We start from the raw sequence: 122,655 nt of genomic DNA on the forward strand, positions 1-122,655 counted from the left end.
ATACATATATACAGTAGTTTCGATATATTAACTAACGTGGATGTGTATTTTTACATCACAAAAAAAAAAAAAAAAAAAACGTTTAAAAAGAACACATTTTTAGTTTTGTTTTAATTTGCTGATGACAAAATCTGCATTTCATCTGACCTTGAACCCAATTTCATGGTTTAGTGGTTAAAGTTATTGTATGTTTAATTTGTTTTGGTCTATTTTTCAAAACTTAATGTATGCAATAGGTCAACTATTTTTAGTGTGTGGAAATATTTTATGATGCACATGTCAGTTTGGCAGGTGTTATTTGACCTTGACCTCATTTTCACAGTTCATTGTTCAATGTGAAGATTTTGTGTATTGGTATATTTTTCTTTAACTGTAGGCAACAGGCCTATATGCTTTGTGCATGAAATGATTGTAAAATGTCTGTCTAGCAGGGCTCACATATAGCATTGACCTCATAATCGTGGTTCATATAATTAGTCAATATAGCGTCTTCATGGTTTGGTCTGTTTTTGTATAATATAAGCAAACTGTCAACTATATTCAAAGTGTTGGCTGATTGCAAGGTGTACATGTATTTCTGGATTGGCTTATCTGACCTTGACCTAATTATATTGGATCATGATAAGTTAATGTGAGACTTGTAGTAAAACTTTATAGTAAAGGCTATCAAGATAAAATCAATGGTAGTAAAGTAGGCGAGACATTTCAGCGTGTGTCCTCTTGTTCGCCTATTATCTTGAAAACTATATTAAATAAAGCATTATGTATAAAATAGAACTATGATCAGCATGATAAGATATACCGCTAACACGCCTAACCTCGCCACAGTATTTATGTATGTGCCTGTCCCAAGTCAGGAGCCTGTAATTCAGTGGTTGTCGTTTGTTTATATGTTACATATTAGTTAGTTTTCTTGTTTGAATTGTTTTACATCGTCATATCGGGGCTTTTTATAGCTGACTATGCGGTATGGGCTTTGCTCATTGGTTAAGGCCGTACGATGACCTATAGTTGTTAATGTATGTGTCATGTTGGTCTCTTGTGGATAGTTGTCTCATTGGCAATTTTATAATTATACGTCAACTGAACTGAAACTGTCAATTAACTCTTAATACAATTAGTTATTCCCCTTTAATCGAGATGTTTTGATAAAACTTGGTAACTGTTGAAAATGCAGTTGAGCGACACAGGCCCTTTTGAGCCGCTAGTTTGGATTTACAATTACCAAGAACGCGCAAATCTTATCATTAGAAAGTGCACGATGTAACAGTACGTAGAAACGCACACACAAACAATCAAGCATATCATTGGTCAATTCAAATTATAATGATCGTCAATTAAAACATTTAATCATCATGTCATATACTATTATAGTTTAAGAACTATTTGCTTTTATTTTTTTTAACACATATGTTATGTCTGAGTAATCGATGTGAACGCTGAATGTATTATTTTCTTAGCTGTGATTTTTTTTAGAGAACCGGAGGGGGAAGTTGTTTGGAAACCATTTGACACAACGTCAAGGTATTATTTGGACCTGGATACAGTCACAACACTGAAGAGTGATTTAAAACCGGAAGTGATGAATTTTTGGTTGAAAGACATGCCACCAATAGAATTAGATCCAGTTGAGGATATGAATGTACACGACGAATTATGATCTATTTTTTTATTTTTTTTTTTTTATTTTTTATATAATTATTGTATCTTAGATATAATATTTAAGTGCATGAATCTCTATGTCGTTTTGTCTCTTGTGGAGAGTTGTCTCATTGTTTTTTGTTATTTAAAAAGTACAAGAACAAAATCTTAATGACAAATGTCTTATTACACTATAAGTAAGGACGGACAAACTGGCAAAATCAAAACCTTGTGAACCTTATTAGAAAAACAGTAACTTAATGAATACATTTTGGTATGTCGATAAACCCAAAGATAAAACACCATTTGATCCACCGAGGAGACGTAGGGACGGTAAGAGGAAAGTGGATATATTGATATTTTGTTAAAGAAATCTCTGAGTGTGTGAAAAGACATTAAGGAGTATAACAAACATTACTGGAAAGGCAAGTCAACAGTTCTTAAAAAGAAAATCTAAAAAGGATTTTTATTTTAATTATTTTTCTTGTTACTTATTTTTGTGAGAAAATGTTTTTTTTTTCAATTAGTCGGGCTATATCAAATGTACCGTAATTAGCTGGTAGTACATAATTAGATCTATACTTAGTGTCTTTTTGTTGTTTGGATGTACAAGCACCCGTCCACGTCCACTTTGTATTTTGTAATATGTATTTCTATCTATCCATCTGATGAGTTAAGCGTTTTTCAACTGATTTTATAGTTCGTTCTTATTTTGTACTGTTTCACCGATGTCCCAGTTTGGGGAGAGGGTTGGGATCCCGCTAACATGTTTAACTCCGCCACATTGTGAATCGGTATGTGCCTGTCCAAGCCTGTAATTCAGTTGTTGTCGTTTGTTGCTGTGTTACATAATTATTTGTTTTTTCAAATATTAATTAGGCCGTTTAATTTTTGTTTGAATTGTTTTACATATGTGATTTCGGGGCCTTTTATAGCTGACAATGATGTATGAACTTTGTTCATTTTTGAAGGCTGTACGGTGACTTATAGCTATTAATTTCTGTGTCATTTTGTCTCTTGTGGAGAGTTGTCTCATTTTGTATCATACCACATCTTTTTCTATAAATAGCCTGCAGAATTTTGTAAGTTTCTAAAGGAGCATAGTGAAGGTTTTGTTAGTATATTGATTCCAATTATTGATTAAACATAAAATGTTCATACACTTGCAAAACAACCGAATCAAATATTACCAAAAATAGAATGTTCCTTATGCATGTACTGCCATGACTCCTATCAGCAACTTAATAGGGGTCAAATGTGGAGCAGAAAATGCAGAAATTCAAAGGGCATCAAACGTTTGTTAGTTCTTTTGTAAACAGTAAATGACTCGATTCCTCAATTTACAAAATGTAGCTTTTTTCTATCACAAAACTAGTAATTATGATGCGAAATTTTCTGCACCTTTATTCCCTTTATATATCATTTGAATGAATTAATGGTAATGTTTTGCATTGATTTAGAGTCTTGTGTGGCGAATATATAATTTTTGAAGCCTACCGGCACACATATTTTCCTTGCTATAACTTTCTTTGTATTGGAATTTGTAATTGTTATCTATATTTATGAAATGACATACATTTTTTTATATTGATTTTAATTTTCGGTCTAATAAATTAACATTAATATTAAATTCTATTAATAAAGCAAAAAGTAATTGTATAGTTGGTACAGTACATGATCACTAATCTTTTAACCTCTCATCGAATTTGTCAGAATCTGCCAGGAGAACTGTTCTAGGACAACATGTAGAACTGTCATCCTGACACCTTTTAGACAGTTCTAGCTAGAACAGTTCTAACTTAGACCTGACAGTTCTACCTAGACCTGACAGTTCTACCTAGACCTGACAGTTCTACCTAGACCTGACAGTTCTACCTAGACCTGGCAGTTCTACCTCGAACTGATCCTGACAGTTCTACCCAAGACCAGTTTTAGACAGTTCTACGGCTAGAACAGTTCAACGATTATAACTGATTTGGTCAGTTCTACGGCTAAAATTGATTTAGTCAGATCCATAGAACATATTTAAGAACTCTTTGCCTTAAATATAAATAAGTAAAAAAAAATAACATATACATGTATTAAAGAATTCTCACCACAGCACTGCTCTACAATCCTAACAGGTTTTGGTCAGTTCTACGGCTAGAACAGTGCTAGACAGTTTTGCTGACAGTTCTTTTGTTAGTACTGATTTGACATCATATAGGAGGAATCCCGCTGAATTAGATGAGATTGAAACATATTTGGTCATGTATATGTATATGGATAAGATAGTCACGATAATTTTATTAACCAATCATGGTGCCCAAAATTTGAGTTATACAAACAAATGAATTACAAAATAAAGCACAGTTAAATTACTGATTAGAATGATTAAAGTATATACAGTTCGATTGAGTTTCGAAGATAAGCTCATTGAGAAAAAACAACGGGTTTTTGTTATTCTTGTTCGCAAAAAAGTAAGCGTGCGTGAACTTCAGTAACTTATTAAACTTTGTCATATCGTCTTTCCAGTCAGTGCTGTGTGTTGTTTGTTTATCGAAGCAAGCTTGGTTCATAATCCACATCTCAACTGGTTTGAACAATGTTTTGTAAGTTTGGTCATCTTTTTTTGGGGGAATATGTCAATGAGACCACAACACCACCTTAGAGCATAAAATAACCGAAGGCCAACAATGGGTCTTCAACGCAGTGAAAAAATCCCGCCCCCGGAGGTGGGCCTCAGTTGGCGCCTAACTCAGATCTGCGAAACTATACAGGAAGATTGAGAGATTGCTAAGGGAGATACCATTCTATATTTATGGAGGATAGGGGTGATGGCTAGGATGAAAAACATTGTCCTGTATTTTTAGCATCACTTGGCGTCCGTCGTCGTCCGTCGTCGTTAACTTTTACAAAAATCTTCTCCTCTGAAACAGCAATAATGTTCAGCAAAGTAAGATCTAAAAATAAGTCAGCATCACCAAAATGGTCAGTTGACCCTTAAGGAGTTATTGCCCTTTATAAACAATTTTTAACAATTTTCATTAATTTTGTAAATTTTTGTAAATTTTCACAAAATATTTTCCTCTGTATCTAAAGGCCCAAGTTTATTATTGATATAGAAAATTGTAAATAGAAAGAATGTTCAGTAAAGTAAGGTCTACAAACACATCACAATCACCAAAACACAAGTGTGTCATGAATCCATCTGTGTTCTTTGTTTAATATGCACATATACCAAGGTGAGCGACACAGGCTCTTTTAAGAGCCTCTAGTTTAAAGTTGTTATCTCTGTCCTGCCTTTTCGTTTTTCACTCTATTCGGTCCTGTCTTTTTTATTTATTTATCCTGCCTTTTTTCAAAGTGTCTACTTACCTAATATGAAATATACACGGTCTCCACGCGGACGCTTTTAGCCAATCATATTCCTAGAAATGTATAGGAGGTAAGATAATATTTCATATCGGTTAAGAATTACCTTATCTTAATGGATAACAAGGAGCAATATGAAATTATTATTCTTCAATAAAAAATTCCATCGATCTTTAACAAAAAAAAAACCCGTACCTGAAAACCGGTCATGAACGGACTTTTACATGTTAATTTAAATGAATGGAAGTGAGGTATAAATATCACTATGACTGGTCTTCACTCTTTTCTGTATCAACCGAGTTTGTTTGCTTTTAGCAATTTGATTTGATTAAAAAAAAAAATTCTCAGTGAAATAAACATAATAGTTGAAAAACTTGTTATTATCGTGACATCATGGACTGACTACGGCTCAGTCATTATCCTTGTTGCAGTCAATACAACTGTCATGTGCACAGTCCATATATCGCGATAATTACTACTTTTTCAATAACTATTATGTAATTTTAGACGTTTACAGATTTTGTAGTGCTGATAGTGTTTAATTTTGATTGATAGCGTCAAAAAACTAAAAAAAGATATCCGACAAGTACAAACAAATACCCCCACCCCCCTCAACCATTAAGTTAAATGGTTGCTCTCTTACACTTTATAAAAAAATAACATTATATAGTTTTAGCATCCAACAGTTTTAATTTGTTCGAGTTGAATCAATATAGACCAGAATAATACTTTTTCAATTTTTTTTTCAAAAAGGTTTAGTAATTGTTACATGTACATTAAACGTCACTAAAATAAACAATGGACGTTGACGAGGAAGTTTCAGCGCATATGTGATGTAAAGTAATTTTTCCTACATGTATTTGGTTAACAATCCTAGATATCAAACATTCGACTTGAAAACGATTTCTTTCGTCAGACAATTGTTTTCTGGAAATAGAAATAGAACGATTGTTTTTATCCTCAAGATAAACAGTTGTATTTGTTCATTTTGCAATAGATATATTTGGTGGAAATTTTGAAATTAGTGTATTTATTTTTCTACGAGTTAAATAGGAGAGATCAGGGAAGGTAGGTTTGAATAGAACTATACTATTGCGTTTAAATGGTTAATTTAAATCATTTTTGATCACATGTTGCTCTCATTTTTTTTACTTTCAAGTTACAAGTGAAGTAAACTTTTCAAGTTATCTTTTTGACCTCGAATGTTTCTTATAATGTTGTACATTTTTAAATAAACAAATTGATAATAAATTCATATGTCACATATTCAAAATACGTAAATCCTAAACAACGCCAAACTGTAACATGTGTAAAAAACCCCACAATGTCAAAAGAGGAATATTTTACTGATAAAATTAAGCATGTGAGTATTCTTATATGACACGTTAATGAACACAATCGTTAAATATAACAGATATAATTCCTAGTCTTCCTTTCAATCTGTTTCTAATGTACATCACTCAACGTTGATATATGGCAATTTCAAGAAAAACGCATTTACAAGAAAAAAGAAATGTACACGATGTAGGTAACTGCCCATTTACATTTTGTAACTATATGATAAAAACATTTCTTCAAAATACAAAATTAATGCAGTATTTTTTTCTTAATATTTTGAACAAAAATAAAAATTTGAGACAAAAGTACAGCAACCAAAAAAGTGTTTTAGATGTTGAATACTGATCAAATTAAAAATTAATTAACATTGCAGTGTCTTGTTCATGTATGTTATTCATACGTGGTCAAGCAATCTTTGTTTGTGATTGTTTTGTTCTTCCCTAGATGAGTTATTTACAGATGCTGGTTGTTATGAAAACAGATATATAATGCGTATTGGTGCGAGGTCATTAAGTGATAGACCTTATTCTCGCAATCCAATGTCTGCAGAAATATGTTACGAAGTTTGTAAAAGAGGAGCGATTCAAGACAAGTTTAATTATTTTGGAACACAGGTGAGGTTGTTTATTAACGAAACGTAATCTGTTTCAAAAGGTCTATACCAAACATCCAGGATACCGCGGTTAATATTCTCTGAAATAAAGCATCAGGGAGAGGAGTATTAAATACGATATGTAAACTACTACGAGCAGAAAACTGTTTGTAATGTGTTTATCTCATGTCGCAGAAAATAGGTTTTTATTTTAAAAAATCACATATTGAAAGCTACTTTACTGTTTTTTGTTTCATATGGTGGTTTGGTGTTTTTAAATTTGACGTTGCTGTCACATTCTTTGAATGATAAGTTAAGGAATAAACTAGTATTTTGATAATCTGCCTTCAGTCATAAGGCGAACATACAAGTTGCATAACGTGGCTAATATTCTATTCTGACGTTTGATTCCAGATTCACTACCTCTTTACTGGTTGATAATAAACCAAGAACTATTAATATTAATATTTATAAATATGGCCCTTAGATTAGACAGCGACAGAAAAAAAGTGCCAATAATCCTACCTTTCAGGTTCGTTTGAAAAAGAATGTTGATTAAATCGTAAAACAATACTGGAAACTGCATTTTAAAATTTTACTGCGATTTATATTTTCGATAAATATGTGGAATACATTTATAGATTTATAGAATATAAAATGAAGGATAAAGATCAATGAAATAAATAAATGTTTAGCATGAAACTTGTAATAATTGTGAAAATTTGTTAAAGCCCCAGTCACACTGTCACGTTTCGGCTATCCAGTTTTGCTACGTTTTCAAAACGTAGCGAAACGGCAATATCCGTAGTGAATCGTATCGATCCGTACTTAAAACGGCTATATACGTAGTTATGCGTAGATTGATACGTGATCGGTGCCGTTTGTATTGGTCTGCACAATACAAACGTGACTAAAAATGAAAACGTAGTACTAACGTAGAAAAGCGCAGTAAAACGTAGAAATGCGTATTAGAAACGTACCTGATACGTTCTAAAACGTATTTGATTATAATCACTAGGTGTTATTACGTTTAAGTACGTATCTGCCACGTTGCATTAGGTTTTTGAACGGTATATTACGCTTCATGGTACGCATTAATAGGTTTCATCACGTTATTCTAGGCATTATTACGTATCGATGCGTATTACTACGCATGATTACCTTCTTCTACGTATAATCAAACCACGTGTATCTATATTTCTCGCCATTTGCTAAAATAGTTTGTCAGTCTTACAGCAAGATGGACAGACAACGGATGGAAATGACAAATTATGGATTATTGATACACAATCATATTTTGAAATTGAGAATGTTGTTAAACAGACACAGACATAAACGAATAGATCGCAGAGTGCGCACGGTATGGGTAAGGGATTGGATAGGTAGAAGATCTCAGTTTGGTTTTTATGCACAGCTGTTGGATGAATTGAGATGTGAAGACACCGTTTCTTTCAAAAACTTTTTGAGAGTTGATCCAACCATGTTTCAGGAAATTGTTAATAGATTAACACCAAGGCTACAAAAGAAAGACACGTGGTACCGAAAGGCATTGCCAGTTGGTCTTAAAGTAGCAATAACCCTTCGATATCTAGTCACAGGAGACAGTTATCATTCACTTATGTATTCATTTAGAGTGCCGCACAACACGATATCCAATCTTGTAGTACAAGTCTGTGAAGCAATTATTTCCGAGTATGCTGAAGATGTTATCAACACACCTACGGAAGAAGCTGAATGGCTAGCCATTTCGCAAGAATTTAGTGATATGTGGCAGTTTCATCATGTGCTAGGTGCACTAGATGGGAAACACGTTGCTATCAAATGTCCGGCTGGTGGTGGTTCTAAATACTATAATTATAAAGGATTCCATTCTATAGTTCTAATGGGCTTAGTAGACGCTAATTATAAATTCAAATGGGTTAACGTTGGCGCACCAGGTGCTTGCTCTGATGCACAAATTTGGAATCAGTCAGACTTAAAAAATTATATAATTGATAAGAATATGCACATACCAAAAGCAGAGCCTCTTCCGAATGATGACAAAGACATTCCGTACTTCATCGTTGGTGACGACGCGTTCGCCCTCAGAAGTTGGCTAATGAAGCCCTTTTCTAGGAGGAACATGACCCTTGAAGAGAGAGTTTTTAACTACAGGCTATCGCGATCACGAAGAGTTGTTGAAAACGCATTTGGGATACTTGCAAATCGATTTCAATGCTTACTTTCAACTTTAAAGCAAGAGCCTAACAATGTCGTATCCATTATTCTGACCTGTGTTTGTCTGCACAATATAATGAGGATAAGATATCCAGGTGATCAGAACATTTTGTTAGACAGAGAAGACGAGAACCACCATCTTTTACCTGGAGCTTGGCGAGGTAACAAACCTGAAGGACATTGATGATGTGCAAGATCGCAACTATCCTAGCAAGGCAGCAAAACAACAAAGACTGTATCTTAAACACTATTATTCGTCACCTGCAGGAAAAGTTCCATGGCAAGAACGAATGGTTCAATAACGTTTTTTAACTGTCTTATCGTAGTATATTTGAATGATAAGTATATGATTTGTACTTTTGTTTATTTAACTTTGAATGTATCAAAAAATATTATCATGATACATGTAATTAAACTTTAAGAAATTCTTCTATCAATACCAGTTTTCTGGTCTTTTAAAAACAATAGCACGCATGGGTCAGCATACTTAGGATAAATTGAAAATTTCATTATTATAACACTAAAACAACAAGACAAATCAAAATCAAAAAAAAACTTTGGGATCCCGCTAACATATTTAACCCCGCCGCATCATGTATGCATGTGCCTGTCCCAAGTCAAGAGCCTGTAACTCAGTGGTTGTCGTTTGTTGCTGTGTTACATATTGTTTTTCGTTCATTTATTTGTACATTAATAAGGCCGTTAGTTTTTTTTTCGTTCGAATTGTTTTACATTTGTCATTTCGGGTCCTCTTATAGCTGACTATGCGGTATGGACTTTGCTCAATGTTGAAGGCCATACGATGACCCATAGTTGTTAATTTCTGTGTCATTTGGTCTCTTGTGTAGAGTTGTCTCATTGGCAATTACACCACATCTTCTTTTTTTATATTAACCAACAAAATAATCACTCAAACAAAAAAACTTTTAATTTTACAGACAACTGTCATAATACATGAAATAAACAAACTGTCTACATAATAGAGTCGTCTTTTAATGTCATTCATATAAAACTTTAAAACACCTGTACGGTTCCTGGTATGAATAAGTTTATAATGAGAAAAGTGACGATGAGGGTAAATCAACGTTCATTGAATCCGATTGCATTATTACACTGGCAATACTTGATGTTGTAATATCTTGTGCGCATGTAACAGGTGGAGCAGAATGTGCTCTTATAGGTTCAATGTCTGCTTGAGTTTTAGACCGGTTTTGCAGAAAGGCGACGTCCTGTCCAGGTAGCTGATATTGCTGCTGCCATGCAGGTAGGTACCCAACATTACTTGATTGATTATAGAAGCTGCCCATGGGAACATCCAATGCAGATTGTTGACCAGTGAATCCCTGCAACAAAAAAAAAAAAAAACATGACATTTATTCTCCGTATTAATATTTTAAATTATAGCAAATAAATACATGTACCTTTGTTGTATAGAGGTTCGTTTTCTCTATACCAATCTGCCAACTCATCCTGCTTTTCTTGTGGTATTTCTAATGGCTTGCTTCTTTTGCGCTTCTCTTTATTGGTATTAGCTGGCTGTTCAGTATCACTATTTTGTGTTTGCTCATTTGTTTCTTGTGTATTAGTTGTTTCAGTCTCAGGCGCCACACTAACTATGCGGCCTCTGCCACGCCCACCACGACCCCTTCCTCTGCCTCTGGTCCTCATCAGAACGGTCTGGTTTGAAACACACTAAAAGATAAATCAAATACCGGTAAGAGGAAAATTGGATTTAAAACGGACAATGTGCAACGTAGAATATTTCAAAAGAGCAATTATTATAAAAGGGAAAGCATTGACAATGTTCTAACCAAAGCTTTAAATGTTTTTTCATGATTCATGTATCCACTCAACAAAAATCTTATCTGAAAGAAAAAACAATAAAATCTTTCTTTTGAGTACAAAAAATCTAAATTTTTAGACCATAAAATGGGAAGAAAATAATTTAATTACAATGACAGATGTATTAATAATTATAAAGTGTACCTCTATTAATGTCTCCAGATTTGTTTTAGTTACTCTGCTCCCTCTTTGCATCTCTGTCCTTTCTAAATTTTATTGAATAATGATGCCGTTTCATGATAAGTGATCACAGCGTAGTGACACGTGATACTGCGTGCAATAAACTTGCTAAATCGTAGGAAATCGTGCAAAAGCGTACTTGAACCGATTTAGAAACGTACTAAACCCTAGTAATACGTAGTGAAACGTAGTAAACCGTAGTAAAACGTAGTTTATACGTACTGAAGCGTATTAAAACCTAGTAGAACGTATCCCTTGTAGTTATAAAAAAAACCTAGCAAATCGTAACAAAACGAAACAATACGTAGAAGAACGTATCAAAACGTGGCGTAAACCTAGTTAAACGTACGGACCGTTAAAAATGACAAAAAAATGCCATGAAACGTAGCATTTCTACACGTACTAAAACCTAGCTGTCGAAACGTGACAGTGTGACTGAGGCTTTACACACCAGGCCTTGCGGTCATAAAACTTTCGAGCATGATTTTTGTACTCAGACTCAAGAATCAACCAATCAAAATACTGGATTTTGTGTTTCGAGCACTTATTTTTGTACTCGGAGTACTGAGTAAAGTTTTATGACCGAGAGCTCAGACGTTGAAAACCGTATATGTTGACCTTTAATTGTATATTTTACGAATTGTTCTGTATGTTCTAGTCGCATGGTGTATATCCATAGTATCCTGTTATTCATTTGACGAATACATGTGAAATTAGAGATCCATTTATTTATAACTAGTCTATAATAAACGACATAGTATGTTTACGACACAAACAAGACTTTTATATTACCATCTATTATAACTAAACATTGTTTTATCTGGCTTTGATCGCTCTTTACATATTGCGTGGTGTTGTTGTCTTACTCTTACCTACGATCAATGAATGTATCTCAGTTAGTAAATGTTCTTTGTAGAATAGTGATATATGCTTTTGTGGAGAAGTGGCAGATATTGAGTCCATCAATATACAAGACACATACAAAACAATGCAAGTTTCCTTAAATTGTCTAGTATAAAATGAAAATCAACAGTGTCGTCTTTAAAACTAATTGTTACTTCGGCAAATTAGAAAAAAAAAACATTTACAGATAATGGAATTTCACTTGCAACCTTTTCTGTATGTTTTTTTTAGGAATTTCTTTCATGCGTTTAATTTTTGTGTTTTTATTTTGAACATTTGACTGAACACACTATATATTTATATTGTAACCAATTTATAGCTTCGACAATCCATTGAAGAATATAATCCGAAGGAAAAACGCACATGTAGGTCACACGTTAATCCAGTTTTAGAATTGAAAAGAAATTGATAATTTGTATATGATTATTTTCAGTCAGGTCAACTCTTTCTTCTTCAAATATGACCACAACGTCTTTGTCTATTCTTATAACAACTCAAATGAAAACACAAGACCATGTATTCAAAGACTCAGCGTCTAAAAGAGGTATACAAAAAATAATATCCATAAAATATAGAACACTCTCTATCAATCTTTTCCCCCAAATTTGAATATAATCAATCTTTATGTGATATCAGATTGAGTAGAACAATAACGTTTGTCAGAAAGAAAAGAAGACGGAATTGTATATCTATGGAAAACGTTTTATTACTTATAAAGAAAAAATAAACTCGACCATTGACATTCTAAGCTAGATTAAAAAACTCATGAAAATGTTTGCAGTTGTTAACTTGCAATGAGGAGTTGCATGTTTTTTTTTGCAGTCATTCAAAACTGATTTTGATATTTGAAAACTTGTTTAGGCTTTTAACTCATTTTGCAAGATATGTTAATACTTGTCAGATTAGGTAAATTAGACTTAAGTCGATATGAAAAGGAATAAATATTGAGCATTACCTAACGAATGCATTCTAATGCAATTAGTTTAAACATATTTTATTTACTCAAAGTAAAATGGATTGGACACAAGTAAGCCATACTTATGAAGTGCGCTCCGGATGACAATAATTTACAATACAATATTAATATGAGCAATATCAAAATAAACAATATTTTACGAGTCTATCAATTGAGAAAAAAAAATGAAACAGAAATAAATGTTAACATTGAAAACGATGATGATGATGATAATGATGACGTGGATGTACCGTAAATAAATTTTCGACATAACAAGGAATCTCTCAGACCTTTTGATAAATTCGAATACGTGTTCGAATATATTCACGTTTTGTTCATACGAGAGATTCGGATTACCACATGTAAGTAACTTAACATTTAGTATAAGGTCATGATGAAGCCATCTTAAATTGTTCATTAGAATTTCTCTCTGGTGTGTATATAAAGAGCAGTCGAAAAGGAAATGGTGTACAGTCTCAATTTTACATCCACAAAAGCAAGATGGATCAGCAATTATATTGACTCTAAACAAGTCATAGTTCAAGAAAGATGAATAGCATCTGAATTGTGTTAGAATCATATTTAGTTTCCTCGGTCCATATAGATAGTGCTTAGGTACATCTTTATTTGTGGTATTTAACCTTTTTAATTGGATTTTAAACTTTGATATAGAGTCTGATTTGCGAAGGGACAAATCGGTATGATTCCATAGGTTAATAGTTGATGGTATAAAAGATTCTTTAATAAGAGATAATCTACAAAAAGGAACGATGATGTCATTGCCATTTCTCAAGGGATATGCAGTTGTGCTCTGTACACTAGGTGGAACAAGTTTTCATAGATAATCCATTGTAATCCGGAGCTTGGTTAGGCCAACTAAAAGTAATTAGTAGATTTTCATCCAAATTTTTGAAAAACATGGGGCGGGTGGGAGGATTTTATTTTTTAAATTTTATTTCATATGAAACCCTTGTCAGAAGTTCTTCATACCGCGGGGTATATGCTAGTGGAAAACAAGCTTGTATAATGTATATACATGTTGTATAAGGAATCTGACACTATTTTTTAAACTCTTAAATAAAAATCCCTGATTGGCAACCACTGTTATACATGTAATTGCCGCTTTAGAAACCTATTTATAGTATACATCAGAGGGAAGAGAAATGCTCTCTTCAGTTGGACTAGACCTACACCAAATGTATTTTGCTTTCTAAGCAATGGTTTGTAGTCCACATAAAATCAATAAAATGTATTGGTACAATTGTATGCAACACAAGTATTATGAGTACAAAATAAAATGTAAACTCAGTGTGGAAAGTAATTATGTGATGTAAAACATGAACTTAACCAAAAAGTAGTTTTTTAATGACTAAATTGAGGGTATTGGGACAGTTACAGAGGGTGTTTCTGTTTGTCAACAAAAACAACAGCCATGGGTAAATATAAGGGAATTAAGGATGTACTTAGGTGAGGTTTTGGAATTTGTGTCAAATGTTCGGACTCCTTGGAGTTTTTCCATACAATACAAGGTAAAATGTTTTGCCCCATAACACCCATTTATTTTTTCATATAAGACTTAAGAGCTCATGAAAGGTCATTTACCAAAATTTTAGATGATTCTTGATTTTCTTTCTTTTATTTTGAGACCCATATGATACCAATGCAAATATAAGGTAAAAGTCAGAGTCAGCCTTTTCCCGCCATATTTTAAATCTCAAATATCTCGAAAAGGAGGTCCATGACCTATCAATATTTTTAGCTTACTTTTATCCTTAATTGATGCTCTACAAGCTTATAGTATCAATTTTAATTTCTTAATTTCTTAATTTTTACCTAACCTCACCTAAGTACATCCTTAAAATGCGTGTTTGTCGACTTTTTTTTCTCAATATACGGTCATAAATCAAACAAATTCGTGCTTGTGTCAATTTCTTTTATCCAGTCATGTTTTTTGTACCAATTTGTTCTACGATTCTTGCGCTTTGGATATCATTTACAGTCCAAATTTCCTGACACAAAGTCATCGTATAAATAAAGAAAAAACACGGTTTTCGATTCACTTGTGACTACCGCAATTTGCGTTAAATGGCAAGGCGTTTTACTCGTTACTCGAATATTTCATGCCCTTCTCGTTATCAATCTCTATTCTCGGTAGATGTTGTCATAATAGAGCAGCAGAATATGTCGACTCAATTATATCGTTATTAGATTACTCGGAGAAATACAAAAACGAAATTTGAAACAGGAAGTGTTGAATGAAACGAAATCATCGATGGTTCCCGGTAACGGACATGATAAAATCCGGAAATCGTATTTTGTTAAATAAAAAAAATCGGGGCGGGACGATTTCAGAGGGGCGGGCGGGGATGAAAATCTAGCAATTAATTTTAATTGGCCTTATGTTGAATGTTATAAAACATTTGTAATTTTCGTCTTTTCCTCCTGTCAGCTTAAGTTTCCCACCCAATTTCCTCATACAGAATTTCAGATTTTGTAAATATAGGCAAACCAGTAACTATTCTAGCAGCTTCTAGCTGCAAACTATCAAGTTTATTAACATATCCTATCCCGCAATTAGCCCAAACTTCAGTTGCATATTCAAAAATTGGTCTTATAAATACTAAATCGAGTTTTTCTAAAGTTTTCCTACAAAGTTGATACTTGAGTTTTCTCAGGATATTTAAATGTTTCGTAACACTGATAATCAGATTGTCTATATGACTGTTCCACCGAGCATCAGAGCAAAACGTTACCCCAAGGTGTTTGTGACATTTTGTTATAGGGATTTCTTTATTCTATAAGCAGAATTTTAGAACGGGTGCATCTTTATTTGAAAAAATCATTATTTCTGTTTTGTCTGGATTAAAAGACATTAGCCACCTCCGTGACCATTCGTCTAGCTCTTCGAGGTCACGACCAATAACAGTTTAGATATGTTCTTGGTCGTTTCTAATTTAATTCGTTTAGAACTTCAATGTTCATTGGACGTTGAAAAAATATTTTGAAGGCTTAGATTTCACGTTCTTCCAGTTTGTCCGTAAGTATGGAAAACCAATTTGAGTTCCGAATTTTTTTTTGAATGGAATTTCTAAAAACATATTCAAGAAACTCCATAATGAGCCCTAAACACGTTTTTTGTCATTATTCAAACCAATCAGAGGAGTACATTGAGTATAAATGCGTCAAGTGATAATGTGGGACTTCAGGAATATACATATGACGTCACCTTGTATAGCTATAGCTATATGCTTATTTATCCAACATATATACTGAAATGGAATAAGTTTTTATATATAGCTAAACTCAATTTCCAACAGTAAAATATACATTTTCCGAAAAGCTTAAAATACAATAAAGTTATTTCCTGAGTAGTTAGCTCAACATTAACAACTTTAATCGTTTATATTTAATTTAATTATGTTTCAAATAATATTGTATTGGCTCAATCGGATTAAAATACATGTCCAACCTTTGCTTACAAAGATCTGAAAACATTCTTATAAACTCACTCTTTCGGGATCATCTAGTTTTTCTCTATGATACACACCTTCACGCATGTTTAGGCAGTAATTTGATTGGCTGATTTAATTAACATCAGAATAGAAAGAATAATGAAGTGTTGTCAGACCCTTGTCAGCAATGCTTAGACAAGGGATTAGTATTTTAATAAGATTGATGTTAGCTTTATATATGTTAGCGGCAATAAGTGAAATAAGTTCTTAAGCTTAAATCCTAGATAATAAGCAAATGCCTTGGCAGTAAATCTAATGCCTAAATGATGTTAGGCATTAGTCTTAAATCTTAGGATTTTTTTCTTTCTGTTCTGTTGTTAATATATGATTTGTTAATTTGTAACTGCTATTCCAATAATCGTCGTATCTGCATTGACTTTCCTATTGATTGCTGCTGTACATGCATTAGTAACCATAGTTGTTTGCAACAGGAGAAAGAAAACGAAAAATTCGCAACCTTTTGAGATCCAGCAAAATCAAATTATTGCTGAAAACAATGATTCTGCAGTCTATACCGAAACAATGAACAACGACATGACAGACGTGAGAATCATTAAGACAAAAGAGGACAAACATGAAAATAAGACCATCCATCTTAAAACTCAAGGCGTTGCAACTTCTATTGAACAAGATAACACATATGAAGCATTATCAACCAATCGAAACTCAGTTTAACATACTTACGAATCAAACTTAGTCGACGCCAATCAATATGAATCATTAACACACAAGCAGGAATTAGATAAACATACCTACGCATCTACAGAATATGCATTACCACAAAACATTAAATCTTCAATTGAACAGGAAGATAAAGTTTCCAACAAATATGAATCACTATCAACCAATCGAAACTCAGTTGAACATACGTACGAATCAGACGTTGTCCACGCAAATCAATATGAATCATTAACACACAAACCGGAACTTGAAGAACATACCTATGATTCACCAGAACTTGCATCACATACATCGACGGAATCGGACGTCAATCAATACCAGTCCCTTACCATGCCTCCAGAATCAGATACACACGTGTATGCGTCAACTCTTCCATACAGTAACGAGATTTAAATGCAACATAAAATGTGTTTCAAATCTATTCTTTTTACCAGTTCCTAAGCTTTACCAGACTGTTTTGTTAGTTTAAAAGTTACGTATTGCTGGATAAATAATCATATTCATTATTGAATGGGTTTCATTGTAATCTTTCTTTGACATGCTAGTAGTGAATTAGGAAAAAAACTTCAACTTTGATTTTTACTAGAACGAATTATAAAGCAGAATTTGCAATATTCTAGCACATAAGGTACACTATGCAATAGTCATTTGGGAGTCATGTCATCAACATTGAATAGATGTTTTTACAGAGAGTTGATCAAATGTACTAACAAATTGGGGGCACTGAGGTTGAGCATCTTACCAAATTACAATGCATGAAAACGTCAAAACCAGGGGGAGTAACTTCAAATTTTTTTGGTAGGGGTGAGCAGCTGAGACATCAAGTACCCCAACCTTTTCATATATTTTGCTTTTCCCAAATATATACCTTGCCATATATCAATAAACAAAAAACAGACCTATAGATATATTTGAATATTTTTAATCTTCCGGTACATTAGTATAGATTTTTTTGGTCCCGTTCATCATCACGTTCTTATTTAGAAGCAAAATAGTCGCAATAATATCACCTTCTTTTCCAATACATTTGTCACATCTTAAATACTTTCTGCTTATTGCCCATGTTATATCTTTCATTATGAAGATATTTCAATTCCAAAATACATTACATATAAAAGACGTTTAGTCAGATCATAGATGGCATTACATCTATGGTCAGATACATGCAATATCACCCCAGAAAGTAAAACCTTCACTGATTTTAACATGTTTAAATATTAATTTAAAACTGATAAAGTTTCATTGCTCTCTTAAAGGACGCTGTCACAATGGAATTTCTTTAAATAATTGTTATCATGTTTTATGTATACAAACCCTTGAATGTTAATTAGGTGTAATTGTCAAAACGGTCGGATGTATATTGCATCTATCACTGGCATCAGTGGAAATACCACATCAGAATAAATAGAGTTTAATTAGTTTGACAAATAACAGATGCATTTACGACTGTGGTTTAACCGCATCAAAAATAAATACAGACATCTGATTAGTTTCAGATACTTATGATATAATCAAGCAAGTGATTATATCAACCTATTGATCTATTTAATCTGAATTTCTCACCCTTTTCATACATCATAGAGCATGAAAAAGTGACCTATTCCAGCGGCTAATCCCTACCACTAATTATATAGCAAGTGCCCCCCTCCCCCTTCTGAGTATATGCATGTGGGCCAACGTTCGCAATTGTATCTCTATAGGCTGTAGTGGTAACGTTTTCTTCTGTTGCTCAGTCCATACCATTAACTTCGATATGTATGATGGCTCGTTTCGAAGCTGAGACATACTCACATATGTGGTTAAATTTTCAGGGTACAAATTCGAAGTGAGAAAGCTTTTCCCGTAAATTAGCAAACCCCAAGAATCCTTTCGGGATGCGGCTCCTCGTGGTAAAAAAATCCCTTTTTAACACAATAAAATCTTTGAAAATTTAATACTTTGAACACATTTAATAGCGCTATAGTTTTTACACATTTATTCTATGTTCCTCTATTCTAAATCAACACAAATGGTTAAGCTCAGTCACTTGCTTATCATAGAAACGTGTCAAATATCAGTTCACAGAGATTTTTTGTCTACACACAACTTTTAATATCCTCATTATGAGGCGCATTAGGGATATTGACCCATTTGATAGATACCACATAAAACTGTCCTGAATATGCATGTAACATCAGCAAATGAAACAATGATCAATGTTTCAACTAAGAATAACCTAACCAATCACGTATATTAGAATTGGTATCGCTTAGTTTCATAAAACAGAATGACGTACATATTTGACGTACGTAGATACAAGTATCTTGTCTTGGGGAGGGATAAATCCTACTTTGTAAGGAATCACTCTGATTCAAACAAAAAATTCTCTGAAACTGAAATTATCAGATTAAAGATGCTCGATTTCTTGATTAACAACATATTTGTTACGTTTGGAGGACGCGATTTTCAGCAGACTGTCGGAATTCCAATGGGAACCAATTGTGCCCTATTCTTTCTGACTTGTTTCTTTATGTATATGAGGCTGACTTTATACAGAAACTGTTTCTGAAGAAAGATAAGTAGTTTGCAATATCCTCTTACTTTACTTTTTACGGACACCATCGCGAGTTGGTTGACCCTTATGGAATAACCGTTTCACATATGACATCACATATGTTTCTTGTGTCGTAACTATAATACCCTTCCCTTTTCACGAATGTGACCTACTGAATTAGACTATTTACTGGATTTGTAATAACATAAGTAACACGAAGAGTGCCACATGTTGAGCAGGATCTGTTTACCCTCCCGGAGCACCTGATGTCACCCCAGTTTTTGTTGGGGTTCGTGTGTCTTAGTCGTTGGTTTTCTATGGTGTGTCTTGTGTGCTATTGTTTGTCTGTGTGTCGTTTTGTTATTTGGCCATGGCGTTGTCAATTTCTTTTCAATCTATGAGTTTGTCACTCAGTTATATTTCGCCCCTCTTTAAAAAAAATAATTTTTGGTTGAATTTAAGATTTTGGGGTATTGAATCAGCAAAACAAATGCGTTACTAGTAACTGCTGGGTATTGAAAAATTAAATTCCACTTAATTATTAATTCAGATGTTTCACTGTTCAATCATATCAATCAAAACAATCGATGTTGAATAAAGACGAAGGCCCTGCCTATAACGAACGTCCTGCACTATGCAATTATTTTCATGTAAGGAACACTAGTTTCACAGCTATGTTTCTCATCTGTGCATCGGTTTTAAATACCAGACCACATGAGAATTGATCACAACAGTAAACTACATGTACACTACATAGAATAGAATAGAAAAAAAGTTGCAGAGAGTATTGCACTCTTCCTACTAGAGGCATAGGATTTAACGTCCCTATTCTGACCGTACGTACTTATACATCATCCACAGCCAAGGTTGTCCGTAATGTTCGTCGACAAGCTACAGTCTGCGTTAAAATAACATTTCAGGTAAATTCGTATTGCATATTTGTAATCCTGAACTATATTCTAGTTCGGTTATATCAATATTTGTCCAATTTTAAATGCGAAATGATAACACTTACTTCATATACATATAAGCAATCGGCACCCTGAGCACGGCGAAAATATCACATAACATTTAGGCTGGTGTCTTCATATTTTTTTTATTTTTTGTTTCAAAATCCGACAAAAATGCATGACACTTACATTGTGACGTCGGCAATAGTCTTGACGTTAAACCTGACAAATTTGAATGGTCAAAATTTCGAATTGGCAGCGAAATCTCGATTTAAAGCATTGAATCCAAAATCAGCATCACTGAATAAAGGACATTTACGGAAAAGGTGGAGCAGCGGGTGGTTATCAAGTTTGGTGTAGACGTCGGAAAAACACCAACAGAAACAGAAGTTCTTAAAACAGTCTGAGACACACAACAAAGTTAGTCGCTCATTGGTATGCAAGTGGCACAAAAGGTTTGGGGAAGAGAGAGGCAATTTAGAAGACGATGAGCGGGAAGGTAGGCCATCTTTCAGGAAATCAGATACGACAAAAGGTGAAGTTCTGAACGTTATTAACAGTGACCGGTGACTAACAGTTCGCGAAGTTGCAGAAATATGTGACATTTTTAAGACTACAGCGCATCACATTTTAGCAAATGATTTAAATATGAATCGAGTATGTGCTAGATGGGCACCGCGACTTCTTACAGCAGAACATTTAAAAAAAAGAATGGAAATGTCAAATCAATTTATTAAAAAAGTTTCTCGTGGTGGCATACGATTTTTAGACAGAATTATTACAACCTACGAAAGCTGGTTTCATTAATATGATTCGGAAACTAAACAACAGTCAATTAAGTGGAAAAACTGTAACTCATCGCCACCAAAGAAGGCAAAGATCACCAAATCAATGGGAAAGAATATGTTCATTCTCTTCATGGACCGGAAAGGAATGATACTAACACATGCTTTACCCCGTGGCCAAACTATTAATTCTGATTACTGCTCTAAGGTATTTAACATAATATTTAATAAATTTAAAAATAATGAATGATCTTATATTAAAAATTAAAACCTAAATAAAAAGAAATATACAGTTTAAGAAGGTGTTTATCAAAGAATAAAACACAAATTGTCAGTCTCATTTTAATTTAGATGCATTCAATTAAAAGTCCATTTTTTTTGTACTTTCAGTTACTGAGGCGAGATTTGTTTCAAGCTTTGAAAAAGAAACGCCCTTATTTAGCAGCCAACATAGATCAAGTGATAATACATCAAGACAATGCACCGGCCCACACTTCTCTAAAAACTAGTCTAGAAATTGATTTACTTGGATTTGAATGTCTGAATGATCCTCCGTATAGCCCTGATTTAGCGCCAATGGATTTTGCGGTATTCCCACATATCAAATCTTTTCTCCGTGGCCAAAGATTCGACGATTGACCTTGCTTAGTCTTTAGTTGTCTATGTTGTGTCATGTGTACTATTGTTTGTCTGTTTGTCTTTTTTCATTTTTAGCCATGGCGTTGTCTTTTATAGGTAAATCCACATCATTTATCAACTTCCTACAGCCTATATTGGATGTTTGCAGTCAGTATGCTCTACTTACTGTTTCTAATGATTGTCAGACTGATTCCAACCAATGTAGCAAATATGTATAAAATTACAAAAAAAAAATCGGTACAACGGTATAACAAACTACACTGAATCTGCTTACGACTAACTAAGAAAAAAGAACAACATACTATTTGTTCACAATACGTACTTTATATTCTTTAGTTGTAGGCAATACTAGATAGTGATGACACCTTGTTTAATCTTTAAATTTTATAGAAATTTGAACTGATTAGTGATTTTATAAAATCTCTGATTTTCACTAGTAATTTTACAAAATCCCTGAAATAAGTAAGATCTTGTTTTACAGATTCGCTGATTAAATTCAGGGAATTTGTAAAACAAATCATTCCTATTTCATGTATTTATTAAGAATTTCTGTGAAAAAAGCCTATAACAGTAACACTCAATAAGTTTGAGGCTAATCTAGCCTTTATTTTAATACTAAGTGAGCATTTTTCATTCACTGTTCAACTGACATACTGTAGAACAATGGCTCATGTGTCTCTAAATCAAGAGCAAACATACACACAAAACTTACTTCAAATAATTGAGGGAAAATTAAAGTACAACATATGGAACCGGGGAAAGTATGATGAGATTTTGGAACATGTTGTTAATGAGCCAAAGAAAGAAGACACAAACAAGCTCTTGTCACTACCTTGTTTGGAATAAAGTTATATACTGTTTAGTACCATTTTCTGTAATTACTGTAAAAAGTAAAACCAATTATATCATTTTTTTAAATCAAATATAAAAACGGATTATTAGCAAATGATTAGGTTGATTGCTGCCATAAGAGAGGAAAGACGCATATGAAAGGAATAAGAAATTGAGTATGTTAGGGTATGTAATCAAGTGGCAATTATTACATGCATATCTTATTGCTGCACGAAAGAGGGACGAAAGATACCAAAGGGACAGTCAAACTCATAAATCTCAAACAAACTGACAACGACATGGCTAAAAATGAAAAAGCCAAACAGAAAAACTATAGTACACATGACACAACATAGAAAACTAAAGAATAAACAACACGAACCCCACCAAAAACTAGGGGTGATCTCAGGTGCTCCGGAAGGGTAAGCAGATCCTGCTCCACATGTGGCACCCGTCGTGTTGCTTATGTGAAAATAGATATATAAAAAGCAAATAAGTGCTGTATTATTAATTTGCTGCCTACAAAATTAAATAACATTTTTATTCACAAAATAATAATAAAAAAGACAACAGCAAATATAGGTAAGAATACTCTGTTTTGTACTTGCATGTTGATAAATAGGTTCTAACCAAGCAAAAATAAAAAAAAGTTTTACTTACTGTAGTCATATATCAGATACATATATTCTATCACAAAGTGATATAATTTTGAATAAGTTTCTTATTTTGTCAACTCTTTTAATCCAGATAAAGTAAATATTTTGTTTAATGTACAAAAATGTAGGTATGAAGTTTTTCAATATGTAGATTTGAAAAATCGTTAAAAACAGTGTTTATCAAATGAAGATGTAAATAAAAATATTATGTATGTCTTAAAGACATATACAGCAAATTTCAGAAAATTCACATATCAATAGGTCATGGAGGCAGGGACAACATGTTGTTAAAAGTAGGCAAATAGAAAGTGTGTGAATGTTTCATAATTACAAAGCTTTAGAACTTTACATGGAACTTTGAGAGGAATGCCAACTTAAAAAAACGTAGAGCTGCTGCAGAAAAGATATTGTCGTTATGTCTATAATAAGCAAAGAGTTCAATTTTCCGAGGACAGGTTGATTTGATACAGATATGCACTGAAAAGCAGGACAAATATGTAATAGTAGATGTCAATCAAACTTGCCATGCAAAAATAAGTAAATTCACAGTGGTCTAACTATCCGTTTATATGTCTTTTAGTCATTATCATTATACACTAGTTCTAGCTCATAGTGTTTATTAATCAAATATGTTTCAAAATCATTAGTGGTCATTAGTCTATTTTGATATATTATGAAAAACACATTTCTAATGGCAAGTTATACCTAATTGTAATCAGGAATTTTACAAAATCCCTAGCTCTATTTTCATTGATTTTGTAAAATCCCTAACAATTTCAGGGATTTTACAAAACCACTGAAACTGTTAGTGATTTTGTAGATTAGTCCAGTGATTTTACAAAATCCCTGATTTTGCAAATTCCCTGTAACATATACATTTTTATAAATCACTGTATTGTTTGGTCTCTGTTGTAGCTGCCTCATTAGCATGTACACCACATGTCCCCATTAATACTTATATTCTATATATAGAGGATGGTCTCGTGCTCCAGGAATAGCAATTGTTGATTTCTTAAAATAATAAATATTTTTACCACATGGTTTTACATTAAAAAACCCAGTACTATGACTAAGACGTATAAGTATAAAGTTTCTAAAAATAAACACTGATGAGGAAACTTCGACGGATATGTCATGCGTAGTGAACTTTTGTTGTTTTAACTTTCCTAAATATAAGAGATACATTGTAAGTCTTTTGAACGTACATGTACTTTTATTTCGTCAAATATTTGTTTGTCAGAAATTTTAACTATAGTATAATATTTATCTTGTGGACCGAATGTTATTCTGCTTAATCTGTCTTTTTGAACCAACTCCATTTTCAAATTTGGGAGAAAAAATAAACAGCTTATTGTTATTAGATAACAAACAAACATGGGAGATACCAGTGTTGAAAGTGATACCAATGACGGTAAGATTATAACTAAAGGAATATATACAGTATTGTTTTTCAAGTTGATAATATAAATCATATGCGATTTCAAATTGACTGTATTTCAATAATTTGATTGATTGATTGTTTGTTGCTTAGTGTCCTTCAATAACTTGTTGTCAATTAAAAAAGTGCAATGTTTAAGGTTTAATATAAGTAAAAGAAAAATGATTTTAGACTCATAATTCTGCAAGAATTTATTTTAAATTCTTAATTAAAGAAAAATTCTTTTGTAAAATATACATTCCGCAAGTGAACACAGATTTCAAATTCCCGAATTGATCATAACATGTGTGACTCAAAACGTAATAAGATCATGGTAATCAGTAGGACACACAGATCCTACGTTATGATAAAAAAAAAGAAATGATTTTCCTACGCAGATCTCATCTGAAGTCTAAAACTGTCACCTTGTATCCTTGAGAAGTTCTCTTATACTTTTTCAACTTTTTACTTGTTTGGTTTTATAAATTTTTTGATATGAGCGTCACTGATGAGTCTTATGTAGACGAAACGCGCGTCTGGCATACTAAGTTATAATCGTGGTACCTTTGATAACTGTTTACACCACTGGGTCGATGCCACTTCTGGTGAACGTTTCGTCACCGAGGGTATCACCAGCCCAGTAGTCAACACTTAGATGTGATATGAATATCAATAAGGGGGTCATTTTATAAATTTCCTGTTTCCTAAAACTTTGAATATTTTGAAAAACTAAGGATTTTCTTATCCAGGGCGTATATTACCTTAGCCGTATTTGACAGAACTTTTTGGAATTTTGGATCCTAAATGCTCTTTCAGCTTTGGACTTGTTTGGCTTTACAAATATTTGATATAAGCGTCACTGATGAGTCTTATGTTGACAAAACGCGCGTCTGGCGTACTTAATTATAATCCTGATACTTCTGATAACTATTTACACCACTGGGTCGATGCAACTTCTGGTGGACGTTTCATCTCCGAGGGTATCACCAGCCCAGTAGTTAATACTTCGGTGTTGACATGAATATCAACAATGTGGTCATTTTATAAATTTCCTGTTTACAAAACTTTGAATTTTTCGAAAAACTAAGGATTTTCTTATCCCAGACATAGATTACCTTAGCCGTACATGTATTTGGCACAACTTTTTGGAATTTTGGATCCTCAATGCTCTTCAACTTTTTACTTGTTTGGCTTTATAAATATTTTTATATGAGCGTCACTGATGAGTTTTATGTTGACGATACGCCCGTCTGGCGTACTAAATTATAATCCTTGTACCTTTGATAACGATTATGTCTTAATCATATAATTTTAGTCTAGAGACATAGATTTTTGGCGATTTCGAGAAATTCAAAATTATATCAATCCAAGGAATTCACTTCAAAGATGGTATATTGAAATATTACTAACTTTGTCCAATTTTAGATAAACATTTAACATTTTGTAACGTAAATGTACATCACAACACTGAAATGTATTTGAAACATCGGTAGAGTGAAAAATAAATAAAAAATCTTTGACCTTAAACAACGTATTTCTTTAATTGAACAATTTGAAACCTAAACAATATTAACTTAAAAGTGATTTTGGTTTAAATATTTGTGACAAAGGCAAACATGTATTCAGTTACAAAAATAAACAATCAACGCGGATGAGGAAGCTGTGACGGATACTAACGTTATGTATGATGACTGGTTTATATATTGTCAATCCTTAATATCATCATGATCATATATAAACAACTTGTGAACGTTCTCTCTCGTAAGATAATTGTTGATCTAAATATAGAATGTAAATGTTTTTGTTGTATTCAATATACATGTACATTATGAGCATTTTTTTGTGTTTGGAATAGATGTATTAGAATATTTGTTTCAATTTGGGGAAAACATTGTAAATCCTTTTTTTACGCGTTAAATGGAAAATTCCAGCGAAGGTACGGTGACTTTACAATATAAAACTTGATTTGTAATTTCATGTCAAATAGACATGTCATATCTTTACGTAAAACAATTACTAGTATTCAATAATGTTAATTAAAAGGTCATTATAATTGAGAGTGAAAATGAGTAATAGATAAAAAAGACAACAACCCGACAAAAGAACACAGCTCAAGGCCATCAATGGGTTTTCAACACTGCAAACACAAAAAGCACACTCGAAGGCGGTCTTCAGCTGGCCCCTAAAATATTAACATGTTCAATGAAAATAAACTTTACTCTAAACTCCAAAACATATAAACGAACTAAAACTGAAAACCATACAAGACTAACAATGGGCGAATGCTCCTTAAAATAAGAACAATAATGTTGGACGGTTAAAAAGATAGCGTCTGGTTACTCTAATTTAACCGAAGCTTAACATTTTTTCATAAATTACTTTAACTCATCGTGATCATTTTGATATTTAATTGATGTACGACTTTAAAAGCTTCTAGTACAAATCAAACCGTGGATGATTCATTCAAATTCTAAGAAAGATTCCTGTGAAATCAATTTCCTCAGATTTATAAATTGATAATATTTAATATTACAGAAATTAAACATTTCGCACATAAAGATAACACCAAAACAAAATAGTTCGTAATCTGGGATTCCAGAAAGCTTCCAAATATCAGACAATCTGTGACTTATTTTGCGCCTATATCCAGAAAATGTTATCCCGTCAACATTTTTTTTACTCCAACGTTATCCGTCGTCAATGTAAATGAACATCCAGCGTTGCCGACAAATAAAGTCTAACTGATATTGCAGCTGTTTCAGAAGCCCGTAATTATTTAAGAAAGTATATGGAGCCTTGTGTGTATAGCCAGAAAAGTGTTTTTTTTTTACTGGGTTCCAACAAGTATTTTTAAAGTACACAAACAAAAATATATGAAACATACAATTTTAACATGTTTAAACAGCAACAGATGCGATAAACAGATACTTTAAATGTTTTGAATAATTTTCAGTGGTATCGTAAATTCTACAGTTTTTTGTTGAAACTCTCTGCAATATCACTCGACGTCATATTTCCGTGGTTTTCAACAAAAGCTATCATTAATGGTTTAAGGGTGTTAGGTTGGACTTTGTAAATACAGCTGTTCCTCAAACCACCCTCTTTTCGGGAGATTTAATGATCTCTATGTTTTATCTCATAGAGACATAACTTGGGAATGTTCCTTGGAAATGTACAAATGCATATTGGTCACATTGGAATCTGTAGTAATCCTTTACATGCTTAAGTCAAGGTAGGTTTAGTTAAGAAATTTAGTTTAGGTTTAAACTCTTTGAAGGGCATATAAACGTTGAAAATAGGCTGCACAGCCCTATATTTTGACCTTTGAAAAAATATTAGTAGTCCATATACACGAACCTTCTATTCTAGTATATATTGTTTTTTCAAAACTTAAATCATTTGTTCATAGTAAAAGTGGTACAGTGTTAGCCGAAAAAGGGTTCCTATTGGACATTGCATTGTAGATATTTACAGAAATGCAACCAATAATTAACGAAGCACTTCAAATCTTTCAAAAAAATTTAAGAACCTAAAACCTATGAAACGGTGACAAAGGAACGCCACCACTTGAAAGTGGATGATTAACAATAGGAAATAAATAATTAGTGTATTCATGCTGCGTTTTCTTTTCATCTTCAGATGAGTTATATATGTATGTTGGTTGCTACGATAACAACCGCCATAATAAGTTATTAAGTGATGGACCTTATAAAGGCAATCCAATGTCTGCAGAAATATGTTATGAACGTTGTAGAAAAGAAGCAATTCGAAACAAGTTTAATTATTTTGGAACACAGGTGAGTTAGTTTCATAGTGATTAAGATTACTAGTATAACACAATGCTGACTGTTGTAAACTTATTTTTCACATTTTCACTTATATGTCGTTTTCTTTTGTTCACACATTGTTGTCAATATATTGGATTTTTTTTGCGATTGTCATACACGTTAGAGCTAGCCATAGAACCAGGTTTAATACATAATTTTTATATCAGAAAATGTCCATACCAAGTCAGGAATATGATCTTTGTTATCTACATTTGTATTCGCTAGATGTATTTGAGCTTTTGAATTTGCCATTTGATTATGGACTTTCCGTTTTGCATTTTCTTCGGGGTTCGGTATGTTTTACTTTTTATAAAAGTCAATGTAATTTGTTTTTTCAGAGATGTATCCCAAACATTAGTGGGAGGGTTATTGTCTCATGGACTAGACTATATCCTTTATATCTTTTTATTCTTGTGTAAAATATCTGCAAAACTTATTAAAGACCCATAAAAATCGACATATTAGAAGTGTAGAAAAACAATATAAGTTTAAATAAAGACATACACATTTTTGATGTAGATATATATTGTTATATGTACACATGTGTTTTGTTTGACCTAATTGGTTTCTACATCTCTTGATTTCGTTGTATTGATATATCCTACGATTAGTGTGTGTGTCTTAATAGGTAAATTTTCTTTGCAGAACGGAGGTGATTGCTTTTGTGGACACATTGCAGATATTGAGCCCTACAACACAGGCGGGTATAAACATGACAAGTCAGAATGCAGTAGCAACTGCAGGGGAAATGACGATGAAAAATGTGGTAGTAAACACGATGCATCCTTATACAAGCTTAAGGGTACGAATAAAATAATGTCATTATATCCCCTTGAAAATTTGACATGAGACAGTTTTTGGTAAATTGTAGTTAATTTCCAATAATTTGAGATCGTAAATTGGAACTGCATGTAGGTTTTTGAGATTAATTTTGAGCTTGGTGCAAAAGCCAAAGAGATAAAGTTGAAGAGACACAGACGAAACAATATAATGTCCATGAATCCTTGAAGAACAACATGAGAATTAACGGCGTTCAGAAGTCGAATATCAGCTTTGAAACTGTTTGCAAAACCTTGAAAAAATTAAGAAAATATTTACAAATTACTGCCTGTAGAATAATACTATAAAAAAATAAGCAACAATTCAGGTATGTTAGTGACGAAAATTCTTACATGTTCAACTACCCTGTGTGTATGCGGTGTGTTAGATGCTTCAAACATTTGACTGTATTTATATATATGCATATTATAACTCATGTACAGCTTCAGCTATCCATTGATAAACAAATTCACAGAAGAGTTACTACTATCGTAGCAGACGAGTTATTAAGTTGATAACTTGAAAAAAAAAAACAAAAAGAGAAAATATATATATAAGTCAATCGCCAAGATACGACCCAGGATATATAGCCTCCTCCGCATCAGAAAGAGGAGGTATTCATCAAATAATTAGTTATGAAAAACAACATTGCCATTGTATGTTAGATTTGATACATTTGAGATCAGTAGTATTGCCATATGATGCATCAACTCGAAATCATCTCGAAATTTACATTAAACAAACTTTTTTCACGTTTTTATCAAATATTAATTAAACATATACAATTTTTATAACGGTTGCTTCTTCTATTATATTATACATGTACATGCACTGCTTACGTAGTGTTCATTTACAAAACAAAAAAAGGAAACCCACAAATGATACATAACTGAATTACAGGCTCTTGACTTGGGACAGACACCTATACGACGGGGTTACAGATGTTTGGCAGCACTCAATCCTCCACTACCCAGAGACATTGTATGATAATAAGTTAAAAAACATCAGATCAGTACAAAGCACAAAAACAACTAACAAAAACACTGAGGAAACGAAGTACAGATATCTTTCTAGTTCACACAAACACCAACTAGTTTATCAATTATATATAAGTGTAAGTTATTCTCATTTTTGTAAGTTTTGATATCATATTGATTAAATTTTAACGATCGAAATTCGAACTTTTCTGTATTTTAAATACGGTTTTTGTTTATTTTATTCCGTTGCAAATTTCAGCGAATAATCTTGTACATTTTGTAATAACTTAATTTTGGATGTAACGTGTCTTCTGATTGGCTGACGTCGTTTTGTCTATCAACCCATATACATAATTTTGTCATGTGACCATGACGTCATCAACGTTTTTTCATGATTTAATCCGGTTTAAAATGGAATTAAGATTAAATTATAAGAAATGACTGTAATATTTTTTCTGTCTATTCGAAATAACATAAAAATGTGGAGCACACTTTCAATAACCCGCTACGCGCGTTATTCAGTGTGCACCACATTTTTTATGTTATTTCTTCATAGACAGAAAAAAATATTACAGTCATTCCTTGAACAGATTAATTAAATATTTGTTAAAAATAGACGTTGTATGTTGCAGATTCTTTGTTTCAACATGTATTTACTGAAACACTGTTAAACAATGTATTTTATTTTTTATGTTTTTACACGAAGGTAACGAGACAACAACAGCAACACAAGGTTTACCTACCAATCCAGCAAACAATGCCTTACTGGCAGGTATAAGTAATATATTTATACATTTATAGGCATTTTTGTTTTGTTATTTTTCTTATCACAAAAATTGTTTTAAAGAAATACAGCCATGTTTCTACAAGATATGAACTGTCTTTAAAAACATTCACAAACTAAATATAGGACAAAAAAAAACATAAACAAGTACAACACCAACAAAATCAAGAAATATTTATAAAAAAAGAAACGCATCATGCTCCATTTACACCCTAAACAACATACAGCCTATCGACATCATTACTGATGTAATGGCATACATAGTAGAATAGTAAAAACCGACAATAAATTACTCTTTTTTGTTATCTATGAGTGCCTTTATGTAATTGTGTAAGATGAAGCTAAAGAAGTATAAAAACTAGTCATGCTAAAACTCATTTAAAAAAAAACATATTGAGGTCGAAATGTTTTCCCGGCCTAAAATATTTGAATTTGGAAATAAAATTTTTTGAAATGACCCATAATATTACATGTTTTATATTGTCGTCGACACTTCTTTGATTGAGTATAGATTTTTACAAAGGATAACGTATGGAAAGCAGGAGATACTCATCATGCTCCGTTTGAACTTAGTGATAATGCTCGTTTTAGTTGGAATATTCCAAATGTATTTCCGAGTAAATAATATCGATTTCTTATTTTGAACTAAGTGTATATTGTGTACCTTTACATTTTTATAGGCATAGGAATAGGTGTAACTTGTTTAGTCGTTGTTACTATTTGCTGTGTCATTATATGGAGAAGAAGGTACATAGTCATGTTATTTCTTTTTATGTTTAAATCTAAACTGAAATATATTTCATATAGTAAGATATATATTTAAACAGATAACCAAAAATAAACAAATCTTCGAGCGGATGTTTTCCCAATTTTCTACCAGTAGTTGGAAATTATACTACCAAAATAAATTTCTCAAATATGTTGCTTCCAAATTGTCATAGTGGTTGAGAACTTTATGGAAAGGAAAATGCGAGCCTTTTATCTCCATATAATTATTTTTTGTCTATAATATCAACTGTCGTATTCAGTTCATTCAGTTATTATACGCTACTTTCAATTGAATGGAAAGGTTTTATTTTTTTTTTCTGGTATAAATAATAAGTGAAAATCTGCAATTATGCAGCAGGTTGATTGGCTTTTACATTGTCATTTCTGGGCCTTTTATAGCTGGCTATGAAGGCCGTACGGTGACCTATAGTTATTAACTTTTGTGTCATTTGGTCTCTTGTGGACAGTTGTCTCATTGGCAATCATACCACATCTTTTTTTTTATATATTAAATGGTCATAAAAAAATTATTTTATTTACGTTACATAAGTAAAATTAGGTGGCATATCACGGGAAAGTTAAATCAAGAATATTTCATTATTCTAAAAAAAAAAAGGCAACATTAGTATACCGTTGTTCTAAAGTCATAAATCGATTGAGAGAAAACAAATCTAGATAACAGATTTAAACCGAGGAAAATACGTCCATTATTTGTGGAAAACAACAAAACAATGGAAACACTGAAGTGCAATAAATAAAAACGCCAACATACATATAAACGGACTATTTGATAACAACTGAAACGACTTGAACTTTGATTTCCGATACGAATTTCAACAATGTATAGTCTTTCTTTAAGTTTTGTGTCAAGAAATAACTACAAATGTATATCGAAAACTGGCTATCAGCTTCCTCCTAAATTCACATTCCATATACATTTTGTTTTTTAGTACACCATAGCACAACCATATTGGTCAAAATCAAAATCTCATTATCATCACAAAACATTAAACTCCAGGAACTTGAATTACTTTAATACTTATTTACTTTGTAACTTGCAACATTTGTTAGCATTGAATATTAGTCAGACTTGGTACTTTTGAATATCCCTTTACCATGTTTACAGCAACTACGTGTAGCAATAAGTAACGTTGAAAAGTGTTATAAACAATCATATACATAAGTTATTCTAATTGTCTTAGTTTTATCTGGACTTTTGCCAAGTATCTTAGTTTCGACCATATTTATAAGAAAGTAATCATTCAGTTCAAAATCATGTTCGCATGTGTTTATTAACATACATCACCGTAAAAACTAGATGTACGGTTTTTTTTAAATTGTTCCAAATGATAAACAGATATTGTAAAATTATTTATAGTAAAAGCAAATGTTTAAAATTACATAAAGCAATACTTATCTATACGTCTTATTTGTTCAGGTTTCTTGGAAAACAGAATAGGGAAAGATCAAATACATATCGAAATGCCGCAGATATGAGCGTTACTAGTAACCAAAATGAACAAAGACAAGGAAATTCGTTTTCTTACACTGAATTGATAGTTTACAATCATAACCATGCGTATGATGAGCTCCAGAATGAGACAAATGACATAAATGGTAAAGCAGAAGTATTAGATAATTTTAAAGACACTCAAGAATCCAATGACAATTATACTGTATTAGTAGTACCAGAAGACCAAAACTCTACATTCGCGACACACACTACTGGGTTTATTGAAAATTTAGCAGGTAACAAAGCTTCAAACAAAACTAACCCTCTATTGGTGCTTATGCTATTCTAGACCCGAAAGAAACAGGCTTTGACAGAACCAAACCAGAACAAGAAATTAAAGCTGATTCATATGCTGTTCTGGACCCTGCTGAGACTGGACTTGACCGGACGAAAGACAAAGATGAAGTACCGATTCAATTAGTAAAACACGAAAACTGGGATAAAGCTTTGCACGCCACTACGAATACAGAGACACGTGATGATATGAAAAACCAGAATGAAGGCGCGCATTCAATTGACATGAAAAAACAAAATTGAATCAATTGAAAATAAAGCAGATAAGAAAACTTCGAAAAAGAGTAACATTGGTACCGGTGCTTATGCAATTCTTGACCCGGATGCAACAGGTTTTGACAAAACCAAACCAGAACCAAAAGTAAATGATGATTCGTATACTGTCCTTGACCCAGCAGAGACTGGATTTGACCGTACGAAATACAGAGACGACATGCCTTCTCAGTCTGTAAACATCAAAAACTCGGGTAAAACTATACATGGACACGACATTCAGAATGAAATAACAAATGGTGAAGGGAATCATAGCCTAAATAAGGATGGTCAGTATGACCTTTTGAATCAAGTATGCAGACCAAAAGATGATAACGAACGTACCTACAGTCATTCCGTTGATGAGGTTTATGATATAACAAATCAAAATCGAACACTAAGGACAGACGATTCATTGAATGTTTACGATCATTTTATTGGTTCTAAGACTTCAGACGACAACAACGACAAGACTGCTGTGAACAATGGATAAGACTGTTATGGGCAACCATATGATGCTACTATTGTACTTTTTTAGCAATGATGGATGATTTTTACATGTAAAATTGAGAAAGGAAATGGTGAATATGTCAAAGCGACAACCACCCGACCATAGAGCAAACAACAGCCTTGTTTACTGATGATTTATTTGAAAATTTATTTATTTTGAAATTAAAAGACCGATGAAGTTCAGACTTCTGTGTATGGCAACAAAAAGTTAATATTTTGATATAAGAAATTTTATTATATACCCGTCCAGATTATAAAAGAACCAATAATCAGGCAATGATATCCAATCATCATCCAACTAATTTCAAATAACTAATTAGTAAACGAACCATTAACAATATCAAAATTAAATTTTGCAGTTGTATAAAAGAGATAAACACACTTTTGTATACATTTCCTACACGGAATAACATATATAATTATAATATAATTATTTAACTGAAATTCATTTGTCCGTTTGCTGTTGCAATAAAACTACAATCACAGTATAAGAAAACAGTGATTGCACACAGATGGAAGATTACCATGTTTTTACTGACTTTTCCCATACTGACATACAATGCATACTTACCAAGAAAAGACAAATCTATATAACATAAAATTCGGTTATATATAAAAGATAAACTTAGCATAAATACCAAGGTTAGAATTATTTACGACATTAGCTTGTTTCGTCTACAAAATACTCATTTCGAGGCTCAAACCAACGTAGTTAAAAAGGTCAAAACAACGTACGAAATAAAAGAGCCTGAGATTATACCACTCGATACCATTGTGATACAATATTTCCCCTCCCTCGTGATTTACATTGTTCCATTTCCGTACACAAGATGCTTAAAATTCATACTTATGGAAATGTATTAGATAAGGTTGAAAAATGAGATTCTGTGATGATTTTTCATATGTATGACAACGTTTAATCTTTCAGTTGCAATGATTTGCTAAAGGATACTTTGCTTTTAACTTTCTATGTGACGTCATTATACGTGTCCACGTTCAATATACGTTCCACGGAAATATAAAATGGTTAAGAGTTCGAGAACAATATTGGATTTGGCTTCTCTGTCACATTTAACAATTCGTAAGACTTCCTGAGATTTCTGAATTATTTGAGCTACCAAAAATTATGTTTTTGATTTCTTACTCAAAGAATAGGATATTTTACAAAGATTGTATACTTGAGAATTTTAAATCAGTTTGGTAATGTGATCTGTTTTTCTAAATATTACATTTGTTGTGAATGTCCTCACATGGTGTGATATTCGATCACTAGAGTAACTAAATTCCCATAGAAACAGTATAAGCAAAATAACTGTGCTCTTTTAACATTTTTTTTATAACCATGAGCAACATGACGAATGATTAATGTTGAGGAGAATCTTTTTACCTTTCTGAATAACCTAGCTGAGATCATTCGTATTCTAACAGGGATTTGTGTTTCTCTTATTTCAACTTTGAATGATTTTTTTGATTTTTAATGTCTGAGTTGTTTTAAGTGATGAAAGTCTTCAATTTTGTTTTATTCTGAAAAGTGTGTTTTCAATATGCCACTTTATATGTATATCTACGAATTTGATGATGCTTTATGGTGAGGATAAAACCGAATTAATTTAGAAATCCGCTATTGGGTAATGCATAATCACTTAGTATTACTATAAAAAAACGTATTATGATTATATACAGAACGGTTTCACACATGGATCTTACTAAGCTAGTCCTTAGGAGCACCTGAGGTTTCTTCTGTTTTATGTCAGGTCTGTGTTGTTCTATTTTCTAATTTCAGGTAGTGTTTTGTAAACTTGCTTATGTATGTTTGTACACATAGTTCATGATGCGATGTAAATAACCATTTTGGGATGAAAATTATTATAACCTGAAATAAATAATCCTATATACCCAGCCCTATGTGAGCTGGTTCAAAAGTTCCTCGAAAAGGAAGCACAAAGATTTGACATCATTATGACACCATAGAAATCAAAGAATTCACAAGGTTTCAAATAGTTGAATAAGTTAAATTAAATTAACAAACATTGAATGAGCAGGATTTATAATGACTGTAAAACATGTTAACACGGCGTTTTTAACCACCATCAAATAATCTAAATGCTTTATTAGCAACATCTATCGGGTAAACAAAGATACATTATTTTTTGTTTATAAACCACGTATTACCCGAGTTCTACTTTACACAAAACAAAAAACGATGTGGACAAAATGAATAATTCACTCATAGCTCAGGTTCAATGATTAAAAAAAAAAACAAAGCAAATAACAACGTACAAATGATAATACATATACAAATGAGTACACGTATAGTCACCGAAATTAACACGGATGAGGAAGACGTGGCGGATACATCATATACAACGACTTCACTTGTTTTGTTTTAAAATTTTGAAGTATTCCACGTACTACATATATTTGTGAAAGTTTATATTTCTTTCAAAAAATGTTTATCAGTGTAGAAATTATGTTATATTTTAATTATTGATGACCGGCATTTAGTTCTATTTATTTTATATTATTATAAATAATTAAAGAACAAGTGTGTTCCATCAGGACGAATAAGTGTTATAAAATTTATATCAATGTGACATTCTGGATGGCAGATAATAGTAATGGTAAGCAGAATACACGTTTTTAAATTAGTTCTTATCCCAAAGGCGTTATGATGTTTTCATTCATTATGTTTAAGTTAATTTCTCAAATATTTAAACTAATGTTAGGCATTATATGGAACGCCGTAACTGTCTTATGATAAAAACTTTTATTATATGATGGTCCTTTAACATTATACGAGGGTACTTTGACATTATATAATGGTACTTTGAAATCACATGATGGTACTTTGACATTATACGATGGTACTTTGACATTATACGATGATAGTCTGACATTATATGATGGTACTTTGACATTATACGATGGTACTTTGACATTATATGATGGTACTTTGATATTCTATGATGGCACTTTGTCATTTTGTAAAGACATAAGGAATCATTGGGAATTAGAAAAAAAAATATGAAGGAATCACTCATTTTGAGTGTACTAAAGAATGTTGATCTGAAGCATGTTTTTTTTTTCATTTTGAAGAGCACCACATATCATCTGTAAGCACATACTAAACCATATAGATAAGCACAGGGTACTAACAACACTCAACCATGAATTCAGATCAGGCTTGACTGCATTTGTTGCTTTCATACAGGTACACTAGCATTAATTTCGACTTGTTTCTCATATACTTAGAAAAAGGTTGGATTTTCCTTCCAAAAGCAACTAAAACACATCCCAAAGACGTAGTGTTTTATCGTCATGGACAGTCAAAGAAGACATGACTCTTATAATACTTTTTGCACAATATTATCGTAAAATGTAAGATGATTGTTTTTTATAAGCGATTACATGTGTAAGTGTACTTTTTGTGAACTTTCAGATGGGTTTTATCAGTACGTCGGTTGCTACAAAAACGATGGTAAAAACAGGTTACTAAGCGATTACCCCGGTAAAGACAATGACATGTCTCCATTATTATGTTTTACAACTTGTACATTTGGAGAAAGACGTGGCCGGTTTAATTATTTTGGAACACAGGTAACGTTATTTAGACATGATTATAACAGTTTTTAAGTTTCTTAATGGTCACAATAGAATTAAAAAGACCTAAACAGACAAACAAACAAAACAACAAAGCAAAAAAAAACAACATAAAAATGTCTGTCAAGTTTATTTAAAACTATTTATATACTGGTGACTTATTATAAAAAAAACACCTGTCTATTGTCGTTTGGTTGGTTACCGTTCAATTGATATGTACAGTACTTCTTCCTTTATTTTTTTTTTAATTATTTTAATTTGTAGTATGTGAAAGGAACAACTTATTTAGAAATTATTAAGTAGCGACTTGCGTTTTAACAACACAAAAAGTTACCACAAATAATGATCAAAAAACAAGTATATCGTACGTGACAAAACGACATGCTTTATACAAACCTCGCATACAAAAGTCCATTTTCATGTTACCGTAATTAGACTCCGAGGGTACGATTGTTCAACTGGTTACCGTCTCTCTGGTAGGACATCCTGGTACGCGGTCAAGCAAAGCAACGTGGTAGGTAGTTCAAGATTGTAAGCGGAACTTAAAGCGGTATATTGAGGGAAAAGTAACTTTTTAAATGCTTTCTATACATGAATAAATCATTGGAAAATAGTAAATTTCACCTCGAATTACACTGATCATATATTAGATTTTACTTTTTTGGTTCTTCGTAACTGAGCGAGTACCAGAATATCATACATTTTTTTTACTACAGAGAAGGTAAACTGTCGAAAAATTGAAGAACCCGGAGTCAAAAGTCGGTAATGTTAAAAAAAAACGGATCTATTTGATGACGAATATGTCTTCTAATTACGCTAAACGTCACGTGGAGCCCACAGAAAGGGTTAAGAATTGATAATCACCTCGTTGTAATGTCATTTGCTTTCACATTTATATTTATCAATTTTGAATTATTCAAAAGACTGTAAAACTATATTTACTGAAACCATAGACATGTACCGTTTGTAAGTAACGCCGTTTGTGTCGTCACTAAGTAACCAAGTCGGTGCTATTTTAAGTTTTTATCCATTTCAGATAATGTGTTTGGGTAAACGGGTTTTAATAAAATTCTGTAAAACGGGAGGATAGTGCCAACTGTGCTACGATAACGAAACGTTAAGGTTGTATAAATCCATCCTACGATAAATTTAAATGTCTGATTCACACATATCATTTGTGGAGATTTATTTCCCCGAGGGTATCACCAGCCCAGTAGTCAGCACTTCTGTGTTGACTGGAGTTAACATTGATCTGTTCATAATTATAAATTAACTGTTATCAAAACTTGTGAATTTTTGGAAAAAAAGGCTTTTTTTCCTCAGGAATAGATTACCTTATCAGTATTTGGCAAAACCTTTAGGAATTTTTGGTCCTCAATGCTCTTCAACTTTGTACTCTATTAGGCCTTGTAAACATTTTTTGATTCGAGCGTCACTGATGAGTCTTTTGTAGACGAAACGCGCGTCTGGAGTAAATATAAATTTTAATCCTGTTATATATGATGAGTTTATTTGTAGAAGGGCAATCGGTGCTATTGTGGACAGATGGACAGTATAAAGGATCATGTACAAGACCCGGCTAAGTGTAATAAAAAATGCAAAGGAAATCATTCTGGTGAGATTTGTGGTGGTAACAAAAGAGCGTCTGTATACAGCATTAAAAGTTAGTATAAAGATAATTTCAATGTTTCCCTTTTAAATCTAATATGATAATGTTGTAGAAATATAATTTTACTTTCCAATAATTAATAGCAGATTAAGAATAGATAAATAAAAATAGGGGGAAAGGTGCCAGAAAAACAATTAGAATGAACCAAAGACAAACCCCTGTTATGTTTTTTACATATCCAATAAACCTAAGAATGAAAAGGTATTTAAATGATAAAGTAATTGTGTTTAGTTCTTTGCAGAGTTACCAACGCTATCTTCTGCAACAGTGTCCACAACGTCAGACCTTCCATCTGCAAAAATTACTACCACGTCCATGATAAATCCTGCAACAATGGCGGCAGCGTCAAACCTTCCTCCTTCAACAATGAAGGCACCATCAGTGCTTCCACCTGCAACAATGGCGGCAGCGTCAGACCTTCCTTCTACAAAAATTACCACCACGTTAGTGCTTCCTCCTGCAACAGCGGCGGCAGCGTCAGTGTTTCCCCCTGCAAAAATGACCACAACATTAAAGCTTCCTTCTATAACAATGACCGCAACATCAGAAAGAGGTATACTGCTCAAAAGAATAATAACACTTAGTATACTATATCCTTTTATTGAATAAGATGTTTTTGTTTCATTTGATATTTGATCGACAGAAGTAACATGTGATTGCATGTAGCAGGTTATGTAGTTATAGGTAGCATTTCAGAGCTAAAACGATATGTCTGAGTGACGTATACTTCACGCTGGTTGTATGGATGATTGTCTGTTTAACATATAATGGCAAATAAAGAAGAAAAAAACCAACTAACAGGGAAAAGTATTGAAATCATTAATATTGAAATTGATGAAAATAAATGTACTATACTAAAACTGTTTTGTGTTTCGTGCCAATCTTCCAACTTCGCAAATTATTGTATTTATTTGTTTAAACATTGTTTAACATTGCCTTGTTTATGGTTATGTTTTATATTTAGATAACCAGACAAACACATCAAAAGGCACACAAGTTAATCCAGCAAAAAAAGGTTTACTTGCAGGTACAATAATTTTTTTTTATTTCCGCTTCAATGATTCTTATTTTACAAATCTGAACAAAATTAAGAATTTTAAGAAGTGCAACCATGTTTCTACAAGACGTCCACAAAAATGTAGTGTCTATTAAAAAGACAAAACAAAACACAACGAATCAAATAAATTTAAAGTATTCAGACAAAATAACTGTTAATGGGAATTGTTCCAATTTATTTAAAAGCTCACCATGCTCTGTTTACATAAAAAAAATATCAAACAGCGTCTTGTCGGAAAGCAGCATATGTTAAAGCATTACATTGCTTTTTCATAGTGTGTCTTTCTATGTCTTGACGTTTCACTATTATCTCAGGTTATGATGCACATTGGCGCCTTTGATAAGGTTTAAAACAGCTGCCCAGCTGCATGTGTTTGCACCTGTCCTAAAGCAAGAACATGTTGTACAGTGGTTGTCGTTTGTGGTCTATAATTAGTGTTTCTTGTTTCTCATTGTCTTATTCTGTTTGAATGGTTTTACACTTGTCATTTTATGGTCCTTAAATAGAGTCCTGTTCAGTATGAGCCAAAACTCCGTGTTTTAGGCTGTAATTTGGCCTATAATTGTTTACTTTTACAAATTGTGACTTGAATGGATAGTCATCTCATTGCCACTGATACCACATCTTACATTTCTATATAAAAGTACTAAAAATAGATTTAGTTATCATGGTCAGTCCGATTGTGAAGAGATTCCTGATAGTACTTGAAGACATTATATATTTGGGGGCCTCGGTGGCCATGTGGTATAAGTAGTTACTACTGTAATCACTAGCAGGTCAACACTGAGGTTTTGAGATCGAACCCTGTTCGTGCGGGTGCACTTGACTCCATTCTTAATTGACTAGGATTGTCAGTTTTCCTATCGAAGGTCGGAGGTTTTCTCCGGGCACTCCGGCTTCCTCCACCAATACAAACTTGCCGCCACAAAATAGCCTAAATGCGGTGCTTAAAAGTGGCGTTAAAACACCCAAATTCAATTCGACTCAATTCATATATGTTTGATAAAGTCTACGATTGATATCTTAACGGGTTATCATGCATAGCAGAACTGATTTACCACGATTTGTTGGCAAATTGCATGTGATCTTGATTTGTTTTATTTGTCTTTTAGTTTCAATTGATAACTCCAAGTGAATTTACTTGTTTATAACAACGTTCAACTACTGTTACTACTTTTTAAACAACTAGTACATTTTGTTACCTTTATATTTAAGGTATTGGAATTGGTGTGGTCATTATAGTTTGTCTTCTCATTGTTGCAATTTGCTGTTTCATATTATGGAGAAGAAAGTATGTGTACATAATATGTTTTATTATTTTCTAATTAAGTCTTGAGATAGTTCAGGGGTATAGAAAAAAATGACAGAAATTTCTTATACTTTCCAAAAATGCAGATTTTACTATGCTTTTTTCAAAAAGAAAGATAAAAAGTATGGGTCACTTCGTTATTTTTTAAGGTACAAGTCGTTCAAAATTGCCAAAATTTGCTTAGATTGTTCATGAATAAAGACATTTTTGTGCATAAAAAAAATCAATGACACAGAATTTTGAAATAAAATATGAGAAGATAGGTTTCATAATCAGTCAGGGGCGTTACTTAAACAAGTATTTTTTTTAAGTTACTTATATAAGTAATTTATGTTTATGAAAATAAAAAAAATATTTAATAGAGTTATTTTAAATTTCAATAAAAGCATAGACTAAATGTAGTTTTCAAGAATTTTTACATCATTTTATATCATAAAATAAAGAATGTATGATATTTGAGAGGATTATAGGGATAAAGGGTAACTTAAAAAAATAATGAGAAAAATATTATATAAATAGGTTATTTTTATACATTTAAAAAAAAAATAGTAATAACACTTATTTAAGGAACATATATAATTGATATGGGTTACAAGTTATAACTGTCTTCAAGTCTTGATTAATTCACAAGTATCTATTTATTTATATCATTCTACCTTTAAGATTTTGGAGGAAAATGATAATTTAATATTCCCAAGAGACCAATCTTTGACCCAGAAGCGTCGGTATGAAAGATAAGTGCGTCAGAAATTTAATTAGTGTTTCAGAAGGATAAGATTTTATTATTCATGGTAAAAATAACCAGATGACTGTGAAAATTTGTCAAAGCTAGTAAAATCTGTATTACTGGACACCTATGAAAATAATATTCTGAAAAGCCTCGTTTTCAACATTACTTGAATAGGTAATTTTAATTGTTACTTGTTTAAATAATGCCCCTGACTGATAATATACTTTAAGAAAATTTAAAAAAAAAATGGTGTCACCATACTTGTTTTTTTGCTATAAGTCCAGTAGACATTTTTTTTACTAAAAAGGTTATCTCCCCTAAATGATGTTCGCTTGTCATGTTATGGAATTTTTGCCAGATTATTGGAATCCTCTGGTTTTATCGATTTCAATGCCTTAAAAAAAATTGCCCAATGACCCCCATTTTTCTTTTCATAAATATTTTGCATTTAAAATTATAAGCCATTTGCAAAAGTCCTATAAAATCTTATTTATTTTCTAATAGTTAATGAGAATTTTAACTTATCAATGGTAAAGCTATGAAAAATCAAGAGAGAAGTGATTCAACATTTTCCCGCCAAAATTTTAATGGCTAATATCTCGAAAACAAGCACATTGACCTCTATTTATTTTTTTTTGCTTTTTTTAGTCCTTAATCAATCTCCTATCTACATATTCTAGTTTTATGAAAAGCTATTTATTTTGAAACTGAGTAGCGAACTTCCTTAAATGGCTTATTTGAAAAATTAATTCTAAAAGCACAAGTATTTGGTATTTGTTAAAACATTTTCGTTAATGCAATGAATAACTAAGTGTTCTTTATATAGATAAACAGTGTAACCAATAAATTGCAAATCTGTCTTCAAAATTTGCAGTGTTGGCAACAAACGAGACCGATTGTGATTGTACAATTCAAGATGGTAGTTTACCCCTGAACTACCTTAAACATATATTTATACAGTTAGAAACATGTATCAGAACAGGTCACAAAGAACAAAACAAGTGTTCGAACGGAAATCTTATCAATTTTGTTCTCCTTTATTATCAGTCCGCCAGTCAATAGGTAGGGTTCACAAAAGAGGAATACATGCCTACTGTAGGATAGTTATATGTCTATAATATAGTTTTGCATTGTTCTTTTTTTGACACAATGCCATTGAATTCACAAATGTCATATTTCAAAATACACTTATTTTTTTTTATCATAAATCCAATAACAACACCACTTCAAAGAATTAAATAACTTCATTTAATTAATTACCAAAAAGTCGTATAGGAAAGACACGAAAAATTGATGAACTATTTCACAAACAATGTCTTCATATGCATCTGGATTTACCATTTGTACCTATATCTTCTTTCGATATTATACTATCACAATAATCTTCTTAAATACGTTGGTTGAAAATAGATGGAGGGATTGAGAATTCTAATGTAATTTGTATGGACATTTTACCTCCATATCATTGGTTTTATCTTAAAAATCAACTGTCGTGTAACATTAAGTCTTACAAGTTGCTGCAAGCGCTACTTACATTAACGTGGGAAGTGTTAATTTCTTATTTCTATTTAGTATGTAAAAAGCTTAAACCATTCAACAGGTTGATTGACTTCAAGAGTAACTTATGTTTACATTTCATGAGTAAAATTAGGTTGCATCTCTACCGGAAGTTGAATACAGATGGTTTCATTGTTCTAAAACATTGATTTCAAATACAAATTTCAACAGTGTTTAGTCTTTTTGAGTTTTGCGTGAAGAAATACTCCTAATCTAATGCAAAAACTGGTAACCAGTGAAATTAAAGTTTGCTATGAATGAATTAGTGTTGAACTTCAAGCTGCATTCAAACTTTCAACCATGAAATCCTCCACCATTCACATTCCATAAAGAACACTACAATGCAACCATTTCGGTTAGAATTCGAATCTTTTAATCAACACCAACAGAAAATTCACGAAGCTTGAATCACTTTAGGCATTTACTTTGAAATTTGCAAATATTTTATGGCAGTTAATATCAGTCAGACTTGATACTTTGATGTCAACTATTCCTTTACAGCAGTTACATGTAGTAATGTTTGAAATGTTTGAAGAGTGCTATAACATGTATAAACAATCATATTAATAAGCACTTTCGTTCTTCTTATTTTAATCTGGACTTTTGACAAGTGCTTTAGTTTGACCATATTTTATAAGAAAGTGTTCATTCTTTTTTAAAGAATTCAAATACACACGTGTGTATACACAGATGCACCGACACGTTAAGGAAAAAAAAAACCCACATTAACTATAGATGTTTGTCTTTTGTTAGATTGTACCAAGTGCTGCAAATTTTGAAAGTAACGTTTTATAATACTAATCAATATGTCTTATATCTTCAGGTTACATATAAAACAGAATAGGGAAAGATTAAATACATATCGAAATGCCGAAGACATGAGCATTACCAGTAATCAAAATGTACAAATACAAGGCAATTTAGTTTCTTACACTGAATTAACAGTTTACAATCATAACCATGCATATGATGAACTCCAGATAGAGACAAAAAACATGTTCAATGGAAAAGCTGAATTGTTAGATAATTCAGAAGGACTGTCAAATGACAATTATACTGTACTGGTAGTACCCGAAGACCGAAATGAAGGCATCAACTCTACACTCATGGCAACCACAACTGGGTTCATGGACAATATATCAGATAACGAAGTTTTAAAGCAAACTAACACTACTATTGGTGCTTATGCCATTCTAGACCCAAGAGAAACAGGCTTTGACAGACCTACACCAGAACAAAAAATAAAAGCTGACAATTATGCTGTCCTTGACCCTGCTGAGACTGGTTTGGACAGGCACAAAGCCAGAAATGACAAACCTACTCAATCCGTAAAACCTGAAAACTCAGATAAAACCATCTACGAACATTCTATTAATAACAAAGAGACATGTGATGAAAGAGAAAAACCAGACTGCAGGCACACATTCAATAACCATGACAAACATAATTGTATCAATTAAAAATAAAGCAACTCAGAAGACTGACACTGACACTGGTATCGGTACTTATGCCGTTCTTGACCCGGATGCAACAGGATTTAACAGATCCAAACCAGAGCCAAAAGTAAATGATGATTCGTATACTGTCCTTGACCAAGATGAGACTGGATTTAACCGGACGAAATACAGAGACGACATGCCTTCTCAGTCTGTAAACATCACAAATTCTGGTAAATCTACTCATGGGCATGCTATTCAGAATCAAGAAACAAGTGAAGAAGGGAATTATAACCTAAATGAGGATGTTCAATACGACGTTTTGAATCAAGTATGCAGACTAAAAGATGATAACGAACATACATACAGCCATTCAGTTGATGTTGTGTATGATACAACAAATCAAAATCGATCACCAAGGACAGAAGATTCATCGCATGATTATGATTACTTGTAGCTAGATTGTGTCAATGATGGCCATGAATGTTTTTTAGCGTATTTATTGTGTGTATGTCTCTACACATTTTGGTTCATTTCGTCCTGAATTGAACTGTCATCGAAAATACAGATTTTGTGTTATTAAAATTAGCTGTTACAAAATATTCGTAGTTTTTTTTTTAAATTAATGAATGTATCTACCTTGTGCACAGCTCTGATTCCTTGCTCAGATTGGTCTATACTTATTTGTAATTTTCGGTTTATAGCTCTAAATACTTTTTATAAGTTTTGGATTTTCAAATATTTTGGCCTCGAGATCACTGAAGAGTCCTTCATTGTCGAAATGCTTATCTGTTGCAGAAAAGTTATTACCTTTTTTATCTGTGGTTATAAGAATGCAGTCCATTTTTTCTAGTTATATTCAAAGATCTATAGACAGATACTTTGCCATGAACTTTTTATGGGACGTCATTATACATTGTCGCGTTCTTGGAAATATAAAATTGTAAAAAGTTAGGCAACATTTTTTTATATTTAGCTTCAGTACTACATTAAACAATGTTTTAGTCTTAGACATTTTGAAAATGTACGGCAACCCATACTCATGTTTTTATTGTGTTTCTAAAAAAAAATGATATAATGACACATGTCTTATACTTGATAATGTTTTATCAGTGTGTTGTTTAATCCATTTTTCGTAATTTTAAATTTGCTATGCAGGTTCACACAGAGTGTGTTATTCAATCACTTAAATAACTAAATATTCATACTAGAAACAGAACATATTAATTTGATTAAGAGTACTTAAATATATCACTGTGCTCAATCATTGCCACTGTACTTTGGGAAGACTTTATAAATCAATTTCATACATGTACACAATGCCCGAAGTAGCTTTCTGTGGAATTTCTATACAGCAAAATGTTTTATCATGTTTTAGTAATGAAAGAAGTACTTTTTCAACAACAACGGTAAAATCAACGTGTTTTAATTATTTGAATCATCTGCCTTTAATTTCAAATCGCAAATTTACAACATGTTATCCATATTTATTTCTAGGCATGTATATATGACAGTATAGAGGACGATATCTATAAAGCCAATTTAAAGTCAATATCTAACCATGCAAACAAAGCTCTGTTTTTAACCACCGAAAATTAGATACAAATATAAGAAGATGTGGTATAAGTGTCAATGCCAATCAACATGAACCTAGTCTGCTTTTTGTTTATTTAAATTTATCTTAAAACCTAAAAACGTTAGCTGTGTAAAAGAAAAATTCGGTTAACGTCTCGCTAATTGAAACAGCATTGACGAATACAGCTAAAAATACAGTAATGGGTATCGCATGGAATCAAGAACGATCTTTGCCGGTCGTTGTCATACTACCGATCTACATTCAAATAGTAACTTGCAAGTGCTTTAAATGAAAACCATGCATTTGTATGTCTGTGAAAAGTTTTACATTATTATTATGAAACACGTTTAGTTGCCGCTTAATTATATAAAAACTATTTAGTAATGTAATGAATTTGTAGTTTTCATTTGTATTCACTTGAATGTTAAAAGTTATGGCAACGACATCAGCATACTTGATTGTTTGATTGACCATTATATTTGTCAGAATAATTTTGCATTTACAAAACCGTCAAAACTCATTTTTAAGCCAACGTGTACGTAGTTTATGTGCCTTCCCGACTTGATTTGTATCAGTAAAAGGCAGATCAAATGACTTATCTTGAGGATATCGCTTTATGAAAGATTTATTTTCAGTGCATTTTTGTGTAGTGTGTGTTGACTTTAGAATTGTTTTTGCATCTCATATCTCATATATCCCATGATACTTCATATTGCTTTACTAAATATAAAGTTCTTTTTTTTGTACAACAATAGCTGCATTAGAATAGGAAATGTACAATCAGACTACATATAGGCAGGTTATTTCAACAGCTTCGTTTTTTTGAAGACGACGGAAATCATTAGGTCTTATTTCTAAATTTAAATAAACAATTGTTTGTTGGATAATCATGGACAAGTGTTTACACAATGTATCACACGTTAATGTTTATTATACTTTTGTTTTTTATTGTATGTGATTTTTTTTTACACTGAATATATTAGATTTGAAATTCGACATCTTCTATATTCCCCTTCATGCGTTGTCCAATACAATGTAAAATAAAATATATGAGCTACCAAATAGTCATATAAGTATATGGTAGAAGGATAGAATAACTACTAAAAAATATTATCGTATCACGTGGTTTTGTGGTTTGATCGGAAATCGCCTTTTAAAAACCACAATTGTCAATAGAAAGGGTGTTAACATGTATATACATGTTTATGAAGGGAAATGGAACGGACATTGGCGAGATAAAGTGGGTAGCACTGTATCATCTCTCTGCATATATATATATATCCCTTATATTAAAACATTGACATGTTACACAATGGAAGGTTTCACACAAAGTGAGTAAACGTATTTAACTATTCCAATTTTTTATGGAGGCATGATTTGCTTATCAATTTTGTAAGAAAAGTGTTTGCAATTGAATTTACTGTTTATTTCAGTGCGTTATCTATTCATATAACAAAACAAATATGGAAATCAGAACAGTAATTTGTCTTTGAAATGTTTAACATTTAAATTTTAATTTGAATATTACTAAGTGTATTTTAGATACCACTTGACAATGTGTGCTTTCCATATAATCAATAAAATATCAAATATTTAATAAAATAATATACTTCTGCTAACTAAAATTTCAGATTATATATACATTGGTTGCTTTGAAGATAGATCTAAAAGGTTATTGCCTGTCGGACCTTTTAAAACACGAAACTATGAAATGTCCGCCAAAATCTGCTTTCACCACTGCAAATCTACAAACTTGGAATATTTTGCAACAGAGGTAAGGCCTAGTTTTTATAAACGTGCTTTTTTATATAGATTAGATTGTTGGATTTCCCGTTTGAATGGTTTTACACTTTTCAGTAATTTTTGGGGGTCCTTTACAGTGTGTTATTCGGTGTAAGCCAAGGCTCCGTGTTAAAGACCGTACTTTGACCTATAGTGGTTGAATTTTACTAATCATCACTTGGACGGTGAGTTGTCTCATTGGCATTCATACCGTATCTTCTTATATCTATATACACGTATATTAACTTTAAATATATTAACATAAAAAAAAATCCATTAAATTGTGTTTGTGAATTTAAACATGCAAGTCGCACCAATATGACTAAAAGAAGACTTACACATGTATATTGTTTTTTTTTCACATTGGTTCGATTCGGGTTCAAACCATTTGACAGCTAGTAAAATTTCCTAATGTTGACATGTTAATATTAACTTCACTAAAAGCCATTGTAGCTAGCGTATGACAAACACTGTTTAAAAAAAAGTTTACTCGATGAAATGGTAACACAAATACAATAACTTTAATCTTCATATCTTGAAAGTCTATTCATTTTGTTTGTTTACGTTTAATTACAGTACGGAAACGAATGTTTTTGTGGTCATGGGATAAAAATAGGTTCCAAACAGTATAAAAGAAAAGCGGAAAAAGATTGCAACAAAAAATGCAAGGGTCATGTTACAATGAAATGCGGTGGTAAATGGAGAGCTTCTGTTTACAAAATAAATAAAGATGGTGAGTACATGTATTGCTTCCAAAAAAATTCATTTAAAGATTTTAGAGCTTGTTTAACACGTCAATGTCTGTATTATTCAAATTACGCAACTTGTGAGTACACCACGTCTTGTCCATCGTCATTTGTGTGTGTATAGTACTGTTTGCGTCCTTTTAGTTTCTTAAAACAAGCAATACCGTAAACAGACACAAAAACAATAAACAATTCCCAATGTCCCCATGTTGCAAATAATTTATCAATCGAAAGGAAACTACAAAAAATTAGTTTGGGTTCTTTAAAATATGTTAAAAATATCTAAGAAAATGAAAGGTTGATTGTGAATATAATGCATATCCCAATAATTCATAATTCATCACATACGTTATTTTTTGTTTTATTGCTTTGCATTGTTTGTTTCTGGTGCCGTTAAATGGTGCTTAATTTGACACTCAAATCATTACGTTAAGACATTTAAGGAAATAAATAATGCACTACGTTTTCATATAATTTCTAACCATTATATACTTTTTACTTCAAGCTCATCAGTCAACGACGTCAATCCATACCCCAACAACTCCGAAACGAGATGAATTTGTTAAAGGTAAACCGCATATTTGTACCAAGTCAGTAATATGGCAGTTGTTATCTTATAGAACGTTTCTGTATGTGTTACATTGTCGGTTTTGTTTTTGTTGCACTTTTTTTTGTTTTCCTATTATAGGTTACATGTGTTTCCCTTGGTTTAAGTTTGTAACCCGGATTTGTTTTCATTCAATCAATTATGACTTTCGAACAGCGGTATACTACTGTTGCCTTTATTAGTTACCAATAAGCATTATAAACATAAAACCTCTAAACATATAACCTATCAACGTATTCCGAGATATAACACCAGTGACGATTGTAACTGGTTTGGTTTACTTTCGATTAATTACCAGAAAAACATATATATGTAATAATATGGTTTAATTGTTTCCAGTGACGAACTTTTTCAGACTTTGTTTTACTAATTTAAAAGTTAATGAACCAACAAAAATGACGTAATCCAAAAGAAACGTTGTACATCTAAAAACTTAAATGAAACGGTTTCTTTGTCCAATGCAAGTATTTTTAGAGCAGTAAATAAACTCATCATAGATACCAGAACTGAAATTTTACATTTCGCCAGACGCATTTTTCATTTACAAAAGACTTATCGGTAACGCTCAAATCCAAAAGGTTTTTAGAAAGGACAAATAAAGTACGATGTCAACGAGATTAGAAAGATTACAGTATATAGAGTTCGATGCTTTCCTGATTGAGCTTCGATTATCGAAAGATAAGTTCAATGAGAAAAAAACAACGGATCGTTGTTATTCTTGGTCGCAAAAAAGTAAAGTTGCGTGAACTTCAGTTTCTTATTTAACTTTTGTCATATCGTTGTACCAGGCAGCGTAGTGTCATTGAAGCAATCAATCTTGGCTCATAATCCATATATCAGCTGGATTGAAAGATGTTTTGCAAGTTTGGTCATCATTTTTGAATGAATATGACGGGAAATATTATGCAAATAAATTTGAGAATGAAAATGGGAAACCATAAGTCAATGAGACAACAACCCTACCTAAGATCAATTACAACCAAAGGCCATCAATGGGTATTCAACGCTGTTGTAAATTTGTGCACTGGGTCTTTCAAAGTAAAGAAATAGTGTTACTATTGTATAAACAGGGTTTATAAAAGTTACCAGAAGTTATTTCTAGCATGACACAGAAATTACAATAAACGCATAGATAAAATCACGCACCCGGATGCGGGCTTCAGCTGTCGCCTTAATAATAATAACAATGAATAATAGTTAGTTCACTGAAGGTTCAGCAAAAATAGACGTCATACTAAACTACAAAAAATAAATGAATTAAAATTAAAAAATCATACAAAGCTAACAAATGTGTCGGGGTTAAAATGTTTTGCGAGATATCCCCCCTCCCACTATACCTTCACCCAATGTAGACCCCTGGTGGGCCCCAAAAAAGCAGTTTTACAAAATTGTGAAAATATTATCGTTTAGCTATTTACTGGAAAGTAAAATGCTTCTGCTACATAAATATGGGCTATTTTTGACAATACAATGCACACATATCGGGTACTAGCATCATCAAGTCATGCTAAATTACTGAAATCTTAACAAATTTAGCATTTTAGTAAAATTTTAGACGGTGTCCGTCTTAAATGAAAGTGGCGGCATTCGTGTTCATTCATAATATTGAAATATAAGTTGTATTTGATGATAAAACATAATTTATATAAAGGTTAAGGATGAACACGGATACGGTCAATTTCATTTTTGACAAAAACCATCCGAAAAGTGACTTTTTTTGCATATTTGATAGATATTTCATATTTAAGCTTGACTCGGAGCGTTTTTGATGACTAAATTAGTTAAAATCTTTCAGATAAACTAATTGAACCAATTGAAATTAACACCTAAGCGTTTAAAACGTGTCCAAAATCTTTTGTTAGATGAACTTGGAATTTGAGGCCAAAATCGGCCCTTACCGGACCTACTCCTTTAGATGCAAAACATGCACATCTGTCTTTTGATCGTAGAGATAAAGTAAAAGCTTTGGTATGTTCTTTTAAAAATCTTTTTCCAGATGTGCCAAACAAAACCACTGTTGTTTCTCTAAATGTTGATGTAGGAGATGCTTCTCCAATTAAGCAACAACCTTACTGGCTCAATCCACTCAAACTTGAAGTTATGAGAAAAGAAATTAAATATAGGCTTCACAATGAATTATTGAGCCGAGTAATAGTGAATTAAGCTCTACTTGTCTCCTTGGGCGAAAACCAGATAAAACCTTTCGTTTCGTGACTTATTTCAGAAAAGTTTAAAAATCTGATTCCTATCCGATTCCAAGGATAGACGATTGTATTGACAACATTGGTCATGCAAAATTTGTGAGCAAATTTGATTTGTTGAAAGGTTACTGGCAAGTTCAATTTACAAAGATAGTTCGTGAAATTTCAGCGTTTGTTACACCAGATGGCTTATTTCAATATACTGTAATGCCGTATGGCATGAAATGTGCTCCAGCTACATTTCAAAGAATGATTAATAATGTTATAAAGATTAAGACTGCTGTTACAGTGGAGATCAGTTCTAACCTCTCATCAATTCTGTCAGAATCTGTCAGGAGAACTGTTCTAGAACAGTATGTAGAACTGTCAGCCTGACACCTTTTAGTCAGTTCTAGGTTAGAACTTTTCTAGCTAGAACTGATTTGGTCAGTTCTACCTAGAACTGATTTGGCCAGTTCTAGCTAGAACTGATCCTGACAGTTCTACCCTACAACAGTTTTAGACAGTTCTAGATAGAACTGACCAAATCTTTGGTCAGTTCTACTTCTAGAACAGTTCTACGGTTATAATTGATTTCAAATTCTACGGCTAGAATTAATTTGTAAATTCTACGGCCAGAATTAATTTATAAATTCTACTGCTAAAATTGATTTATAAATTCTACGGCTAGAATTGATTTATAACTTTTAAGAAATGTTTGTCTTAATATAAAGGCTTCGGCAAAATAGCGATTAATATTATATAGAGTTTTGCTATTTTGCCGGTTTTTTTTTCAGATTTATAATCGGCAAGAGAACATGTTTAACCCCGCCATATTCTGCATGTATGTGTCTGTTCCAAGTCAGGAGCCCGTAATTCAGTGATTTTCTTTTGTTGATGTGTAACATAACATATTTGTTTTTCATTCATTTTTTGTACATAAATTAGTATTATGAGAGGGGGGGGGGTGGTATTATTTGAATTGTTTTACATTTGTTATTCTGGGAGTCAGGATGGCTCGTTATCACATAACAAAATTATCTGACCTCATTAACCAACTGTAATATCTGTTTACGAGTAGTTTTCATACCTCGGACGGACCTGTTTAACACAAAGCCTTTGACCACATAAATCTAAACTGACATTATTTGATCTTTCTTTCTGCAAATCTATATAGCTGCACACGGTACTTCAGTTTTAATTTTAGGTCAAGAGGGACTGTACTATACAAGTTACAGCAATATTGGAAAACAATTTTGTTCGCATCAATTTATAGTGCCAGCATGCAGGGGCAGATCCAGCCATTTTAAAAAGGGGGGGGGGAGTCCAACTATATGTTCCCATTCAAATGCATTGATCGTCAAAAAAAGGGGGTTCCAACTCCTGAACAACCCCCCCCCCTCCCCTTGATCTGCCAATGAGCATGTCCTCTTTTTATTCAAAATATTGAATCATAAACAAATATCAGTAGTTTTCATACTTCAGACTTAGTCGTATAATAAAATCTTTTGACCGCATCAACCAAAACTTACCATATTTGCTTTTTTTTTATGTAAATCTAATAGCTGCACAGTAATTCAGTTATAATTTTAGGCCAAGAGGGACTGTAGTATATAAATAACTACAATATTGGAAATCAATGACCAATTTTTTTTCTCGCATCAATTGAGAGAGCCAGCATTTCCTATTTTTATTCAAAATATCGCATCAGAAACAAATATCAGTAGTTTTCATACCTCAGACTGACAGTAACATGAAATCATGTAACAGAATTATTTGTCTGCGTCAATCAAAACTGACCATATTTGACAGCATCAACCAAAACTGACCATATTTGACCGCATCAACCAAAACTGACCATATTTGACCGCATCAACCAAAACTGACCATATTTGCTCTTTTTTATGTAACTCTTATAGTCGCATAGTAAATCTGTAATATTTTTATGTAAGGATGGATTGTAAAATCATGAAAATACAAATGATAGAAATATTGGAACACAATGCTACCTAATTTCATTTGCATCAATTTAGAATGCCAGCATGTCCTCTTTATATTCAAAATATTGCATCATAAACAAATATCAGTAGTTTTCATACCTCAGACTGACTGGTATAACAAAATAATTTGTCCGCATCAACCAAAACTGACCATATTTGCACTTTATTATGTACATGATGTCAATCTTAATAGCCGCAAAGTAAATCACCTATATTTTTATATTAGGATGGATCGTTTAATATAAATGAAAGCAATATTGGAAAATAAAATTATGCTCACATCAGTTTATAGTGCCAGCATGTCCTCTTTTTCATCAAAAATTTGAATCGTAAACTAATTTCAGTAGTTTTGATATCTCAGACTGACTCATGAATATAACAAAATTATTTGTCCGCATCAACCAAAACTGACCATATTTGACAGCATCAACCAAAACTGACCATATGTGACAGCATCAACCAAAACTGACCATAATTACACTTTGTTATGTAAATCTTAATATATATATATATATAGCCGCATACTAAATCACTTATAGTAATACATATTACGATGGATTGTATAATTCAAATGACAGCAATATCAATGAATATTGGAACACATTGGCTACAAAAAAATTTCCACATCAATTTAGAATATCAGCAAGTCATTCAAGTCCTTTTTTTATTCAAAATATTGAATTGTAAACAAATTTCAGTGGTTTCGATATATCAGACTGAGTGAGAGTTGTTTTAACAAAATTATTTGACCGCATCAACCATAACTGAACTTATTTACACTTTATCATGTAAATATACATGTATACATGGTATATGGCCTCATTGTAAACATGGTAAACCAATATAATTTCTATGTGAGGACGGATCGTATGATAAAAATGACACCAACTTTGAAACACAATACACCTTATCGCTAATCCTGGCTGACCCGGCCTCTTGAACTTTTGAAGCATACAACAATGACGTGGCGTTAGATATTTTGTTTTATGACGTCAAAATTTTACGGGAACCTGTGTGATATCCAGTAATGGCCGACAAATAGAGACAAGGTGTATTCATACCATATCTAAGAATTTAGCGCGCCGTTATTTCCTCTCTGTATCCATAATAATGAACCGTCATTAAACATGCTAGAGTGACTTTTTAACATGTTTAAGTTTGTGATGGTTTTTTTTCAAACAAAACTATTTAATGGCATCATCCAACACTCACATGACTGATTCATATACTTCATTTTAAAAATAAAATAAAAAGTACATGTATGGGAAGTTCTCTTCTTGGAATAGTATACTGTTAATATAATTTGAAGAAGGCAAAGAAAATGCATGATTTTGTTTGTAGCCGAACGTCCAGGGGCAAATGTTTCATTCATGTTCAGATCCAGTATATTTTTCTGAGTTGCAGACTCCCAGATATCATTTATAATCGTTATGGATAAGTCTGGCTAAATTGACGAGATGGTGCAAATGTATATATAGTTTTTTTTACGTTGTACAACACTTTTTTTTTTATTAATATCCCATAATTCATCCACTGTACAATTTTCGTTTGAACATTTGTCAAAACAGAATCTTAAATGAATGTAAATCCAAGGCAAACAAGGGAAATTACGATTAAAATTGCATGAATTAAATGCAGAGTTTTATTTAGGGAGAGACTGTTAAAAACGGGGAACGAAGAAACGTAAACAATGATGTTTCCGTATGCAATCTTATAAAAATATTTCTCCGATGAGTTGGATAACCTTCTATTCACTTCGATATTTGTACATGTAACGTAATAAAAGTCGTTTGATCAGTAAAAAATATAGAAAATCTGCTATTTAATATATAGCAAAGTAATTGGAAGTGATTTATTTCTTCTAAATTCTAAAGTGCCCTCACTGCAGTGACGTCATTTAGAACTGTTCTACAGTCCTGACTGATTTAGGCAGTTCTACCCTAGAACTGATCCTGACATTTCTACCTAGAACTGATTTAGTCAGTTCTACCTAGAATTGATTCTGACAGTTCTACTTAAAACTAGGGTAAAACTAACAGGTAGAACTGTTCTAGGACAGGTTAGAACAGTTCTATGACAGAATATTCCGACAGTTCTAATGAGAGGTTAGAAGTCATCTCCACTGTATGCTTATATTGATGATCTCATTGTTTGTAGTGATAGCTTGGAAAATCATTTAACACATTTATATGAAACTTTTGATAGATTGTCACAATCAAATTTGACTGTAAACGTTGGTAAAAGTGAATTTTGCCAGGCCACTGTTGATTATTTAGTGCATACAGTTGGTCAAGGTCAAGTGAAACCTATAATGGCTAAAGTGGATGCCATTACCAAATTTCCTACAAATAAAAAAAACTACTTATGAGATATTTAGACATGATTGGATTTTACTGAAAATTCTGTTCAAATCTTGCTACTGTTGTTCAACCATCGACTCATTTTCTAGGGAAAGATTCTATATTGATCTGGAGTGAAAATTGTCAAAACGCTTTTGAAAATAGCAAATGACTTTTAATTATTAGTCCAGTTCTGATCACTCCAGACTTTGAAAATTTAAACTTGCTGTTGATGCAAGCGATATAGGAATTGGAGCAGTTTTACATCAAGAGACAGATGATACTGTTACATCATATTATCTAAGTATGATGGAAATCATGATCATGTGTCCAAGCATTGCTTAAAAAGATCTGAAAGCATTCTTTTGAACTCTGTCTTTCGGGATCATCTGTTTTTTTTTCCCCCCAAATGACACACACCTTTAAAAATTTGTAGACAGTAATATGGTTGGCTGATTAAATAAACATCAGAGCATAAAGCAGAATGGAGTGTTGTCAGATCCTTGTCAGCAATGCTTAGGCACATGATCTTTATTTGAAACAGATTGTTGTTAGCTATATATACTTTGGATTAATTTTGAATTTACAAATTTGATTTTATCGTTTTGCATTATTAAATAATATATAAAGACAAAGGCATGCAGAGCATGATGAAACATTTAAAATATTTCGTTTTTGATATCGAGACTGACAATAGTTACAGTACTTAAACAATTACATGCTGTGTTTACGTTAGGCGCGTTGATTAAAGTATAGTACATAAATCTGCAAAACAATACTAATAATTTCTATAAGTATATTACGTTACTTGACTGTATGTTGTGTTGTTAATACATGCTTTATTTTTTGTAGATGCTGTTCCAATAATTGTCGTATCTGCATTGGCTTTCTTATTGATTGCTGCAGCTGTATTAGTTACTATAGTTGTTTGCTACAGGGGAAAGAAATCAAGAAATTCGCAACCTATTGAGATCCAGCAAAATCTAATTATTGCTGAAAACAATGATTCTTCAGTTTATACCGAAGTAATGAGCAACGATATAGGCGTTAGTATCATTAAGATAAAAGAAGACAAAGATGTAATTAAGACCAGCCATTGTAAAACTCAAGGCGTTGCAGCTTCCATTGAACAAGATACCAAATATGAATCATTATCAACCGATCGAAACTCAATTGAACATATTTATGAATCGGATGTAATCCATAAAAATCAATATAAATCATTAACACACCAACAGGAATTAGATATACATACCTACGCATCTGCAGAACATGCAATATCACAAGACATTAAAACTCCAAGTGACCAGAAAGATGAAGTTTGCAACAAATATGAATCATTATCAACCAATCGAAACACAGTTGAACATACTTACGAATCAGACTCAATCAATAACAATCGATATGAATCATTGAAAAAACCATGGGGATTAGATAAACATACCTACGCATATACAGAACATGTAATGTCACAAAACAATAAAACTTCAATTTACCAGGAAGATAAAGATTGCAACAAATATGAATCATTATCAACCAATCGAAAATCAGCTGATCATACGTACGAATCAGACTCAATCCACACCAATAAATATGAATCATTAACACACAAACAGGAACTTGAAGAACATACCTATGACTCATTAGAACTTGCTTTACATACATCGACGGAATCGGACGTCAACCAATACCAGTCCCTTACCATGCCTGCAGAATCAGACACACATGTGTATGCGTCAAACTGTTCCATACAGTCAAGAGTTATAAATGCAAAATAGTTTTACAAGTTCCTACGCTTTACATGACTGTTTAAATGTAACTTGTTGCTAGATGGATAATCGTATTCATTTTTGAATGGGTATCATGATTGTAATATTTCTTTGACATACTAATATTGTATTGTGATAAAAACATCAACTTCGATTTTTTTTTCTAGAACAAAATGTTAAGCGGAATATGCAATATGCTAGCACATGAGGTACACTATGCAATTATCATCTTGGAGTCATGTAATCGAAATTGGATAGATAATTTTACTGCGATCAAATGTCATTTCTGAACTCCGTACTTAATCAATACAAATCCCCACTCATGGTCTGCTATACTGGAAAACAATAAGCCCTCCCAGGGCTACAGAAAGACTCATTTTAGTGACTATTCAATTTGAGGCGGTAGGGTTCAGCATCATAAGAAATTACCATGTATTAAAACGGCAATGCCAATCTATGAGTAATGCATTGGTCTTCCTATTAATATCAAAAATAGCATTTATATCTTAAATATGGTTCTTAAGTTTGACAATTGCACCTTTAAAAAACTATCAACTTTAATAAATGCTAATTAAAAAAAACATCATCATTAAATCATGTAAATAGTTTTTTTTTAATTTTAAATGTAGATTTACCTTTTATTCAGCCTTTCATTGACATTGTACATATTGTATATTCATTTGAGATATTCCACATACACACACAATAATCAATATTTCAACTGAGAATTACCTGACTAATCTGGTATATAGGAACATGCATATGTACGTTGTTAAAAAAATATTATCGGTTGAATTGAAGACATTTGGGTATTGGATCAGCAAAACAAATGTCTTAGTAGTAACTGCTGGGTATTCAATTAAAGATTAAATTCCACTCAATTATTAATTTAGATTTTAAAATATTCAATCAATAAAGACGAAGGCCATGCCTAAATCGAACGTCGTGGACTATGTAATTATCATCATGTTATGAACACTGGTTTCACAACAATGTTTTCTCATCTGTACATCGGTTTAAAATACCTGTACATGAGAATTGGTCACACCAGTACACTACATGTACACTCCATAAAATAGAATTAATTTCGTCTGTTGATCAGTTGGACGATTACCATTTCTTATTAAAAGTAAAACAAAACAAAATTGTAGCGGGGGGTGGGACAAATTATTCAACTACATTTCCTTTTAAGAAAGATATATTTGTTTCAGGGGAATCATGGGATGTGAGACACATCTGTGATGCTATAGGAAATTAAGGGAGTGTGTGGAACATGGAGTAAAAAATTTTCACTCTATGTTCATAATGTTATTGAAAACAAATTGTTTGTTTTTGTAACTAAGATGAAGTGGTTTATCCTACAAAGATGAATGATCGGCACTTTAAGAAAATTTATATTGATTTGGAAAACTGATATAAGGACATGAAATTTGCTTGACAACAGGCCACCTTCGGATCAATCAAAGAGTTGCACTCTTCCTAGACGAGGCATCGAATTTAACGTCCCCATTTTTATAGTTCGTACCTGTACATCATGCAAAATCACACTTACATGTAGGCTAAACTAACTCACATTTTTACTTACAATATTAGAGTTTTTCTCATAAAGTTGGGAATGGAAATGGGGAATACAAATGAATTGGGAAATAACTGAATTGATGATATCATTATGTATTCCTAATATTGATGATAAAATCCACGTTCTTAATCATTAGTTGTATGTATTACTAACCCACAAAAGATCTACTTTATTTTTCGAGTGTAAACTCTGATTTTTATAGATGGGAACGTAATATAGTTAAATTAAATTGTTGTGTACACTGATGACTAATGCTAACACCATACCGAGATAAGCTCAATTTGAGTAATATGAAAAACTTACCAGTAGCCACAATATTTATATACCACATCACATTTTTACAAATTTCAATGTTATTCCAAAAGTTCATTGTAATACTTGCAAATATATGAATATATGTTTGGAAATTCATATCAATGTATAAATATGTTTTTAATTGTGTTGATATTAATATTGTGTAATGTTCACATGTGCTTTTGAAAATTAAAAGTTGTAAAAGTAGTTTCTTTTTTTCAACTCAGAATTGGTAAATACTGTCTTTTCTTTTCCCACAAGAAATTCTAATTGTTCGATGAATAACAAAGTTGTTTAAAAGACTGCTGTCTTCAGATTTATCATCAAGGAATATTGATACGTACATTGGTTGGAGAAAAAAAATAACTTCTCACGTGGTTAAAAAAAACAATTAAAACATGAATGATAAATCATTGTAGTAACATTTGTTTTTGTTTATGCACAATTCTGAAAACACATGTATTCCACGATATTCGTGCATTTTTTATCAAATCAAATAAATTTGTGCAATAGCAATATATATTTTTTTAAATTCATTGATGAAAACTCGCAACAATTTTATGAGTTAACAATATTGGAAAAACAAGATGTCAACTTCACATAACAAAAAGTAAAATCACAAAAATACTGAACTAAGAGGAAAATCAATTTGGAGAGTCCATAATCACATGGCAATTTCAAATAACAAAACGCATAAAAAACAAATGGACAAGAATTGTCATATTCCTGATTTTCAAATGTAGAAAATGGTGGATTAAACCTGGTTTTATAGCGCTAACCCTCTCACTTTGATGACAGTCTCATCATTGACATTGATACGTTAACTAAACAGACACAACAAATAAATAGTCAAAATATGGGTACATCAGTCATCATCGTATAACAATTTTAAAAGAGACAATTTAACAGAACACATAAACATCTGTCTACAAACACATTCATTGATTTGAGTGTCTGACGTCAGAAAATTTTATACGTCACATAAATTTGTCGTTCAATGTCCATACAAACAATTTTAAAAATTTACATAGGTCTTCAAATTTGTATTTTTATACATGTCTCAAACGCTAAAGACATTTATCTAGTTTAAATGATTTGAATAACGACACAAAATTGTCACTAAAAATCTAAAGATATTCACGATCAAGTTATTGATCGTGAGTTTTCTCATTTCTTTTCAGTAGAAGGAAGTTAGGGAATTGGATTATAACGTGAAGATAAAGAAACTGAAAATTGGAAAATTATGGAATTTAGAATCAAATTTTAAGAAATAACTGTAATATTTTGTCATTATATTCGAAATAACATTTAAAAAAATGGTGCACACTGTTAAGTAACCCGCTACACGCGTTATTCAGTGTGCACCACATTTTTATGATATTTCTTTAAAGACAGAAAAAAACATTACAGTCACTCCTTAAATAAATATAATTATTGACGAGCAATGAACCCACTTTCGTCAATATTTGTATCAGCTACAAAAAAAACTTTAGACAAAATATATAGATCTTTTAATTATCTTTTAAACACGTCTCATACAGATTAACTCTAATTTGTAGTGTTAAAAAATGCTACTCAGACTCTAGAATATCAGGGTTTTACTTTCTGCTTGATCAAATATACCAGGACTAGTATTTATATTATCATAGTAAAATGCATTTTTTTCTTGAAAATAATCCATCTGTCAAAATCAAGCTCTTTCTCTGGTCTGTAACCTCATGAACCAACATAATAAATATTCCGTGTATGTTAACCAGGTTGTTATATTTGTTTTTCATTCTCTTTTAAATATCTCACTTAAGACGTACATGTATAGTCATGATTCATTTTTATGTTTGTCTACAAATAGAACAATTGAAAATTTCCGTTAATTTCAGAAACATAATGTTGCAACTAAAAATCTTGTTTTTCAAAATTAATGAAGATATTTGCAATGTATTGTACTTTTCTAGTGAAGGCCTGATTCATGAACATATCATTTTAAATTATAGCATGTATATACCGAGGTAGTCTTATAAATCACTGTATTGTTTGGCCTCTGTTGTAGCTAGCTAGCTAGCGCTTCTTCGTTAACAATTATACCACATATCCCTATTTATATTTATATTTATATATAGAGGGTGCTCCAAACATGACACTTGTTCATTTATTCAAATCATAAATATTTGAACAACACTATTTTACATTAACAAAAACAAGTACAATGACTAAGAAGGTAAGACTTGTACGTATACACTTACTAAAAATACTCACGGATGAGGAAACTTCGACGGATATGTCACTCATAGTGAATTAATGTTGTGAAACACTCCTAAATATAAGAGATACTTCTTATGAACGTACTTTTATTACGTCAAGTATAATTTGTGTCTGGAATATTAACTTTAGTATTATATTTATTTTGTGAACCAAGTCCTATTCTGTCTAATCTATCTTTTTGAAACTACATTTTATAATTTTGGAGAAAAAGTTAACAGCGAATAGTAATCAAATTACAAACAAACATGGGAGATACAAGTGATGAAAGTAATAGCAACAACGACGGTAAGCTTATAAATAAAGAAATGTTTACAGTATTGTTTTTAAGTGGATAATATTAGGAAAAACTGTCAGGAATTGTTGGTCCTCAATGCCATTCAACTTCGCACTTTATTTGACGTTTTAAACATATTCTATTTTAGCATCACTGATGAGACTTTTGTAAACGAAACGCGCGTCTTGCGTAAATATAATTTTACAATCCTGATATCTATGATGCGTTTATATATAAATCGTGTATTATTTCACGTTCACTGCATTTCAATAGTTTGATTGATTGATTTTTTGTTGCTAAACGTCCTCCAATAACTTGCTGCCAATAAAAAAACCTGCAGAATATTTGTAGTTTGGTATAAGTAAACAAAATGTTTTTCGACTTATCATTCTGCAAGAATTTATTTTAAATGATTTTTGCTAATTAAAAAGCATTTCTTTTTAATATCATTCTGTAAATGAACACATATTCGAAAGTGGTACACATTTGCGTAAAGGTTCTTTTATCTTTGCCAAACACTTATAACTATTTCCCGAGTTGATTATAACATGTGTGACTCAACACGTAACTATAACATGATATTCAACAGAACACGTAGAACCTACATTAAGATAAAAAAAAATGTTTCTAACCTGGTCTCATCTGTAGTCTAAACTTGCCTCTTTGTAACCTCGTGATGCTTATTTTTCAAATTACAACTTCAGGCTGGAGAGACATATTTTCTTGGCGATTTTGCAGAGATTCTTCTCACATGACATCGTATATCAAATCATTATTCAGTAAAACACTAATAATAGCTAAGAAACGTTCAAACGTTCAAAGAGCTTATTGAATAAAAAGAGCCTTAAATAATAGTCATATCAATTCATCAATCTATGGTCAACTTTGTCTGAGGAAACGAAATTTTCAACACGTTCTATATATAACGAGGGTGGTAGCAATATATTTACAGAAATTCAAAACATGAGTAGGATGAACATTTAAAAAATTAAAAGTAAAACAAAACTGTGATCTTACAACACGTATTTTTCAAGTTAAACAATGTAAAATACTGACTTAAAAGTGATATATTGATGACAAAGGCATACATGTATTCAGTTACAAATATAAACAATAAACGCGGATGAGGAAGTTGCGACGGATACTAACGTTATGTATAATGACTGGTTTTCATATTGGCAATCCTCAGTATCAGACACAAATTGAAAACGTTTTCTTTCTTAAGATAATTGTAGTTTTGTGTTTGGAAGAGATATATTGGAATATTTATTGTTATAATATATAATATAATAATTTGTTATACTTGTTTACGTGTTTAATGGGAGATTTCAGCGAAGGTAGAATTAAACAAAATTGTGTTTCGAAAATCATTTTTAATCCAATATCGTACTCTGTCGTTAACATTTGAAATCACAAGTAAAGTATAATTTTTAAGTTTTAGTATTTATAATATATGCATTTGGCTACGAATTATGTTGGACATGTCATATATTTTTGAAGGATTATCATCATTGAATTAACACTAGATTCATAATTTATCGTTAAAAAGACATGTCATGTCACATATTAAAGCACGCATGCGCAAAACGTTAATAAACTGTTTTTTTTATATACTCAACGTTTCTACATGTTGTTCTGTCACAATTTAAAAAGTTATGTTTTTAACATTGCCATATAAACAAGAGATTGGCTAACCATTGACCTATGTTCAACCCGTCTTTTCTTAAAATGTCATGTGCCAAGTCAGAAATATAGCAGCTATTATCAAATAGTCCGTTTGTTTCGATTTCAGTTCTGTGTTTCATTGTTCCGTTGTTTTTTTTTACTCTTATACGTGTTTCTCTTAGTTAAAGTTTGTCACCTATATTTGATTTTGCTTAATTTGATTATGACAATTGTGCAGCGGTATACCACTGTTGACCTTATTTCATGTCAAAACGATTTTTCCATGCATTAGACAGCAAAATGAACTATTTCAAACGATAAACAATTTATGCACATATAAAGGATGACGGGTGAAAATGCGTTTGTTTACTTTTTGAAAGTACGAAATAATTGATTTAAATGTATGTTTTAACACAATTTAATAAGAATATAACTTTCTAATGTATAATAAAAAAAAAGATTAAAATCCAAAAAAAGTGTAATTAAAGCAGCTGAATACATAATATTGTTGACTGGATGCTATTCATTTCAACTATAGATGCGATGAATTATCACTGACAGTGCAATCATTTCTGATGTGGAATTTTTGGAGGTGCGATGAATTTTGATTATTGTTTTTTATGATAAATCGACATGCATCAACTTAAAATAGTCTTAAAAAAATATACACGGGTTGCTATTGGTGGAATAAATTTTTTTCCATCCCAAAAACTAACAATTGAGTTATAATTTACTAAAAACTTCCTTTTATTTGAAAAGGCACATTAGTTTATATAACAACAGATTTCTTTTTGGAAAAAAAACTATATTAATATTTCATATTTTATTGAAAATGAGTATACGTCTATTTTTCAAAATTTTGTTGGGGGGGGGGGGGCATGAACCAACACCCTCCTCGCAGGTTTGGATCACTACATGAAAAAAATATTTGTTTTGATTGGCCCTGGAAAAAAATACAAATTACTTTGGCTCAATGGAAAACAAATTGTCTCTTAAAAAAAAATTCCAAATCCCCCTACCACCCCCACTCCAAGGGAGGATCCAGAATTTTTGAAAGGGGGACGTAATATTAAATTTCGCCGAGCTGAACGATTTTTGAGGACCTTTTTTTGCTTAAGAACATAAAATAAGTGTAAAATGCATTTTAGTTAAAGAGTGGGGTTTGGACATTTTTTGTGCCGTATTCTCTACATTAATTGTCCACTATAAAATGATTGGAAATTTTTGAAAAGGGGACGTAATATTAAATTTCGCCGAGCTGAACGATTTTTTAGGACCTTTTTTTGCTTAAGAACATAAAATAAGTGTAAAATGCATTTTAGTTAAAGAGTGGGGTTTGGACATTTTTTGTGCCGTATTCTCTACATTAATTGTCCACTATAAAATGATTGGATGGATCCAAAGCTATGTACTTATATATCATTTGTCAGTAAAAAATGGACATGGAAAATTATCAATTGTTGTATAGTTAATTAGCATAACCTCACATATTTCTTGTTGTAAACAAGATATACGGCTATTCAAGGAAATTTACAGGCAATTTTTATCCAAATGTTTGGTTTGAATGTATCACCAACAACGGAAGTGCGGGTTCCAAATCAACCAAATACTACAAATGAGTCGGAAATTACAATGAAGTTGTGAATGACGATCGGCACATGGAGACATGTAGGCCACACTCAGCAGGCAGGTTGCAGTCGGGCCTCGAACAAATTATTAGTATATCAGTTCGTCGAAACAGACATTCCAGTCAGATAAGGGATTCACATGTAACCCCCCCCCCCCCCCTAAAAAATAAACAAAAATTACGCCCGTTTTTTTTCCATCATGTTTAATGCTTAATAATTCTGTTGAAAAACTGTTTTTCTAATAGCAAATAGGTAGCCCCCTAGCCTCCCCCCCCTAAAAAAGAATGCCCGGTTTTTATTCATCATGGTCAATGCTAAATAATTCTGTTGAAAAATATTTTTATCTAATAGCAAATAAGTAACCCAGATTATCATTTTTAATCCAGGTACGGACAGAATTTTAAAGGCAAAATCAGGGTCAGAATTTTTTCTCTAAACTATCTCATACTGCCCCCTCAAATCAAATGGTCCATACCTAAGACTTTAAATCTATATCTAGAGCTTACTGACTGGAGATCACTATTCAGCAATGTTGTGAATGGGCTAGAGCGTTTAGGGTGAAACATGTTCGTTGGTAAATAATATTGGTGTGGAACTTTTTTTTCTTCACGAGAGTGTGATAGAGTATTATTTTCTATTAGTCGGAATTTTGAAATAGAAGTTAATTCGTTATTGCTCAATGCTTTGTCGCTTTGAAGGCGTCATGCTTGCTATCTTTATCAGTAAATAATTGTCTCATAAAAATTAAATACACGGCAAAGTTCACGAAGTCTAGTCTAATTAATCATTTTACCAACAAAAAAAGTACAAGCAAAAGATTGGGGCGTACGCCCTTTACGCTCCCTCTGAATCCGCCATACCCCTCCCCTGAAAATCAAATGGTTGCCACCTTTGCTGTCCAAGATATATGTATACAATGATGATGTGTCATAGGAAAGGATATATTTAATCATACATATAGATCTGGGTCTGAACAGATTATCAGAGAATATAGAATTGACAATATTAGCAATAAATGCCATTTTTACGAAATTTATTGATTCATTACCTCAGACTTTCACTCACAAAATATGCGTATATAATCAATCCTTCTGACTTAATAAATTATGTTAGAGAGTCGGCTAAATTACGACCCTTATCGGGGCTTTGTATAGCTGACTATGCGGTATGGGCTTTGCTCATTGTTGAAGGCCGTACGGTTGCCTATAGTTGTTAATGTTTGTGTCATTTTGGTCTTTTGTTGATAGTTGTTTCATCGGCAATAATACTACATCTTCTTTTTTTATATTTGTATAATGAAAATCAATTGAAATCCTTCTGTGAAAATGCATCGCATATACAACAGTAATGAATCGCTCTACAGTGAAAATGAAATTCTCTAATTTTTGTGCTATTTTCACATTTCCTGACCGGTGTGAGAAAAATATTTCTCCTCACTAGTGAAAAATCTGTTCTCGGCAAATGATTAGTCAAAATTTGATTATGAAGTCAAAATGTTTTGTTTTCTTCTCAATTTTCCTATTGTGACGTCATGAAAAAAGGCGACCTTGCCTGATGACGTCGCATATAAAGAGCACAATTTTCTGAAAATCTTTGAAAAAGAACGATAAAAAGTATTAGAGAAACAGATTCCGAAACTATAACTCGTGTATTACGATATTTCTCCACTCTCGACAGTTAAATTTTATTATTTAAAGGGCTCGGCAAGCCTCGCGCTTTAAATAATAAAATTTAACTGTCTCGAGTGGAGAAATATTGTAATACACTTGTTGCAGTGTAAGAATCTATATGTCTGATATCATTATTCAACAGTAAACATGAATCGCATCACCAAAACAACAAAGTGTAATTTGATTCAATATCAACAAGCTGAACAACAAAACCTTTTTTAAGATATACTATGTGCATTATTAATAATGTTAAAAGGTACATTTTTCTACAAATAAAACGTGGCTGCTACTTTTAAAACTCTTGCACGCTCTGTTCGTGAACTATTCTTAATATTTATCTATCTGTGTATCAATTTTACACCTGGATGGCTGTAGGCGCGACTAAAATCCGTCCGCATCAAATACATTTAATCATGAATTTATAAAAACAGTACATATTGTTTATTATTTCGTATTTTATTCAAAAATTGTGAATTTATCGTCTGTTTATTTATCATTCTACATAAGAAATTCATCACGGATACAGTGCAAATGACATTTAAGGATTCGCACATAACATACACTGAAAATGATATTGTTTCGATTGACAAATACTAGACAATTTCAACACTAATTGATAATTCCTTTTTCTTGTATGTTTTATTCAAATGTCGAATATACTTTACTCGTGTTAGATTTTTTTCTTTCACAGTTGAGTTATATACTGATGCAGGTTGTTATAAAAACAAAAACAATGGGAAAAGTGGTAAAATGATATTAAAGGATGGACCTCATCCTGAGAATCCAATGTCTGCAGAAATATGTTATAAAGTTTGTACAAGGGAAAACAGGTTTAATTATTTTGGAACACAGGTGAGATTGTTTATAACAATAACTTTACATGTACTGTATATTCAGAAATTATTGCGTGCATTTATTATTGCGATTTTGTCATTTAAGACTAAAATGCAATTTTTATTTTTGAGATATTGTGAAAAATTCATGTTAAATTTATATAAAAAATACAAAATGCGATTCTAACCCTGTCACATTTTTGCGCAATAATAATAAAAAAAAACATCGCAATGATTTCGACTGCCTTGAATAAGCAATAGTTATCCACTCAGGACGGAGTGTGTCAGTGTACGATCACTCCGAAGGCGGGAGGATGATTTTATACTGACACATCAAGTCCGAGTGGGATAACTGTTTTACATACCAGACTTTGTTAGAGAAAACATTTACGCTTCATAACATCTAGTACATAATACCATACAACAATTATCATTGTTATAATACACTTTATTTAATAGTATGAGATCTTTTTATAATGTTATAATATGTTAACTTTACAAATAGTTTGTTTTCAGTCACATATAAGTGTGGCAACAATTTTTTTCTTACGTTAAAAAACAGTCTATACTATATAGAATTTTATAAAATACTAAAATAGAAAACATTTAAAATCAATTCAATGTTTTTTTTATACTTCATCAATAAATGATTATAGAAAACAAAATATGACAACACATAATAGCAGGGTCCTACATTTGTAAATTTGACAGCAACATAAAAGCAAAATGGCTATTTAAAACATATTTTAGGGCACACGATACTATTTGGATTCAATGATGAATGTTTTAAGAAAATTTGCATGCAAGCTTTTTTTTCTTCACCTGAGCAATTCAAATATGTAAAAACAAATATACCTTCTGTGTTACTTTGAGAGATAAAAGAGGTCGAAAATCCTAACTTTTTTCTTTCAACAGAAAATCATTTAGAAATTCCTCTGTACACCCATATAATCTTAATATTTACCGCGGTTCGTTGGAAGTTATCAAAAATAAACAATGTTTCAGTAGTTTAAGAAATTAACAGCATTTTTGCTGTTTAAATTAAAAAAAAAAATCAATGTTGACTTTTTCATTAACATTGGTACAAATAATCTTAATACGTAATCAAACCTAATGCAATTTTACAAAAGATGGATGCATGAACTCGCGTTAGTTAAATCAGTTTAAATCATAATAAAATCAGTCGAAAATGAATCTTTTCTCGACAGGTCACAGTTTGACGTATCGCAAATAGCATTTAACGTTAGCAATGTCATGACTTCCCCTGTGACTGTATTGATTGCCATTATGAGTGACCAACCCTTCCCTCGTACTTTTTTTACAGAGATTAAACTAACAAATGTTTTAAAGAAAAGACATCGTAAAAATATTTTTGATTAGGCTTGGTCTATCAAATCGCTACTAAGCACACATAATAACTAACAAAAAAAATTATCAAAAAAAAAACAAACATAAAGAACCGAAAGTATTTGCTTTTTCTCAAATATAATTCCAAACCCAATTTACACTTAATTAATATTTGTTGTTTTGACTACGCAAAACCATGTATTTTGTCTGGCTCGTATTGGTTTCTACGTTTAAATTGATATCGTTGTCTATATCTGTCATGCGATTGATTGATGGATCTCAGTAATTAAATGTTCTTTGTAGAATGTAGGTGATTGCTATTGTGGAGAAGTGGCAGATATTGAGTCCTACAACAAATATAAACGGGACAAGTCACAATGCAACAACAACTGCAATGGAAATGACGATGAAAAATGTGGTAGTACAGACAACGCGTCCGTATACAAGCTTAAAGGTACGGATGTAATAATTTCGCCATGGCGTCGTCAGTTTGTTTTAGATTTATGAGTTTGACTGTCCCTTTTGGTATCTTTCGTCCCTCTTTGTCTTTATATTCACTTAATAATCTAAGATGAGACAGTTTTGGTACATTGAAGTAAATTCTAATAATTTGGTTCATGGGTTGAATTATTAGTTATCAAAGGTACCAGGACTACAATTTAATACGCCAGGTGCGCGTTTCATCTACATAAGACTCATCAGTGATGCTCAGATAAAAATAGTTATGAAGCCAAACAAATACAAAGTTGAAGAGCATTGATCATTGAAACTACAGGTAGGTTTCATGGATAGTATACATTTTGACAACGGTTCCAAATCCGACGAGGTAAATTTGAAAAGACACAGACAAAACAACGCAAGTTTCTCTAAATCTATTAGTGTGAAATAAAAATAGACAGAGTTCATGTGTATGATGTCGACTTTAAAACTGTTTGCAACTTTCCCAAAATGGGGAACATATTTAGAAATTACTGCCTAAAGAAGACAAAACAGTTCAAATATGATAATGTCTAAGTTTCTTTCATATGTAACTACTATGTGTTTGTACTATGCAATGTAATGTGTCAAATGGTACATACAATTGACTGTACTTACTATATATTCATATTGTAACCCATGTATCGTTTCGGATACATAAAAAAAAAAAGAATAGTTCCCGTGAAACACGATTTATTTAGGTAATAATATTGCAAAATAGGTATTTTGATAAAAACATTTTCAGTTCAGCCAACTCGTCCTTCTACAAAGATGACTACAACTTCCGTGTTTCCTCCTGCTATAAGTAAACTGCCAAGAGACGACCCTGGATATATAACCTCATCCGCGTCTGAACGAGGTATACATCAAATAGTTAGTCATGACAAATAGCATAGTCTTTGTATGTTTGTTTTGTAAATTGATATCAGTAGTATTGGCACATAATACATAAAATCGAAATTATCTCGAAACTAACATTAAACGATTTTTCTCTCGTTTTTATTAAGTCAGTAATAACGTATTTACAATTTATATAAAGGCTGCTTCTTGGTTGTACATATGTTCATGTAGTTTTAGCTTTGGGTGAAATTCCATAAAACAACTCATCGCACTAAATTCATTATACAAATCAGTATTATAAAAAGGGGATCCATATACAATCATTATGCCTCTGTAAGAAATATTATTGAGTATCATGAATAACATATATGTAGAAGAGAGAGACACACAGAAATGTATAATTGTTAGCGTTTTAGAAAGTGGTTTGACAAATCGAATGCCAACTGCTGTGTTATACACATACGATAGTGTGGTATAATTTCCAATAAGATAGATATCCAACAGAGATCAAATGACAACTCATGATCAACATTCGGTCTTCGATAATTAGCAAAACACATACTGCATAATAGGGTATAGGTGCCCCGAAGTGACAAAAGTTAAAATGAAAAAGTTCAAAAATGTATTAACAAAACAAAAGGAAACCAACAATTGATACATAACTGAATCACAGGCTCTTGACTTGGGACAGAAACTTGTGTGGCGGAGTAAAACATGCTTGGCAACACTCAATTCTTCCCTACCATGAGCCATTGCATAATAATAAGTTGTAAAAAGCATCAGATCAATACAAAGCTTTATATAAACAACTAACAAAAACACTGAGTAAACCAAGTACAGAGTTATCACTAGTTCAACGCAAACACAAACTTGTTTATCAATCATGTTTATGACAAGTGAATGTTATTTTCATGTTTTGTAAGTTTTGATACCATATCAATTAAGATTTACCGATCGAAAGTTTTCTACAGTTTGAATTCGATTTTTAAATTTTATTTTGTTGCGAATTTCCGCAAAAAAATCATCTAAAAGTTTAATATATGTAACAACAGACGCTGTATGTAACAAATTCTTTATTTCAACATGTTTTAATTATACACTGTTGAACAATGTCTTATAATGTTTATGTTTTTACATGAAGGTAACGAGACAAAAACACCAACAAAAGGATTACCCACCCATCCAGGGAACAATGCAACACTGGCAGGTATAAGTAATATGTTTTATAGGAGTAATTTTATATTTCATTTTATCTAAGCAAAAAATGTAAAGAAAAACAGCCATGTTTGTACAAAATATGAACTGTCCTTAAAAGACACTCACAAACGAACAACAGGACAAAAAGACATAAACAAGTATAACACCTACGAAATCAAAAAAAAAAAACAATAAATAAAAAATGCATCATGCTCCATTTACACCAAATACAACATACAGCATATTGACATTATTACTGATGTACTGGCATACATGATAAAATAGTAGAAATCTACATTAGATAACCCTTCTATAATGGATTTGTAATCTATGAATATCTTAATGTAATTATGTGAGGTTAAACTAAAGAAGTATAACAAATGTTCAAACAAAAAATGATTTAAAAAGTTTCAAGATCAATATTGAGGTCGAAAATGTCTAGCTGGCCTACAATATTTGCATTTAGAAATTAAAAATTTAAAATTGACTGATAGTATCATATTGTTGTTCATTGGGTATAAATGTCTACAACGGGTGACGCATATAAAGCATGAGACACTCATCACGCACCGTTTGAACTTGATGATAATACATTTTTTTTTTCTCTTTTATGTGGAATATTACAAGTGCATTTGCGAGTAAAGAATGTAGATTTCTTCTTTTGAACTAAGTGTATATTTTATACCTTTACATTTTTATAGGTATAGGAATTGGTGTATCTTGTCTAGTCGTTGTTGCTATTTGCCGTGTCATTATATCAAGAAGAAGGTATATATACATGTGATTTCCTTTAATTTTCAAATTTAAACTGAAATATATTTCATATAGTAAGATATGTATTCAAACAGATCACCAAAGAAAACAAACCTTCCATTGGCTGTTTACTCAATTGTCTATCAGTAGTTGGAAATTGTACTACCAAATTGTCTATAATTGTTTTTTTGTCTATAAAATCAACTGTCGCATTTTATACAGTTAATATAGGCTACTTGCATTTGAATGGAAAGCTTTTGATTCTTTTTTTTTTTTGTAGTATAATTTACATTACATATGTATAATTAGGTTGCATATCACGGGAAAGCTAAACCAAAAATGTTTCATTGTAGTTTAAAAAAAGGCAACTGTAGGTCGAAAGTCATAAATCAATTGAGATAAAACAAATCTGGATAACAAACTAAAACCCAGGGAAACACATCCATTATTTGAGGAAAGCAAAAACACAATGGAAACATTGAAGTGTAACAAAAACAAACGCCAAAGTACATATAAACGGACTATTTGTTAACAACTGAAACAACATGAACATTGATTTCCGATACGAATTTCAACAATGGTTAGTCTTTCTATAAGTTTTGTGTCAAGAAATCACTGTATTCGAAAACAGGTAACCAGCTTCCTCCTCAATTCCCATTCCATATACAGAGTGTTTTAAAGTACACCATAGCACAGTTATATTGATAAAGTTAAAATGTAATTATCAACACAAAAAATCAAACTCACGAAACTTGAATTACTTTAATACTTATTTTCATTGTAACTTGCAACATTTGTTAGCATTGAATATCAGTCAGATTTGGTACTTTATTGTTAAATCTCCTTTTACCATGATTACAGCAATTACATGTAGCAATAAATAACTTTGAAAAGTGATATGAACTATCATATAAATTAATTATTCTAATTGTCTTAGTTTCATCTGGACTTTTGACAGGTGTCTTAGTTTCGACAATATTTTATAAGAAAATGATCAACCTGTTCAAAACCATGTTCACATGTGTTTATTAACATGCATCGCAGCAAAACATAAATGTATGGCTTTTTGTTATATTGTTCCAAGTGTTGAACAGATATTGTAGAATTAAAGCAAATGTTTAAAATTACATTTAGCAATACTAATCTATACTTCTTTTTTCAGGTTACTCAGAAAACAAAATAGGGAAAGATCAAATACATATCGAAATGCTGCAGATATGAGCGTAACTGGTAACCAAAATGAACAAAGACAAGGAAATTCGTTTTCTTACACTGAATTAATAGCCTACAATCATAACCAGGCGTATGATGAGCTCCAGATAGAGACAAATGACACAATTAATGGTAAAGTAGAAGTATTAGTTAATTCAGAAGCAGCTCGAGTGTCCAATGACAATTATACAGTATTGGTAGTACCAGAAGACCAAAACTCTACACTCGTGACAAACACTTCTGGGTTCAGTGAAAATATATCAGATAACAAAGCTCTTAACAAAACCAATCCTATTGTTGGTGCTTATGCTATTCTAGACCCGAAAGAAACAGGCTTTGACAGAACCAAACCAGAACAAAATATAAAAGCTGATTCGTATGATGTCCTTGACCCTGCTGAGACAGGATTTGACAGGACGAAAGATAGAGATGAAGTACCGATTCAATTAGTAAAACACGAAAACTGTGACAAAGCTTTACAAAAACACGCCATTAACAATACAGAGACAACCGATGAAATGAAAAACCAGAATGGAGGCACGCATTCAATAACCATGAAAAACAAAATTGAATCAATTGAAAATAAAGCTAATAAGAAAGCTTCGAAAAGGAGTAACATTGGTATCGGTGCTTATGACATTCTTGACCCGGATGCAACAGGATTCGACAGAACCAAATCAGAACCAAACGTTAATGATGATTCGTATACTGTCCTTGACCCAGCCGAGACTGGATTTGACCGGACGAAACACAGAGACGACATGCATTCTCAATCATTAAAAATCAAAAACTCTGGTAAATCTATTCAAGAGCATGCTATTCAGAATCATGAAACAAGTGAAGAAGGGAATTATATCCTAAATAAGGATGGTCAATATGACATTTTGAATCAAGTATGCAGACCAAAAGATGATAACGAACATATATACAGTCATTCAGTTGATGCTGTGTATGACACAACAAATCAAAATCGATCACCAAGGACAGAAGATTCATCACATGCTTATGATCACTTGTAGCTAGATTGTGTCAATGATGGCCATGGATTTTTTTAGCGTATTTATTGTGTTTATGCCTCTACACATTTTGGTTCATACCGTCCTGAATTGAACTGTCAACGAAAATACAGATTTTGTGTTATTAAAATTAGCTGTTACAAAATATTTGTAGTTTTTTTTTTAAATTAAGGAATGTATCTACCCCGTGCACAGCTCTGATTCCTTGCTCGGATTTGGCTATACTTATTTGTAATTTTCGGTTTATAGCTCTAAATACTTTTTATAAGTTATGGATTTTCAAATAGTTTGGCCTCGAGATCACGGAAGAGTCCTTCATTGTCGAAATGCTTATCTGGTGCAGAAAGTTATTAACTTTTTATCTGTGGTTATAAGAATGCAGTCCATTTTTCGAGTTATATTCAATGATCTATAGAAAGATACTTTGCCATGAACTTTTTATGTGACGTCATTATACATTGTCGCGTTCTTGGAACTATAAAATGATAAAAAGTTAAGCAACATGTTTATATTTAGCTTCATTACTACATTAAACAATTTTTTAGTCTTAGACATTTTTGAAAATGTACAGCAACCCATACTCATGTTTTTATTGTGTTGCTAAAACAAAAGAACTAATGACACATGTCTTATACTTGATAATGTTTAATCAGTGTGTTTAATTCATTTTTCGTAATTTTAAATTTGTTATGCAGGTTCACACAGAGTGTGTTATTCAATCACTTAAATAGCTAAATGTCCATACTAGAAACAGAACATATTAATTTGATTAAGACTACTTAAATATATCACTGTGCTCAATCATTGCCACTGTACTTTGGGAAGACTTTATAAATCAATTTCATACATGTACACAATGCCCGAAGTAGCTTTCTGTGGAATTTCTATACAGTAAAATGTTTTATCATGTTTTTAATAATGAAAGAAGTACTTTTTCAACAACAAAGGTAAAATCAACGTGTTTTAATTATTTGAATCATCTGCCTTTAATTTCAAATCGCAAATTTACAACATGTTATCCACATTTATTTCTAGGCATGTTTATATGACAGTATAGAGGACGATATGTCCTCTATAATGCCAATTTAAAGTCAATATCTAACCATGCAAACCACGCTCTGTTTTTAACCACCAAAAATAAGATTCAAATATAAGAAGATGTGGTATAAAATTCAATGCCAATAAACATGAACCTAGTCTGCTCCTTTGTTCAATTAAATATATTTTTTAACCTAAAACTTTAGATGTGTAAAAGAAAAATCAGGGTAATTTCTTGCTAATAGTAATAGCATTGACGAATACAGCTAAAAATACTGAAGGTATGGGTATGGTATGGAATCAAGAAAGGCTTTTGTCGGTCGTTGTCATACTACCTATCTACATTCAAATAGTAACTTGCAAGTGCTTTAAATGAAAACCATACATTTGTATGTCTGTGATAATTTTTACATTATGACACACGTTTAGTTGACGCTTAATTGTCTAAATACTATTTAGTTATGTAATGAATTTGTAGAAACTCATATATAAGCCAACGTGAACGTGGTTTATGTGCCTTCCCGACTTGATTTGTATCAGTATAATGCAGATCAAAATGACTTATCTGGAGGATTTCACTATATGAAAGATTTGTTTTCACTGCATTGTTGTGTAGTGTGTGTTGACTTTAGAATTGTTTTTGAATCTCATATCTCATACATCCCATGCTACTTGATATTGGTTTACTAAAAAGAAAGTTCTTTTTTTGAAAAAAAAAAATAACTGCATTAGAATAGGAAATGCACAATCAGACTACATATAGGCAGGTTATTTCAACAGCTTCGTTTTTTTTTTGCAGACGACGGAAATCATTGGGTCTTATTTCTAAATTTAAATAAACAACCTTTTTAGGAAATGCACGCATTAAGATGATTTTGTTGGATAATCATGGACAAGATTTACACAATGTATCACACGTTAACGTTTTTCATATTTTTGTTTTTTATTGTATGTGATTTTTTTTACACTGAATATATTAGATTTGAAATTGGACATCTTCTTTAATTCTCCTTCATGCGTTGTCCAATACAATGTAAAATAAAATATATGAGCTACCAAATAGTTCATATAAGTATATGGTAGAAGGATAGAATAACTACTAACAAATCCTATCGTATCAAAAGATTTTGTGGTTTGATCGGAAATCGCCTTTTGAAAACCACAATTGTCAATAGAAAGGGTGTTAACATGTGTATACATGTTTATGGAGGAAAATGGAGCAGAGATAGGCGAGATAAAGTGGGTAGCCCTGTATCATCTCTCTGCATATATACATCCCTTAAATGAAAACATTGACATGTTTCACACAAAGTGAGTAAACGTATTTAACTATTCCATGTTTTTGGAGGCATGCTTTGCTTGTCAATTTTGTAAGAAAAGTGTTTTCAATTGATTTTACTGTATATTTCAGTGCTTTATCTATTATATTACAAAACAAATATGGAAATCAGAACAGTAATTTGTCTTTGAAATGTTAAGCATTTAAATTTTAATTTGAATATTACTAAGTGTATTTTAGATACCACTTGACAATTTGTGATTTCCATTTAATCAATATCATATCAAATATTTAATTGAATAATATACTTCTGCTAAATAAAATTTCAGATTATATATACATTGGTTGCTTTGAAGATATCACTAAAAGGTTATTGCCTGTCGGACCTTTTAAAACACGAAACTATGAAATGTCCGCCAAAATCTGCTTTCACCACTGCAAATCTACAAAATTGGAATATTTTGCAACAGAGGTAGGGCATAGTTTTCATAAACATGCTTTTTTATATAGATTAGTCAGTTGGATTTCCTGTTTGAATGGTTTTACACTAGTCATTTTTTGGGTACTTTATAGCGTGTTGTTCAGTGTGAGCCAATACTCCGCGTTAAAGACCGTACTTAGACCTATAGTTGTTGAATTTTACTAATCATCACTTGGACGGTGAGTTGTCTCATTAGCATTCATACCATATCTTATTATATCTATAAATACGTATATTAACTTTACTTTTGATTTATGCATAATGTTCATTGTATAAAAGTAAAAAAATCATTAAATTGTGTTTGTGACTGTAAACATGCAAGTCGGACCAATATGACTAATAAAAGACTTACACATGCATATTGTTTTTTTTCACATTTGTTCGATTCGGTTAAAACCATTTGACAGCTGGTAAAATTTCCAAATTTTGACATGTTAATATTAACTTCACTAAAGGTCAATATAGCTAGCGTATGACCAACACTGTTACAAAAAAAAAGTTTACTCAGTAAAATGGTAACATAAATACGATAACTTTAATCTTCATTTATTGTAAGTCTGTTCATTTTGTTTGTTTACGTTTAATTAAAGTACGGAAACGAATGTTTTTTTGTGGTCATGGGAGACAAGTAGGTTCCAAACAGTATAAAATAAAAAGAGAAAAAGATTGCAACATATTATGCAAAGGTCACGTTACAATGAAATGCGGTGAAACATGGAGAGCCTCTGTTTATAAAATATACAGATATGGTGAGTACATGTGTTGCTTCCCAAAATGTTCATTTAAAGATATTAGAGCTTGTTTAACACGTCAAAGTCTGTATTATTCAAATAATGCAAAATTGTGATAACACCACGTCTTGTCCATCGTCATTTGTGTGTGTGTGGTACTGTTTGCGTCCTTTTGGTTCCTTACAACAAGCAATGCCGTAAACAGACAGACACAAAAACAATAAACAGGTTACAATATCCCCCACGTTGCAAATATTTTATCAATCGAAGGGAAACCACAACAATTAGTTTGGGTTCTTAAAAATATATTACAAATATTTAAGAAAAATGAAAGGTTGATTGTGAATATAATGTATATCCCAATAATTCATAATTAATCATATACGTTATTGTAATTCATTGATTTGCATTGTTTGTTTCTTGTGTCGTTAAATGATGCTCATTTTGACTCTCAAATCATTACCGTAACGTTAATATCGTTAAGGAAATAAATAATGCTCTACTTTTTCATATATTTTCTAACCATAATATGTTTTCTACTTCAAGCTAATCAGTCATCGACGTCAAACCATACCTCAACAACTCATAAACAATATGAATCTTTTAAAGGTAAACCGCATATTTGTACCCAGTCAGGAATAAGGCAGTTGTTATCTTATAGATCGTTTCTGTATGTGTTATATTGTCGTTTGATTTTTTTTGTTGCACTTAACATGCTTTAGTGTTTCTGTTTTTTCGTTGTTTTCCTCTTTTAAGTTATATGTTTCCCTTGGTTTAAGTTTCTAACCCGGATTTGTTTTCTCTCCATCAATTGATGACTTTCGAACAGCGGTATATTACTGTTGCCTTTATTAGTTACCAATAAGCATTATAAACGTAAAACCTATAAACATATAACATATAAATGTAATACGAGAAGCAATGTAACATGTATAAGACCGGTATTGGTTTTAATTGATTTTGTTTATTTTCGATTGATTACCAGAACAACATATATATAAAAAGTAAAATCTCAAAAATACTGAACTTAGAGGAAAATCAATTCGGAAAGTCCATAATCACATGGCAAAATCAAATAACAAAACGCATCAAAAACGAATGGACAAGAACTGTCATATTCCTGACTTGGTACAGGCATTTTCAAATGTAGAAAATGGTGGATTAAACCTAATTTTATAGCTCTAACCCTTTCACTTTAATGACAGTCTCATCAAATTCCGTTATATTTACATTGATGCGTTAACTAAACAGACATAATAAATAAAACATACGGGTACATCAGTCATCATCGTATAACAATTTAAAAAGGGAACAATTTAACAGAACACAAAAACATATATCTACAAACACATTCATTGATTTGTGTGTCTGATGTCAAAAAATTTTATACGTCACATGAATTTGTCGCTCAATGTGCATGCAAACAATTTTAAAATTTACATAGGCAATGTTAGCATATAGGGTTAAAAAAATCAAAAGTATGTAAGAATAAATATCAGATATAGACCGAGATTAGAAATAGATCAAAAGTTATTGATAGAATTTATAAGAATCCACAAATAGTTAATTCCACTATCAGTCATCATTGTATAACAATTTTAAAAGGAACAATTTAACAGAAAACAAAGACATCTATCTACAAACACATTCATTGATTTTAGTGTCTGACGTAGGAAAATTTTATACGTCACATATATTTGTCGTTCAATGTGCATACAAACAATTTTAAAATTTGCATAGGCGATGTTAGCACATAGGGTTAAAAAATCAAAAGTATATGTAATAATATGTTTTAATTGTCTCCAATGACGTATTTTTTCAGACTTTTCTTTACTGAATATAATGATCCAACAAAAATGACGTAATCCAAAACAAACGTTTTATATTTAAATGTAACGGTTTCTTTGTCCAATGCAAGTATTTTTAGAGCAGTAAATATCATAGATACCAGGACTGAAATTTTACATTTGCGCCAGACGCATTTTTCATTTACAAAAGACTCATCAGTAACGCTCAAATAAAAAGCGATTTAAAAAGGACAAATAAAGTACAAAGTTAACGAGCATTGTGGACCATAAATTCCCAGCAGTTTTGCCAAATACTCCAAATGTTATCTATTCCTGAGGTAGAAACACCTTAGTATTTAAACAATTTAACGTCTTGTACATAGTTTATTTATAATTATGACCATAACAATGATAATTCATGTCAAAACAGACATTGAAAATTGTAGCATATATTCATTTGTCTCTTCTTAATGCCACGATTTTAGGAGGAAATACTAATCTGAATGTCTTTGATTTGAAACACACGATATTCTGTGTTCGGTTATTTAGCTTTAGAATACAAAATAATATGATTATGGATTCTATACGTATATAGCCATACATCGTAATATTTATATAAGTTTTTCTTAATTTATGTAAATCTTATTTTATGTAGCGGATTTTTCAATATACACAATGGTTTTCGTGCCTGTGTTGGTCTTGTTACTTTTGGCTGCTTTCGTTGTCATTCTAGTTATTTGCCTCAAACGAAAGCGAGGCAAAAATTTGCCTCCATGTGAGATTCTACAATATCAAAATATAACAGATAGGACATATTCACCAAGTTATGCCGATATAAATTACAATGAAATGGCAAATATCATTATCCCTGAGATGAATGACAGCAGACATAGATATACATGCACCACAACTCCATGTGAATCACCAAACATTTCCTCTTCTATTCAACAGGAAGGAAGCAATTACAACAATTATGAATCATTATCAAACAATAGAAATTCAGTTGAACGTATTTATCAATTGGGATCTATTCCTAACAATGAATTCTCGTTGAGTGAACATACAAACGAATCAACAGAAGAGATAATGTCATCATCAATGAATTAGAGTCTAGTGCACTTTTATTCACTAACCAACCCTCTTGAATCAGATACTCATGTGTATGCATCAACATCTGTTTATGGTAATGTGATATGATTTACAAAAACAAAAGTACTGAAATCGTTACGTTTATTACTAATCTAACATATCAATTAATCATATTTCAAAAATGCAAATGTACTAACATATACATATCATGAAGACATGATTGTCAAACAATCGGACGTCAGTTGAACATATTTATCAATTGAGATATATTCTTTACAGTCATTTATCATCGAGTGAACATACAAACGAATCAACAGAAGAGTCAATGCCATCATCGATGAATCCGAATTTAGTGCACTATCAATCAGTAACCAAACCTAGTGAATCAGATACTCATGTGTATGCATCTGCATGTAGTAATGTGATATGAAAAGAAAAACAAATCTTCATTATTAAAATTGTTTTATTATTGCTTAGTAAATTTATTCATTTAACTTATTTCTAAAAGTTCAAAAATACATGATACGTGTACATGGTGTTGTAAAAGTACTCTGTCTTCCCTTGTGTTTATGAAGCTGATAAGTTAGTGAGGTATAACTGCTCATGTCTTTATGAGACCATCAACACGGTTAAATCGATCTTAATCATTTTTTGTCATATGAAACCGTTACAACAAATAGATGGATACAGCATTTATGTTTGTCTATCAAATTCAAATAATATTACAGCTGAGGACCATCTGCGAGTGTGGGATTTTCTCGTTGCGTTGAAAACCCATAAGTACGTGGCCTACGGTTGATATTTGCTCTTTGATTGGATTGTTGTCTCGTTTACATATTCACCTTTTCCATTCTTAATTTTACAGTCTATAAATTGTTCTATAGTTTTTTTCGAATGCCATATGTGAGAGCTCTGATCTTATTTCAATTCAAGAGACTGCATGAACTCGTTTTACGTTAGAAAATAGAAAATATACCTCGAACTCCTTTCCATTTATTTATTACGAATGCGCCTATTGTTAATTTATACAATGTCAAATAAATACGTCTCGCAATACCTGCAATCAAATGACCTTACAATATTAATTCCCACTAAAATTGATATTGTTTTCTATTGGTTACAGCAATAAACATATGTGAACAGCAAATATCTTTTTAATCGTGTATATAACACGAAAATATGGGAGTAGAGACGATGATGTATTTCTCCTGCTTAACTTTGTTCAAATATGTTGCTATGATTAATGATGGGATAAATCTAGAACATCATTTCAGACGCAGGAAAAAAAGTTCTTATTTTCATTGTGTAGTGTGTGGTAGACAAAGCCACCGTCCCCCAAAGTATTGTTAGCCCAGTAGTCAGTGCTGCGCGTTTAACAAGATTTAATTATGAATAAAAAAAATTGTTCACTTATACATGTTATAGGTGAAGAATTTATGTAGAAACTAAGGTACTAACTACCCCATGCAAAATTAATCTCACATGGATGTGACTATTACGTATATGATTCCATTTGGTCATAAAGCCCTTAATGTGTATTGGTACTCATACATACACACATAGCTTTCAAATCTTTGTATTTGTATATTTGATGAAGGTTAATTCAGAAAAACGCATAATACACCCGCATATATATGTAACTATATCTGCATTGAATAGATTTAAGAATTGGCGAATTAAATAACCACGAAGTATGCTTGAAAGGACTTCACTGAAAAAAGTAAGCGCAAACATATGTTGGTAAACAATGTAGTATCTTAGAAACTAGTCCTTCTTTTTTTTCTTTCATTAATACATGATTAACGCGTCTTTTTTTTTCGCAATAAAACAAAAGGTTTTTGCAAAGCCTGTAAAAAGCACACTGTTTGTATATCTCATTGTATTAATTTCATCAGACAAAACTTGTTTTAATGCTACAATTTCCGTGCATCGTACCAATTTGTTTCAGTTAGTCCAATTACGAATTAATTTTCTAAAAAGAGAATGTCAAACGTTGTCAATCATTATAACGATTGAAAAGCAACTGTTGTATTTCTGTCTTAACACATTAATTTTGTTTTCAAATGAAAATGGTGGTTTGAAGCTGGTTTTATACCGAGCTTATAACCCTACCTGTATGAATGTTGTTTAAAATACCGTCGTATTCCTTATGTGCCTATCCGAAGTCTGGAACCTGTTGTTGTGATGTTTGTTCTTGTCTGCCATATTTGATTTTCGTAGGTTGGTTTGTTATAAATTATGGCGTTAATTTGCTCAATTGAATTATGTCATTTTCCATGACAGATAATTTTTAGCCGACTTTACAATACTTGTTTTTCTTCAATCTTGAATGTTGTATGATAACTTGTGATTGCTCACATCCATTTCATTTGAATTTGGTAGTTGTCTTATTTTGCAATCATACCACATCTCCTTGATTATTACAGATGCATTTGTGTGTCATAAGATTTTACGGCAGGGTAATGAACACAGTTAAACAATCATATCACTCAACAGGAAAAAATAATCCCCATTTGAATGTAAATTCAATGTAAATTAACTGCAGGATGATTTTATCACTTTTACTTTGCCATACTTCAAGTCTTATTTACAAGCATTTAGCATCATGTAATGTTTTATTTGTTATTTTATTTATATAATGAATAAATCGCATATATAGTGTTGCATTCAGCAGCAGCTTTCAATTATGTGAACTTGCATTATATTTTGCGCACTTGCTCATGAAAGTGACTGTAACTCATCATGCAACAATTGTTGTCATTTATGAGAAATATGACTTATAACAAATACCAGGCTCATAACTGTGTACGACAAACGCGCGTGTCGTCTAAAAGAGACTCATCAGTTACACTCGAATCAAAACGATAATAAGTCACATCGATTACAAAGTTGAAGACATGTCTTCTTAATTTCATATCATCTTTACTTATGTTGCTTGACATGCATCTGTTATTGTCAGCATTACATATGCACATATATGTTAATTATTCCGCAGTTATTTCAGCTTCCCCTCAATGTGTCACGTATACTTTTGTTCAAATGATGAATCGCAGAGGGCAATGTTTTACTTCGTCACTTAGATATCATATAGTTATTTGCAGTATGCTTGTTACAGATGAATACTAATTACTGCTATACCATTTTTAAAATCCTCGTTTTCTAAAAACAGTAATAGTGTTTTTCTTTATATAGTTTTAATAATAATTAAATTACGATAACATTACAAATAAAAACAAAATGTTTGTGTTTTTTAACGTATCGGAAGTGACCTTAGTTTAAAATTTATGATGATAATATGGTTGATGTTTACATGTTTATAAGGAAACTACAACGGATATTTTTGAAAACAAAAATCGTAATACATTAACAATATAAATAGTTCATTTACCTTAGTTTTTTAATTTATTGCATTTAAAGCATCGGAGAAACTACACAACATACGTAAGTAGACTGTCATATTATAATGTATAATGTCTACTCTATGATATTTGAGAAAAAAAAACCGCTTATTTCTTTTAATTTCATTTTAGTTTCAATGTATAGGCAAATTGATTAATACTAGTAATTAGCACACAAAATGAAATTCCTATTTAGATGTCAGTTCTTGGTAACCTTAATTGAGTTTAGGGCAAATGTACTATCTCTGCACACTTTGTTTTTATCGACAAGATATCTACACCGTTCCCTATGTTCAATATCAAATCAAAACTCATTGCAGTATTTAATATTTTTATCATTTCAGCATTTCCTTAAAATGTACACGTACATTGGATGCTTTGAAGATCGAAATAAAAGACTCTTGCATGATGGACCATATACAGGGAGAAATAATAAAATGTCCACAGAAATCTGCTTTAATCACTGCAATTCAAAACAATATGACTATTTTGCAACAGAGGTAGGATCAATTTTGCCAAAATACTTATTTTTTCTTCAATATTCATTATTGTAAAAAAATAATTTTAATTTCGAAACATAAGTTCAAAGGTTTTATTTGTTATCTAAATACTTATCCACGTGCACTTCCTTTTATTAAGGAATTCATCCAACTTAATAGCAACAATATACAACAGTGAAAGCGTCAAATGGATAATACAACTAGAACTGTGAAAGGATATAACAACTCAATGTATAGCATGCAGTATATATACATGCACCTGTACTAACCCTCTTACCTTTTATAACATTGTGTATATACATGTAATTACAGTACAGAAACCAGTGTTTTTGTGGTAATGGGAAAAGTCTCACTTCTGAGAAGTATCCTAGAAAACCTGAAAAAGGTAATTGCAATATGGCATGCACAGGGCATGTAAATGAAACATGTGGTGGCACTTGGAGAGCTTCTGTGTATAACATAATTAGAAATGGTGAGTAAACTTATTGCTCCTTTAACATTAAAAAAAAATATTATGCCGTTATTAACAAGTTACTTTCTGTTCAGAATTGTATGTATTTAACGCCATGAATTTTCTGGCGATATTTTTTATGCAAATATACGTTTTATATCATGATAATAAAATTGAGAATGGAAATGGGGAATGTGCCAAAGAGACAACAACCCGACCATAGAGCAGACAACAGCAGAAGGTCACCAACAGGTCTTCAATGCAACGAGAAATTCTCGCACCCGGAGGCGTCCTTCAGCTGGCCCCTAAACAAATATATACTGGTTCAGTGATAATGAACACCATCCTAAACCCCAAATTGTACACAAGAAACTAAAAGTTAAAAAGACTAACAATGGTCTGTATCTTTCATCGGATCAAACAAGCAATGCCGAAAAAATACACAAACCATAATGTTCTCTTTGAATAAAAAAAACTGATTTAACAAATTTAAATCTTTCGGCACATGAAATGTATTTAGGTGGTGTCATGTTCGGAGATCTTATACTGAATTTACTGTTTCCTATACCATTAGACTATTACTTTACATTCTTTGTCTTTTATTGGTTGTTATAGGCAACACATTTAACGTTGAAAACATAACATTTGCAGTTTCATTAAGTGTAATGGTGTATTAATACGAGTTGTGGTAATGCTGACAATAGTTGTTGTTCTAATTTGTATTAAATTTAAAACAATTAAAAGTTTTCACAACGAATAATCAAGCTGTCTGAAGTGTACCGTATCACATGTCTCTAGCTCTCATGTTCATTTTTATGTTTTAATTAACGCTTTCTTTTCCCATCATCATTAAGACTTCTAAGGTCAACTATGCAAATAAAAATATTATCATGGAACTGATGTTGTGATTAAAAAAGGTTCATTGTCCTATCTATTTTTTTTAAATCTTATCTTTTCCTGTAAACTAATGCAATGCTAGACTTTTCAAAGATCTAGGGTTTATAATTATTTGAGACAAAACAGGAGAAGATAATGATAAAAGCGAGTACGCGGATACTAACAACTTAACTGCTTTCTTATAGACCTATCGATGTTTGGACCGTTCACGAGTGCACAAAGCCTCACCAGAAATGTTTCTCCTTTAAATCTAGTTTACTTCGATATATATATATGTTAATTTTTATTCTGAAGGTATTTTGATATCTTTTAAGAATACTTTTTTTCTGGAATTCGGTCACAATGATAATACATTATTTTCATTCTAGGTCACAAGGTTTCGACAACAACTCATACACCAACACGTCACAAGCAGAGAACGTCTAATATAGGTACATGCACACCCTATTTTTTTATTTTCTTCAATTCTTTTCTAGGTTTAAATTACTATTTTTGATATCAACTAAATTCCTTTTTTTGACGATTTGATTTACTTTAATCAATTTGATAAGAACACAATGAATGTTCAATTTATCTTCCTCTACAGAAGTTTCATGCGTTAAAACACATTTTCATGATTTGGATTAAATCAATAATTGACTCCTTGAAAATACTCCATACGCATGCATTTTGTACAATTGCTTTAAATTGTCTAAACATATGTAGTTACAAGTAAGAAAATTTCAATATTTGATGTGTGATAATAGGTATACAATTGGTTAGAACCGTTTCAAATACATTACTTTTACTAGTAGTCTCTTAAAAATTAATTCCAATTTTGATAATTTATAATTTATATTAATGTATTCCGTTGTAGGCATTGGTGTTGGAATAACCATTGTGTTGCTCCTAATCATAGTTGCAGTTATCAGTTGTTTGTTATGGAAAAGAAGGTACAATAAATTCTAATTTACTCTGTTGATAAGTACGATTAATGATTATTATTGTGTTCTATGTAGTATTTCATTGTTCTTACGCCACACAAATAGTATATGTAAAAAGAAAAGCAAACACAACAAGAATGCCAGAATAAATTGAAAAATATTTTTACAGACATACGAACGAGGACGGAATCAAAGTTATGGCAAAAACGTTTATAAGTATATCCTCATCTTCATTTTATTGAATTAATGTTGTTTTTATGTTCTATGTATTATAATTCTTTGATTTTACGTAAAGAAAAATAAGTATTCCTATTTGAATAATGAAAATATATTCTGTTTCCATGCCTATGAAACTAGAAGCTATCAACTATGAATTGTTAATAACGTTGCAAACTTCCTTTTGTTATAATCAATCAAACTCCCTAAAATTTTACTTTTTTGTTTTAGAAAACAAAAAGCTCATATAAAAGAATCGTCAATGATTGATCACGAGTATGATAGAAACCAGAATATAACCACCGTAGACAGTTCATCCATCGAGATGCATGTCTATGAAAATGGTCATTCAAACGGCTATTCAAATTCGAATAATACAACACAAATTTCAAATGGATATATCGTACCCCAAACGTCGAATACGACTGTAAATCACGTGAACAATAAACGCGAAACAGACTCCGGGCATGCACATGATCAACCAGATAAAAGATCAATCCTTAAAAGCATATTGCCATCCCTGTTACACAACTACTTTAAGTTAGATAATGATAAAATCGACAATGAAGACGGGAACAACATAGCGGACATATCACAAACAGAGCTTGATTTGACAGCCGGTGGAAGCAACGGCGCATATGCTACTCTAGATTCAACGGAAACCGGCTTCAATAAAGGTAAACGCGTCCCTAATAGTAAAGAAAATAGTGATCATTCAAAAATCGAAAAGACAAATCATGTGATAAAAGGTAAAGGAGATTATTGCTGTGTTGAAGGAGAATATAATACACTGAACAAAATCCGGAGATTTTCGAATCATGTCAGTTTATACAGTCATGCTGTTGATGGTGTTTATGACATATCCGGAAATAATAATAAGTCAAAAACTACAGATCATACCTACGATCATTTCTTTGGAAATCAAACTGTAATAGCAGCTGATTATGATAATGTAATAAAATATTAAGAGGTGAACATAATGTGAATATATGTTTCGAAAATTGATTTAACTGTAAATTCATATAATTTCACTCTGTTTTGTCACTTTATTTGTACTATTTATATATAAAAATTTAGAAAAATAGCGGTGACCATATCATTACAATTGCAATACTCGTTTTGGCTCATCGAATTCCAAAGGATCCCATGCGAGCGTTTGCCACCACTTGACATCCGTTGACGCACGTTTCCTGCTGTCGTTGTCTGTCAACGTTGTCGCTAACTCTTTTAAGAATCTCCTCACACTTAAACTGAATTTTCCTTAGGGCAACAAATATTTGTATTTGTATATATTTCATCTGAAGTTTGATCCATCATTGATTATAATAATGAAATAAGGAGTCAAATGCAGTTGTAGTGCAAAAGTATGATCAGTAGATAAGTCTAAATGGGGAAAATATGTTTAGCTTAGTAGGATTTACAAATAGGGCAAATGATCAGAACACTCGATGGTGTAAACTTCCCAACAAAACGTTTATGGTATAATTGTATGTGACAGATGGTGCAATGGTAAAAGGTGTATGTGTATGGATCTATGATTTATGGTTAAGGGGAATGATGAAATGGTGTACATTGTATGTGAACTGGTATGATTCTGTAACGTGTAATCAAAGTGTGGTTGTCAAAGTTTACAACTATGTAAAATATTGATAAGAACTGATTTTTAACTTAATACATTAATTTTGAATATTGTGATCAAAAATCTTTCTTTTTTTAATAAAGAAATAATTTTTCAGTCGCATGCTTTGCTTGAAATAAGATTGCAACATGAGTAATTTCGGATGGTTAAGATAGCAGGTGTAAGGTGTATGGTGCAAAGTTGTGACGTGTATGGTGTAATGGCAGAGAAAGAGAGAGAGAGAGAGAGAGAAATTGAGACAGCAAAGTAAGATCTACAAATAAGTTAAATGCCTCAACCTGCCGGTGGGGGATATAAGCTCTCTTGTTACGAGTCCATATTCAAATTGAATGATTGGAGTTCTTCCAATCATGCAAACTGTTGCGTTAGTTCCTTGGATGAAATTCGATGGAACGGAGGAAGAACGTTTGATGATGTGTACAGTCTATATCCTTCATTTGTAGCTCAGATATCTGTGATTACTCTAATATCTGAACGGTGAGTCTTTATAGTCGTGACGGATCATGTATAAACTTTTTCTCTCAAATATGCACATTGTGTCTTTTTTGTTGTGAGGGATCATGTATAAATCTTTATCTTAACTCCTATACATTTCTAGGAATGTTATTGGTTAAAAGCGTCCTCGTGGAAACCGTGTATATTTGATATTAGGTTAGTATGGAGGCGGGGCTTATTTCATACACGGTTAGTAGTGGAGTTACGTCCCTTTATATTCCATATAAGGTAGTAGGGAGGCGGGGCTTATTTCATACACGGTTAGTAGTGGTGTTACGTCGCTTTAAAAAAAAACAGTACTGAGAAAAAATCTTAAAGGTTTCAACAGACAAAGAAATTGATGATTAAGATTGAAATAAATTCATAAAACACATTTAAATCTAACAAGTTGTCATTGTTGGCATCTGTTTTTGTAGGGTCAATGGAGTAGTTTCTTTATCATGTTTATGCTAACTGTATTGAAGACTTGCACATTTTGATAGGTCACTGGTCTAAATTTTACACGTTAAGATGGTCGGTAAGATAAATTCGTTACATAGTGTGCTAGTGACGTAATACGGTATATATGGGGTCAGTAAATTCCATATGGGGATTCGAACTTCGCTCTCACCCCATATATACCGTATTAAGGTCACTTTGATCTCACCCCATATTGAATTTCATGACCCCATATATACCGTATAAGGTCACTAGCACACTATGTAACTAATAGTTCTCTCAGATCTGAACGATGTGATGGATAGTGTAAAAAGTATTTCCGGCCAGGTTAGATCTGTTTGATAGATGTTTTTTTCTGCTTGGTGTCGTTCTAATGAGTTAAGCCCTTTCAAACTGATTTTGTATAGTTAGTTCGTATGTTGTACAGTTATACCACTGTCCAAGGTTAAGGAATGGTTGGCGTTTTCTAACATGTTTTACCCTGTTATATTAATTATGTTCCTGCTTTAAGTCAGGCGTATGTTATTCATTGGAAGTTGTTTGTTGCTGTATATCAAATTTCTCGTTTGAATTGTTTAACATGTGTCATATCTCAAATAAGTAAAATAAAAGCTCTTCAAAGATAACAGGATTATAACTGTATACGTCATACACGTGTCGTCAACAAAAGACTCGTCAGTGACGCTCAAATAAAAAGTAAAAAAAAAAAGACTAAAGAACATGAATAAATTATAAAAATTGAATAGCTTTCTTCAGTTATTTCATATCATATTTAGGAGACGTGTGTCAGACATTGTCGGCTGCCAACTGTTTTACTTGCACATATTTTGTACTTATTACAGTGTTCCTGTATGCCATCACTCATATCAGGGAAAATGGTATACTTCGTCATTTAAATATTTAAATAATATATAATGATTTGCAGTGTGCTAGGTTGAACTGGATAAAAACTTTCAGTTACACCATATTTTTTTTATTCATAGTTTTCCTATTCAAAATGTTTAGTCTGTGTTTTTGTTTATATACTAGGAGTAACAATCAAATTACGATAACTTCCAATAGAAAACTGTTTTTGTTTGTGTTTTAGCGTATCAGAATTGACTAAACTTTAAGATTTATGATGATAATAAGGTTGATGTTTACATGTTTATAAGGAAACTGCAACGGATATGTTTTCATAATAAACTTCGTAATACAATATTCATAGTTCATCTGACTTGGTATATTGAAATTTAGTGCATGTAACGCAGCGGAGACCTAAAACAATAGAAGTGAGTTAAAATATTTATATATTGGTTTTTGTTTTGTTAATTGAGAGAAAAAAAAAAACGCTAATTTCATAGTTTTCCGATAACAATATATGCATTTCATTGCTTTAAAAAAAACAAGAAAAGTAATCGTAGCATTTTTTTTACATGACCTTACAAGTCAAATTGAATTGTCAACTCATTACGTGAATATCAGGTAAGACTCACTTTTTTCACGGGAAAGTCGCATGAACTTTATATAATAACATTTGAAATTTAATTGAATTATGAAAAATATAAAATCTGTTATGTAAAATTCACATTCAATTCATGTGAAAATTTTCACGTGAGATTCGTATGAATCTCAATACACGTAAAATCCATATAAAAATAGTCACATCAGTTCCATATTTAAGTTCGTTTGGGGTGAATTTTGAAATAAAAGTAAGTTAAGAAGCAAATGCAATAATAAAGCACATGATATGGTTATCGACAAGATGTTTTTAGATTGTCCTATGTTCAATATCAAATCCAAAACTGTATCGATAACATTCTTCTATTTTTGCATTCTAATATTTCATCAGTTTATAGAGATGTACAACTACATTGGATGCTTTAAAGATCGTCCTGGTAGAAGATTATTGAATGCTGGACCATTTAACACAGAAAATAATGAAATGTCCATCAACATATGCTTCAACCACTGCAATCCTGGAAACTATGGATATTTTGCAACAGAGGTACACACTATGTTTGCAAACATACGTATTTAAAAATAAATTTTGAGTATTTATTGACGTTTAATACAAAACACGTTGAGCTAGGATTGTATGTACGTGTTTAACACGTGCATTTGTATAATTTCGAGAATACATCTAAGTAGCTACAATATTCAACATGAAGACGTGTTTACTCAAATTTTAAAAGCACTAAAGTACTGCATAAGATTATCGGTTAATTACAAAGAAGCTGGTGCAAAACCAGATAGTCTCCGATCACCATTGATATTATTTCGAGCAGTGTTTGCGTTATACTCGTAAGCTCGTGAAATATCATATGCATATATACATGTGTATGTAAAGTTTCGAACTGTGTAACTTCTTATTATATTACTAAAATTATAAAACAAATAAATGTTTAAACGGTGTTCAATTTTTCTGTTGCCCTTTTTAATATGACTTAATTTTATATAATTATTGTGTTCACGTAAGGATAGTCCGAAATGACAGCTCATGACCATATCGATACCGGTTTACACTAAAGCCAAATGAATATAGATATCGAGGAACCAACACTTTTCCAATGTAAAAAGGTATTAGTTATAATGCTACAGTATATTTTAACTCTTTGCTTGTTTAATAAAACGTATATTGCAGTTTCGTTACAGATGTTATTGTGGTAATAGGACAAACATCGGTTCTAACCAGTTTCCAAAAATAAAAGAAAGAGATTGTAGCATGAAGTGCAGAGGGCATCCGTCAATGAAATGTGGTGGGATATTGGCAGCATCTGTATATAAAATAAATAGAAAGTGTGAGTAAATTATTTCTGATCGTACATAACATGATCATTTTATCTTAGTATACTTGCATTATAAACTCATTCGTCTATGAAAAACCTCTTATATAACGCAATTACTTTTTAAAAGTAGTATACTTTTGTAAATATAGGCTTGCTTCAAACAAATACACAAAAACACACAAACAAGATCCATGGTCTATTAATAGGATGCAACAACACCATATAATAACATGAATGTTATTTTTTTTTCTTTGATCTTCAAGTCAGTTAACTTCTTCTGTTTTAGGGGAATTTGTTAACTGATTATTCTTTTAGTTAGTGCTGTCTCTAATTCCGGCGTGAGACGCTTGTCATAAGAAAAGCCATGGTTAGAACTAATAATGATACTTCCATTTAAGAAATTGTTATTTCACTGCCTAGTGGTGGCTTTCCCTTACATTTGCCAAATATGTTAACATCTGTTTGCATCTGGTGCAAGAAAATTGGTACCGTTAATTTTATTACTACCACTGGGTCGATGCCTCTGCTGGTGGACTATTAGTCCCCGAGGGTATCACCAGCCCAGTAGCCAGTACTTCGGTACTGGCATGAAAATACGGATTTTTTGTGTTATTAAAATTTGCTGTTACAAAATATTAGAAATTATTTTAAATTAAGGAATGTATCTCCCTCATGCAAAGCTCTGATTCCTTTCACGGATTTGGCTATACTTTTTGGACCTTTTGGATTATAGCTCTTCATCTTTTATATAAGCTTTGGATTTCAAATATTTTGGCCACGAGCATCACTGAAGAGACATGTATTGTCGAAATGCGCATCTGGTGCAAGAAAATTGGTACCGTTAATTTTATTACTACCACTGGGTCGATGCCTCTGCTGGTGGACTATTAGTCCCCGAGGGTATCACCAGCCCAGTAGCTAGTACTTCGGTACTGGCATGAAAATACGGATTTTTTTGTGTTATTAAAATTTGATGTTACAAAATATTAGAAATTATTTTAAATTAAGGAATGTATCTCCATCATGCAAAGCTCTGATTCCTTTCACGGATTTGGCTATACTTTTTGGACCTTTTGGATTATAGCTCTTCATCTTTTATATAAGCTTTGGATTTCAAATATTTTGGCCACGAGCATCACTGAAGAGACATGTATTGTCGAAATGCGCATCTGGTGCAAGAAAATTGGTACCGTTAATTTTATTAACATAATTTTAACACATTTACTAAAAAAAAATAGTTTTACAGTTCCCTAGAAAATATCTAATCTAAAAATAGTTCCCTATACTTTAAACAAAAAAATGCATAAGTAGAGCTTCAAAACGGATTAACGTGGTCTATCAACGTATTTATTTTTAAAATTATTAATTCAGTTAGCATAATTTACAGGTTCCCAGTTGTCGACGACAGAACAGACACAAAAAATTCCGAAACAAAATCAATTTGATATAGGTAAACAGGTTTCTTTTATATTTGTCAACTTAAACGATTTTAGTTGATCTTGGAATCAGTAATCATTCCTTTTTCAATAAGTTGAAACAAGGGCATTGAGGGATAAGGCCGAACGTTAGGAACAACTACTTGACTGGCCATTTGTTTAGGATGATCAATATCTCGACTGTTCAACAAAGAATGGCACCTACAAGTTCATCATAAACATGACACATACTGTTTTGTGCCATATTGCATACTTTGGATTCATTATTACTATTATTCGTTGGATACCAATTTTCGTTTGCAGAGGTTTTATATGCAGAGATTGGCAAAACCACGAAATCAAAAATCCACGAAAATGCAAGTTTTCCTTCATTCACGAAAATTGGCACCAACAAAAATAAATTAATCCACAGTATTTTTATTTTAACTCTAAAGTCATTACAATATCTCCAACGTCAATAATCGATGGAACGAAGTTGGTATTAACTTAGTTACACACATATACTGTTCCTTCTTTCAGATCCGATGTTATCGACGACAGAATATACACCAACAATTCCGGAACAAAGTCGATCTGATATAGGTAAATCCTTTGTATATTTATTACCAAGCCCTAATCAAGTTTTCAGAGGAACCAAAAGATATTGGTGTGGATATATTGAATTAGTTACTTTCGATCCGTAATTATAGATACAACTTCCCGTTCCTTTGTGGAATCTGTTTATTAACATTATTTTTATAAGCTATACTCAACTAGTGTCAATCTAAAATTATGCACACGACTGTTTTTTGTGAAGATAGTTTTGAATTATTTTAGAATATGTAATAAAAATCATGATCATTATTATCGAATTTTTATGTGATGGAACAATTTGAGAAAAAAGAAATACTATTCTAATAATACAGTCACTGGCAGATTCGTTTCACTAAGATCTTATAATTATAAATAATAATAATAAAAAAGTTTAATGTTAAATATTGTTTAAATGCTTTTATTACAAGTAGGTTAATATGAGCGTCACTGATGAGTCTTATGTAGACGAAACGCGCGTCTGGCGTACTAAATTATAATCCTGGTACCTTTGATAACTATTAACAACGAGCAAAAAAAAAACAGCATAGTTTTGTGTTTATCTTTTAATTATGTTAATCGGCTAATTTTGTCTTTTGAAAACACTCCAATCATTAAAAACATTTTGGTAAACAGCTAGCTTAAGTAGCATTTAGTTTTCATTCAGTAAAAAGATGAAAAACAAAAAGACGTCATAACACTGGTATAATTAGTATATATAAATTTAAAACCATTGTAGGTATTGGTATTGGATTGTCAATTGTAGTGTTCTTATCTATAGTAGCAGCTGTCAGTTTTCTGTTCTGGCGAAGAAGGTATATTCCCATATTAAGTGTAAAAGATACCTAATGTGTTCTCTGCATAAAGATTTTCATTTTTCTCTGTTGGCAACAAGAATACATGTAAACAGAAAGGCAAACACAAAAAAAAAAATCTAAATAAATGTAAACGTTATTTTTAAAGACGAAAATATTTGCAGATGGAGGATGAAGACAAATTCAAAGGAATGACAAAAACTGATAAGGTTGTTAATGACAGATTAGGTATAAAAAGTCACTTTACGACAAATACATAAAAAGTATATGCAAAAATTACAGTGCATACGGCATTGATAAAGTTACATGTGTAAAACCATTCAAACGGGAAAACCAATGGTCTAATCTATATGAAAAACAAGAAACGAAAAACACTTATGAACCACATCAGCACAGGACAACTACTGAACATAAGATTAATGACTTAGGGAAGGTCAAATGCAGCGAGTTTAAACGTTTAAATAGGTACCAAACTTTGTCCTTATCTGAAATAGTGTAACATCACAACATAAAGAAGACACACAATAAAACTTACTCGTTTGAAATACACAATGTACGTGTATCCTCATCTCATTTCATTCAAAACAGTATTGTATTTAATTTTTACTATTGTAAAAAGGGATAAAGATAGTCTTTTTAAAACATATACTTCGTACTTTATTTGGCCTTTGGAATTTTTTTGGTCGAGCGTCACTGATGAGTGTTTTGTAGACGAAACGTGCGTCTGGCGCATATACAAAATTTCAATGCTGGTTTCTATGATGAGTTTATATACTTTGAGCATACCTAACGCCAAATGAATTTTCGTTATTACAGAATGAAAATATTTCCTATTTCCATGCCTATAAAATCAACTGTATGTACATAAACATTTATTTAATGTATCATTGATTGACAATACGGTATGTTATTTGTATTATAATCATATTTATTGTTTTTATTTCAGAAAACAAAGAGCCCATATAAAGGAATCATCAATGAGTGAACACGAGTATGAAAGAAATCAGAATGTTCCAATCTCAGATAGTTCGTCCATCGAGTTGCATATCTATGATAAATGTCATACATACGGAAATGCAAATTCGAATAATACAACACGAATTTCAAATGAATATATTGAGCCGCAAACATGCAATACGACAGCAAACCACGTGCACAGTAAACCTGTAACAGACCCAGTGCATACGCAAGATAAATTAGATAAAAGAACAATCATCAAAAACATGTTGCCTTCCTTACAACACAACTACTTTAAGTTAGGTAATGATATAACCGGCAAAGTAAAAAGGGACCACATTGCAGACACCCCACAAATAGAACTTCCTTTGACAGCCAGTGTCAGCAATGGCGCATATGCTATTCTAGATTCAACGGCAACTGGTTTCAGCAAAGGTAAACGTATCCTCCCAAGAAATGAACAAACAAATTATCAAATAAAACTCGAAAAGCAAAATCATTTGATTAAAGGTGATGAAGACTACTGCTGTGTTGAAGGAGAATATAATACACTGAACAAAATCCGGAGATTTTCTAATGAAGGTAGTTTATATAGTCATGCAGTGGATGGTGTTTATGACATATCCGGAAATAACAACCAGTCAAAAACTACAGATCATACCTACGATCATGCCATTGGAAGTCAAACTGTAATAGCAACTGACTATGATCATGTATTTTAACATTTAGGAGTTGAACTTAATTTGCATACATGTTTGTGAACATTTGATGTAATTGGAAATAGATATTATTTCACTTTCCAATTGTAGTTTAAATTTTACAGAAAGAAATGTGATGATCATAACTTAGCAAAAACTGTTCTTTTTGTTTAAACAATATTTTATTTTCAAATTTAAAGTGCACTAAATATAATTATACAATACAAATAAAGGGATTGACAAACAAAAAGAACTTATACAAATCTGCCTATGTTACTGTTCATTTTGAATCCGTTTGGTTCAATAAACTATACTTATAGTTTCATCCACTCATGTTATTACACAAAAAAAAACGGTAAAAAGCCAGATTTGGTAGGTCATAGTCGTAAACAAAAGGGGACAAGATTGTAGCTACAATATTATGAACATACTCGCTATCATCTGTGAAACAGATAGTCCATGAAGTATAAAAAAAGAAGATGTGGTATAATTTTCAATGAGACAACTCTCCACAAGAGACCAAAATGACACAAAAATTAACAACTATAGGTCATCGTACGGCCTACAACAATGAGCAAAGCCATAGTCAGCTATTAAAGTTCCCGAAATGACAATATAAAACAAATCAAACAAGGAAACCAACGGCCTTATTTATGTAAAAAAAATGAACGAAAAACAAATATGTAACACATAAACAAACGACAACCACTGAATTACAGGCTTCTGACTTGGGACAGGCACATACATACAAAATATGGCGGGGTTACACATATTAGCGGGATCCCAACTCTCCCACTAACTTGGGACAGTGGTATAACAGTACAAGCATGTACAACAGAAGACTATAAGAAGAACGTGCTATAAAAATCATTTGAAAAAGGTTTAACTCATCAGATGGACAAAAATACAAGTGGACGTGGACGTGTACCAACTCGTGATAAATTACGCCGTTAGTTTTCTCGTTTGAATTGTTTCCCATTGATATGCTTCATACATTGTACCTAGCTTTTTTATTATATTTAAGCAAGTTAGATATTGCTACTACCACGAAAAATATCGCTAGGTAAATATTTGATAAGGAAATTTTCTTAGAAATGCTGAAATGAATATTTCAAATTATATATGAAAATAAAGATTGCTTCTTAAATTTTCACATTATGATAGAGAAAGAATAAAAGTATAATATTCATAGGCTTCGGAAGACACAGACTATCAGAAAAAAACGTTCACTTGGCGTTGTCCCATGTAACAAACTCGAAACATTAAACTCGAACAATTCGCGAAATGTTCACGCAACTCTCCGAAATTTTGCATGAATGTTCTATGACGTGATATATTTCAGTACTGGTTTACATAGCCATCTCAATGTAAAATCAGCATAGATATTTTGAAAGAATGTGTATTATAAAATGGCTGTCCCAGGGAAAATTTTGTTTGGAAACTTGAAACATTTCAGTTAAAAAAATAAAATTTTGACATATAATTTAATAAATTGTAAGCACGATCGTTTTGTACTAAGTGTAAGCTCCAAAAGTTAAAATTATAATGAATGAATTGAGCTAAATATTTAATTCAAAACAATAGGTTTGCAATATCTTGCGGTAATGTCCGAGTTAAACTTTCTTGCCTTCACAAAACTTTTACTGCCAAAAAACAGAGATTTGATTTCATGAAGATTATTTTTCGGCTTTGATTACTATATCAATACAAAGTACTTTAAAAGTTGAAATTGTTACACCAAATTGTAATATGATTACAGGGTTACCTATAAAAATTAAGGATTAATGAAAATGTCTTGCAAGGTTGTCCGTTAACATTATTTGACGTCTCCACAAGCGTAATTTGGGACGGCATGAACTGCATTCGCGGGTTTCTTCCTCTACTTAATGTAAATGTCTTACTTTCAACGAAACGAAATGATGCATATATTACAAAAATACACATCTATAAGACGATTAAAAGTTAAGAAAACTTCAGTGTCATAACTATAAGCCATTTAATTGTCGCTAGTTCCACTGCTTGAATAAAATCATATTCGGGATGTTTATATAATGCAGCAATATTTCCCCGAAAAACACATTATTACTAGAAGTAAAATGAATTATCCGATGTAAATTATAAAATCATATTGGAATGGAATATCTCGGCATTTCTACTTGTGTGCTATACTTTGCATTTTCCCGACAAGGAAAGCAGGAAAAACTTGATAGTGCGCGTTTCTAATTTAACGTTATTTTCTGTTACATTAAATGGTAGCAATATCTGACGTGGTCTTTTTTCTCGTTGTTGGAGACCACAGTGTGAACTATTATAATTGATTATATCGACTTCATTTTGCCCCTGGTGGATAAATGTAGTTGTCTTATTGTTGATACAGTTTTTACAGTACATGACTATGTATTTTCTTATTTTGATTTAGCGGTTTACAGGTCGAAAACGAAATGTATGAAAACATGCCTTGGAGTGGTTGTCATGTACATATTTTGTGCAGTACACACTTACTTAAAAAAATGTATCATGCGTGTTGTATTCCATTAATTATTAATCATAATGATAAGTTTCTTTATTTTTATTTTTCTATATTTCTTGATTACTATTATATAATATTCATTTTCTTAATCTAATATTCTTTTTCTTGCTTTCCTCATTCTTTTCTTTATCTATTATTATGTGAGTGTGTTTGTTAGATTGTTTGTTTGTTTGTTTGTTTTCTTGTGTTATTTTGAATAAAAGTCGATCAATTGTTGAATCATGATGGTGTAAAACACCCTACTGTAGATATAATAAAAGATATGTAATTCTTCGGTTGTTACATATGATACGTCATAAAAACCACTTTTTCATGTCAATCGTGTTAATAGTGACATCAAATGTAGAAAATGATGACCTCTGTTATGTATTTAACAATGAAACAATGTAACCGGAAATTGTCATTAATATTATCGGTATGTAACTTCCCGTGAAAAATCGCGACCCTACTTTACTTTTATGGTATACTCGCTAGGTAGGGATAAATGGAGATATTTCGGATTTTCGTAGGCATTTGTGTTTTAATCTATTGTGATGGCGGTAAGTTTTCCAGTTTTAAATATTCGAAAGGAAATTAATTACTAGGTACAACGTAGTTATACATTTCAAGATTAAAGTGCATATTTGTATTATTATATAATTTTATGAATAGCAATATGCCGAATGTTTGCACTTTTAAAATTATACATTTTGGTCCCTAGTGGAGAGTTGTCTCACTGGCAATCATACCACCTTTTCTTATTCTTATAATGATATATATTTTTAAACCAAATTGTATCTTTATAAATTGATGCATACACTATAACACTATAACAGTTGACATATACACAAATGACCATAATTTACAAATAAAAAAGAAGATGTGATATGATTGCCAATGAGACATAACTCTCCACAAGAAACCCAAATAACACAGAAATTAACAACTTTAGGTCACCGTATGGCCTTCAACAATGAACAAAGCCCATACCGCAAATGCAGTTTCTTAGTCAATTATGCAATTGAAAGACTGTTTAACCAGAGACCTCACACTCATCGCTTTTTATTTTGTATAATGTGTTAAATGCATTTGTGTACTGTATTGCTTGTAAACCCTTCAGCACAACAATGTAAATATGAAGAATGCAACTCAAAGAGAGATAAACGACCTGTCACGTGTGTGGTTGAAGATATACTAGAAGATGGAAAGATTGTCTCCATTGAAATAGTAGAAGAGAAAAAGAAAAATAAGTGTACAGAAAGTGAAAATTATGGATTTACTTCAAAATCAATATGGGTGTCTGACAAATGCAGTGCCGAGTTTAACTACATTTCCTTTTAAGAAAGATATATTTGTTTCAGGGGAATCATGGGATGTGAGACACATCTGTGATGCTATAGGAAATTAAGGGAGTGTGTGGAACATGGAGTAAAAAATTTTCACTCTATGTTCATAATGTTATTGAAAACAAATTGTTTGTTTTTGTAACTAAGATGAAGTGGTTTATCCTACAAAGATGAATGATCGGCACTTTAAGAAAATTTATATTGATTTGGAAAACTGATATAAGGACATGAAATTTGCTTGACAACAGGCCACCTTCGGATCAATCAAAGAGTTGCACTCTTCCTAGACGAGGCATCGAATTTAACGTCCCCATTTTTATAGTTCGTACCTGTACATCATGCAAAATCACACTTACATGTAGGCTAAACTAACTCACATTTTTACTTACAATATTAGAGTTTTTCTCATAAAGTTGGGAATGGAAATGGGGAATACAAATGAATTGGGAAATAACTGAATTGATGATATCATTATGTATTCCTAATATTGATGATAAAATCCACGTTCTTAATCATTAGTTGTATGTATTACTAACCCACAAAAGATCTACTTTATTTTTCGAGTGTAAACTCTGATTTTTATAGATGGGAACGTAATATAGTTAAATTAAATTGTTGTGTACACTGATGACTAATGCTAACACCATACCGAGATAAGCTCAATTTGAGTAATATGAAAAACTTACCAGTAGCCACAATATTTATATACCACATCACATTTTTACAAATTTCAATGTTATTCCAAAAGTTCATTGTAATACTTGCAAATATATGAATATATGTTTGGAAATTCATATCAATGTATAAATATGTTTTTAATTGTGTTGATATTAATATTGTGTAATGTTCACATGTGCTTTTGAAAATTAAAAGTTGTAAAAGTAGTTTCTTTTTTTCAACTCAGAATTGGTAAATACTGTCTTTTCTTTTCCCACAAGAAATTCTAATTGTTCGATGAATAACAAAGTTGTTTAAAAGACTGCTGTCTTCAGATTTATCATCAAGGAATATTGATACGTACATTGGTTGGAGAAAAAAAATAACTTCTCACGTGGTTAAAAAAAACAATTAAAACATGAATGATAAATCATTGTAGTAACATTTGTTTTTGTTTATGCACAATTCTGAAAACACATGTATTCCACGATATTCGTGCATTTTTTATCAAATCAAATAAATTTGTGCAATAGCAATATATATTTTTTTAAATTCATTGATGAAAACTCGCAACAATTTTATGAGTTAACAATATTGGAAAAACAAGATGTCAACTTCACATAACAAAAAGTAAAATCACAAAAATACTGAACTAAGAGGAAAATCAATTTGGAGAGTCCATAATCACATGGCAATTTCAAATAACAAAACGCATAAAAAACAAATGGACAAGAATTGTCATATTCCTGATTTTCAAATGTAGAAAATGGTGGATTAAACCTGGTTTTATAGCGCTAACCCTCTCACTTTGATGACAGTCTCATCATTGACATTGATACGTTAACTAAACAGACACAACAAATAAATAGTCAAAATATGGGTACATCAGTCATCATCGTATAACAATTTTAAAAGAGACAATTTAACAGAACACATAAACATCTGTCTACAAACACATTCATTGATTTGAGTGTCTGACGTCAGAAAATTTTATACGTCACATAAATTTGTCGTTCAATGTCCATACAAACAATTTTAAAAATTTACATAGGTCTTCAAATTTGTATTTTTATACATGTCTCAAACGCTAAAGACATTTATCTAGTTTAAATGATTTGAATAACGACACAAAATTGTCACTAAAAATCTAAAGATATTCACGATCAAGTTATTGATCGTGAGTTTTCTCATTTCTTTTCAGTAGAAGGAAGTTAGGGAATTGGATTATAACGTGAAGATAAAGAAACTGAAAATTGGAAAATTAGTTTCATATGCATGTTGCAGATAACGAATGAAGGTCAATTACCAATCAAACGACCATTGCATTCTAGTTCTTTAAAAGATGAATCCGTATCATACAACTTCCTACAGCCTTTATCTGATGTTTGTAGGCAGTATGCTCTACTAACTGCTTCTATCGATTGCATCCGACCAATGTAACAAATACATTGTATGTATAAAATTACAAAAAAATGGCACAAAAAACTACACTGAGTGTACTCAAGTCTATCTAAGAAAAAAGACAACACATGATTTAATCACAATAAATACTTTCTATGTTCTAGCTGCAGTCAGTACTACATGATAATGTCACCTTATGTAATTTTTGAATTTTATAGCATTTTTCTAGAAATTTAAAACCAATATTTCAGTTTTCAATTTCTATTTTGTAATTCTTTTTCATTGCTTGGAGACAATATAATCTAATTTTGGATGTGACGCGTCTTCTAATTTGTCTGCTGACGCCGTTTTGTTTATCATATCTTAGACACAATTTTTTTTGACGTCATCAACCTTTTTTCATGATTTACGCCGGTTTATAATGGAATTTAGAATCAAATTTTAAGAAATAACTGTAATATTTTGTCATTATATTCGAAATAACATTTAAAAAAATGGTGCACACTGTTAAGTAACCCGCTACACGCGTTATTCAGTGTGCACCACATTTTTATGATATTTCTTTAAAGACAGAAAAAAACATTACAGTCACTCCTTAAATAAATATAATTATTGACGAGCAATGAACCCACTTTCGTCAATATTTGTATCAGCTACAAAAAAAACTTTAGACAAAATATATAGATCTTTTAATTATCTTTTAAACACGTCTCATACAGATTAACTCTAATTTGTAGTGTTAAAAAATGCTACTCAGACTCTAGAATATCAGGGTTTTACTTTCTGCTTGATCAAATATACCAGGACTAGTATTTATATTATCATAGTAAAATGCATTTTTTTCTTGAAAATAATCCATCTGTCAAAATCAAGCTCTTTCTCTGGTCTGTAACCTCATGAACCAACATAATAAATATTCCGTGTATGTTAACCAGGTTGTTATATTTGTTTTTCATTCTCTTTTAAATATCTCACTTAAGACGTACATGTATAGTCATGATTCATTTTTATGTTTGTCTACAAATAGAACAATTGAAAATTTCCGTTAATTTCAGAAACATAATGTTGCAACTAAAAATCTTGTTTTTCAAAATTAATGAAGATATTTGCAATGTATTGTACTTTTCTAGTGAAGGCCTGATTCATGAACATATCATTTTAAATTATAGCATGTATATACCGAGGTAGTCTTATAAATCACTGTATTGTTTGGCCTCTGTTGTAGCTAGCTAGCTAGCGCTTCTTCGTTAACAATTATACCACATATCCCTATTTATATTTATATTTATATATAGAGGGTGCTCCAAACATGACACTTGTTCATTTATTCAAATCATAAATATTTGAACAACACTATTTTACATTAACAAAAACAAGTACAATGACTAAGAAGGTAAGACTTGTACGTATACACTTACTAAAAATACTCACGGATGAGGAAACTTCGACGGATATGTCACTCATAGTGAATTAATGTTGTGAAACACTCCTAAATATAAGAGATACTTCTTATGAACGTACTTTTATTACGTCAAGTATAATTTGTGTCTGGAATATTAACTTTAGTATTATATTTATTTTGTGAACCAAGTCCTATTCTGTCTAATCTATCTTTTTGAAACTACATTTTATAATTTTGGAGAAAAAGTTAACAGCGAATAGTAATCAAATTACAAACAAACATGGGAGATACAAGTGATGAAAGTAATAGCAACAACGACGGTAAGCTTATAAATAAAGAAATGTTTACAGTATTGTTTTTAAGTGGATAATATTAGGAAAAACTGTCAGGAATTGTTGGTCCTCAATGCCATTCAACTTCGCACTTTATTTGACGTTTTAAACATATTCTATTTTAGCATCACTGATGAGACTTTTGTAAACGAAACGCGCGTCTTGCGTAAATATAATTTTACAATCCTGATATCTATGATGCGTTTATATATAAATCGTGTATTATTTCACGTTCACTGCATTTCAATAGTTTGATTGATTGATTTTTTGTTGCTAAACGTCCTCCAATAACTTGCTGCCAATAAAAAAACCTGCAGAATATTTGTAGTTTGGTATAAGTAAACAAAATGTTTTTCGACTTATCATTCTGCAAGAATTTATTTTAAATGATTTTTGCTAATTAAAAAGCATTTCTTTTTAATATCATTCTGTAAATGAACACATATTCGAAAGTGGTACACATTTGCGTAAAGGTTCTTTTATCTTTGCCAAACACTTATAACTATTTCCCGAGTTGATTATAACATGTGTGACTCAACACGTAACTATAACATGATATTCAACAGAACACGTAGAACCTACATTAAGATAAAAAAAAATGTTTCTAACCTGGTCTCATCTGTAGTCTAAACTTGCCTCTTTGTAACCTCGTGATGCTTATTTTTCAAATTACAACTTCAGGCTGGAGAGACATATTTTCTTGGCGATTTTGCAGAGATTCTTCTCACATGACATCGTATATCAAATCATTATTCAGTAAAACACTAATAATAGCTAAGAAACGTTCAAACGTTCAAAGAGCTTATTGAATAAAAAGAGCCTTAAATAATAGTCATATCAATTCATCAATCTATGGTCAACTTTGTCTGAGGAAACGAAATTTTCAACACGTTCTATATATAACGAGGGTGGTAGCAATATATTTACAGAAATTCAAAACATGAGTAGGATGAACATTTAAAAAATTAAAAGTAAAACAAAACTGTGATCTTACAACACGTATTTTTCAAGTTAAACAATGTAAAATACTGACTTAAAAGTGATATATTGATGACAAAGGCATACATGTATTCAGTTACAAATATAAACAATAAACGCGGATGAGGAAGTTGCGACGGATACTAACGTTATGTATAATGACTGGTTTTCATATTGGCAATCCTCAGTATCAGACACAAATTGAAAACGTTTTCTTTCTTAAGATAATTGTAGTTTTGTGTTTGGAAGAGATATATTGGAATATTTATTGTTATAATATATAATATAATAATTTGTTATACTTGTTTACGTGTTTAATGGGAGATTTCAGCGAAGGTAGAATTAAACAAAATTGTGTTTCGAAAATCATTTTTAATCCAATATCGTACTCTGTCGTTAACATTTGAAATCACAAGTAAAGTATAATTTTTAAGTTTTAGTATTTATAATATATGCATTTGGCTACGAATTATGTTGGACATGTCATATATTTTTGAAGGATTATCATCATTGAATTAACACTAGATTCATAATTTATCGTTAAAAAGACATGTCATGTCACATATTAAAGCACGCATGCGCAAAACGTTAATAAACTGTTTTTTTTATATACTCAACGTTTCTACATGTTGTTCTGTCACAATTTAAAAAGTTATGTTTTTAACATTGCCATATAAACAAGAGATTGGCTAACCATTGACCTATGTTCAACCCGTCTTTTCTTAAAATGTCATGTGCCAAGTCAGAAATATAGCAGCTATTATCAAATAGTCCGTTTGTTTCGATTTCAGTTCTGTGTTTCATTGTTCCGTTGTTTTTTTTTACTCTTATACGTGTTTCTCTTAGTTAAAGTTTGTCACCTATATTTGATTTTGCTTAATTTGATTATGACAATTGTGCAGCGGTATACCACTGTTGACCTTATTTCATGTCAAAACGATTTTTCCATGCATTAGACAGCAAAATGAACTATTTCAAACGATAAACAATTTATGCACATATAAAGGATGACGGGTGAAAATGCGTTTGTTTACTTTTTGAAAGTACGAAATAATTGATTTAAATGTATGTTTTAACACAATTTAATAAGAATATAACTTTCTAATGTATAATAAAAAAAAAGATTAAAATCCAAAAAAAGTGTAATTAAAGCAGCTGAATACATAATATTGTTGACTGGATGCTATTCATTTCAACTATAGATGCGATGAATTATCACTGACAGTGCAATCATTTCTGATGTGGAATTTTTGGAGGTGCGATGAATTTTGATTATTGTTTTTTATGATAAATCGACATGCATCAACTTAAAATAGTCTTAAAAAAATATACACGGGTTGCTATTGGTGGAATAAATTTTTTTCCATCCCAAAAACTAACAATTGAGTTATAATTTACTAAAAACTTCCTTTTATTTGAAAAGGCACATTAGTTTATATAACAACAGATTTCTTTTTGGAAAAAAAACTATATTAATATTTCATATTTTATTGAAAATGAGTATACGTCTATTTTTCAAAATTTTGTTGGGGGGGGGGGGGGGGGGGGCATGAACCAACACCCTCCTCGCAGGTTTGGATCACTACATGAAAAAAATATTTGTTTTGATTGGCCCTGGAAAAAAATACAAATTACTTTGGCTCAATGGAAAACAAATTGTCTCTTAAAAAAAAATTCCAAATCCCCCTACCACCCCCACTCCAAGGGAGGATCCAGAATTTTTGAAAGGGGGACGTAATATTAAATTTCGCCGAGCTGAACGATTTTTGAGGACCTTTTTTTGCTTAAGAACATAAAATAAGTGTAAAATGCATTTTAGTTAAAGAGTGGGGTTTGGACATTTTTTGTGCCGTATTCTCTACATTAATTGTCCACTATAAAATGATTGGAAATTTTTGAAAAGGGGACGTAATATTAAATTTCGCCGAGCTGAACGATTTTTTAGGACCTTTTTTTGCTTAAGAACATAAAATAAGTGTAAAATGCATTTTAGTTAAAGAGTGGGGTTTGGACATTTTTTGTGCCGTATTCTCTACATTAATTGTCCACTATAAAATGATTGGATGGATCCAAAGCTATGTACTTATATATCATTTGTCAGTAAAAAATGGACATGGAAAATTATCAATTGTTGTATAGTTAATTAGCATAACCTCACATATTTCTTGTTGTAAACAAGATATACGGCTATTCAAGGAAATTTACAGGCAATTTTTATCCAAATGTTTGGTTTGAATGTATCACCAACAACGGAAGTGCGGGTTCCAAATCAACCAAATACTACAAATGAGTCGGAAATTACAATGAAGTTGTGAATGACGATCGGCACATGGAGACATGTAGGCCACACTCAGCAGGCAGGTTGCAGTCGGGCCTCGAACAAATTATTAGTATATCAGTTCGTCGAAACAGACATTCCAGTCAGATAAGGGATTCACATGTAACCCCCCCCCCCCCCCTAAAAAATAAACAAAAATTACGCCCGTTTTTTTTCCATCATGTTTAATGCTTAATAATTCTGTTGAAAAACTGTTTTTCTAATAGCAAATAGGTAGCCCCCTAGCCTCCCCCCCCCTAAAAAAGAATGCCCGGTTTTTATTCATCATGGTCAATGCTAAATAATTCTGTTGAAAAATATTTTTATCTAATAGCAAATAAGTAACCCAGATTATCATTTTTAATCCAGGTACGGACAGAATTTTAAAGGCAAAATCAGGGTCAGAATTTTTTCTCTAAACTATCTCATACTGCCCCCTCAAATCAAATGGTCCATACCTAAGACTTTAAATCTATATCTAGAGCTTACTGACTGGAGATCACTATTCAGCAATGTTGTGAATGGGCTAGAGCGTTTAGGGTGAAACATGTTCGTTGGTAAATAATATTGGTGTGGAACTTTTTTTTCTTCACGAGAGTGTGATAGAGTATTATTTTCTATTAGTCGGAATTTTGAAATAGAAGTTAATTCGTTATTGCTCAATGCTTTGTCGCTTTGAAGGCGTCATGCTTGCTATCTTTATCAGTAAATAATTGTCTCATAAAAATTAAATACACGGCAAAGTTCACGAAGTCTAGTCTAATTAATCATTTTACCAACAAAAAAAGTACAAGCAAAAGATTGGGGCGTACGCCCTTTACGCTCCCTCTGAATCCGCCATACCCCTCCCCTGAAAATCAAATGGTTGCCACCTTTGCTGTCCAAGATATATGTATACAATGATGATGTGTCATAGGAAAGGATATATTTAATCATACATATAGATCTGGGTCTGAACAGATTATCAGAGAATATAGAATTGACAATATTAGCAATAAATGCCATTTTTACGAAATTTATTGATTCATTACCTCAGACTTTCACTCACAAAATATGCGTATATAATCAATCCTTCTGACTTAATAAATTATGTTAGAGAGTCGGCTAAATTACGACCCTTATCGGGGCTTTGTATAGCTGACTATGCGGTATGGGCTTTGCTCATTGTTGAAGGCCGTACGGTTGCCTATAGTTGTTAATGTTTGTGTCATTTTGGTCTTTTGTTGATAGTTGTTTCATCGGCAATAATACTACATCTTCTTTTTTTATATTTGTATAATGAAAATCAATTGAAATCCTTCTGTGAAAATGCATCGCATATACAACAGTAATGAATCGCTCTACAGTGAAAATGAAATTCTCTAATTTTTGTGCTATTTTCACATTTCCTGACCGGTGTGAGAAAAATATTTCTCCTCACTAGTGAAAAATCTGTTCTCGGCAAATGATTAGTCAAAATTTGATTATGAAGTCAAAATGTTTTGTTTTCTTCTCAATTTTCCTATTGTGACGTCATGAAAAAAGGCGACCTTGCCTGATGACGTCGCATATAAAGAGCACAATTTTCTGAAAATCTTTGAAAAAGAACGATAAAAAGTATTAGAGAAACAGATTCCGAAACTATAACTCGTGTATTACGATATTTCTCCACTCTCGACAGTTAAATTTTATTATTTAAAGGGCTCGGCAAGCCTCGCGCTTTAAATAATAAAATTTAACTGTCTCGAGTGGAGAAATATTGTAATACACTTGTTGCAGTGTAAGAATCTATATGTCTGATATCATTATTCAACAGTAAACATGAATCGCATCACCAAAACAACAAAGTGTAATTTGATTCAATATCAACAAGCTGAACAACAAAACCTTTTTTAAGATATACTATGTGCATTATTAATAATGTTAAAAGGTACATTTTTCTACAAATAAAACGTGGCTGCTACTTTTAAAACTCTTGCACGCTCTGTTCGTGAACTATTCTTAATATTTATCTATCTGTGTATCAATTTTACACCTGGATGGCTGTAGGCGCGACTAAAATCCGTCCGCATCAAATACATTTAATCATGAATTTATAAAAACAGTACATATTGTTTATTATTTCGTATTTTATTCAAAAATTGTGAATTTATCGTCTGTTTATTTATCATTCTACATAAGAAATTCATCACGGATACAGTGCAAATGACATTTAAGGATTCGCACATAACATACACTGAAAATGATATTGTTTCGATTGACAAATACTAGACAATTTCAACACTAATTGATAATTCCTTTTTCTTGTATGTTTTATTCAAATGTCGAATATACTTTACTCGTGTTAGATTTTTTTCTTTCACAGTTGAGTTATATACTGATGCAGGTTGTTATAAAAACAAAAACAATGGGAAAAGTGGTAAAATGATATTAAAGGATGGACCTCATCCTGAGAATCCAATGTCTGCAGAAATATGTTATAAAGTTTGTACAAGGGAAAACAGGTTTAATTATTTTGGAACACAGGTGAGATTGTTTATAACAATAACTTTACATGTACTGTATATTCAGAAATTATTGCGTGCATTTATTATTGCGATTTTGTCATTTAAGACTAAAATGCAATTTTTATTTTTGAGATATTGTGAAAAATTCATGTTAAATTTATATAAAAAATACAAAATGCGATTCTAACCCTGTCACATTTTTGCGCAATAATAATAAAAAAAAACATCGCAATGATTTCGACTGCCTTGAATAAGCAATAGTTATCCACTCAGGACGGAGTGTGTCAGTGTACGATCACTCCGAAGGCGGGAGGATGATTTTATACTGACACATCAAGTCCGAGTGGGATAACTGTTTTACATACCAGACTTTGTTAGAGAAAACATTTACGCTTCATAACATCTAGTACATAATACCATACAACAATTATCATTGTTATAATACACTTTATTTAATAGTATGAGATCTTTTTATAATGTTATAATATGTTAACTTTACAAATAGTTTGTTTTCAGTCACATATAAGTGTGGCAACAATTTTTTTCTTACGTTAAAAAACAGTCTATACTATATAGAATTTTATAAAATACTAAAATAGAAAACATTTAAAATCAATTCAATGTTTTTTTTATACTTCATCAATAAATGATTATAGAAAACAAAATATGACAACACATAATAGCAGGGTCCTACATTTGTAAATTTGACAGCAACATAAAAGCAAAATGGCTATTTAAAACATATTTTAGGGCACACGATACTATTTGGATTCAATGATGAATGTTTTAAGAAAATTTGCATGCAAGCTTTTTTTTCTTCACCTGAGCAATTCAAATATGTAAAAACAAATATACCTTCTGTGTTACTTTGAGAGATAAAAGAGGTCGAAAATCCTAACTTTTTTCTTTCAACAGAAAATCATTTAGAAATTCCTCTGTACACCCATATAATCTTAATATTTACCGCGGTTCGTTGGAAGTTATCAAAAATAAACAATGTTTCAGTAGTTTAAGAAATTAACAGCATTTTTGCTGTTTAAATTAAAAAAAAAAATCAATGTTGACTTTTTCATTAACATTGGTACAAATAATCTTAATACGTAATCAAACCTAATGCAATTTTACAAAAGATGGATGCATGAACTCGCGTTAGTTAAATCAGTTTAAATCATAATAAAATCAGTCGAAAATGAATCTTTTCTCGACAGGTCACAGTTTGACGTATCGCAAATAGCATTTAACGTTAGCAATGTCATGACTTCCCCTGTGACTGTATTGATTGCCATTATGAGTGACCAACCCTTCCCTCGTACTTTTTTTACAGAGATTAAACTAACAAATGTTTTAAAGAAAAGACATCGTAAAAATATTTTTGATTAGGCTTGGTCTATCAAATCGCTACTAAGCACACATAATAACTAACAAAAAAAATTATCAAAAAAAAAACAAACATAAAGAACCGAAAGTATTTGCTTTTTCTCAAATATAATTCCAAACCCAATTTACACTTAATTAATATTTGTTGTTTTGACTACGCAAAACCATGTATTTTGTCTGGCTCGTATTGGTTTCTACGTTTAAATTGATATCGTTGTCTATATCTGTCATGCGATTGATTGATGGATCTCAGTAATTAAATGTTCTTTGTAGAATGTAGGTGATTGCTATTGTGGAGAAGTGGCAGATATTGAGTCCTACAACAAATATAAACGGGACAAGTCACAATGCAACAACAACTGCAATGGAAATGACGATGAAAAATGTGGTAGTACAGACAACGCGTCCGTATACAAGCTTAAAGGTACGGATGTAATAATTTCGCCATGGCGTCGTCAGTTTGTTTTAGATTTATGAGTTTGACTGTCCCTTTTGGTATCTTTCGTCCCTCTTTGTCTTTATATTCACTTAATAATCTAAGATGAGACAGTTTTGGTACATTGAAGTAAATTCTAATAATTTGGTTCATGGGTTGAATTATTAGTTATCAAAGGTACCAGGACTACAATTTAATACGCCAGGTGCGCGTTTCATCTACATAAGACTCATCAGTGATGCTCAGATAAAAATAGTTATGAAGCCAAACAAATACAAAGTTGAAGAGCATTGATCATTGAAACTACAGGTAGGTTTCATGGATAGTATACATTTTGACAACGGTTCCAAATCCGACGAGGTAAATTTGAAAAGACACAGACAAAACAACGCAAGTTTCTCTAAATCTATTAGTGTGAAATAAAAATAGACAGAGTTCATGTGTATGATGTCGACTTTAAAACTGTTTGCAACTTTCCCAAAATGGGGAACATATTTAGAAATTACTGCCTAAAGAAGACAAAACAGTTCAAATATGATAATGTCTAAGTTTCTTTCATATGTAACTACTATGTGTTTGTACTATGCAATGTAATGTGTCAAATGGTACATACAATTGACTGTACTTACTATATATTCATATTGTAACCCATGTATCGTTTCGGATACATAAAAAAAAAAAGAATAGTTCCCGTGAAACACGATTTATTTAGGTAATAATATTGCAAAATAGGTATTTTGATAAAAACATTTTCAGTTCAGCCAACTCGTCCTTCTACAAAGATGACTACAACTTCCGTGTTTCCTCCTGCTATAAGTAAACTGCCAAGAGACGACCCTGGATATATAACCTCATCCGCGTCTGAACGAGGTATACATCAAATAGTTAGTCATGACAAATAGCATAGTCTTTGTATGTTTGTTTTGTAAATTGATATCAGTAGTATTGGCACATAATACATAAAATCGAAATTATCTCGAAACTAACATTAAACGATTTTTCTCTCGTTTTTATTAAGTCAGTAATAACGTATTTACAATTTATATAAAGGCTGCTTCTTGGTTGTACATATGTTCATGTAGTTTTAGCTTTGGGTGAAATTCCATAAAACAACTCATCGCACTAAATTCATTATACAAATCAGTATTATAAAAAGGGGATCCATATACAATCATTATGCCTCTGTAAGAAATATTATTGAGTATCATGAATAACATATATGTAGAAGAGAGAGACACACAGAAATGTATAATTGTTAGCGTTTTAGAAAGTGGTTTGACAAATCGAATGCCAACTGCTGTGTTATACACATACGATAGTGTGGTATAATTTCCAATAAGATAGATATCCAACAGAGATCAAATGACAACTCATGATCAACATTCGGTCTTCGATAATTAGCAAAACACATACTGCATAATAGGGTATAGGTGCCCCGAAGTGACAAAAGTTAAAATGAAAAAGTTCAAAAATGTATTAACAAAACAAAAGGAAACCAACAATTGATACATAACTGAATCACAGGCTCTTGACTTGGGACAGAAACTTGTGTGGCGGAGTAAAACATGCTTGGCAACACTCAATTCTTCCCTACCATGAGCCATTGCATAATAATAAGTTGTAAAAAGCATCAGATCAATACAAAGCTTTATATAAACAACTAACAAAAACACTGAGTAAACCAAGTACAGAGTTATCACTAGTTCAACGCAAACACAAACTTGTTTATCAATCATGTTTATGACAAGTGAATGTTATTTTCATGTTTTGTAAGTTTTGATACCATATCAATTAAGATTTACCGATCGAAAGTTTTCTACAGTTTGAATTCGATTTTTAAATTTTATTTTGTTGCGAATTTCCGCAAAAAAATCATCTAAAAGTTTAATATATGTAACAACAGACGCTGTATGTAACAAATTCTTTATTTCAACATGTTTTAATTATACACTGTTGAACAATGTCTTATAATGTTTATGTTTTTACATGAAGGTAACGAGACAAAAACACCAACAAAAGGATTACCCACCCATCCAGGGAACAATGCAACACTGGCAGGTATAAGTAATATGTTTTATAGGAGTAATTTTATATTTCATTTTATCTAAGCAAAAAATGTAAAGAAAAACAGCCATGTTTGTACAAAATATGAACTGTCCTTAAAAGACACTCACAAACGAACAACAGGACAAAAAGACATAAACAAGTATAACACCTACGAAATCAAAAAAAAAAAACAATAAATAAAAAATGCATCATGCTCCATTTACACCAAATACAACATACAGCATATTGACATTATTACTGATGTACTGGCATACATGATAAAATAGTAGAAATCTACATTAGATAACCCTTCTATAATGGATTTGTAATCTATGAATATCTTAATGTAATTATGTGAGGTTAAACTAAAGAAGTATAACAAATGTTCAAACAAAAAATGATTTAAAAAGTTTCAAGATCAATATTGAGGTCGAAAATGTCTAGCTGGCCTACAATATTTGCATTTAGAAATTAAAAATTTAAAATTGACTGATAGTATCATATTGTTGTTCATTGGGTATAAATGTCTACAACGGGTGACGCATATAAAGCATGAGACACTCATCACGCACCGTTTGAACTTGATGATAATACATTTTTTTTTTCTCTTTTATGTGGAATATTACAAGTGCATTTGCGAGTAAAGAATGTAGATTTCTTCTTTTGAACTAAGTGTATATTTTATACCTTTACATTTTTATAGGTATAGGAATTGGTGTATCTTGTCTAGTCGTTGTTGCTATTTGCCGTGTCATTATATCAAGAAGAAGGTATATATACATGTGATTTCCTTTAATTTTCAAATTTAAACTGAAATATATTTCATATAGTAAGATATGTATTCAAACAGATCACCAAAGAAAACAAACCTTCCATTGGCTGTTTACTCAATTGTCTATCAGTAGTTGGAAATTGTACTACCAAATTGTCTATAATTGTTTTTTTGTCTATAAAATCAACTGTCGCATTTTATACAGTTAATATAGGCTACTTGCATTTGAATGGAAAGCTTTTGATTCTTTTTTTTTTTTGTAGTATAATTTACATTACATATGTATAATTAGGTTGCATATCACGGGAAAGCTAAACCAAAAATGTTTCATTGTAGTTTAAAAAAAGGCAACTGTAGGTCGAAAGTCATAAATCAATTGAGATAAAACAAATCTGGATAACAAACTAAAACCCAGGGAAACACATCCATTATTTGAGGAAAGCAAAAACACAATGGAAACATTGAAGTGTAACAAAAACAAACGCCAAAGTACATATAAACGGACTATTTGTTAACAACTGAAACAACATGAACATTGATTTCCGATACGAATTTCAACAATGGTTAGTCTTTCTATAAGTTTTGTGTCAAGAAATCACTGTATTCGAAAACAGGTAACCAGCTTCCTCCTCAATTCCCATTCCATATACAGAGTGTTTTAAAGTACACCATAGCACAGTTATATTGATAAAGTTAAAATGTAATTATCAACACAAAAAATCAAACTCACGAAACTTGAATTACTTTAATACTTATTTTCATTGTAACTTGCAACATTTGTTAGCATTGAATATCAGTCAGATTTGGTACTTTATTGTTAAATCTCCTTTTACCATGATTACAGCAATTACATGTAGCAATAAATAACTTTGAAAAGTGATATGAACTATCATATAAATTAATTATTCTAATTGTCTTAGTTTCATCTGGACTTTTGACAGGTGTCTTAGTTTCGACAATATTTTATAAGAAAATGATCAACCTGTTCAAAACCATGTTCACATGTGTTTATTAACATGCATCGCAGCAAAACATAAATGTATGGCTTTTTGTTATATTGTTCCAAGTGTTGAACAGATATTGTAGAATTAAAGCAAATGTTTAAAATTACATTTAGCAATACTAATCTATACTTCTTTTTTCAGGTTACTCAGAAAACAAAATAGGGAAAGATCAAATACATATCGAAATGCTGCAGATATGAGCGTAACTGGTAACCAAAATGAACAAAGACAAGGAAATTCGTTTTCTTACACTGAATTAATAGCCTACAATCATAACCAGGCGTATGATGAGCTCCAGATAGAGACAAATGACACAATTAATGGTAAAGTAGAAGTATTAGTTAATTCAGAAGCAGCTCGAGTGTCCAATGACAATTATACAGTATTGGTAGTACCAGAAGACCAAAACTCTACACTCGTGACAAACACTTCTGGGTTCAGTGAAAATATATCAGATAACAAAGCTCTTAACAAAACCAATCCTATTGTTGGTGCTTATGCTATTCTAGACCCGAAAGAAACAGGCTTTGACAGAACCAAACCAGAACAAAATATAAAAGCTGATTCGTATGATGTCCTTGACCCTGCTGAGACAGGATTTGACAGGACGAAAGATAGAGATGAAGTACCGATTCAATTAGTAAAACACGAAAACTGTGACAAAGCTTTACAAAAACACGCCATTAACAATACAGAGACAACCGATGAAATGAAAAACCAGAATGGAGGCACGCATTCAATAACCATGAAAAACAAAATTGAATCAATTGAAAATAAAGCTAATAAGAAAGCTTCGAAAAGGAGTAACATTGGTATCGGTGCTTATGACATTCTTGACCCGGATGCAACAGGATTCGACAGAACCAAATCAGAACCAAACGTTAATGATGATTCGTATACTGTCCTTGACCCAGCCGAGACTGGATTTGACCGGACGAAACACAGAGACGACATGCATTCTCAATCATTAAAAATCAAAAACTCTGGTAAATCTATTCAAGAGCATGCTATTCAGAATCATGAAACAAGTGAAGAAGGGAATTATATCCTAAATAAGGATGGTCAATATGACATTTTGAATCAAGTATGCAGACCAAAAGATGATAACGAACATATATACAGTCATTCAGTTGATGCTGTGTATGACACAACAAATCAAAATCGATCACCAAGGACAGAAGATTCATCACATGCTTATGATCACTTGTAGCTAGATTGTGTCAATGATGGCCATGGATTTTTTTAGCGTATTTATTGTGTTTATGCCTCTACACATTTTGGTTCATACCGTCCTGAATTGAACTGTCAACGAAAATACAGATTTTGTGTTATTAAAATTAGCTGTTACAAAATATTTGTAGTTTTTTTTTTAAATTAAGGAATGTATCTACCCCGTGCACAGCTCTGATTCCTTGCTCGGATTTGGCTATACTTATTTGTAATTTTCGGTTTATAGCTCTAAATACTTTTTATAAGTTATGGATTTTCAAATAGTTTGGCCTCGAGATCACGGAAGAGTCCTTCATTGTCGAAATGCTTATCTGGTGCAGAAAGTTATTAACTTTTTATCTGTGGTTATAAGAATGCAGTCCATTTTTCGAGTTATATTCAATGATCTATAGAAAGATACTTTGCCATGAACTTTTTATGTGACGTCATTATACATTGTCGCGTTCTTGGAACTATAAAATGATAAAAAGTTAAGCAACATGTTTATATTTAGCTTCATTACTACATTAAACAATTTTTTAGTCTTAGACATTTTTGAAAATGTACAGCAACCCATACTCATGTTTTTATTGTGTTGCTAAAACAAAAGAACTAATGACACATGTCTTATACTTGATAATGTTTAATCAGTGTGTTTAATTCATTTTTCGTAATTTTAAATTTGTTATGCAGGTTCACACAGAGTGTGTTATTCAATCACTTAAATAGCTAAATGTCCATACTAGAAACAGAACATATTAATTTGATTAAGACTACTTAAATATATCACTGTGCTCAATCATTGCCACTGTACTTTGGGAAGACTTTATAAATCAATTTCATACATGTACACAATGCCCGAAGTAGCTTTCTGTGGAATTTCTATACAGTAAAATGTTTTATCATGTTTTTAATAATGAAAGAAGTACTTTTTCAACAACAAAGGTAAAATCAACGTGTTTTAATTATTTGAATCATCTGCCTTTAATTTCAAATCGCAAATTTACAACATGTTATCCACATTTATTTCTAGGCATGTTTATATGACAGTATAGAGGACGATATGTCCTCTATAATGCCAATTTAAAGTCAATATCTAACCATGCAAACCACGCTCTGTTTTTAACCACCAAAAATAAGATTCAAATATAAGAAGATGTGGTATAAAATTCAATGCCAATAAACATGAACCTAGTCTGCTCCTTTGTTCAATTAAATATATTTTTTAACCTAAAACTTTAGATGTGTAAAAGAAAAATCAGGGTAATTTCTTGCTAATAGTAATAGCATTGACGAATACAGCTAAAAATACTGAAGGTATGGGTATGGTATGGAATCAAGAAAGGCTTTTGTCGGTCGTTGTCATACTACCTATCTACATTCAAATAGTAACTTGCAAGTGCTTTAAATGAAAACCATACATTTGTATGTCTGTGATAATTTTTACATTATGACACACGTTTAGTTGACGCTTAATTGTCTAAATACTATTTAGTTATGTAATGAATTTGTAGAAACTCATATATAAGCCAACGTGAACGTGGTTTATGTGCCTTCCCGACTTGATTTGTATCAGTATAATGCAGATCAAAATGACTTATCTGGAGGATTTCACTATATGAAAGATTTGTTTTCACTGCATTGTTGTGTAGTGTGTGTTGACTTTAGAATTGTTTTTGAATCTCATATCTCATACATCCCATGCTACTTGATATTGGTTTACTAAAAAGAAAGTTCTTTTTTTGAAAAAAAAAAATAACTGCATTAGAATAGGAAATGCACAATCAGACTACATATAGGCAGGTTATTTCAACAGCTTCGTTTTTTTTTTGCAGACGACGGAAATCATTGGGTCTTATTTCTAAATTTAAATAAACAACCTTTTTAGGAAATGCACGCATTAAGATGATTTTGTTGGATAATCATGGACAAGATTTACACAATGTATCACACGTTAACGTTTTTCATATTTTTGTTTTTTATTGTATGTGATTTTTTTTACACTGAATATATTAGATTTGAAATTGGACATCTTCTTTAATTCTCCTTCATGCGTTGTCCAATACAATGTAAAATAAAATATATGAGCTACCAAATAGTTCATATAAGTATATGGTAGAAGGATAGAATAACTACTAACAAATCCTATCGTATCAAAAGATTTTGTGGTTTGATCGGAAATCGCCTTTTGAAAACCACAATTGTCAATAGAAAGGGTGTTAACATGTGTATACATGTTTATGGAGGAAAATGGAGCAGAGATAGGCGAGATAAAGTGGGTAGCCCTGTATCATCTCTCTGCATATATACATCCCTTAAATGAAAACATTGACATGTTTCACACAAAGTGAGTAAACGTATTTAACTATTCCATGTTTTTGGAGGCATGCTTTGCTTGTCAATTTTGTAAGAAAAGTGTTTTCAATTGATTTTACTGTATATTTCAGTGCTTTATCTATTATATTACAAAACAAATATGGAAATCAGAACAGTAATTTGTCTTTGAAATGTTAAGCATTTAAATTTTAATTTGAATATTACTAAGTGTATTTTAGATACCACTTGACAATTTGTGATTTCCATTTAATCAATATCATATCAAATATTTAATTGAATAATATACTTCTGCTAAATAAAATTTCAGATTATATATACATTGGTTGCTTTGAAGATATCACTAAAAGGTTATTGCCTGTCGGACCTTTTAAAACACGAAACTATGAAATGTCCGCCAAAATCTGCTTTCACCACTGCAAATCTACAAAATTGGAATATTTTGCAACAGAGGTAGGGCATAGTTTTCATAAACATGCTTTTTTATATAGATTAGTCAGTTGGATTTCCTGTTTGAATGGTTTTACACTAGTCATTTTTTGGGTACTTTATAGCGTGTTGTTCAGTGTGAGCCAATACTCCGCGTTAAAGACCGTACTTAGACCTATAGTTGTTGAATTTTACTAATCATCACTTGGACGGTGAGTTGTCTCATTAGCATTCATACCATATCTTATTATATCTATAAATACGTATATTAACTTTACTTTTGATTTATGCATAATGTTCATTGTATAAAAGTAAAAAAATCATTAAATTGTGTTTGTGACTGTAAACATGCAAGTCGGACCAATATGACTAATAAAAGACTTACACATGCATATTGTTTTTTTTCACATTTGTTCGATTCGGTTAAAACCATTTGACAGCTGGTAAAATTTCCAAATTTTGACATGTTAATATTAACTTCACTAAAGGTCAATATAGCTAGCGTATGACCAACACTGTTACAAAAAAAAAGTTTACTCAGTAAAATGGTAACATAAATACGATAACTTTAATCTTCATTTATTGTAAGTCTGTTCATTTTGTTTGTTTACGTTTAATTAAAGTACGGAAACGAATGTTTTTTTGTGGTCATGGGAGACAAGTAGGTTCCAAACAGTATAAAATAAAAAGAGAAAAAGATTGCAACATATTATGCAAAGGTCACGTTACAATGAAATGCGGTGAAACATGGAGAGCCTCTGTTTATAAAATATACAGATATGGTGAGTACATGTGTTGCTTCCCAAAATGTTCATTTAAAGATATTAGAGCTTGTTTAACACG

General features: G+C 31.6%; 7 protein-coding genes across 12 annotated transcripts in view; all 7 read left to right on the forward strand.

Annotated features, from left to right (window-relative positions):
• The window catches only part of LOC143044829 (cocaine esterase-like), a 9,388-nt gene extending 6,117 nt beyond the window's left edge, over positions 1-3,271 (forward strand). Inside the window, exon 3 of the mRNA XM_076217012.1 lies at positions 1,477-3,271. Within this exon, the coding sequence (XP_076073127.1) occupies positions 1,477-1,660 (184 nt within the window). The 3' untranslated portion in view covers positions 1,661-3,271. The remainder of the gene's footprint in view (positions 1-1,476) is intronic.
• Positions 3,272-24,791: 21,520 nt separating this feature from the next.
• Positions 24,792-34,951, forward strand: LOC143044830 (uncharacterized). Its single transcript, XM_076217013.1, has 7 exons — positions 24,792-25,020; positions 28,666-28,823; positions 29,499-29,655; positions 31,356-31,421; positions 32,114-32,180; positions 33,640-34,820; positions 34,889-34,951. The coding sequence occupies exons 2-5, from the start codon at positions 28,726-28,728 to the stop codon at positions 32,117-32,119; spliced, it is 327 nt and encodes a 108-aa protein (XP_076073128.1). The 5' UTR covers positions 24,792-25,020; positions 28,666-28,725; the 3' UTR covers positions 32,120-32,180; positions 33,640-34,820; positions 34,889-34,951.
• Positions 34,952-37,170: 2,219 nt separating this feature from the next.
• On the forward strand, positions 37,171-59,721 carry LOC143044831 (uncharacterized). 2 transcript variants are annotated; one of them, XM_076217016.1, is made up of 11 exons: positions 37,171-37,391; positions 38,210-38,367; positions 39,889-40,033; positions 40,281-40,592; positions 41,004-41,066; positions 42,312-42,387; positions 45,516-49,035; positions 49,336-49,478; positions 50,063-50,219; positions 50,738-50,800; positions 58,211-59,721. In XM_076217016.1, exons 1-7 carry the CDS (start codon positions 37,373-37,375, stop codon positions 46,150-46,152), a joined length of 1,410 nt encoding a protein of 469 aa, XP_076073131.1. In that variant the 5' UTR covers positions 37,171-37,372; the 3' UTR covers positions 46,153-49,035; positions 49,336-49,478; positions 50,063-50,219; positions 50,738-50,800; positions 58,211-59,721. The 2 variants fall into 2 exon arrangements, with proteins under 2 accessions (XP_076073131.1, XP_076073130.1); XM_076217015.1 differs by lacking the exons at positions 37,171-37,391; positions 38,210-38,367; positions 39,889-40,033; ... (1 more) ...; positions 41,004-41,066; positions 42,312-42,387 and having other exon boundaries at positions 46,156-49,035.
• A 3,537-nt stretch (positions 59,722-63,258) lies between these two features.
• Positions 63,259-76,316, forward strand: LOC143044832 (uncharacterized). 2 transcript variants are annotated; one of them, XM_076217017.1, is made up of 7 exons: positions 63,259-63,544; positions 69,188-69,348; positions 70,980-71,130; positions 71,899-72,012; positions 73,135-73,200; positions 73,892-73,958; positions 75,106-76,316. In XM_076217017.1, exons 1-7 carry the CDS (start codon positions 63,505-63,507, stop codon positions 76,172-76,174), a joined length of 1,668 nt encoding a protein of 555 aa, XP_076073132.1. In that variant the 5' UTR covers positions 63,259-63,504; the 3' UTR covers positions 76,175-76,316. The 2 variants fall into 2 exon arrangements, with proteins under 2 accessions (XP_076073132.1, XP_076073133.1); XM_076217018.1 differs by lacking the exon at positions 71,899-72,012.
• Positions 76,317-85,896: 9,580 nt separating this feature from the next.
• On the forward strand, positions 85,897-90,069 carry LOC143044833 (uncharacterized). The gene is made up of 6 exons (XM_076217019.1): positions 85,897-86,017; positions 86,319-86,474; positions 86,787-86,946; positions 88,191-88,253; positions 88,679-88,754; positions 89,193-90,069. Exons 2-6 carry the CDS (start codon positions 86,331-86,333, stop codon positions 89,926-89,928), a joined length of 1,179 nt encoding a protein of 392 aa, XP_076073134.1. The 5' UTR covers positions 85,897-86,017; positions 86,319-86,330; the 3' UTR covers positions 89,929-90,069.
• A 2,566-nt stretch (positions 90,070-92,635) lies between these two features.
• LOC143044834 (uncharacterized) lies at positions 92,636-98,882 on the forward strand. Of its 3 annotated transcripts, none has more exons than XM_076217021.1 (7): positions 92,636-92,804; positions 93,372-93,520; positions 94,157-94,313; positions 95,689-95,751; positions 96,257-96,319; positions 97,047-97,122; positions 98,069-98,882. In XM_076217021.1, exons 2-7 carry the CDS (start codon positions 93,374-93,376, stop codon positions 98,799-98,801), a joined length of 1,239 nt encoding a protein of 412 aa, XP_076073136.1. In that variant the 5' UTR covers positions 92,636-92,804; positions 93,372-93,373; the 3' UTR covers positions 98,802-98,882. The 3 variants fall into 3 exon arrangements, with proteins under 3 accessions (XP_076073136.1, XP_076073135.1, XP_076073137.1); XM_076217020.1 differs by having other exon boundaries at positions 92,707-92,804; positions 93,365-93,520; XM_076217022.1 differs by lacking the exon at positions 95,689-95,751 and having other exon boundaries at positions 92,707-92,804; positions 93,365-93,520.
• A 7,244-nt stretch (positions 98,883-106,126) lies between these two features.
• On the forward strand, positions 106,127-119,192 carry LOC143044835 (uncharacterized). Of its 2 annotated transcripts, XM_076217024.1 has the most exons (7): positions 106,127-106,412; positions 112,064-112,224; positions 113,856-114,006; positions 114,775-114,888; positions 116,011-116,076; positions 116,768-116,834; positions 117,982-119,192. In XM_076217024.1, exons 1-7 carry the CDS (start codon positions 106,373-106,375, stop codon positions 119,048-119,050), a joined length of 1,668 nt encoding a protein of 555 aa, XP_076073139.1. In that variant the 5' UTR covers positions 106,127-106,372; the 3' UTR covers positions 119,051-119,192. The 2 variants fall into 2 exon arrangements, with proteins under 2 accessions (XP_076073139.1, XP_076073140.1); XM_076217025.1 differs by lacking the exon at positions 114,775-114,888.
• Positions 119,193-122,655: the final 3,463 nt, after the last annotated feature.

This window comes from Mytilus galloprovincialis, chromosome 9 (genome assembly GCF_965363235.1).
Source record: "Mytilus galloprovincialis chromosome 9, xbMytGall1.hap1.1, whole genome shotgun sequence".
NCBI classification, from domain to species: domain Eukaryota; kingdom Metazoa; phylum Mollusca; class Bivalvia; order Mytilida; family Mytilidae; genus Mytilus; species Mytilus galloprovincialis.

Excerpts from the sequence above, each read along its gene's own strand:
- LOC143044830 (XM_076217013.1), top strand. The coding sequence starts at position 28,726 with ATGGACCTTATAAAGGCAATCCAATGTCTGCAGAAATATGTTATGAAC. Across the intron at positions 28,824-29,498 it reads TTAATTATTTTGGAACACAG|AACGGAGGTGATTGCTTTTG; the intron begins GTGAGTTAGTTT and ends TTTTCTTTGCAG. Across the intron at positions 29,656-31,355 it reads ATCCTTATACAAGCTTAAGG|GTAACGAGACAACAACAGCA; the intron begins GTACGAATAAAA and ends TTTTACACGAAG.
- LOC143044831 (XM_076217015.1), top strand. The coding sequence starts at position 48,894 with ATGTATATACATGTTTATGAAGGGAAATGGAACGGACATTGGCGAGAT. Across the intron at positions 49,479-50,062 it reads TGGAATATTTTGCAACAGAG|TACGGAAACGAATGTTTTTG; the intron begins GTAAGGCCTAGT and ends GTTTAATTACAG. Across the intron at positions 50,220-50,737 it reads TTACAAAATAAATAAAGATG|CTCATCAGTCAACGACGTCA; the intron begins GTGAGTACATGT and ends TTTTACTTCAAG.
- LOC143044832 (XM_076217017.1), top strand. The coding sequence starts at position 63,505 with ATGGGAGATACAAGTGATGAAAGTAATAGCAACAACGACG. Across the intron at positions 72,013-73,134 it reads CTCATCCGCGTCTGAACGAG|GTAACGAGACAAAAACACCA; the intron begins GTATACATCAAA and ends TTTTACATGAAG. Across the intron at positions 73,959-75,105 it reads GTCATTATATCAAGAAGAAG|GTTACTCAGAAAACAAAATA; the intron begins GTATATATACAT and ends TTCTTTTTTCAG.
- LOC143044833 (XM_076217019.1), top strand. The coding sequence starts at position 86,331 with ATGTACACGTACATTGGATGCTTTGAAGATCGAAATAAAAGACTCTTG. Across the intron at positions 86,947-88,190 it reads GTATAACATAATTAGAAATG|GTCACAAGGTTTCGACAACA; the intron begins GTGAGTAAACTT and ends TTTTCATTCTAG. Across the intron at positions 88,254-88,678 it reads GCAGAGAACGTCTAATATAG|GCATTGGTGTTGGAATAACC; the intron begins GTACATGCACAC and ends ATTCCGTTGTAG.
- LOC143044834 (XM_076217021.1), top strand. The coding sequence starts at position 93,374 with ATGTACAACTACATTGGATGCTTTAAAGATCGTCCTGGTAGAAGATTA. Across the intron at positions 93,521-94,156 it reads ATGGATATTTTGCAACAGAG|TTTCGTTACAGATGTTATTG; the intron begins GTACACACTATG and ends CGTATATTGCAG. Across the intron at positions 96,320-97,046 it reads ACAAAGTCGATCTGATATAG|GTATTGGTATTGGATTGTCA; the intron begins GTAAATCCTTTG and ends AAACCATTGTAG.
- LOC143044835 (XM_076217024.1), top strand. The coding sequence starts at position 106,373 with ATGGGAGATACAAGTGATGAAAGTAATAGCAACAACGACG. Across the intron at positions 106,413-112,063 it reads AAGTAATAGCAACAACGACG|TTGAGTTATATACTGATGCA; the intron begins GTAAGCTTATAA and ends TTTCTTTCACAG. Across the intron at positions 114,007-114,774 it reads GTCCGTATACAAGCTTAAAG|TTCAGCCAACTCGTCCTTCT; the intron begins GTACGGATGTAA and ends AAACATTTTCAG.